Source organism: Diadema antillarum, unplaced genomic scaffold (assembly GCF_040938485.1).
Source record: "Diadema antillarum isolate AM-2024a unplaced genomic scaffold, OU_Dant_1.0 scf00000033, whole genome shotgun sequence".
Lineage (NCBI taxonomy): Eukaryota > Metazoa > Echinodermata > Echinoidea > Diadematoida > Diadematidae > Diadema > Diadema antillarum.
Genome location: NW_027270922.1, coordinates 2310114 through 2422567, shown reverse-complemented (window position 1 = coordinate 2422567; position 112454 = coordinate 2310114). Strand labels below are relative to the sequence as shown.

At 38.7% G+C, this 112454-nt stretch overlaps 2 protein-coding genes across 2 annotated transcripts; both read right to left on the bottom strand.

The window, feature by feature from the left end:
- Nucleotides 1–6026: 6026 nt before the first annotated feature.
- Nucleotides 6027–7834, bottom strand: LOC139743211 (uncharacterized). Its single transcript, XM_071653711.1, has 2 exons — nt 7542–7834; nt 6027–6717 (listed from the first exon to the last, which is right to left on the bottom strand). The coding sequence occupies exons 1-2, from the start codon at nt 7832–7834 to the stop codon at nt 6027–6029; spliced, it is 984 nt and encodes a 327-aa protein (XP_071509812.1).
- A 16687-nt stretch (nt 7835–24521) lies between these two features.
- Nucleotides 24522–103047, bottom strand: LOC139743200 (serine/threonine-protein kinase ATR-like). Its single transcript, XM_071653702.1, has 62 exons — nt 102916–103047; nt 101436–101527; nt 100206–100406; nt 99146–99316; nt 96799–96911; nt 95461–95552; nt 94434–94548; nt 90915–91051; nt 89426–89589; nt 88424–88575; nt 71988–72235; nt 70317–70428; nt 68832–69219; nt 68169–68236; nt 67744–67834; nt 67110–67204; nt 66228–66331; nt 65656–65754; nt 64679–64848; nt 63990–64122; nt 62900–63058; nt 62341–62437; nt 60041–60289; nt 59602–59694; nt 59073–59174; nt 58547–58642; nt 57198–57371; nt 56135–56292; nt 55395–55514; nt 54162–54381; nt 51891–51959; nt 50966–51103; nt 50499–50653; nt 49497–49689; nt 48473–48610; nt 47706–47889; nt 46317–46498; nt 45552–45657; nt 45028–45178; nt 44332–44488; nt 43376–43491; nt 42303–42494; nt 41639–41644; nt 41330–41398; nt 40273–40372; nt 39581–39703; nt 38826–39004; nt 37945–38125; nt 37090–37200; nt 36507–36575; nt 35849–35935; nt 35217–35335; nt 32843–32972; nt 32091–32180; nt 31227–31334; nt 30314–30402; nt 29466–29534; nt 28097–28192; nt 27361–27514; nt 26479–26630; nt 25935–26037; nt 24522–24936 (listed from the first exon to the last, which is right to left on the bottom strand). Exons 1-62 carry the CDS (start codon nt 103020–103022, stop codon nt 24763–24765), a joined length of 8310 nt encoding a protein of 2769 aa, XP_071509803.1. The 5' UTR covers nt 103023–103047; the 3' UTR covers nt 24522–24762.
- Between the last annotated feature and the right edge of the window lie 9407 nt (nt 103048–112454).

The following is a 112454-nucleotide window of genomic DNA, read 5'->3' as shown; positions in this document are numbered from 1 at the left end:
TAGGTTGATATATTTGGTAAAGTAGTCTTCGACTACAAGTATATGTTTTGTATTTGTATTGATTTATTTACCACTTGTGGGATGGATAGCCTTTTCAGCAAATTGCTGTTTTTCGAAGGGGTCCAACCAAAGTAAAAGCAACATAACAATACACAAAACATTCAATAGGGAGAGTAGTAAAAAACAACAACAACAAATGAAAAAAATGACTGTACAAGAAATACACAAATTTAGCTGAAACAGTAAACAAATATAAGTATACGCGAGGTACATATAAGGAAAAAAAGAACTCAAACAATAAGGAGCAAAAAAAATCAGAGGTAGGGAGAAAAAAAAAAGAAGAGAGAGAGAAAAAAAAGAGCTAAACAAAAACAATATCTCGTACATTGTACCAAATCAAAATGCCATAAACTCAATAATATAAAGCATTCAATGCAATTGGAATGGTCTTCAAATAACGTTTAAAACTCTCAACTGAAACAAATTTACCATCATATCTAGGTCATTCCATAATTTTGCGCCACGATAGATCAAAGATCGTATACCATAATTAGTTTTGGGTTGGGGGAGTTTGAGTTTATGTTTGCCAGATCTCGTTACATATGGGGTTTCACGCACATGAAACATACTGCTTAAATATGATGGGTTATTTGGTACATAACGCATGCTGAGTGTTTTCTCCAACGCACACTAAGTCTTTCTAGTGTAAGTACATCATACAAATTTTGCGAAGGAAATAGATAATCTACATTCAGTACAATCCGAAGTGCCCGATTTTGTAATAGTTGTAATTCATTAAGATAGGACTTGTATGTGTTTGCCCAAACTACATCGCAGTAGTCAAAATTAGGCTAAATAATTGATTTGTAAAACAATAATGCCGTGCGTCTATCAATATACAATCTTATTCTACGAAATAGATATAACAACTTTTTTCTTCACATAATCAGCATGTTGTTTCCAACACAAATTCTGATCAATAATAACACCTAAGTATTTACAACATTCATTTCTCTTTATTTCATTATCATCTATATAAATATGACAACTGTTAAGTACTGTTTGGTACTCTTTCAATCGCTGATGTGTACCGAGAAACATTACTTCACATTTCTTTGCATTCACGGTGAGTTTATTTTGTTTAGACCAGCTGGATAACCTAAGCAAATCAACATTCAATTTCCTGGTAATATCAGTTGGCTCTTTCGATGCAGTAAACAAACAGGTATCGTCTGCGTACAAAGATAGCTCGCAATGATTTACATTGTATGGCATATCATTAACAAAAATAGAAAATAATAAAGGGCCTAGAAGTGAGCCCTGGGGTACACCACATTTCAAATCAGATTCAGTAGATATATAACCATTCACAGACTTATATTGTTTTCTATCTTCAAGATAATTTCTGAACCACCTCAGTGCATGTTGACCAAATCCATACATTTCTAACTTCTGCAATAATATACAATGGTCGACAGTATCGAACGCTTTCTTGAGGTCGATTGTCACAAGATCAACAATATTACCTTTATCAATCGCATCCAACCATTTTTCTGTTACGTTTAATAATGCAGTTTGCGTTGAGTGCATTGGTCTAAAACCTGATTGACATTCTGTTAATATCTTATTTTCATTCAAAAAATTATTAACTTGATTACATACAACTTTTTCCATTACTTTGCCCAAAATCGAAATAACAGATATAGGGCGATAATTTTCAATGTCTGATTTGTTGCCGCCTTTGTGAATTGGAGTGATGCGTGCGCACTTCCACTGACTAGGTATAATACCTAGTTGCAGTGACTGGTTAAGAATGTGTGTCAGTGGGGGTGCAATAATGGAGGCTATTGGTTTCAGGAGCTTTGCGGGGAAATTGTCTGGTCCAGTAGATTTATTATAAATGGGAGGTTCCGTAGTATTTCCTCAGTGTCTTTGGGCATTACCTTGTCAAAAAAGGAACGTATTGGTAAACAGTTGGGGTGTTTGGGGATACCTTATTTTCTTCTCCGCAGAGTCAGATGCACTGTTTCCTCGAGGCGAGAGGGGCATTTCGGTAATATCTACACCAATTCGTTGAAAAGGTCGCGAGGAGGTGATCGGTTGCAGGGGAGCGCGAAACGCTGGGACAGGGGCACGACGCGTTTGGCATGGGAGGCAGGGTTTGCAAAAATCTGTAAGATGTACTGAGAAGTTCCATGACATTGCTAATGAAAGGATACAGGAACTTTGCAACTGTGGGAATTGTAAACAGGATTTGGAATGGACTGGATTTCTAAATGAACCAATGTTTAGGGTACCATCTTTCCGTCTTACATTATGTTAGACGTAAATTTATTGCTAATAGAGTCACCGGGACTTTTGGTATGAGTGTAGAATAATCATTTATGAATCAGAATATTTAGGGCACAAGGTACGATTTTCTTTAGTTCCCTTTAAAGATGTAAGAACTTTGATGTGCAATGTTGTACATTGAAAAGAGATCCAGACATATTGCCCATGATGCTTTAATGATTTGGGGGTTGTGGCGATTCTGGGGTTTTCAGGATAGTCATCTGACGACTACTGTACTGTACAGTGTTGGGTGTGAATGAACTGCGGGGTTTAAAGTGAAGTAAAAAACATCATAAATTGTTGCAAGACAATTAAATGTGTATCTATGCTTAAAAACAATCTGAAAGTATGAATAATTATATGTCTTAAAAGTGTCAGTGACACAAGGATTCGCGAGATCTTATAAGTCCAGGATTTATTCAACTGAACCATCGTACCGACATACGGCAGAGTCTCGATCTCTGGGGTTCATTTCATTTCATTTATTTGTTTCCATATTCAAATAATACAAAATAACTGCAAAGTAGCATAATCGATTCCTTCAAACAGGTGAAAAAGTGAAATGTCTTGAAACACTGATACAAAATAATGCAAACAATAATGTTACAAAAGTATAGTACATGTACAGCTGCTCCTACAAACATATATAAAGATACATGTGATTTACATGATATGTTGGCCATCATGAAGTCACTATGAATTGAATACTCTCTGAAACTGGTCTGTAGCCTTGAGCTTGTTGCCTTGCTAAAGGGTTACTGGCTGTCGAGCGAGAGTACATGCAGGGCGCATGCTTGACTTGTACTTCAGCGATGCCGGGGTATTGACACTGATCGGCTCAGTGGATACTATAGGTTTCACAGCTACAGGCTTCCAAAATCATTTTACCAAACCATTCTTCCCGGGCTATCTAAAAATATCATGGATATATGTGAAGCTAGGTCACATTTTTCAACTCTACATACCACAGCAATGTATTATATGGGTACTTTCTCTCATTCTTAAGGATTTTAGCTCGCCGTGTCTGCTTGGAAGGATCAAGACTTCAAGAATATTCCTTGTTTGTATCAAGTGAGGTATCACTAGAATGATTTTGTTTTGCTCTATGATGATGGACTTACTTGCAAGATGTGTATGTTTGTTAGTTTATTCAAATGTGACTAATTTGTCTACCAGTGACATTCTGTCCTGACAACTTCAAAGCCGTACCGTTTACGCTCTGATACGCGAGAAATGGACAATGTAGTGATAAAGAAATACATACTCTGTACAAATGAGGTAAATCATGAGAACCGTCGTGACAGCATTCCAAATGCCATACTCACTGACATTGCGTATTCTGCTCCTGCGAATCCGTATGAATGCCTAAGACACTATAAGACTTGTCACACGATGCCATATTTCTCGAAACAAATAAAGATATAGTTTGTTTACGTGCATGGACGTAAAATTTTCTCCTTTTTGCGTTGTGAAGGAGAGCACAGGTTAAGAGATGATTGCAAATGATTACAATCGACCAGCATATGACATATAAGTAAATCAACAACAACAAACAAAAGATGTCAATAAAAACCATCCGCGCAACCTTTCCAACATAGTGTACTGACTTCTTTTGTACATATTTGAATATTTTGAGAGTGAAGGAGCGATTAGATTGGGAATGATCTTTGCTATTCGATGCATGAAGTGTACACATTGCACCCTGCTACCGATGATACAGCGCAAACTGTGAAATGTATATGTTTGCTGTAATTTGTATCGATCATCTCTTATATCAGGCATCTGTGCACACACCTTTGCTCACTGCTTAAGTTGACGCAAGGTGCAAATGCATTATTTTTCTCTCTCTCTCACTCACCCCCCTCTCTCCATTTACATATATGAATATATGAACAAATATGAACAAATATGAACAAATATGTCAGTGAAATCAATTCACACATTTGCTCCAATAGATTGCGGTATGCTATATCATAGATTATTCAAGGGTGAGCGGGCGCTCACTGCAAAACTAAACCTTTATTACCCCCAAATGTAATAAAAACGCTAATTGTAATACATTCAACTCTAAATGTATGTATATAAACCAGAGACAGTCATGAATGTAACACACCTTAACCAGGAGGATGAAAACCCAAACACATATATGGATTGAGTGACTGCAGCAATATCAGTAGAAAGCATCAATGAAAGTTTGAGGAAAATCAGGCAATCCGTTCAAAAGTTATGTCTTTTTGAAGTTTTGGTGCTGCCAACGTTGGGTGAGAAAACTGCTACAGATCATGACGTCACAAATGGAAACAATCCTATAAAGAAAACATACAGAAAATTCGACGTATCATACACCTTCACTTTTCTAACATCATGAAGTATAGCAGTAGACATCTCTTTCAGAAAGCAAGGGGAATGATATCAAAAGTCAAGGGAATGTGTACTTTTTACTATAAAATGATATTTTGTGGAGTTTTCTTTACATATCCTCTATCTTTTCTGTATATTATTCCCCTAATTTTAGCTCATGTATAAGATGGGACCCATCCTAGTCAAGTTCTACTTATGATGGCGGTCTCATGCAGTGTTTTTCTCCAGTGATTACGGGATGGTTATAGTATGCAAAGTCATTATTTTCTTAAGTGTTGTTACGGAATTGACAACTCATCTGTTTGTATCATTTATTTTGTGTTCTTGCATACTTTGTTTTCATTTTTATGCAGGAATAAAACAAAGCCAAATCAAATCAATTTTTTTTTCTAACTTTTAAAGAATGTTACTGTGGCAAGCCGCCGTTAACTTCACCTTGATATGGTGAAGAGCATAGTATGCCATAATTCTATACCATTATCATGTCATGTCCAATATTGATGAAGAGTGATTTTCTTCTGTTTGCTTGGTTGACATCGGAAGGCAACGAGGAAAACGGAATAGAAAAAGCGTCATTACAAGAGCTTCCATCTATATGGATTTGCCATGATATCATTGTGTAAGGTTTAGGGGTTGTTCTATAAATTATTTTCATCGATAAGTCTGAACTCATCATAATTATGCCTTCTAATGGCTACATGTGATATTGATGGCTCGTCTGCCTGAGGGATGTGACGTTCGGTTACTAATTCAAACAGTTAAATAATGCAAAGTTTGTATGCTCTTGGATCACATTGGCCACAACATAAGGAACTATATTGCAATTGTATTTCAGTATGATCCTCTGTGTGACATACCACAAGACAATCTTTATTCCCATCAAGGTTAAATAGTTCGTAATTGACAAGTGTACCCGTTAGCATATCTTGCATATCTGACTCATGAAACATGATTCATTTCAAAGATAAAGAGCAGGCTAAGTCTATTCAAGCAAAGGTTACAACAGCAACATCTCTCTGGTACACAACCAGTTGAGTGATATGACGTACACTAATACTGTGATCATAGATTTGAAAATGAAATTTCAAGTCAGAAAGCATTTTAGTCATGGTCACATGCACTGAAACGTGTCCGAAACTTACGTCCAGCAAACAACGGATAAGGTTGCCGCTATTCCATTCCAGTAAATCACATTTTAAACTCAGATTAATCGGCATTTCACGTAAATGTGTCGCAAATGAGTGAACTTGCAAAAACAAGGAATACCTTATTTTCTATGCAAACCCAAGTCGATTAGTTGGTTCTCTAGCTCAGGTATGACGATTGTCCCGAATTTACGAAGGGGTTATTCTAAACTTGTACATTTCCTCGTAGTAGGGCATTTCCTTCTCGGCAACCTCCTTGATATCCTTTGTCGCCCCGTCAAGAGAAGCGGAAGTGGAGGAAGGTTTGAAACAAGTACTCTTAAAAGCGCTGGCAAACCACATGGCATAGCGCGGAGCTTCAAGCACGTTCGAACAGACACTTCGCCACTTACGGACCACATCCGATGAGGCGTCCCAAGTTACGTAATCCTCGGAGTACGGGATGCCCAGTGCTCGGAAGAGCAGTGGAAGTAAGGTTGCCGGATACTCCATGAGTTCATCGATGTCGACAATGACCGGGTTGTTATCAACATTTTCTCGAAGGTGGCACCATAATTCGTGCATTCCCTTGAAAAAGAAGAGGGTTCCCTCCTCCGGTGGCGGTGCATAATCCATAACATTGAAGGTTTCTGGGTCCGCTTTCGGGAAACCCCATGGTAGGTCCTCGGGATCCAATCCTTCTACAGCGTTCAGCACTGTCTTCCGGAAGGATTTGTACGTCTTCACAGGATGTCGTATGAGGAAGCAATGCCGAAAACCACTGGATGGATCAGGCAGGTACTGGTATCGGCTTGGTGGCATACCAAAGGCCATGTCTTTGATGAAGACAAATTTCTTGGTGGGATGAATTGAGTCGAATTTTTGCTTCAGTTTAACAGGTCTGTGGATAGGGACAGAAATACATTAATTAAGTAAACTTGTATTTATATCTTCTCTTCTAAACCTATAGATCCAAAAGTAATATTCTTTAGATTTGGTCAGTGAAATGTTGACAAAACTTGAAAAATTAATAAACTCTTAACTCACCGACTCTAAAATAATCTAACAAAAAAGTACTACATGTATGCATGTATGCTCGTGTAAAACCATAAGCATTTACTTACAAGATAATTGTAAGTTAGACAAAGAGCTCACAGTCACTTGGCATACCCCTTTAAGTTTGGCAGGAGTTTGCCTTCTGATTCAGTCTTGGAGGAACTTCAAGGGATCGATAGTATAGTATTGGTTGAGACTAAGATTCAGCTTTTAACTTCTTGCACAATACTTAGAAAACATATCATGATATGTTTTATGGCATGCAATTCTAAGAGGAATTCAAAGTATATTTGATGAAAATGGGTTTTGAAATGACTGAGATATCCATGGATAAAGTAAAATTAAAGTACAAATGATCATGATAAAACGCAGTTCCGACTATTCATTCGGATTGCTTTGTTTTGGATATCTCAAATTTTAGCAAATAAACGTTGAATCTCTCTTAGAATTACATGCTCTTTCATAGTTCATATGAGGTTTCTCATTATCTCGGAAAAATATTTGAGAAACCTGAAGCCCCATCTAAACTAAAACTATACCATTGATTTAATGTTTGTCTACTAGGAAGTATTTTAATCTCGTATATCAAAATTCCAATCTAAACTTAATGACATATTGACACAAACATTATCACACACTTAATACACATTTGAAGAGCACAACACTTACGACAACAGATCGAGTTTGAAGTTCTTTATGTCACTGCCCAAATTCAAATCTTTAACTGTCTCCAGGTAAATCTCCTCGTTACCGTCAATATCAGTGGGAAGTGGGTCGGAGTCGGGATGATATATTTTATGAACGTCTTTTGCGATCTTAGAAATGACGTACGGCTCGAGCCAGATTTCGGCCTCGTCAACGAAGCTCATGCATTTTGTCATCGCTGTCGACACCGACCGAGGAGAGCACCACATGATGACTCGTGCTGGTTTCTCGCCTGTAGTTTTTGCGTCGGTGGCCATTTTATTCCTCCTACAAAAGGTTGTAAGAAGGTTACAAAAAAATGAACATCAAATCTCATCAGTCATATTGCTATGAGTAATAGTTTTTTTAATCGATAATTTATTGACAACAGCTGATCTTTCTTGACGGTTGTAACTCTAGAAATAGATCTTTTTTCCTCATTACTCGACGACGGACAGTACTGTGTGATCGATCACTTTTCGTAATTTGTTCTTTTTGATGACTTAACCAACTGAATCTGGTGAAGAAATATATACATTTCTTATACAAAAGAGCAATATCTCATTTATGGATACCAAAGAGTAGCCTTTGCCATTCGCCTGATCTTATACATAAAAAAAAAACCTTACCTATATAACACGTCGTGTGCTGTTAAAGACTTTGCCTCTTTCCCTTTGAGATGCTTTCGCGTATACCTTCCGACGAATGGTTCGATACTATTATTGTGTTTAACGTTTTGAGCGCAAGTGTCCGAGATCTTGTAGTGTCTTTTTTTTAAAACAATTGACCCCTGCTGACCTCTTTCTTATTGACACAAAATGATGATCTTATAAACTTTGTGAAGTGGTTCAGTCTCACGTGGCGTGATGTATAGATAAGTCAACACGATTGGTTGATTGAGAAAGCTATAACGATACAGTTAAAATTCTGTAACTGACCTTTGTCCGAAATTATGATTTGCATTCATAAGCTTGAAGTTTTTGCCAATATTGATCTCTACAGAATGTGTCAGTCGTCTTCGCAGTCGTTTCGGCAATGTCGGAGTATGAATATTTTATTAAGATCCGTTTATTTGATATTGCCCAAACAGATTATTTGAACAGAAATAAAATATTCATCAGATTTTCTTAGTGAAACTTATGTTGTGTTCAGAATATGCATGTACCGATCCTTTGCAATTTATCATAAAGCACAAAAATATGCGTTTAAAGGGAATGTATAGTTTTTGGTTGAGACTGAACCACAAGTTCCTAACATTTTGGGGTGAGATAACGAGAAACCTTTTAAGATATATGAAAGAACATAATTCCATGAGGAATTCAACGTTTGCTTGACGAAAATTGGTTATGAAATGGATGAGATACCAAAAAATGAGCAATCCTAATAAAAGGTGACACGCTCCTTTTATTACGATCGCTTTGTTTTACTTTGCCTTTGGATGTCTCAGCCATTTTAAAACCGATCTTTATCAAAAAAAAACCACAAACTTGAATTCTTCGTAGAATGGTAAGCTCTGTACTATTTTGCAAGTGGTTTCTTGATATCTCGCAAAAAAAGTTAGGATGTGCCAGCGCTTCGTGAGGGTATGGTTGGGCTACACGAATCGTTTACTGTACCCACTGACAATCAGTCAGTCAGTCTGTGTTTTCCTACGCTCTACAGAACCTTTACCCCTTCTCTAGTAGAGTACCCATTACCTGGACATGCTGGAGTAATAGGCCTATTATTTATTGCTCTTAATCATAATTTAATACCATCTTCCGGTTCCAGCTCCAAGGCAAGTGTATCCCTAATCAAGTACCATAATAAACAGTAAAATTGATACAGGTAAAATAGTAACACTTACTTTTTAGATATATTGCATGTGTGTGCATGGGTGCACTGTTTCTAAGTGGAATATCTGAAATCACTATATACTAATACTATATACAAACTGCCTGAATAATGTAGGTGATGACAACGCTAATGTCAACGATGATTTCTTGCAGGCTACGGCTGCAAGAAATGCAATTTGGAGAAAAGCAACAAAATATTTTCTGAATTTGGAAAAACAAAGGATAGTACAACAAACATTTGTGAAATTAATCAATGATAATGATACAGTGTTGCAGAATCAAGAAGACACTATGAAAGAAATTGTTTCATATTATGAACATTTATATAGATTTCATGCAAACTGTGATGCAGAAGAACTTTTTACTGATGTAAGAGAACATCATTTTCATTATCTCACAGATGAAGAGCTTGAGTCATTAGAGGGAGACATTTCTTATAGTGAAATTGAGCATGCATTAAAGAATATGAAAAATAATAAAGCTCCAGGGTAAGATGGATTTGCAGTAGAATTTTTAAAATTATTTTTGAAGAGTTAGGAATATATGATATGGTTCGTAGTATGAACTTTGCTAACACTTTAGGAAATTTGTTTCTTTCGCAAAAGACTGGCTTGATTAACACTACTTCCTAAGGGTGATAAAGTGAGACATTTATCAAAAACTGGAGATCAATTTCGTTGTTAAATGTTGTTTACAAGATACTCTCAAGTTGTATTGCTAGTAGACTAAAAACTGTATTAAATTGCATTATTCATGTTAACCAAACAGTTTTTTTGAAGGGACGATTTATTGGTGAAAACATTAGAATTTTACATGATGTAGCTGCCCATACTGAAAGGGACAAAGTCCCCGAGATGATTTTATTAATTGGTTTCGAAAAGGCATTTGACAGTGTTTCTCATCACTTTCTGTTTAAAACCCTCTCTTTCTTTAAGTTTGGTAATTCTTTCATTCGGTCGATAAATTTACTGTACAATGACGTCTATTCTAGTGTTCTTGTCAATAGACATGTAACACGCAGATTTCGCATAGAAAGGGGATGTAGGCAAGGAGATCCACATTATCCCCCTATTGTTTTTGTTATGCGTAGAAATTATTGGGATGTTATTTCGGAATTCGAAAGGAATCTTTGTCGGCGCGAAAGAATGTAAGATCCTTCAGTATGCGATAACACAGCACTATTTCTAGATGGTACAAATGTTAGTTTCCGCAGTGCTCTACGTATTTTGGATTTATTTGGAAAATGTAGTGGGCTGAAGATCAATATGCAAAAAACAAAGGCAGTTTGGATTGGTGCAGCAAAAGGTACTGATGACTTAGAAACTGAAAGACAAGTGCATTTTGTACGGGATGATTTTTTTTCGTTATCTTGGTACAGATTTTAATCTTGTAATTGATAAAATACCGGATTATGATTATGATAGGATTTCGATAGGGTGAAACGTCAGATGATTTCTTGGATTAAAAGAAATTTTACGGTTTTGGGAAGAGTAACCGTAGTTAAATCATTACTGTTGCCACAGTTCAATCATCTTTTCGTATCAATACCAGCTCCCTCAGCTAAGTTAATGAAAATCATAAAAACTAAGTTTTTTTCAGTTTATATGGGAGAATAAGCCAGACAGAATTAGTAGAAAACAAGTGGTTGGTACATATGAAGAGGGGGGGGGGGGGGTCTTAGAATGCCAGATGTTGAGTATTTCGGTATGTCATTAAAACTGACGTGGATTCGAAGAATGGTTTTAGGAACATGTAATGCTGTCAGTCATTTAATACAGTCATTTATAACAAAGCCACTTCAAGTAGGGTTTGGCGATGAATATTTTTTAACTTTATCCCACGAAGTTGCAAATACATTTTTGGAAAGATGTACTTTATGCCATGTCCCTATTATGTCGTTCAGAGGGATCTGATTTTTTAACATATCCATTGTGGAGAAATAGTTCTATTCAAATCGGGCATTAAACTGTATTTTTCAAATCTTGGTACGAAAAAGGTGTCAGGTATATCAATGATTTGGTTGATAACAAGGGAAATTTGTTGACCCGTGAAGGTTGTGAACGAAAATTTTGTTTGAAACTTAATTACCTGTCCTATTATTCGGTAAGTCAAGAAATTAAGTGTCGGTTTGGTGGTTATATTCAAAGATGTGAACAAAATATTGTAGGTCCATAATTGCCATCACATATTACAATACTACTGCAAGAACTAAAAGGATGTAGGTGTATTTATAAAGCTCTTCTTGGAAAAACAAAATGTTTGCCTTTGATATGTTCTAAATGGGAACGACATTTGGATTGTCCCCCTGAAACTGTCAAAATGGAAAAGTATCACATTATGATATTTCGTTTTACTGTGGTCATTGGGTTGAGATATTTTCAGTATGAAATAGTAAATAGAATTTTGTTTTTAAATAAGCAACTGTATAAGATGAAAAAAAAAAGTTAGTAGTGACAAATGTTCGTTTTCTTAAGAAGAGTTGGAAGATATTGTACATTTCTTTTATGAATGTGAAACTAGTGAGTCAATCTGGAATGAAACTGAAAAGTGGATAATGAAGGTTCGAGAGCACAGATGAAATTTAGCCTGGAAAACATGCTCTAAATTGTGTTGTGATTTTGATTAAGCACAAATTGTTCGTACAAAAGTTAAAAAACAAAGTCTCTAGGTTTAACGCTATAAAGAAAAAAAATATTGACTATTATGCAGATGAAAGATATATCTATTCTGTATCGGGTACTCTCAACAAGTTCAGTTTAAAGTGGCAGTCACTCCAAAATTTGTTTGTGTAAACGTTTATGAGAGAAATGTAAAGGAAAAAAAAGAGAGACTGTGGTTGAATGCTTTGAGTTTTGTATTATGTTGAGATGGAGATAATAAAATAGTCCATGGAGGGCTAAAACGTTTTGAAAAAAAAAATATGATGATGATGATGATATAATACAACCTATTCAGAAACAACCAGTGAGACCTGTATATAGGTATACGTAATGAGGTGTGCACTGAATGGTATGAGGTGTAATATTGGCTATTTACATCTCTGATTATGCTTGTTTGTTGGCTTTTAATTTTCAAATGTGACCGTTTGTGGACGAGTAACATTCAGTTCCGTCAACTGCAATATTTATACATAAAGAATTCTAAAGTACACGAAAGTGAACAAGATGTTATAGGTTGTACAAAAATACATGCTCTGTAAAAACGAGGGCAAGGTGCACTTTGCACCTTTCAACGTGCGACACAGTTTGTAGCACCTTGGCGGGTGCAATTTTGCACCTTTTAGACCTGAAAGGCGCAAAGTTGCACCTCAAAGATGCTCACTGTTCTGAAAGGTACAAAGTTGCTCCCGTAAAGGTGCTGCAACTGTGTCACACGTAAAGGTGCAAAGTTGAACCTATTTTTCATAGAGCGCACTGAAACGACTGTGACAACAATCTTAATGACATTCTAATTGATATCGGATCTTGAATTCTTGCTCATACCTATGAATACCTAAATAACTGTAGGTCCTATATGACTTATCAAACTTTGTAACACTTCTTGAAAAGAATAAAATACAACTTGCTTGTGTGCATGCACTTCCATAATTGTTCCCCTCTGAGTTGTGACGGAGAGGAGAGAAACAAAGAGCAGCATTATCTAAATCGAAAGGTTTATACACTCTAAAAAAATCCGGGTCAGAACTGACCCGGAACCGGGTCCGTTGGAGTCACACCCCGTTTCGGGTCAAAATGACTTGGATTTGGTCATGAAGACCCGGAATGGGTCACCCTGACCCAATTCATGACTCTGAATGGGGTCATATCTGACCCCATTTCTTGTCATTTCTGACCCGGAACGGGATGTGACCCCAACGGACCCTTTCCGGGTCAGTTCTGACTCGGATGTTTTAAGAGTGTAAGATGAAAGGCAACAAGCGTTTCATTAAAAGCCCCCCACCACCCCCCCCCCCCCCCGCAACATGTTGTATTGATGTCTTTTTTACACTTTTGAGCATTCCAAGGGCGAAAGAACCATTGAATTATATGCCATCGGAGAAAGCTGTTGAATGTTTTCATTTCATGCGCTGTAAACGTGTAATGGCGGTTTTCCAATTCAATTGCTCTTTCCGACCCGCTCTTGAAAATGTGTACAAAAGAAATCAATATCTCATGTTGGCAAGGGTGCGGGCATGATTTCTAGTGAAAAATTATTTCGTGTTAACAAGGGGCTCCATGCACATTGCACGTAAAAATTCTATATAAGTTTGAATCCCGAAGCTTGTTAGCTGCAACAAAAACACTCAAAAATCTCTAACGCCTGCCCACTTACCAAGGGTACAACAGCATGGACAGGTCGTGAAATAATCACCACTTTTGTTTTGTTTTGGGTTTTTTTAACCATTACTAACTGAAAGCAACTTGCGAGGTGGAAATTTATTTCATCGAGATCCCCTAACAATACACAATGATGAGTCGTTATTGTAAGCTCATTTTGTACAAAATATTTCAGTCTGCATATGAGGTAACTAGCTCACTTACTGATCTACACAATGACGCCACATCAAAATTGTGTCTCGTCATCAGTTATAGACTTTTTTTGAGAGAAAAATGCATGGTGGGCAGTAGGTCCAATCGGCAAATATGTCGATGACCAACGTTCAAGACTTATGTCATTATTAATGATTGTCAGTTACTTTTTTTCGTGTAAAGTCTTTGTGGGCGATATTCAAAATGCGGCTGGTCAACATGTTGATGGTGCCTTCAAATTGACGTTTATACCAGCTATATACGACGATAATTACGAATATACGATGCCAAATATCTTTAATCACCGCTCAGATGATCCAAGACGCACACCCATGGCATGCACATGCAAATTGAAATATTCCTAATTGATTTTTTTAAAGAAGCAACGGCCTATTGATATTACCTGTCCATATTTGGACTAAATTCCAATTCAGTTCGAGTTTGAATCATCACGTGTTATCACAGTTTGCTTATGTTGTTGTCAGACAGACGGTAGGGGGATAAAATCTACAACGCGAGTAGCATATTCAAATATTTTCCGAAGCGTCGGCAATCGTTGTTATTTGCAGTTTCAAAGGTGACTTTACAAATCGGACGCTATTGGAGTAGAGGGTTTTACATGACTACTAGTATTCGAGAAAACGAAAAAGAGGAAAATTAGTCTCGATCTGTTCGGGTTACAATCACTGAGTCATAATATCAATGGAGAAGAAGCGCACTATAATGTAAGAATTTATTATGTATCAAAATAGATAGAGGAGAGAGATGAATAAGAGCTAACAAATAAAAGCTAACCTAAAAGGGCCGTTGGTATAAGTACTTGTAGTAGGAACAACACTGGATCACTTGTACCTTAAACTGAAGAAGTTACAAAATCCAGATTTTGCCTTATATCTCTTTTCTGTGATGTTACCTGAATCTCATCGGGATTATCTTTCCCAATGTTTTTTTGTCTTTTAGACACTTGACATGGGTTGCATGGATGTGTGTTTCTGTCTGTGTGGGTGTGCGTGTGTCTGCGTGTGAGTGGATGTGTAGGTGTGTGTGTGTTTGTGTGTGTGTGGGGGGGGGGGGTTAGGGGATGAGTGTTTGTACCGTCATTTCCACGCCCACAATTTCTTTCAACTAATGTGTTTGACCTACATAATTTCATTGAAATTCTTATTACCCAGCTGTGTGTTTTCAGTGCAGTAATAATTGCACACCTTAATTTGGATTCACACAACTTTTTCACCGCCGTTGTCGCAGACCCCACATCAGGAGTGTCGAAGGATAGCCGTACTTTCTCCTATAAAGGAAAATATGATACGTTTTCCCTCAAAATGGATCCTAAGTGCAATGTTTTCTGTGCTTCTCTTAGCTGTTATCCTGATTTCATCAAGCTGGGGTACGTGTTCTCTCTAAAGTCTTTTTGCTGACCTTAATGGTATTCGTCTGTATTGCTGAACTGTCGTAAGGAGAGTGTTAAGGAAATGTATCACTGTATATAAGCTTTCTCGCAATTTCATTAAAGAAAAGGGTGGAAAACATACCATGTGCTCTGTTGTCGGAATATCACAACTTAAAACGAAGTGGTACTGAAGTTACCTATTATTTGATAGTCTTTGTTATGTCATTTCAAAGTGATTCCATGCTTCTCCGACTCCCTCTCTATTTTTCAGTTTACATGTACTAGCAAATTGTCAAAAAGATCAATACTTCTGCATCACTTCATAAACATCACAGAAATAAACGCATTTTATCTAGGAGAATAGTATTTAACATAAATAGTTGGCAGCTATCTTTTAAAATATCAATTGATTTCAAAATTAGTCCCAGATAAGATGTGATTGAGTAACATTATGTTTTTCCTTCTTCAATTGCGGTAATGAATGAGAGTAGAATATCGATGACTATGATAAATGCCGAAACAGAATGAGTAATACTTCTGATGAATACAGAAGAAAAGAAAAAAAACAACGAAAGCACCTGCCATGAATGGTGAATCTTGAATCTGTGCAGATTCCTGGTACAAACAAGAATACTGGATGAGGGGCCTTGCGAGTGAGCAGAAATCCAGTCGACCGACGAGTAGTATCCAAAAATCGGAACCACTTGAGGTATACGACGTCGCTTATCAGCCCAATATACAGTCATACCTTTCATAGTTCAGTTCTATTGTGTTAAAGTAAGTTAAGTCCATGTTAAATTTCACCTAAATAAATAGAATGTGGCAAAATAGAAAAAAAAAAACCAGTTACACAAAAACCAGGAAATCATAGATTTGAATATTCGTGAAATATTTCGCGAAATATGATGTCTATCTGGCAATTGCATTTTATCAAAATCTAAACATGTTTCCATACATACAGAAAACCAATATCACACTATCGGGAAATATGTGAATCTTGATATCTACACAAATTTTGATTTTTCATGTTGGTGATTTTGATGCAACCTCTACCATACCTTTTTTTCTTATTTGACTTTGTCTGTTCAGTTCAATTTCAGTTTTGATTCATTTCTCCAGTTGTACAAAGTAAATCAGTATGACAAAATCAACAATTTTCACATCAGAATATAAACAAGAGTAGTGAAACTAATACTAGGTGTTTCAAAAAACATTTCCCACTTTTGATTCTTAATAATTCAAAAACTATATATGAAATAACACTGTCATTGATATGAGTGATAGCTGAATAGTGTACAATTTGGTTGAAGTTAGTTTAAATATGAAATCATTTGTATGTTTCATGAAATCTATGATTAATTTCACAGTTAGGTTCCAGACTTTGCTCTATTTTCAACCCTCTGTACAAAATTTCACTTTGCACAGGGGTCAATGGGTGTGTATGGGAGTGTGTGGTTAACACCCTGACAATGGTCCTGAACAATGGCCAGGGTTTGACTGCTTCATTATTTATTCATGAGAAATTCCACTATCACAACTAGTCTTTATTCAGCCTCTGGCGGTATCTGTGTAAAGTCAAACGGCTGTCGATACTGTCGTTGAGTCGCGACAGTGCTCTCCCTACTTCTGAAAAAACAAAATTACAATGAATACATTCTGTTCTATGGTAAACGTGGTGACAAGAAGTAAAGAAAATCAATTAGAGTATATACACTTGTGTATATGGAGCCTTAAACTGTGAAACAAATCGCCCCAATGACAAATGCTGCTGAACTCTTTACCAAAAATGATCTCTTTTTATAGAAAAAGCGACAAATTTGTCAGACTATTTAATTAGTAGACAGTTGTATTAAAATGAGGAACTTTAGATCATTCATGCTTATTTATATCCCAAATTTAATGATATGTGAGGCAAAATTTGAAAATGATTGCCAGCTGGAATGAAATGTGGTGTTTGCAAGCACTTTACCGTGAATGAATTCAGGCTAGCAGTGCCCAGGGCAATCCACATGAATTATTGATTAAGCATTCATGTGCCAGGGACATGGCGCCCAGTCAACAGGTGCATGTCCAACAGGTGCATGTCCATTGTTCAGGGCCATTGTCAGCACACACTCACATACACATCATTGGTTCCTGTGCGAAGTTCAATTTTTGTACAGAGGGTTAAAATTTGATCAAAATCTGAAACCTTACTTCAAAATCAATCTTAGATTTAGTGAAACTGATTTATGCTTACACGTGCAAATTACCTTCAACCAAATTGTACACTATCCAGCTATTACTCATATCAATGACAGTTTTATCGAATGAATAGTTTTTGAACTATTACTGATCAAAAGTGGGAAATGTTTTTTGAAACACCTAGTAGATGATTACTTGTATAGTGTACGAACATACGATTATTTCATCGTATTTTAAGCTGTATTGCATATGTAATGTAGAGGAGATCATTATCGATAAGCAATTTGCTTGACTTGAAAAACGGTCATTGTGCATTTTGATATGTTACAGCTAGTTCTTCCTTATTCACGTAGTACTGTTAAGTTCAACGTGGTTCTCTCTCCCTCTCTCCCTCCCCCCCCCCCTCTCTCTCTCTCTCTAGTCTATGCCAGAGATGACAGAGAGAACCGTTATAAAATCGACTGAGCTTCAGACGAAGAGACTAGATAATTTGAAGAAGGCCTGTTCTCGTCTTAAGTTGAATCGTCCAGAGAACGACACGACACTGACAATCGGCAACACACTACATCACCCCGGTCAGATATTAGTATTTCCTAAGTACAAGTTAATGTACTGTGTTGTTCCAAAGGTAAGCTGCACAAGCTGGAAGCGACTCTTTGCTGTTCTCCATGGGTTAGTTGATGACGTCGACGAACTCAAGCATCCACACGTTTTTACTCGCAAATATTTCACATGGATGAGTCAGTTGCCACTTGCAAAGAGGGAAGAGGTGTTAAGGACGTACACGAAGTTTCTTTTCGTTCGGAATCCCTACGCCAGGATTCTTTCCGCTTACAGGGACAAATTCAGAAATCAAGGATCCCCCTGGTCTTTGTCTGTTAAGCAGTGGCTTAAAAAGCACACCTCAGATCCCCCGATTGGTGGAGTCACTTTCTCTCGGTTCGTTACATACTATCTGCAGGCTTCGCAAAAGAACATGCACTGGGAGGATATGAACAAGATATGTGATCCATGCACTATAGACTACGATTTTATCGGTTACTACGAAACCCTTAAACCTGATTCAGATTACATATTAAATTTGGTAAGAGCACCGAACAGCACTCGGTTTCCGGATCCTCAAAAAATCCCAACGCACAGTTCCAGTGACGACATTCTCAGGAGTTACTACTCGCAGCTTTCTGATGAACAGCTCAAGCTGTTATCAGAGAGCGAAGGATTGGCAAAAGACCTAGAACTCTTCAATTATTCGATTCCGGAAGCCATCAAGAGGGACAATATAGTCTAAAGCATTATATTAATCAGTAATCAATAACATGTAGGATCTTAGTGTGGAACCAGGAAAGCAAAGGCATCCGGACAGCGTTATATACGCCATCACCGCGTCACACTGATTTCCTTCTCTTTTTTTTTTGGGGGGGGGGGTATAAATTATCATATGAGTTTGTGTGTGTCTGTGTGTCTGTATGCATGTGTGTGTATTTGTGTGCTTTTAAGAGAAAATAGACCAAAAATTGATAGCTTGGTTGTAAAGTTTAGTAGTCTGTCTGTTCACATTCTTTACGCATATTGCTACCTGCCCAACCTCTTTCCTATCTTCCACTTTTCCCCTTTATGAATTATATCGTGTATGTTTTGTTTTTATCTAAACTGTTACAAGCTTTGTATATTTTGAAGTGGGTTCTTTATTCTTTTTTCAAGCATGACAATTGTTCTTATCGTACCAAATATTGCACAAAATTCACTATCAAAGTCACAATATTTGTTCTGTTATTTCATGTTAAAGGTAAAGGCCATGCTAGATTTCCATTTGCATCTTTGATTGTGCATTTTATTTGGCAAAGAATGAACAAGGTGGAAATAAATCCACTGACCTCATCTTTTGCTCAGCCTAACTCAACTTTACCATATTGCATTTGACTTTCTTATTATGTGAAAAAAAAAGATATGGTGGAAATAAATATGTTGGAAATAACAGTGTCATGGGAATCTCATCACTGTATTACCTTAGAAGCATTGTACTTGCATCAACTTCTTATACATATACTGCAGTTAGTCAAGATAAATAAGTGAAGTTAAATGACTTTTCCTTAAAATCCATACATACGCAATCACATTTACACACAATATGCTAATATTAATCATTCATAATGTAAAACAGTGCTCTCGCGACCAGGGTTGCAAGATTGAAGTTATAATTTTCAGGGCCGATCGTATTTTTTTTTTCTCTCTCAAATCTTACTAGCAAATTTTACGTATTCAATCATGTACGTAAATTCACCCCTATGTCTATTACAGTCGATTTTTAATGAATGTGTAGTGTCGTAGAAATCATGTTTTAGCCTCAATTCCATGTTATATTGTGAGATCTTGTAAACTTAGTTACACGACGTAGCATCTGAAGCCCTTTTATCATACTTGCTAATTTTACATGATTATTATCAGGGTTTGTAATCATTTTGATTTTGATCAGATTATGTCATTCTTAATTGTATATAGATTTTTTTTTTACTTCTTAGCCACAGGAATACGTTTTATTTGAAACACATTTGTATACGAGAGAGAGACAGAGGAAAAAGAGAGGGAGAGAGAGAGAGAGAGAGAGAGAGAGAAAGAGAAAACGCCTTTACGCAAACACTATAGACAACCCTACGTGTCTTTGTGCCAAGTTACCAGTGGAAAATTAATTTTGAATACAACGCAAAGGTGAGTGTATGCTTGCTGAGAAAGATGATAAAATTTAAATTAAAGCAAACATAATCTTATGGGCCCCAACTTTACAATTTGTTTTGTATCATCGGTAGCAGGTGCAATGTGTACTTTTTCATGACCGAATAGCAGTAGTGGTGATTACCAATCTAATCGCTCTTTCGCTCTTGAAATCATCAAATGTGTACAAAAGAAATCAATACCTCATGTTAGCAAGGGTGCGGGGATGATTTCTAATGAGGATTCTTGTGAGCGTTTGTCTCTCAAGTTTCTATTCTACAACTCACTCTCTGCCATTCGATCTGGTTGTGCTTTGTACGAACATCTGTCCGTAAAGACGCAGGTTTCTTCACGAAAAAATGGAAAAAAAATGATGTTGTCAATAATCTTCAATCTGATTATTTCTATGGTTCGCATTGTTGTTAAGTCAGCAGACGACCCTGATGCACCTACGTAACTGATATGTGATACAGAATTAAGTAGAATCCATGGCGTATACGATCCGATTCTACAGCGAAGATGGATGTTGTCGTGCGACCACGTGTTGCATGGTCCATGTTCACTCCGTGCAGCAAGGCAGGAATGCGAAAAAGTTCATAATAATATGATAGCAACTCCTGCTGGAATGGCAATTGTCATGGTAACGACAAGAATCCAGCCTCCTGATTGGTTGTTGCTTTTGGAAGTTGTCATTCCAGCAAGAGTTGCTATCCTAACATCTTATATGAAATGGGGCCCTGGTCTCCTGTTCATAAAGAACTTTACCATGCAGTGTATAAAATACACTAGACTGCTGTACCACACAAAGACTGAGTATATTAGTAGAACTAACACAACTGATTAACGCAGTCTTTATAATGTGGTCAAGATTATATGTCTTGTCCTTCCTCCTCGATGGCGCCCTTTGCTGCCGCATCACCACTCATCAGAGCAATCAGCTAATGACTTTGTTGAGTTCTTTGATCAGAAGATAGAACATTAACGTGATAGCGGTAGTGGGTAAGCTTACAGTTTGTATTATATAGGAAGACCTTTCAGTCCAGTTTCAAAAGCAAGTTTGCATTGAAATGTTCGAGTTCTACTACGTTTCAGAGGATGTTGTATCCAGCATCCACCTACTTTTCAGCACTTGGTCCTTTAATGATTAATCTGATGGAAGTCTCAAACTCTTTGCGCCACCAACGTCCCAAATACTCAAATTTACACCCTCACACTTAACTACCCCCACATTACGTTTGCAAACCTTCACACTCATCCCACTGACACCACACACAGCAGGCATACCCCAAGCGCCTTACAAGGTAACCAGTGTGTCTTATTTTGATTTATTTCATACGGTTCCACCTATTTTGTTGGCTTATGTATTTTGAATGATTTCATTGCAGTCATTACCGCTGTTACGCTGTATTGCTTATTTATACTAAACTGCTATTTTTCACTGAGAGTGTATGTCAAAATATTCCCGCTCCATTGCAGTGAATGTCATGTTGCTGTCTATATTCCTTTTGATTTTCTTTTATTTTGTCTTGTTTTTGCCTTATTCTGTTCAAATGCATGCAAATTGGTTGCTTTTTCGCTTTTTTTTAAAAGTCCCAAGCCCTTGAAAAAAACCAGTAACTCGGTCACAAGCTCTGGAGAATTAAAGCCTAACGGTGAACAAACTGCAACGTCTGCGAGCAGTCATACCTCCGTCACACCTAGACATACGATAATGCAGCAGCATCCACAACATACAAAGCCGAGCCCACACCTTATATATATATATATATATATATATATATATGTGTGTGTGTGTGTGTGTGTATATATGTATATATATATATATATATATATATATATATATATATATATATATATATATATATATATATTGAGAATTCACGTATTGGCTCCACGAAGAAATGAAGAAATAAACTGGTAATGCATTTTTGTCCAATAAAGAATGAGTTTATTAGAGTCGAATAAACTCATACCATTCTTTATTGGCCAAAAAATGCATTACCAGTTTATTTCTTCATTATATATACAGTATGCACACACTTAGATATATACACTGCATCTTCAGTGGTATGATGCTGCTATGTTTACCAAATGTGTTTGTCATCTTAGGAAGGCTTATTATTGCGACAATGAAGACAATAGATGTCACACACTGCCACCTGGGTAGTAGGAGCTTCCGACCTTGGGTCTTCCTCAACTTTATTGTCTGTTCATACAAACATGGAATAAAGTCTTCAGCAGAACAAACCATAAGGAGAAATGAACTTAATGAATTGAGCGTGATTTCAGCATGAGCTAATGACTTCATTACATATTTGGCAACATACAATGTATTTAGCAATTTAAGACATAACACAATAAAGGATACAGTATACAGTTACTATAAATAAACATAAAATTTAATACATTGTATTGGTGGGCGTATATCACATACAGACATATCATATAACAGAAAATGACAAACAGTAATACAATATACAAACATAAACTCTACTTTACTGCGTAGTTACCTGCTAGGCAGACGTGTGTGTTGTTTGGGTTGTGTTTTGGCTGTCTGTAGCAGGATGAGGAGGGATCATGTGATATTCTGGGAAGGATGGTGTTTGTTGTGTGCAGTGGTGCGTGTTTGGCAGGGTTTGGGTCTAATGGTGGCTTAAAGGACAAGTTCACCTCCACAATATACACGCGAATTGAGAAAATTAGAAAATAAATACAAGACATCGATGAATGTTTGAGGAAAATTGGACCATCGCTGGATGAAAAGACTACTACTGTTTCTGATGTCATATGTGTATTAAAATCAATATAAAGAAAATGAAGAAAATTCAACATATTTTCACTTTTCTGGCATAATAAAGGAGCATTCGACTTGCCTCTTTCAGAAGGCAGGGAGAAATAATATTACCCCACCATACGTCAGTGACAATTTAATAAGGGAATGTGTACTTTTGTCAAAAAAGAATGACATTTTATGACATTCTGTTTACATTTTGCTCGTATCATTCTATGCATGTGACATCACAAGCTGTAGTATAATGACTATTTTAAGATAAGCAGGTATAAATAACTGCTTCAAATATCATATATTACTGTAACTAAGAAGTAAAGAATTATAAATAAAACATGAAAATGATCATAAAACCTGATAATTATCTGAACATCGGCTGGTATGATAAAGGGTTTCATATGCCATGTACTGTAACTAAGTTTACAAAGTGTAACAGGTTCAATACTGAATTGAGGCGTAAACACAATTTTTGTGACACTACATATTCATGAAATGATTATATTTAACATACAATGTATGGTAAACCTACTTGTATAATGAATAAATAAAATTTGGATGTGAAATTAGGCCGAGAAAAATATACACACTGGCCGAATTTTGCTGTAAAATAGATTGAATTTGGCCGTGAAGACTAAATCTGTAGTTTCAATCTTGCAACCCTGGTCGTGGCAGCTATACTGAAATGCTGCACTTCTCATACACAGAGCCATGAGCTCTTCTCCTTTTTCATGTGAGAAAATCACATTAAAAACTATGCGCACACTCACAAATTTTTGGTGGTCCTACATTGGGCCACAAAATTGACATTTCTCAAAAGTGGTGGCCTGGTGGTGTGTTGGTGGCCTATTTCTGGTGGCTCCGGGCCACTGCTGATGTTGAGTCTTGTATGTAAGGGATCTCTTTTTCTATCAAGATAATGCCCTCCAAATATGGATCTGTCCACAAAATTATGGGAGATGTTGTTGCCCTATATATTAGATCCTGGCAATAACTATCTGCATACAGAATCTGGCATTGAACCGAAAATGTAGTGATTGCAATGGTGGCATTCCCCAGTGTGCACATAGAGATGAGTGTCATGCATTAAAGTCAAGCTGAGGTAGGTAGGGAGAACGGAAATGATTCTCGGAAGGAATATCTCCAAAACAAATCATGGAGGAAGTTAAATTCATCATTCATGAGGCAGGGCAGCAAACTCCCAGAACTGGGCATTGTATTCACATCATACTTTTGGCAAAGTTGCTGCTTGGCCTTCCCTACCCTCTGCCCCTCCCACCCACTCCTACCCCCTGACTCCAAAAACAAACAAACAAACAAACAAACAAACAAACAAACAAACAAACAAATAAACAAACAAATAAACATAGTCCTCATGTCCTGGTGGTACAGTATGACTAATGAATTTGACTTGGGCAACACAGTGCATTGTACACATTGCCAACATAGTTACACTTGCATGGGTTCATGTTGCACACACTACGGACACCTGCCCACTCAGAGGCTTATGTTACATTCAAGTCCAGCTCTTGCTCCTTTTGAACAGGTGATAAATAAACCTGACTTATTCTGCCTCAAGACACGATAGGCAAAAATCAAGGTACTTTTAACACTGCCAGTCAGAACCGACTGTGTAAGGTTTAGCAGGGACGAATTTCACCCACACAGCATATTCAACTGTTCATCACAAAAGAAATCCGCATTGCCAAAGGTTTCCCTCCATCCATATGGTCTGGGCATCAGTAGCCGCTGTTGGTATGACGACAGGAAGATGGCTGCAAACAGGATCACCTCTTCACATGTATGCAGCCCAGCCGATGTACATCTGGCACAGGTTGTGCTTGTCAGTTGCTTCCCTGATCAAATGATCCACATGACCCTCGATGGACAGGGGCAATCCTCGGGTCTTGTTCTTATTCTTCAGGACGCCCTGGAGTCTCTGTTCAATATCTCTCACATGAACCAAGGCCTGTGGGAAAATATGGGGCAACATTTTGATTTTCTTAGTAGACAAACAAACAAACAAACAAACAGGAATTCACAATGGTGGTTACAAGACAGTATATGGCTTATTCAAATTTTGATCGCACAAATGCTTGTAACATATAGCACACCATGCTAATGGACGTCCAAAACTGAACACGTGGCGACACTGGCTGAGCGAGGCATGACTATTTCAAACTTGTTGTAGTCCATACACTGAATTCAAACCATAGCTTCAAGCTGCACTTGTGAATTCTGAGCAACATGATTAGCTACATGTGGGTCTATCACGCAAAGCACCCACAGACCTAATTCTTTTGTGGTCATTCAAGAAAGCTCAAAATCAGTAGTGCAACTCTGCACCCTGTTCAAGTTGGCTTGCTGATAGAGTAAGAATAAATGAGCAAAATGATGGACATTTCATTAAAATCAGACAAGAAACACAATGTAAGAAACTTACAGAATTTTAATGTTTCACAGGCTTTCACCAATGACTAGACGCAAATGAGCTGGAGTGACATAATCAACTCATGATCCCTACCACTCTGTCTGATTTTGCTGTAGCTGGTAATGTTTATGACCAACATAGTGTGGAATTGCATCTTTAACTGCATAGATGTCATAATGAATTGGCTCTTATCTACTTTTCTGCTGTCAGTATGACCATCATAGCTCTATGAAAAGGAAATATTTTCTACTCAGTGACATGTATTTTGACCATTTTTTTTTTGCAGTGTAGTCACGGAATCAATTTTACCATTTTTCATCTCTACATACAAAACAAAGTTCATGCATCTAGTTATTGCCAAAATCTTAACAGTCTACAGTCTCTACCTTTAAAAAGAGAAGAAGAAAAAAAAAAAGAATGACTTCATCTATTTTATCTTTACATAAATCATTTCGCTTAAAATTTTTGCAATTTTATGACTTTTATCATTAATTAACAGACAGACAGACAAACAATTGACAAAGTCATTCCCATACCTTTTCATTGTTGATTTCCCCAGATTCACTGAGGGCATTGCTTCTTCCCCTTGATGGTTTGCTCCATTCAACCAGGGGGTCATAGATGAACGTCTTCAGGACACTGTAGGCAAAATATCATTACATACAAAGACATATTCTTGTAATAGCCGTTCTTCAGACAGTGTAATGTTTCAGTTCTATGTTTGGTTTAAAGGACACCATGACATCTCATGACATTGTTTCAGAATTGTAGTAAGCCACAACCAATGTTTTACAGTCCCTTTAAAGGTCCAATAGTATCTACACACTAACAGTGTATGGACAATAGAAATCCCCAAGGTAGACCATATTTTTTACTTGACATCACCAAAAATCATGCAGCATCAAACATACTACTGTATTGCTAGACAGACTAATTTCAAGAACAGAATACAAGCCATTGAAGATCTTTTAGGGCACTGAGTTTCCACTACGCTGGATTTCATGGCACTTTGCTGTAATATACCAGGATCATGACACAAATATCGCTATAGCTCTTTAAAGAAGAGGGGCAAGTGCCTACCTCATGAGTGGGTCCCGCTGGTCACGCATGACCTTCATGGTGACCTCACAGGCCCGTCGGAAGACTCCCTCATATCCCATGGGGCCCATGGCAGACACCATGTTGTGGGTCAGTCGGAATGGCACCCTCTCTGGCCAATCAAATGTCTCTCCCTGGAACGAAATGAGTAATAATCAGATGTATGATGAGCATCGGCCTCCTCCTTCAGAACTGCACACCTCATGCTCAATATTGCCTGAAGTAAAGCCTTGGGGTGAAATCCCTCACTTGTAAAAGATAATGAGGGACTACCTTAGAAATGAGCACACAGCTAAAGAATAAAACATGTAAGGTGGTATATACATGCTACATACTAATGGAAATCTACAAAGTTACTTAAACTTGCACTTCCTAAATTCTTGGTATTTTCTTTGTATTTGTACTTCCATTTTTGTTTCTATTAAAAGCAGTTCCTACAGTGCTCAGATCACTCGAGTGGCTACACTGTATAAATAAGACTAACTAATAGTTCTAATCATCGAAACAAAGTTGGTACAAAGGGGAATGGGTAGAGAAACCCGGCATCCATCTTTGAGTTGCAACCGATACAAATCTATATGAAGTTTGAAGACTGCTCTGTGATAGTTTAATGCCATGGGCAATCTGCCATATAGAAAATATGCCATAGAGAATATTGTGTTATGATTGCATGGTTATTCAGCAACAAATTTCATATTTGTTATCAATATGCTCTTTATGTTTTTGCGACAAGTAACATGAAACTTTTAAGTATATGAATTTTAAAATGTCAATAGCATTTTATCAAATTATAAAGCATCCTGAGCTAAGATTCGTGCAAATAAAATGTTGTAAAATAATTGGTGTATACAGTAACTTTCATACTTTATTAAAGAGACAGTTGAAGTCGACATGCACACAATCCCCATTGGTAGAGTCAAAGAGGATGTTCTCTCCATGGCGATCACCCAGTCCCAAGATGTAGCCAACCATGCACATGACAGCTGAAGTCCGGGCATATGCCAGGCGGCTCAGGTACCTGAAGTATTGGGATGTGACATCAAAACAGCCTCTTGTCAGGAGTGTGGAGCTTGTTGTTTGTCATAAAAACTTTTGAAAATTATTTTGACAGAAGTATGAACATGGAATAGGTGAACTGGTAGACGCTAATGGGCCACGTGAGGTTACGTATGGTACATTGCTATGATCTTTCCTCAGATGCTTGTAAACACTGACACAAAATGGGCCAGCATTATGCACTCTCTTCAAATATGTTGCTATTATAGACATAATCAAACTATAAAGCATTAGTCATTGTGTTCTCTTAAGCTAGTATATGCTATTCTCATAAGCACACTTGTATTACATCTTCATTTTTTATCTTTTATTTGATTGATTGATTGATTGATTGATTAATTGATTGATTGATTGGTTGGTTGGTTGATTGATTCATTGATTCATTCATTCATTTATTCATTCATTTATTTCTTCATTTATTTATTCTTAGACAAGTTAGTGCCATGAAACTGACTCTCAAAATGAATATCCATTTCTGGCAACAACAACATGAAAAAAATAAAGATCAGTTGGTTGTAGTCATAGTGACAAAGAGGACACTCACCAGGATGTTGGGTCGGTGAAGGTCTTCTGGAACCATTCTCCGAACACTGGAGGATATCGAGGAAGCAGCCTGTCCTCAAATATTTTCAGCTTTTGGCTGCATGAAACAAGGTTAGAAAACAGTTTGAGAATGAGTGTCACTCTGAAAATGTGTGCATACCTTGTAGGAGTCACAGATATTTTGAATTAATTTTTGTGCCACATTGTCATAGAGGAGACATAAAACAAAAGATACGTGAAAGCACCTTTCCGTGCCAAAATTTAGAGAACGAGCACACAGTCAAGTTTAATCATAATGAAAAACCAAATACAGGAAAGATTAAAAGAATACAAGAAAAAATATCTGTAACAATGATGACTGCTGGAGAATGCTTAGTTCTACACGATTGCAGATTGAAAACAACATTAAACTAGAAATGTCGCTACAGCGACTGGTTATACCCCCGCCAAAAAACATTTCATAAGCTTTGGTCAAAAAACTGAGGAAATAGTTAAATCCGCAAGATCTTTCCTTGATCTTCTGCCATTAATATGCCGTTACCATGGCAACTTACTTTCGGGTACTGTCGAAAAATGCGTCTTGCACATCTACAACCAAAGGCACACATCTGTACCAAGTTTCATGGAAATTGGGCAAAAACTGAGGAAGTAGTTTGCAACACAAAATTTTCCATCATTTTGGCTCATAATATGTGAGCTGTTACCATGGCAACATACTTTTTGTCACTGTCAAGAAATGTGTCATGCTGACCTATATCCTAAGACAAACATTCAATATGAATTCCATGAGAATTGGAAGAACACTGATGAAGCAGTTTTGCCATGAAGCATTTTGCCCTATATTTTACCAATAACATGCCGTTACCATGGCAACGCACTTTTTGCCACTGCGGAAATATGTGTCTTGCACATTAACATATTCAGATGAACATCTGTACCTAATTTCATAAAAATTGATCAAAAACTGTGGGAGGAGTTCGCGACGCAAGATTTGTACCCATTTTTGCCCATAATATGCCGTTACCATGGCAACGTACTTTTGGGTACTGTCAAAAAATACGTCTTGCACATCTACAACCCAAGGCACACATCTGTGCCAAGTTTTATGGGAATCGGTTGAAAACTGAGGAAGTAGTTCGCGACGCAAGATTTGCAACGGACCGACCGCCCTACCGACCGCCCGACCGACCACCCGACCGACCGCCTGACCGACCACCCGACCGACCGTCCGCTGATTCCTATATACCCCCTTCAAACTTCGTTTGGCGGGGGTATAAAAAGAAAAAAAGATTGTGAGCCAGTCTATCAATATTGGTTTCAACTCAGGCAGCATGTTGCTTGAAAGTTATTTACCACAAGGGAACACTCACTCCAGAGTTGCAGATAGACTTGGAATCATGGCTTTCAGCTCGACACCAGAAGTGTACAGGCCCTTCTCCCTGTAATCCAATATACAGTGAAGTCAACAATTGATGTGTGTTGGTCGTGTTCGACTGTGCCTTCACATGTGTCACATGGGTAAAATGCTTCAAATACACTCAAAATGTAAATAATGGTCTGATTCTCTAAAGATGTTTATTTATAGATCATCATCACTCATAACTGAACATGTCCTAATGAATTTAGTCACATACTTGAACAGTCTGAATTCACAACGGATATAGATAGGTTTCCTTTGTCTAACATCCTGCAATTACACTATGGTCACTGCTACAATTGTACCTAGGTTTATTGTGTACTGATCCTCGGCATCCGAACTTTAAGACTGCACACACAAAATTCAGTTTTACGTTTGACAGCTTTTGCTAGCATCATCTCTTACAAGGTGTACATGTAGCATTAAATTATGCATCTCAGACTCAAAGAATTTGTCAGAACATCAAATCTAATTGAATTCTGCAAATTCTGCATATTTTGCGACATCAAAGGACCACTTTAATGAGATATAAGTGCATGCAGAGTGAGATACTATTCCTAAATGACATTACCATAGCCTAAAACAACTGATAAATGAAAAATAATTCAATGACTTGCAGCTGTTGGAGCACGGCACATTGTAGCATCGACATCAAAGTTTAATTTGTGGACAAAAAAGAACAGAATATCACACATACTACTACATGAAGAACATTACAGTATTTGATAAATTACTGTCATCAAGAAATGATGTCCAAAGTGGTTTTTTGTTGTTGTGATTTCTACAGTGTGAAATACATACTTGTATATCTTGTGTAGGATTGGCCTCAGTCCTGATGTGTTGTTAACCCACTGGATCAGACCACACTCTTCGTTAAGTGGAATGACAGCCTGTCCCACACACAATGAATAAAAACACCATAAATCTTTATGGTAGCATGAACCACACATTATCTAAAAGACTGACACAGTCACTCATGTAAGTAACAAAGATTCTCTTATTCTTATAGCAGCAAGGCTGAACATCCCGATAGATTAGCATGAACATGAAAGCCACTGCTGTAAAAGTGGAAATTTTCGCAGTGTTGAAATTTTTGCGCATTTCGCGCAACCAGAAACTAGCGCGAAAATAAAAGCATGTGAATAATTTTGCTTGCCGTATGTTCCAGTACTCGATATCTTGATTCCGCGGAATCAAAAAAACATATAACTCTTCTTACCCGGCCTAGCATAAAAAAAAATTAGCCGCGCAAATATCTACTTTTACAGTAGTCCTTTACTGTAAAACTAATGATTGAAACATAGGCTTGGTTTAATATATAACTCACTTAACTACCAATAGCATGCACAAACACAGAAACACACACACACACACACACAAACACATAATTATGCATATTTTCATAACTTTAATGGGTACAGGCCACCACATTTCTGCTTGCATTTACTCATACATCATACGCTGGCTGGTGCCCTCTTATCATAATTATCTTATTTCATGTCCAATGTCTATGAAACTTCTTTCATACAGTTTGATTGCACTCTTTCTGCTATGCCAACATGATCATTTAGTGGTCTCTGAACAGTGAATACAGAGAAAGTAACATAACTACAATATTGTACCCCCTCTCAAACACCCAAACACACACACATACACACACACACACACACACACACACATTAAAGTGGAAATGGCAGAAGTGTCAGAGGCTTACGTATGTTCTGATGTGAAGTTCTCTCCTCCTGGACTCTACGTCCTTCCTGAGACACTTGTTGATGATACCGTTGAACTCCATCAAACGATTGTCCTTCCTCAGGTCATCCTAACCAAGGGAAACCAGAGAGGTTCTGGTCATTTAAAGCTGACTGACATTCAACTATTAATGATAAATTACAATGCATCTATAAGGGTGCACACAGCCGCCCAGGAAAATATGAAGGTGGAGAAGGGCTTTGAAAGCCAAGATGACACACTGACGAGTTCACTGGTGGCCAAACTGTCATACATACACAATGTTTGTGCATAAAGAAATACAGTTCAAAGCTAACAACCTGCTCAGACCAATGTTACTGCAGCTCTGGTCAACTTTTTCTCATCCATTTTTTGTCTTCCATTTCTAGTTTGGGCACCTCTTTTAGCTTAAATTCTCAAAACAAGTATTAAAATACCTGGTAAATGGCCATACCTCTAAGCAAACAGCTTTACTAGGTGTTTTGCTGACATAAAATACCATGGTACTCTGTGTGTGGTGCATCCGATACTGGATGAACAGCTGGCCTCTGCGGATTTTTCCTAAAACAAATAGCCTTGGTTGTCCCAAAGCCAGTCTCCAAGGGTGAATAAAATTGTTTCTAGCTCATCCCAGCATATCACTTTTCTCTTGAAGGCGCAGACTAACCCAACATCATTATGTACAAAAGTCACAATATAAAACACAAATTATACAGCAAATACAGGTTGATATTTCATATAGATTGCAAAATGTGTGTTGCACTGAAAGACGTATTTTGCAACGTTAATCTTTGAATTCTCACTGTAACCAGACACGCATAAGCCATAGAAATGAAGCTGTACCTACCTTGGGTTTACACATCATAACATACAGCCGGCCATCACTGCCCTGTATTCCTATCTTCTTTGGTCTTTGGAGGGACGGTAGAACTTCCACCTGAGTGCACAGTGATAAAATCAGACTTATTTGTTCATTGCTTGAAACCTCTTATGCCTGCCCACACTGACGTTCTCATACTACGGAGGAAAGAGGACACTTCAGCTTAGTTGTATAAGGATAGGATTGGAGTCATGAGAGCAACTCTTGAAAAACTCTTGCAGCCCAATAATATTTTAGCATCATGGAGGAGATGGCATGCTTCAACTATATTGCACAATGATAGGACCAGGGTTTACATGGCACCACTTGAAAGAGTCTCATGATAGGACCAGGGTTTACATGGTACCACTTGAAAGAGTCTCATGATAGGACCAGGGTTTACATGGCACCACTTGAAAGAGTCTCATACCCCCATCATAATCCAGCACCATGAAGGAAAAGGGGCACTTTTAACTCTATGACTGAATCAGAGTCATAAGGGCACCACTTGTGAAACTCTCACACCCACAGTCACTTTGGAGCATCATGGAGGGAAGGAGTCGTTTCAACTCCAATGAACAATGATAAAGAGTCATCTTGGCATTGCTTGGAACCATCAAATCTGGGTTGTTGATGTCACTTTGTTGTTTTTTTTTTGTTTTCGTTTTGCTTTTTTTAGTGGGGGGGGGGGGTGGAACATGTAGAATTTCGGGGGTCACAAGGGCAACAACTTTTCTTACCATGTCGTCAAAGCCCTCAATGTAGACCTCAGTGAGAGGGAACGGGTTGTGGTCCCTGTGGGCACCCTGAGTGCTGGGAAGGGTCACCGTCATGGCCGACTGGAGGGGAACGATGATCCGGTGGAAGTTGCTGCGATAACAAAAATGAGACAACGAAATGCAATGGCACAAAATAATCGTAACTTGCTGACAGACGGCAAACATATGAAGCTATTGGAAAGGTGGACATCACATGCATTCCACTGTTCCCATTCATGCATGTCTTTTCATAGTCTGCCTATGCACCACAGGCATGAACACGTCAAAGAAAGTCTGCTGATATACTGTAAAATGAGGAATGTTTGTGTGCATTTGAATTTTGTGAGAGCCATGATTTGCAAAATTAAATGCACATAAGAGTTCTTGCCTACTCTATATGTGACCCGATACAACAAAAGGATCCTAAAGTCGCTGACGGCTGAGCCGAGAAAATCGAGTTTGAAGTCATATCATCAAAGTCGGGCAAAACAATTGGATTTCTGTTTTTGCCATAATTTTGTAAACTACTGTTCTGTCTATCATCTGCCGAAATTTCGAAGCTAAATGATCAAAGGAAAGGCAAGAAATTAGCGTTTTTCTTGGCGTGATTTTCCAACTTTCAACGTAACAGAAACGTGTCCGAAGATTTGGATTTAGCGCCGCAGCTGGACTCCGTCCCTAGCAACGAGGGAGTGATATTATTGGTCAGTGCATGGCATCCTGATTACTGATTGGTCATGCATAGACCACTGGCGCTAAGCTTGAATGAACATTGCGGAGGCCACTAGGAGCATGCCTTCTATTGTCAAGCGATGAAAACTGTCTCGCCTACCCTTGATCATGATAGTCGGAAGGAAAACTTTGAAGGCGTTTTTCTCCAAACTCTGATTTCCTCAACCACTTGGCGTGTGCTTACAAAATTATCGATATCTCCGCAACCGAGTACTTTTATGAATCGTGCTATATATGAAATTAAAGAAGAAGAGTAAGGGAATAATGGCGTGCCATTTTCAGAAAATCAACTTCCCCCGACTTTCGGATCCTTTTGTTGTACTGGGTCACATATGTGTTGAATGCCAGCAACAATTTGTGTAGATGAAATTAGCATGTGCTCAGACAATAAGGGATAAAAACAAGGGATGATCAGGACAGTGAGTAGCCAAAGTGAAAAGACAGCATCGGGGCTATCAACATTAGCTCATCACAATTGCCCCTCTGCATATACTACATTGTAGTAGGCCCTACGCAGCCTGCACAAAAATGTCCACTTGGTAACATCATCCCAATCTATGTGAGAGAGGTATGGGCATCATCACACAAATGTGACCGTGCACCTCAAAACGAACATAAAGTCGCACACACTGATTTTGCGTGAGGACTGAAAATAAGTGAAATGGGTCAACCTAGCCGAACTTGACTTTTTCATATTTTCTGAAAGAGTGGGTCTTCTTTTACAATATGCTAAAATTTGGTATCATAAAATGGGCAGGAAAGTGTGTTTTTTTAGCAGTTTCTCTCGAACATTTTTGGTAGAATAGTGTGTAGGTGTGTCTTTAGAATCCCTTTTTCATTTCTGAAAAACCTTGTCCACACTCTTCACTTTCAACTCTAATAACTTTTGAAAGGATAGTGCTACTGCTTTGAAAGTTGGCATTGATTATGGACTGAATGTGTTAATGAGGCATGCTTAATTTCAGTTCAATTTGATAATCCCTTCATTGTTGTTACTCTGGTGGTTTACTTCCTGTTTTTTGTCGCATTCATCGCACAGCCAGCACGGTTTGGTAAAGATTAAGCGCTTGAATAGACACTGTACTTCAGAGCCTCTTTTCTCGGTTCACACTTTTCCTGAGTTTGTGCTTTCTTTCCGATATTTAGATCGGTTAGGAGAGTCCATTTGATTTGAGTTATACATCATTTTAAAGCTTAAAGTCTGCTCTTTCAGAATATGGTCTTAACTAAAAATTCATGTCTGGCGACTCTTTGTTTGTTTTGAGGTGCAGGGTCACAAATAGCCTTTAAACGTATCTGTCACAGAATGTTAGCTCCAACCATCATACAATGATTCCTGAATGAGAGAGAAGGCTTGAACCAAGTAGAGGAGAACTTTGAGCGAGGACAGGGGTATGTCTAGAACCTGTATCTGGGCAATTACCCCCAGAAGACAACTACATACCCCCCGGCTAAGTATTGGTTAGTGATAAGGTGAGAGTAAAGATTAGGTTTAGAGGTAGGGTTTGGGATAGGGTTTGGGTTAGAGTTAGGATTAGGTTCAGGATTAGGATTAGGGTTAGGGTCAGGGAAAGGTTCTGGGGTAATTGTCCAGGGGGTAATTGCCCTAGACCCTATGACCCACCTGTCTGAGACGAGCCTCTTGAGTGACCTGAAGTCATTGTTGATGCTCAACCTCTGACAGTTGCTCTCCACCTGTCTGTTGCACAGGTCGAGAAGTCTGTCCGTCAGCTTGGTCGCATTCTGGGAAAAAAAAAGAACAAAAACATAATGTGAGTCAAACAAAAGAACCCTATGGTAAGGCAATCTCAAACATCTTTTCATTCATTTGAATGCTCAAGCAACATAGAAATGAAATAGGAATTAAACATTTTGAATAATTGTCTTTCAAGTAGGATTATACCCTCTGGCAATATGTATCATGTTCTATCAACAGCACTTGCATTATACACAGTCTGACTTTCATTTCTTCACTCTTCATGCCCTAAATCCTGTGACTAGAGCTTTGTAGAAGGTTAAAAAAAAAAAAAAAAAAAAAACAACTCATGCAAATTTCACAGTAATTGTGGAGATTTAACAATGCATCTAAACATCACCATTGCCTTGCAAGTTGTACATCTCAGTTGAGTCTTAACAGATTAAGATCATGTGTCTTTTTACCTGTGTGACTTATTAGTTGGAAATAATGGGTAAACTAATCTCAAACAAAACATGACAACACCATGAATATAATGCCATTCATATAGCAATGCTTACATTGATGAACTTTGCTAGACTCTTATCCAGCTGTTTGGCACGGCTGAAGATCTCCAGGCACCGCCGCTGCCTCATCTGGTACGTGGACTGCATGCAATATCAAACAATGCAAAAGAAGAGATCATTAGTGAGTCTAATTTTTTGTGAATCAGGACTTCCCGACAATTTCATGTGTTTAAATTTGCAACCATGGAGTACAGTGATGACCACAGAAATGTAAGCATGACAATTGGGATTCTCAGTAATGGACCAAAATATGTCATCTGGGTTGACAGGCTCAAAATGTCTAAGTGTCTTTACTTGGGAGAGTAATCTCTTCTCTTCTTACTGTCAAAGTTTGGTGGCTTAAAACAAACTGAAATCAAGATATGGGCAGTTTTTATGAATCACATTTTTGGGAACAGGTGCTGCGTCACTGGAAAATTGCTCTCGAGTGACCCTAACCTTTAAACCCTCGTTTCTCCCTTTTCTATGAAACTGCATCTCCCACCTCTCTCATTTCAATCACTTTGTAAATGGGTTAGGATAGTCCAAACTTAGTAAGTTATACATCATTTTAAAGCTCAGAGCTTACTCTTTTAAACTATGTGGAAAATTCAAAATTCATTTAGGCTTACTTGATGTGGGGTTTGAGCTAGGCGGTCACATATGCACTTACCTTTGATACGGCCATAGACATCCAGACTGCTTGCTGAGGGAAGGCGACGACCACCTTTGCTATGATCTCCTGCAAAGTGGAGTGAGGACAAGGGGCATTGCATGGTTTGCAGGTTAACACTTTCCTTGACTATGAAAACAGGAAAAAAAATGTTTGTTTATAAATCATATCCTTCCTCTCCTCTGACAAACGTTTTGCTAAGAGTAAGTTAGAATTTCAGCTATTCGGATTTACAATGTATTTCAGATCCAAAGTCGGTCAGTCGAGCGACCGAAAGTCGTATAGTGTGCGGTGGCCTTAGAGGCCACCACAACTACATGTATATGAGTTTCGTCCGGCTGGCTAGAATCTCAAGGAAAGCTAACCGCGAGGGATAAGTTCTATGGGGCGCCAAGTGTTGCACAGTCAATTTCAAAACGAAATCAGTCATTTGTCCACAAAACAGTCATTTCTGACTGAAATCAGTCATTTTGTCAACAAAATGACTGATTTCATAACAAAATTGACTGTGCAATACTTGGCGGCCTGTAGAAATTATTCTCAAGATTAAGAATCATCATCTGAGAGTAACTATTGTCAATACCTGCAGCTGTAGGAACACCTCCTTGTGTGAGTGACAGATCCTGGAGATGAGCTGGGAGAAAGCTGTCAGGAACTGGTAGGGTGCCAGCTTCTCTGTGAACTCTGCTATAATCTGAAAAAGACAAAGCAATTTTGCCAGGAGGTATACACATTTTACAGTCATTGTCATTAAACATGTGCAGCTCAATAACTGTCATGACATTGTAAGATTGTAAATGTCAAAGCTCTTTGTTTTTAGTCTATTTCAATGCAACATAATACTACTACTGCAGTAGATGTCTACCATACAGGGTACAAAAATTTATCCATATACAATTGCATTTAAAGTCCATCAGAATTTGATATGATTTTTGTTTACTTTTTTTTTTACAAGTAACATTTAGGGTACTTAGCCGAAAGGCAAATAGACAGCACAGTTCAAGTTTCAGATCAAGCACAGTTTTGCTCTGACAAAATCAAATCCTCTGCTCATATCTCTTTTTCTATTCTTTCTTTTTACTATTTCATGTATATGCCTTTTTCTGGTTATCCTGGTATTCATCCCTCTCAAACACATTGTTCTTTGCCTGCAATGGTACAGTGTAATGCATTCCTAAGCAAGCCACCATTTAGGTTGTCATGAAGTCTCGTACGTTACAGACATATGGCCAGGACGAGTAAAAGCACTCCTCAACAAACGGTTACATTATTGCACTTTAATTAACTCTGGATGACAAACATAATCAAATGATGAGCAGAGCTTTGGTTTCACTTTGAAGTCAATTATTCAAAAGCTGATTCTGAAAGAAAATATCTCTGATGACGGTTTCTCACACTAAATTCTCCACCCAAATAAATAGACGAAAATGACACAAACCTTGTGCAGCATGCTCATGACATTGGCCGCCTTCCCAACCTTATTGTTCTTCTCCAGGTCAGAGACATGGGCACCGTAGTCCAGCCAGAGGGAGAGGAGGCGTGGCATGGACTGGTAGATGTACTGGTTGCCGTACAGCAGCGACTGACCAAAGTTCTTGACCACATGGACAACAAACTCTCTACAAAAGAGCAAATGAATCATATTAACTTTTCATTACTAGAAACCCGTTGAGGACGAGTCCTGAGTATACTCAGGCAAGGATCTATGGGAAATGCGTGTTGTAGCAAAATTAGCCCGTCTTCAACATGTTGAATTTCAAATTAAAATAGTCTCACATTATGTGGAAAAAGGTGAAAATACCTTTGGTACAAGCCGTGTATGTACTCTCTATCCATACCATATCCTAAATGTCATCAATGATATGATATTGTGTACACATAATTTGCTACAATAGTGATCATTCTCAGTTTGTGCTAGGAAACCCCATTGGTTGGACAATGCCCTGGATGACTGCAAGATTATGCCTAGTTTCTTTGGGTCAGCTTCAGAATTTGAACGAGGGTCTCACCTGGACCCCATTTCATAAAACTTGTTAACAATAACAAGTTACGATAGTTGCTATAAGCTACTGAAATCATTGGATCTGATTGGCTGATAGCAAATTTGTCACAGAAATGTGGCAGTTGTCGTTGATCACGAGTTTTGTGAAATGGAACCCTGGTGAACCATGAGGATGCCCACTGCTCCATACTATGCCTTGCTACAAATATCATCTACTATTGTATGATACAATGCAATAAGGATCTCAAGTCCTGCTAACAGTGGCAACACAATTACGCACATGGCAGAAGTTGCTCTTTCATGGCAAGATGACCTACCCTGCCTTCTCGGGCCTGTCTGTGAAGTTGAGCATGAGTCTGTCATAGTACTTGGCCATGTAGAAGTGTCCGTCCTCCCACTCCGGGTTGACCTCCGTCACTGCCTTGTACTGCCTCATCACCGAGTTGCTCTCAAACTTTGCCGTATCCTCCATGAATCTACCCACCAGCAATAAGGCCTGTGGGAAAAGTAAGGGGGGATAATTTCAACAATCAAAGTGATCACAAAGATAAGGGGATAAAAGGACGGAATGATCTTCCACTTCTCTTGGTGACTGTATCATGGGGAAATAATCTACTCACTAATCTTCATCTTGAAGAAACAATAATGGACAATGCAGTGTTGAGGTTTATTAGTGCTTTAGTTTAAAACATGAACTCCTTATTAAAAAGATATTCACACGCATCCATGACCAATGAACTAGTGCAGAAAATAACAGCTTACGTCATCCATCATACATAAATCACAATTCTCTATGGGGAAAATAGCAAAAACATGTATAATTTGTATTGCCTTCTTTGAGCTCTATTTTTTTTTAAAGTTTTTTAACAGAAAAAGTGTTTTTCAATGGATGATATTGCCATACCTTTTGACAGCTCACATCAAGAAATCATTCTCACGGTTATTTATATGAATATCTCTTACAAACAGGAACTTCACATGAGAACAGATACAAGACCTCTCAAAACAAGCAGCTCAAAATAAGTGCTTGATTAAAGCTTTAGATACATGTAACACTGGTTTGAAGTGGAACCTTAGCATGGGCCAATCTCTCCGCTCTAGCTTCAGTTGAGTTGTCACACTGGAGACGGTTGCCATGGGAGAAGTGTTTGGCCACACCCTTCTGCAAATCAATCAGTGCTTGATGGCAATCACCCTGGAAACCAAGAAACACAAACATTCAAAAGTGTACCATTTGAATAAGTGCACACTACTTCACACTAAATTGTTCTAAAGCTAGCCTCCTCTCCCACATAAATCAGTAATGCTTTGAGCAATACAGAAGTGAAGTTGATAGTATCACAGTGAGATGTACAAATTGTATGATGATATGGTAATACTCTGTAAGTAGATCGCTGTATATTCTATTCAACGAAGTGTCAAACAACAAACATGTTTCAAATATATACATGTATGTATGTAATTTGCTTTATACAGGTTAATATGCTAATGAAGCAGCCTTGTACACAGCCTATCAAATCAATCTCTCAATTGTCTATCGAGGCCATGCAATCTCTTTTTTTTTTCATAATTGAATTGTAAGTATGATTTATGTCACATAAAAACTTTAAGATTGAGAGAATTGTCAAGGATGTAATATTACCCACATATTACATGCTTTCCTCAGACATTCACATTGAAAAGTCAGAGTCACATTGGTGAAGTGAAAAAAAAAAGTAATCAAGAGCCTTCCTCAAAGACTAGCACTGCTAGAGCCATCCTCACCTTGCCCCATAGCCACTTAGCCTTCTCTATACAGAGGTCTGGTAGGGAGTATAGACTAGCGTTCAGCAGGGAGCTGTATGCTGCCTGGAGATGACCTGCCCTGCAGGCACAGAGAATTGTCAAACAGACTGGCGTCACACACATGCACACAGGATTAGAGACATTACTGCTGTGAAATCAGACATTTTTATGCAAGTAATTTTCATGCCCGCTCTGCCCTGTGAGATGAATTTCTCAGACAATCATGACAATTTAGCAACCACTTTAAACAGTTCACCTCTGCAATGGCAGTTTTGGTTTTGGGAGCACATAATACCGCAAAAAGTGTGAACTGGTCCGGATTACAACAGCAATTTCACTCATGCTACAGAATGAACAAACTTAAAGAAATTACAAATTACATGACATTTATACCCCTACAACAGACCTACTTCGAGATCAAAAGATAGAAAATAATATCAAGCAAAAAATCATGTTTTTATTTATGTTCTAATTTCATGTTACATAAAATCCACGAAATTTTCCACACCATGACTATTTCCACATTTATACCATTAGTTTATGGTAATTCCCATAACCTATCAAAGAATATGTCTGTCAAAAACATTTGTCATTATGAACACATTTCTCCATGTCACTCATATACATTTTAATAACATTTTTCCTAGTCAGTGTATATCCATGACACATCACCATAGTACAATAACCTCTAATTGTACATGGGCTCACTCAAGTTTGATATTTGTTTTTACTGAAAGCATCTACACACACAAACATGTTCTTCATAGATTATTGACATTCAAACTTTTGATATCTAATAATAATAATAATTAGACAAATTTGTATAGCGCAGCTACTATGTTGAATACTCTACTTACATAAGAATGAACATGCATAGGAATGTCACATCTACATGGCTATATACTGAATTAATTGAACACATGTCCACACTCTTGCCACATTTAGACAAAAGCTAAACAAACATGAACCTAAAAATACTCTGGGGGAGCTGTATGGAACACTGGTTGTTAAATAAGAACTAGAGCATAGGGCTTACTTTCTTGCAACCTTTGCACTCTTCAGCCAGCAGTGGCCTATGTCCTTGTTGAGACTGGCATTTTCAGAGCTAGGAAGAACAGCGTTGAGACAGGGAAAGAAGATATAAAGAAAATATAAAGAGGATTCAACAAATTTCCACTTTCTAGCATACTGACCTCTTTCAGAAGGTAGGAGAAAACTGCTGCTATTGACATATGACAGTGACGAGTTCAAGGAATGTGTATTCTTTATATTTTTTTTTTACCCATTGAGGACAGACTGATTTTGCTACAACATCCATTTTCCATAGACACCTGCCCGAGTATACTCGGGACTCATCCTCAACGGATTAAAATGAAATTTTGTGGAATTTGTTGTAGCTTCCCCTTTAACCAACAAGACTTTCTGTCAACACAAGTGTAGAGCATTGATGTTCTTACCTTTAAAGAGAAGCATCAAATATTGAACAGCAGCATTACAGTAAATGCTGTGGATAATGAAAATCTAGTTTGCTCCTATGGAAATTTTAGTTGGTATCATATTCTTAAGTTGCACTAAAAAACATAGAATTGCCAAATTTTCCAATGTAATGACATGCTCTTCAGAAGATCAATATGAGCAAAATTCTTCTAGTACTAACAACTCATTTAAAGGTGCTGCCATGTCATAACATTATGATAATGTTGTATTTCACCAGCACAAATTTTGAGGAACTACAAGACTTTGCAAATAAATACAAAGCTAAAGTTATCACAGAAATTAATGGTATTAAGTAAGTGTTCATTTTGATGCTTTACTGAGTGCCAAACTGTTCACAGGTTTAGTTCATATTTGTCTTGCTTCTTGTGTGAGGATTTTTTTTCTTTTTTTTTTCCATTGATTGCAGTAATGCAAAACTTTACATTGTAAATATCTTGCCTTTTTAATACTCCAATGTACCTTACATGGAACTTCTAGTTTATTTTTGCTTCTTGCCTTCTGATGATACCTACCTTTGGTTAAAGCCCAGCATGACCCTCCGGAGACACAGCATGGGTTCCTGAGTCCTGAAGGAGGACTGGGCCATGGCTTGCCTGGCATCCCAACTGGCCATCAACTGGGCCTGTGGCTGGCTCCCCCGGCCACCGGCCGAGATGCCCAGAAGACCACTAACCCCTTGCTCCAGGTCGCACAGCATGTGGAGTCTAGGGACATCACAAACAATACAATGCTTGGAATTGAAAATTGACAGCAAACTACAAGAAGTTGAAAATGAATGATTAAGTCCTGTGAAGCTAATACATTCTTCCAATGGTGTGTGCAAATGCTATTTCTAATGTCAACAACCTGTAATGAGAGTAATCATATCCAAGATTACAGGCATAACTTACTTAAAATACAGGCTTTCAAAACCAACATCGTAACATTTCTGTAACATGAAGCATTATCCATAAAAGCAAGGAAAATGAAATGATCTCCTTCTTTCTGGAATTCACTCCTGTGCACAAAACAGCACACTCCCATCACAAGCACAGGTATAACTAAATTTTGCCACATGAAGTAAAAATTCAGGTCCTAAAATTACAATTGTGAAAGTCCATGGTGCCATTCATTTCAGTTATAACAAAATTTCAATGTAACGAAAGAGAACTTCCAGTCACCAGGACTTTGTTATAACTGGAGTTGCCTGCCCTAGCTGATTAGTGAAAGAATAGTTCAATGGTGATAGTTAATATGGTTGATAGGGGGTTAATTTCTTATGCATACCCCATTTTCAGACACAAACACACACACACACAAACAAACAAAAACACTGGCGGTACTGTGCAATTTTGAAATAAATCCTGTCTGGGTACTGTATAAAGCATTATTTTCGTGAGGGTTTAATTTTCACGAATTTCAAGAATTTAACAACACGCGAAAATGTCACGATGGGCTAGGGTTACAATTTACATTTGAAATAGCCTCCATGCCACTTTGTGAAAACAACATCTCACAAAAATGTCTGTCACCTCCTCATTAACAAAAAATATCTGTACGCAAAAATAAGAGCTTATACAATATCTGAGCATGAAACGTCGCATACCTGGCAATATAGTCATAGGCCCTTTGATATGAGCCTTTCTCCATACTGGCAGCAGACAGAGGGCCCATCTGGGCACTTCGGGCTAGTCGCAGATGGGACAGAAAATCCTCTTGGCTCTGATATGGAGATAGGGGGAAACAGAAAATGAAACATTCCTGTATTTTCCCAATTTGAACACCACAAAAGAGAGCCTCATCACATTCAACTCTTTTAAGATTTTCAATATTCTTCATCTCTCCTACAAAGGAAACAAATATAGGTAGAAATGCAAATAACAATGCAATGAATAGACACATAAATAAATAAATGAATACTTGAGTTCATTGTAATCAATAAATACATAAATATACAGATGAATGAATCACAGAAGAAATGAATAATTGAATAGATGACTAAAAATAAACCAGTGATATACTCAAGTCCACTGTTCAGCACTGCCAGTGGGGTAACAAGAAGACACGTAATTACAGCGGATGCATTTCAACTCCTGCACAGCAAGGTTGGCAGGCCTAGTTCATCATGTACGAAAGTGCTGACACCATGTGATAAAGATACCCAAACACAAATATGTACACACACACACATGGATCTGTCCATGCCATCTCAAGGCAAAGCTACAATACAACAAAGCATTACTGTACAAGATGTCACTTTCATGAGGGTTTAATTTTTGCAATTTACTGTTGGGCCACAAATTTAACAACACGCAAAAATATATCCATGTACGATATACATACTGTAAAGTGGAAGAGTGAACGATAGCATCAGTCTCAAATCACAAAAACAACATCTAGCGAAAAATGTCTGTGACCTCATCATTCGCGTAAACATCTACATGTGAAAATAACAGCTTTTACAGTATTTGAGAATTGTTACATAATAATCTATCATCAGTACCATCATGATTGCAGACCTCTTCCTGAATTTGATCATTTGGTCCATGGACCGGTTCTTACCCCATCTCTAGCAGCAAGCAGAGTCTTCCCCAGCAGGACATTCCAGTCATTGGTGTTGGACCCCTCTGGCTTCAGGTTGGCCTCTAGGTCATCCCACTTGGCAAGCTTCCAGCTGGCCTCAACTCTGTAGGAGTTCAGCTGACTCGTCCAGTCTGGTCTGGAATAGGGGAGCATACACCGCAATGAACAGATAATCAGGCAGGGACCATCACTTGCTGGTTTGCACACACAATGCTTGGCAACACAGCGACATGCTAATCAATATTGCTAATATAACATATTTTACGTTTTCATAGTATGCTTATGACCGCAAATTCACCTCCATAAATAGCAATAGAGAAAAAGACTAGTAGATGGATTTTTCCTTGTAATGGTGTATGAACAATCAAAGAACTTGCAAATGCCTAAAGAATTCAATCTTCAGAAATGTCTGAATCATGACTACTATATGCTCTCATATGTTCTCTTCACAAGTCTTTTCATGTTTGAATTATTTTTGAATGATGTCTTGTACCTATAAGTCTACACAAAGAAAATACTAACAGAGAGTAGGTTGGGAATGTAGTTCAAGTTCATCATTTTGATGTCACATGATCCAATATTCAAAACTTTGAGCAAATTGAAAAAGGCTTTAAACAAGGGGGAGGGGAAGGAGTGGGGCTCTGACTAAACAGAGTGGAGATGGGATATATTTACCTTTGAGATAGCACCCCATTGACATGGACAGAGGCCGTGTTGAGCTGGCCCAAGTCCAGCAAGCAGCGGACCAGTCCTTTGTGATGCCCCAGCTCTCCTGTTTCCAGCTGGGTCGCTCGTTCGTAGCAGGCAACCGCATCTTGGAGGTTTCCTGGAGGGCCAGGCATACCAATTCATGCATGTATTTCACAACACTGATAGACGTACAACTATCTTGTACAAATGTTCCATACTAACAAGAGTTGTTTCAACATCTGTCCATCCGTCCATCCATCTATGTTAATTATAAATGCACATGTGTATACATAATCTTTAAGTTATATACCAATATACAATGTATATATCCATCCATCCATCTATTCATATAGATTATATCTATATTTCTATGTATCCCTCTTTGTATCTACAAGCTATCTATGTATCTATGTAGCCATCTATCTATCTATCTATCCACTTACAAATTGTATCCACCTTTGTCTATAAACCATAAAATATGTTTGTATATCTGCTTTATTGTATGTTACCAGTGCTCTCATGGTCGTGAATCTGCTCCCGTAGGCTTGGTTCCTGGAGGCGGATGGCAGAGACTCCCAAGACTCCATCAGGTTCATCCATGGCAATGTACAGCTTCTGCAGGACATCAAATCATGATTGGAAGCAGACATGTGACAGCCGAGATGTATGACCAGAAGAGTGGTATTAAACTGATCTGCAGATATTGCGCTGTCTCATGGAATAAGGGTTTTGCAACTGACTAAAAAGCATGGTCTCTTGCACCAATATAAACTAAACTTAAGCAACTACAAAAGTTTTCATAGATTACACGGGTGTATGAGAACCAAGGCTTATGTGTGATAAGATAGAAGAAAAAAAGAAAGAAAGAAAGAAGAAAGAAAGAATTACTTTAAAGAAAGAAGTATTACTTCATACAGTTGGATATCTTAAAAAGAGCAAGTGTCATATTCATTACTGATACTCCTCCCCCCCCCCCAAAAAAAAAAAAATTAATAACTTTTTCTCTGCCACATTCGATCTCTTTGTCTTGATGGGGTGGGATCTCTTCACAACAAAACCACGTATCAAAGCAATTAGTCCCCGAGGGCAATCATCTCCCGGGCTAATTACTGGTTAGTGATACAGTTAGAGTAAAGATTATGGTTACAGTTTGGGTTAGAGTTAGGATTAAGTTCAGGATTAGGGTTAGGGTCTCAGGAAGGGTCTGGGGTAATTGCCCCTACGCAATTACCCTACACCAGAAAAATCAACAGACAGCAGACTAGACAACTGACCTGCAGGAAGCCCAGGTGCTGCTGAACATCCTGCCTGTTGGCCGAGATGTACGACTCAAAGTGCATGAGTGCCCGGGCATGGGCCCGGCAGTTAAAGGACGCTCTCGCTAGGATGTCCTGTGGGATCTCTTGCAGGAACTCCTTCACACACTTCAGGTGGCTCTCAACAGCTGCAATCTCAGCTGGAGAAAATATGGTTGTGGGCAAAACCAGACAAGGATTAGGATGTACTCATACTTTACTGACTCTTGAAGCTGTAAATACTTTGCTTTGTGACCGTGAGGGTTATGTACAGCAAAATGAAGTTTTGGAAGGGAAGATATTCAACTTATACATACAATTAATGAAAGAAAAAGGAAGTGTCACACGTGTTCTGAGCCTGGAAAAGTAGCAAATGTATACAATGAGAATGGATAAATGCATATGAAACTTCACCATGCATTTTAACCCGTTGAGGATGGACTGATTTTGCTTCAACACGCATTTCCCATAGATACCGGCGCGAGTATACTCAGGACTCGTCCTCAACAGGTTAAAGGTGAAAAAAGTCATGATGTAACCAAGAGTATCAGCTGGCTGCTCGTACTCTACACAAATGCTTTCCTCACTTCCCTTCCATCTCATTTCACAGGTCCTTGCAACTGAAGCTTGTGAACGAATCACGGTAGCTCTGAACACTTTCTATCAAACAAAATTCATGTTGTCATATTATGCACATGTACAGTAATTAAATTAGCAGTTCTGCTGGTTTCATTCAAACCATCTAGCACCAATCTCTGACACATTTATGCTAATGGTCTGACTATGAGCTTTTGCTGGTTAACCCGTTGAGGACAAGTATACTTCGGCAGATGACAATGGGAAATGCATGTTATAGCAAAATCAGCCCGTCCCCAAAAGGTTGATAAATCATTAGTAAGGTTCCCATAATTTGCTATATCTAAGAGGAAGGGCACTTGACTATGTTTACAATGTTTGTCATATGTACCACTAGTCAATATGAATGAAGAAATATTCAAAATTAATTAGCAATACATGCCTGCTGTTCTGAAAGTCCTGGGTTCCCAGCATTTCAAGAAAACAAAATTCCCTGATTTTTCCCAGATTTTTCCCTGACAAAGTTTCAAAATTCCATGATGATTATTTCAACTAATTTCCAGTTTCACATGTTTTCTATGTTGTTGCAGTGGACTTTTTGCAGTATAAATCACTTTTGATCTTTTGGCCAATCATAATTCCCTGACTTTTCCCTGATTTTAGGCATTTTCATCAATTCCCTGACTTTTCCCTGACTGGAAAAAGTGAAATAATTTTCTCTGATTTCCCTGATGGGCTGGGAAGCCTGAAGTCAGAGGACCAACAAGCTTTGCAGCTGATTTCACTATTCACCTGAATTGCCGGCACCCCGCCTACTCTTGGAGGCCTGTAGAATCTGTGCACGTTGTCTCTTCCAGTTGGTCATGTGATCGAGGACCGAGAACACTGTCTGAGCGCTCATGTGTCTCTCCTGACTAGACCTCTGATCTTCAACCTTCTCCGCATGTGTCAGCACCGCCAAAATCTCGTTCTGAATCTGCATAATGTCATCGGGTCATGTGACAGAGGCAGGAATTTACTTGCAGTCTGACTTCAGCTGGCATGTAAACTAACAATGATTTACTACAGATATAGAGCTACTGCAATAACCATACATGGCCTGGCTTTGATACCAAGACAATTCTCAAGACCACATAAAATCAAGAGATATTTTTTCAGTTGTTTTAGACATGTATCAAGGATAATCAAAATTTACTTACTTTCATAATGCTACTTTTTTTCCAAAGACAACAACAACAAAATCATCCAGTGCAAAAGAAGCAACGACAAAAGACAGATGATTTTGATGCCATGAAATCATGAAAGTGATGACATGTTTCATAGTGCAGTGCACTCAGGTTGTAACCAACAAAATTATAACAAAATTCTTGTTAAAACAAAGCAAAAATTCAGCTTCAAAATTGATCAACTTCCAGTATACATATTCATACACTTACCTATTTGGCTATAACAAAATTTTTAATTTACGTTGCAACAAACGAAACAGTCACTCCCAAGGATTTTGTTATAAGTCGCTGCACAATGAGTATCATGGTGCACCATTTTTGTATGATAATTACCTCCTGTTTGTCATCTTCATTAGCATCCAGGAGAGCGTAGAGAAGAGTGTATGGGAGGAGAAGCATGGCCGTGTGGATATCATGCTTGATAATCATGCTGCAGGCACGGAAGATCTTTCCAGGTTTGTCTGCCTTCACCTGTGAGGCGTAAATTCAGAGGTTTCTCTTTTAACACACAGCAATAATGTTCATTGTATGTAGCCTACATCCTGTGTGATCCTTTCACCTCAAGTAATTATCAAAAAATTGCCATCAGGAAGACTGCATGCTTTTTCTCTTGTCAGGATAACTGTAATTGTTGCAGCACTGTATCACAAGACAGACATACATATGATGACTTCATATTCCTCACTTTGATGAATCTTAAATTATGAGTGGTTAAATCAGAGGGCATAATTTCAACAATTTCCTTTAGTCCCATAATACTCAACCACCCTCTTCAGGTATGTACACGGTACATACATTATGCTTTACGTTTATAAATGTACTGTAGATGCTTGGCTTCCATAGCTTGACAGGTTACCCATGTCCAATGCAATCACCATGAAAATGTCTATGGCAGCTCATGATGTGTGAACTGGCGGATGAGATCGCGATCAAACATAAAATTTCTTTCAATTTTACTTGCTGGATATTATTGTTGCTTGGGATTTCAACTGTTTAATGACCCTGGGAGCTAGCTCCTTGGGTCACAGCATGCAATTGAGATCCCTTGAGGCAATGATATTAACAATTCAACAACAACAACAACAACAAAAACAACAAAAATAAAATGGTCCACATCTGTATGATATTGCTTTGTATGTAACATTGATTTCATATTTCCTGCTAATTTGTATTTCATGTTTTTCCACAGTAAGGTGTAACATAAGCACACACACAACAAACCATCAACTCTCATCAGTTCTCACATTAGAAACTACCAGAGCAAGACCAAAAAGGGGGGGGGGGGGGGGAGAACATGTCTCAGAAACAAACAGAGTACAAGGCTCAATTCTGGAAGATCAAACAGCCTTCAGCTTGCCTTAGTCACTAGATAGCTGGTCCAGGTGCAGACCCATTCTTTGTAGGTCTTGGCCTTCTTGCTGCGGTAGATGGGATGAGTGGTCACCTTGACGATGGATGATGCTGTGGAGGGGATGTATTTAGTGTGCTGGTGGGGAAGGAGGATCTCTTGGATGTGCTCTGGGAAGCGCTGCCACAGCTGCTGACCAGGTCTGTGACCAAGGTGACAGACCACATGGTGTAAGGCATCATCACTAATCAGCAATTGCACTTTACAATGTTTTCTTGAATTCATACTGAATCTGAATGCTGTCATATCAGCAGCTCTTCGGCATTTCAAAGTTAACACCTAACTTCTTGGAATATTTTAACCCACTCTATTGCTCCTATGTTGAAAAGGCATATTCTACCCATGTTGGTTTGAACTTTATCCCTTTGTTGTACTTGCTCTGATATCTTCTGATAGCTTCATGCACAAGGATATCAAAATGCTGGTTAAATTTATTAGCATGCATTAGAAGACAAGCGGGTTACATCACCAGTCGAGAATCAGAAAATCTTTGTCAGGGGATTTATAACCATCTCGAAGAAGCATTTCAAACAATGAGGTTCATACATTTTGTAAATAGTGCTAACACTGAAGAGGCTACCCTCGATATCAAAATACAACCAAATTGAACAGAACATGAGGGAAAGATTTTAACCACTGCAAGATTTTTTTTTTCTCAACCTCTATGACTCCTTGATGGTATGCCAGATTACTAAGTGTATGCCAACTGCCAACATGATCGACACTACCCAGAAGGCCTAGAATTCCCACCTGATGAATACTAGCAGGTGTGTAAACATCGCCATTCTTTAATGCTGAAAACGAAACCCTCTTCCCAAACATAATTCTGCTTTCTACGTTCAATAGAAAGATTGGCCAGTACTCCAAGACCAAGCTTCACGCCCCCTGCATCCACAAAAACCTTTCTTACCTGTGTGTTTCACTATAATTATTACTATCAGTCTAACTCACCCTACTTTGCTGACATCACGACACTGGAAAATTTGCAGCATCTCCTGGATGGCATAAGCTGAACAGTCTTGAGACCTTGGGTCAGCTGCTGCCAGAAATGCCCTCACCAAGTCGTTGATCAGGTCGAATGCAAAGTTAGAGTCCTCTACACTTGCCTGCATAGAGAGAACCCATTTTCACACACACTTGAATTGCTTCATAAATTTTGTCGTACATCAGTAAAGCGTCATTTCCACATATATTCATCCCAAATGGATATCTAATCAGAGCATTGAAGCGACAGAACATTTCGAGACCTTACAAAATATCTCAATAATTCAGTGGATCGCAGCATGATACACAAAGTTTACTAGTAAATGCTGGACATGTCATAACCATGTATATTTATTTGCACCAGACTTAACTACATGTACATACATGTACACACATGAAAATGATGGAAATTAAGAACTGGCACGGACACTTACGTGGAAGCGAGACATGTCCTTCTTCATAGACGAAGTGCTGAGGTCCAGTCTCCCGGGGTCTATGGCACCAAGGACTCCCAGGCACTCTCCAAACAGGTTCTGGGCTTTGTGGTCAGAGTCATGGCAACCAGATAGCAGCTGGACATGGAAGAGTCAGACAGAATACAAACTCATCCCATTCACACTGATGACATAAAGACTGTCAGAGGAGTCTAAACCTTTAAAGCAGGAGTGGTCAGACATGAGTGCACGGATACACACATACAGTATGGTTTAAGAAAGGCACTCAGAAAAGGGTGCAACACTGGAATTTCAGAAAACACTATCCTAAGAGGCAGCCTTCCAGCAAGGTAGTTTTGCATAAAACACCTTGCTTTCAGTGCTTGCATTTATCATTCAAAATGAATTAACATGAAAGTGCCATTTCTAGAGTGTAAAGATAAACAAAACATTGCAGAATGCTGGGGTTGACTTTTGGACGAGTTGTATCACCAGTGCTCTTATCTCTCACTCTTAAGTCCGCACACTACACAAGAATAAGTAAACAACATCAAAGAATACTTTTTCACACTGTACTCCCACAAGCGTTATTCATTTGTATCATGTCATAAGGTTTATAACCCAATAGCTAAGTTCACTTTCACTGACAAAATTCTCTCTGTGTTTTATCCAATTTCCTATCTGAATAAAATTCTATTCAAGAAGAAAAAAAAAAACACTGAGGCACACATAAATTATAAGCATGGCTCATGCTAATAACTACAAAAGTGCTATGAAGCTCCATCAAACAGGAGGAATATCATACAGAAATAATGCCTCTGGCTCCAATTGTGGAGGCATGGAGACATGATATAAATGAACTCAAAAAGTCGTCATTTGAGTATAAACCATAGCTGTAACGGATCTTGCACAAAGTTATCCTCACCACAGAAACAAGTTCACTGATGATTGGTGCCACTGTCTCATTCCCCATAACATACTCATGAAGGCTTGCCTGAAAAGTCACAAAGACAAAAAAAAAGTCATCAAGCAAACATGCTGCAGAGAATATACAAACATCTATGCCCAGCAATAAGATTCTCAAGAGGATGACATATTTGGAAAATGCACTGAATGCCAATGGCAATTTGTGAAAGGTTCATGCTGCAAAAAAAAAAAAAAAAGGCTGTCTGTTCCAATTAGCGAAAGTTTCATGCTGCAAACGTTTCTGGTTTTTCAGTACTTGCATAACTACAAATAATAACAAATAGTTAAAGTATGGACATTAGAAAAGAGTATTACTGGATTGTAAGCTACCTGAATGAATATGCAACTGTGAATATGCAACTGTTAATATTTCATTCTTAGATGAATAAGCAGTGAAATGTAATCAATATGACAATGAAACTTCCAAATTTCCCTGTTTTTTTTTTTTACATACAGTGCCAACAACCACAAATGATACATATATAGACTGTAAAACAACATATTGACTATAGTTTACTGAAAAACAAGTGATTAATACAAAGAATCAAATAACTGACCAGCTAGAATTAAATACTCATCCTACAAGTGTATATGTATGTAACACATCACTAGTACATAGGTCACCTGCCACACTTGTTAATGAGTATAAATTACAACTGAACAAGAAAACATTGAAAATACGATTCTCCACTCATCCAGTGCTTTGTATCTTCAGGCTGTGGTTTAAAGGCATGATTTACCATTTGCAGATGAAACAAAAACCCAGTATTAGTGCTTTAAAATAGTTCTACAATGTGAGTCAGGGATAGAAACAATCACTGCGAAAAATTGAATCAGTAACATCAATGTTTAGTATTGTTAATATACTAAATGTGAACAATATTTATATTAAAAACTTTTCCAGACTAAACCGTCTACAGTTACGGTTTATTGAGAAAAATACTGACGTCTCCTTATATTTTAGGCTTTATTGAAAAAACTAGACATATCGCTACGGCTACTGATATGCCTCCGCCATAATGCATGGTTCTCCTAATAGGTCTATAGTACAATGTCTTGACAATGTGTGATGACAGTTTCACACAATTGGCAAAATATTAAAAGGACAGGTTTGACACAAATGTGCTGAATGTTCACTTTCCTAGAACTAGGTTCAATTGGATGAATGATTAAAATGTCAGAGTGCAGGTATTTGGGGAACTGATGATTTTTACTTGACTTTTGACCCTTTTATAAGTTTATGCATTGAGTAATTTTCAAGGTATTGAGGAAAAGTATAATTTCAGTATCAAATGGGAAAATAGCATTATCTAAACCTGGCCTTTGACCTTTGACCTCACAGTTCCAAAGAGAATCACTGTTAGGTTGAACATGCATAAATATGTACGTTTCATGATGATACCTGGAGTTACTTTCGACATATGGAGGAAAAAGTGCAATTTAGCACTTTCACTTGACCTTTGACCTTTTGACCTTTGACCTTTTGGCAAGAAACTTCCCCAAAAATATATATTGGGTAATACATGCCATACATCAAGTTAAAAAAAAAAAAACCTTCAGGCATATTGCATTCTAAGGAAAGTAGTGATATTTTGAGGAGTTGACCTTGACCTTTGACCCCCTGACCTTTGACCCATGACCCCAACTTCCCTAGATAATCACTGCCCATCAGTACAAGCATATATACTAAGTTCCATGAAGATACCTTAAACCATTTGCGAGATATGGAGAAAAACATGAAATTTCAATTTTTTTTTTCACAAAATAACCTGTGACCTTTGACCTTTGACCCTGTGACCCTAAAATCCACACAAAGTATTATCCCCCAAGGATATACCCTCATACCAAGTTTGATGTAAAACCACCACACGGTTCTTGAGATATCGACAAAAACAAAACGGGACGTACGGACGGACGGACGTACGGACGGACGGACGGACGGACGACCCGAAAACATAATGCCTCCGGCCACTTCGTTGCGGAGGCATAAAAAATATATGGGAGGGTGTTTTGTGGTAAAACAGACCTACACATATGCATGAAAGGCGATATCTTGAACATTTTTCAAATCACTGCTCCCAAAGGTAAACTGGACCTTTAAGGAAAACATGTTTTATCGTATTGAGTTAATGTATTCATGTTAACATTTGATCAATTTGTCTTCAATGCACATGAATCTTTCTACATTATATATGCTGTCACTGAACATGTGATCAAGAGAATAGGTCACCTGATTTGCTCGGAGCAAATCTCTCAGGTTGGAGAGAGCATGAAGCCTGACGTCCACACTCTCATGAGTGATCCCCTTCAGTGACCTTCGTAACAGGGTTCGAAGGTCAGGCTGGCTGGAAGGGTCTTCTCTGTGCTCCTTCAGGACAGAATTGACCTCACGCAGCTCAGGAATGTCTGGCAGGAAGTAGATCTCATTGAAGCGGTCACTCAGGGCATCTCTATGGGGAAAATTGGGGGAAAACTGTGTCAATATAAAACTACCAGTATGTAGAAATATCAACCACTACATTCTTGGACTAATACAAATTGAACTTCGAAAATGTGTAATGTTCTGTCATTGATAATTTTGTGTGTGTGTGTGTGGGTGTGTGTATCACCACAGGGAGCATAAAAAAAACTTCATTCTGAACAAGTTGTCTGATGGCTTAATATACCTCGTATCTCTCTGTACAAATTTAGATTTGAAATGTTTCCTGGAATTCAAACAAAATTTGCACACTTAAATTACAATACAGATTGAGTTTTGTAATATTTCCAGGTATTGGATAAAATTTTCGATGCAGTTTTGCCATTTGCATGACTATGAAATTATCCTTCTTGCTCTGGTATGGGCGAATGCTCCCTATTCTGGTGCAGACTCCACAGAAATATTGAACTGCAGCTAAAAAAAAAAGAAAAGAAATGTAAACATTGAATATTTTATATACTGAACATTTTTACAAAGTTTGTGATTTGCTAAAACAGCATGGAAATTAAAACACACAAATGATTCTTGGAAAATTCTGAAATATGTACTAAAAAGAAATTTTTCAGTAGCAATTCTATATTAAGCAAATATCCCTGAACTGGTCAGTGTCAAAATAAAATGCACAGTTTCCACTTTTAACCAAAGCACATTTGTGCACAACGAAGCAGTGATGCTAATAAGCAGGGCCCGACACTACCTTCTTTCTCTGGGGGCCTGTTCAGGCCACTCAAAATCTATAAATTTGACAATTTGGTGGCCTAAAAAAAATGTAGTGGTCTGAAATAAAAGGATAATATTATATAAACATTAATTTTGAATTCTAGCTGCCCAATCAGGCCACCAAACGGTAGCCTTTCTTTGGAAATTTTGTGGCCCATCATTAATTTCTAGCAGATCCAGGCCACAGGGTCATCACTGATGTTGAGCCCTTTAATAAGTAGGCATATCATGATAGTAGGAAATACTCAAATGATGTATTCTGACTTGTTTTCAATGATGAGGAACTGTATGATGGCACTGGTCTGTTGAGGAAGCTGGTTGAGGAGAGGTAGGAGGGTGACGATCACCTGACTCAGCATGGGACCCAGTGAAGGAACTTCCACACTATCAGCCAATCATGTAAGGTATCAAAGACAAATATGTCATTCACCACTTGATCACTTTTTACGAATGAAGGCATAATTCTTTGTACCCTTGAACATTTTTAGTGTTTTTTTCCTGATTAGTGGATGACGGAATGATTGCACTTGTACTTGTCGAACTAAAATACAGGTAAATCAAGTAAATAAGCTGTTAGCAAGATACAAAGAAAGAGAGAGGAAGTAAGAGAGAAAGAAAAAACAAATAAAAAGGAACAGAGGCAAACAGAGACAGACAAACATTCATGGATGAATAGATAGATAGATAGATAAATAGCTAGATGACAAGACACATAGACAAGCAGATAAAAAGATAGTAGATACATGCAGATAGATAGATAGATAGATAGAAAGAAAGAGAGATAGATAAATAGATAGATAGATCGACAGATAGATAGATAACAAGATAGAATATGGGTAGGTAACAAACGTATGGATAGACAAACATATAGATTGACACATAGGCATATAAAAAGATGAGTCAATCAATCGTACACGTATATACATGAATCAGAAAATAAATGACAAATTCAGTGCTTGATCGAAAAGAAAAGGATCTACCTGTATTTGTCAGATTTCACCCACCTGTGCACAAAGCAGTCCCAGGCCTTACAGGAGAGGGCAGGGAAGCCGTGCTCCTTGTACCTCAGCCCAATCTTGAGGGTGGTCATCACCTTGACCCTTAGTCCGGTGATGTGACGTGCTCCCATCAGTCTCATGATGCACACCAGACTCTCCATGGCCTGACATTAATTAACAAGGTCCAGATAAGAGTCTGAGTCTGGGTGAGTTTGAGCGCTCTAAAGTGAACTGAGCTGCCCCAGATTTGGAGCCTTCTAGTGCTCCGTTGAAAAAGCGTACAATTTGTACCTCAAGAGTTTCTTTTAGAGGAGGTCACACATTTCGTAGCAAAAGGGTCATTCACCTGTCGCGCTTAAACCACTTACAGATGTCCTGAACAAAGAAAATGAACTCTTTGCAGTATTACGTATGTGCATGTTACGCGCATTCTTCACATACAAACTTTTGGTATGCTTTTGGAGCACATCCGGAAGTGGTCCACTTTTGGCTCGGTACAGTACGGTACGAAACACTTTCGGTTCGAGCACTCCTCTGGCGCAGAATTTGGTAAAGTACAGTTCGCTTTAGGAGAGTGCTCGAACGCACCCTATATTGGGTCAAAATGGACACATATAAATTCACAGCTTTAATACAGGAAGAGAGATATAGATGCAGTTACATCAAAGAATATAAGATGTGCAGAAGACAGAGAGCAAGTATATATATTAGATAGGAATAGATATATACAGAGAAACTGTACCTTCTAAAAAAAACTGTACCTTCTATAAGCATGGATAGAGAGAAAGAAATAGACAGAGAAAGAAATATATAGATTCCACAATAAATGCATTCTGGCATAAAAGATGTGTAGATAAACAGATGGATAAGCATGAACAAACAACATGGAATATATCAGAGCTGTTAGCGGAAGTGAATATACAAAACATGACTATGAAGTTGTGACAATAAAAATGTATTCATACTGCAACTAACATTGTGCATTTTTCACAGGAAATAACTTTATATCTCTTCAAGTTGAACAAAAAATCCACTGCTACTTGACAAAAATTGAAGAACATTGTCTTACCAGTTTCTTATCTTGAATGGGTATTCTGCTGTTGAGCAGCTGTGAGTCAAAGAAAGCTAGAATCCCCAGTAGTCTTGGCTGCAGGAAATCCGCCATGTCATCGGGCTTTGTGATGGGCCTGGGCCCCTTATATGTATCGTCGCGGGAAGCCAACATGGCCAGTCCGCTAAACACCTGGAGGAATTAAACATATCTCACATCACACACACACCCTCTAAAATTGGTGCAGATGTAGTGGCTTGGATATCAAATGCTCTTACTTCTTTAAACAGATAGTGAGGTCTTATTCATGATTTGAAAATGGTTGACTCCCAATTTTGCCCTAATGGCTTTGTTGACCAGCCTAGCAAAGTACTGTAAAACATGATAAATTCGCGGCACGAAATTTTTGCGAATTGGAGCCGACAGCCTTTTTCGTGGCATGACATTTTCGAAAATTGCCACTGGCGTTCAATGCACGTAATGCAATGTTTCAGCGCTTAGAAACATTGTAATATTAAAGCGCTTTATAAATGATATTTATTATTATTATTATTATTATGTAGTGTAGACAAAAACTTTCGCGTGCATTTTAATTTCGCGAATTTTGGCGCTCGCGAAATTTGCGAAATTAAAATGCACGCGAAAATTCCTCGTTTTACAGTATTTCCAGCTGGTAGAAAAACAAAAACAAACAAACAATGTGCATATGAGATATCAAAGTAATCTACACATAGCTTGATGACCTAATGATATACATTTGAATTCACATACACATGAGGCTAAACATGTGAAAGCGTTTAGGATGTTGTCTTAGTTTCATTCAATGTAATCAAATCAGAATTTGTGAAAAAAGGGTTAGAAGGCAATAACACTCTCACAGCCCTGCCCTCTCATCTCAGTACTACAGGTCTATATACTGTAACCTGTACCAAGGCAGAAATACATTGTAAGGCAATGAAAAGCTCCATGCTGTACCATTGCTAAAGCTAATATCTGCTATTCTTCAAAACAAAATGAACACAAACTGAGACAGACAGCGACAAACCTGGTCTTGTATTCTACAAATTTCAGTCCATTACAATTTTACTCTACATAGTTTGAGCAGTGTCTGGATGAAAGTCCACTGGTAGCCATACTCTACATATACACTGTACCACTTTATTTCACTCCTTGTACACGAGAGCAAAATATGAAGAACAATAAAGACCAAGATATAACCAGAATCATATGATAACATGTGTACATGCCAAAAACATGCAAACTCACAACTTAGATTTTAAGTGTGAATGGGTCATAATTGTACAATTTGTGAGCACTTGAAAGAAGTAAGGAGTGTGAGCGTGAGGTTCAGATGCCAGCATTCCTACCTGGGAGAAGTTGTGGCTGAGATGGAGCAGAAGTTCATTGTGAAGGCTCTGGTAGTCCATCCTCAGAAGACTGCCGAGCTCAATCTCCGTCTCACTCTGGACAGGGGCAGTCAACAGTATGAAGATTTTTTTAAGAGAACACTTTGAGACAGTACCACAGTAAAATTTGCTCCTGCCCCCTTAAAAAAAAGAAAAAGAAAAGAAAATTGCAATTCCCATGAATCTTTGGACTTTACTAAATCCATAGCAAAGACAATACGAGACAAAAGTAACTAATTAGTGAATTCGTAACTATAACAAACGTAGGGATAAACCCTAAATGTAAAAGAACTATTCAACTTTCTTAGATATATCACATTTTTAATTCAAATAGTGTTCAGAAAAATACAAATATCTTTGTGATTCATGATTATTGCTTGCACCGATACCACTTTCTGTCGACTACTCCTACAGCACAAAGTCGGGGTGGGGGGGGGGGGGGTCGGTCTAGCAGAGAGGATTCCTTCTAGATCTAGGCATTCCTTACCTGGATGTAGTGAAGAGCTTTCTCCAGCTCCGTCTTGCCCTGGGTTCTCACCAGATATGAGAAGATGAACTTGAAGTTTTCCACAAGCATCTCACGATGGCTCTGAACAACAGATCGTTGCATTTTGAAAATTTTCAATTTGTGGTATGACACATCAATGAAAAATGAGTACTAGTACACTGCCAAGTCTCAGCCAGGAGAAAAGTAATTGAACTCCAGTGACCTGCTAACTTTTCCACATCCTGTCTGGTCCCACATATCCATATCTGTGTTGCCTCTCAGTGTTCACATTAAACATGGTCTCCCACAAGATTTTGTCATTTTACATGATATGATCACAAATGTCATAATTGATGTGGTGGAAAAGGCAGAACAATATCAAGGGAATTTCTTACAAAATAACATTTGTTACCATGCACTATAGTCCTGACTAACAAGAGAGAATATACTGTTGCACAGCAAATAGCATCACACAGAAACCATGCAATAGATGAAAATCAGCATTTAGATGAAATATGTAGGGACTCACCATTTTCAGTGTCTTTGCCATAGCTTTGAGTAGAATGCTTGCTTCTGGACTTGCCTTGCTCACAATATGGGGAAGAAGAAATTCTAGAGTGCGCTGTGGTGATGCAAACAAACAGAGAAAAAAAAAGGGTGAAATAATACTTCCATAATTGAAAGTTCTAACACTGCCATTTGGGACAATGTACACTTTGTACGCTGTAAACGATTTTAGCCTCAAAATTGTGAAAGCAAGAAGGGCATAGCTGCTGTACAATGCCTTTCTGGTTCTAAAGTGAGGAAGGATTTTGTCTGAAAGAACAGACTTACAAGGTGAAATGCCTTCCCGTTCTAAGGAAACATAATGTAAGAAAGAACAAAACAATGGCACTTCAATGCACATGGCCCCCTACATGAAATTCTTGGGAACAGTAATGCAACACCACATGGGAGAGCATACTTACAGTGTAGAAAGCCTCCAGGTTCTTGAACTTGAATGCGTGGGCCACCTTAGTGATAGTCTCTAGGCACGGGTCCCGGTCCTGGTCCTGGTCCTGGGTACTCTGGGTCTCTACCTGGCTCTGGGTCTGGCTCTGGCAGGAGGACCGCACTGCCTCGTGCATGGCCTCCACCAGGAACTTGCACACCGGCTGCTTGAACTGGGACAAGATGGATCCCATGTTTTGACCTTTGGCCTCTGCTATTGCATGGAGCTAGAAGTCAGAAAGAGACACCTTTGCATCAACATGTGGACAGCAAATAATTACTTATTTTTTTTCTAGTTGGCATCAATACATAGCACTCATTTAACACTGCACATAATGAAAATACAAATATTTTGCGACTCAACATCAGGTGGAAGTGCATTTGACGTTGTCTGTCGTGTCTGTGAAATCAACTCATCTGCTTCCAAAGCTGATGTTATTATTTCCTCAAATTCTGTGCTGTCAAGCCAGTCACTGCATGACTTTTTCTGGGCATTCAATGGTAAGGATGTCCTTTGCATCCAGACAAATTAAAAATTAAAAGCTATTGGTACATGTAAGACACGAATGAAGTCATAATGTGTAATATAATTCAATACACAGTCATTAAATGACTAAAGGCACATTAAAGGCATAATCTACCATTTGCAGATGAAACAGAAACCCAGCATTAGTGCTTTTAGATAGTTCCAAAATTTGAGTTTAGGGTAGAAACAAGCACTGTAAAAATTTGAATCCATATAATCAATGTTAAGTATTGTTAAATGTACAAAATGTGAACAATAATTATAATAAAAATGTTGCCAGACTAAACCGTCTACAGCTTTGGTTAAATGAGAAAAATACTGATATCTCCTTAGATTTTAGGCTTTATCGCAAAAATTTTATATAGTAGGATGTTTTGTGATACAACAGACCAACACATTGTATGCATCAAATGTGATATCTTAAACTTTTTTAAAATCACTGTTCCCAAAAGTAAACAGAACCTTTAAACTCCTTTACAAAAGACAACAAATACTGCACATTTTGAGACTGGGCAGTTCTACGATTCTTCCACCAATAGCATATTAAGAACAGTCTGTGATATGCTGAATTTTACCCAATGGTTTTTGACTATGCTAAGTTCACCTCAAGGAGATTGTTCTACTCAATAACATTTAAAAAATACATATCCATAGACATCCTCAGTTCACAAGGTAATGTCTGAAAAAAGGAAGAAGAAGTAGAAGAAAACTAGATATATCGCTACGGCTACTGACATGCCTCCGCCATAATGCATGGTTCTCCTAATAAGTCTATAGTACAATGTCTTGACAATGTGTGATGACAGTTTCACACAATTGGCAAAATATTAAAATGACAGGTTTGACACAAATGTGCTGAATGTTCACTTTCCTAGAACTAGGTTCAATTGGATGAATGATTAAAATGTCAGAGTGCAGGTATTTGGGGAACTGATGATTTTTACTTGACTTTTGACCCTTTTATAAGTTTATGCATTGAGTAATTTTCAAGGTATTGAGAAAAAGTATAATTTCAGTATCAAATGGGAAAATAGCGTTATCTAAACCTGGCCTTTGACCTTTGACCTCACAGTTCCAAAGAGAATCACTGTTAGGTTGAACATGCATAAATATGTAAGTTTCGTGATGATACCTTGAGTTACTTTCTAGATATGGAGGGAAAAGTGCAATTTAGCACTTTCACTTGACCTTTTACCTTTTGACCTTTGACCTTTCGGCAAGAAACTTCCCCAAAAATATATATTGGGTAATACATGCCATACATCAAGTTAAAAAAAAAAAAACCTTCAGGCATATTGCATTTTAAGGAAAGTAGTGATATTTTGAGGAGTTGACCTTGACCTTTGACCCCCCTGACCTTTGACCCATGACCCCCAACTTCCCTAGATAATCACTGCCCATCGGTACAAGCATATACTAAGTTCCATGAAGATACCTTGAACCATTTGCGAGATATGGAGAAAAACATGAAATTTCAATTTTTTTTTTTCACAAAATAACCTGTGACCTTTGACCTTTGACCCTAAAATCCACACAAAGTATTATCCCCCAAGGATATACCCTCATACCAAGTTTGATGTAAAACCACCACACGGTTCTTGAGATATCGACAAAAACAAAACGGGACGGACGGACGGACGGACGGACGGACGACCCGAAAACATAATGCCTCCGGCCACTTCGTTGCGGAGGCATAAAAAAAAGATATAAATGGGGAGATGCAACACAAGCAATAAGTATAAGACGGCTTACCTGAATGTAGGCAATGGAGGTTACCATGGTAATGGGAGACAGGAGGCTCTCAAGCAGACTAATAATAACCACCATCAACAGCTCTCCCTCTGCAACTCTGGACCAATCAAATAAAAGTTGGTACTTGTCATCACAACATGATAACAGTGGTAGTTAACAGAACAACAGCCAAGCATTACTCTTGCATACAAGTCTGGAAACAGTTACAACTCTTTGTAACATTTTTAAATGTTCACATACAAAGCCAATAAAGCAGTGATTTCTTCTTGTCAGTAATCTATGTGAACAAAGTGATATCTGTCTTGTATTCTGGATTTTTCACACAGAAATGGAAAGGAAAAATCTGAAACCATTGTTTCTGGATGACTTAAAAACACCCTGACTACCACATCACTTCTGTTTTTAAGCTAAAACTGGCTCTTTTTTAAAAATAAAATGGCTTGCCAACTATGAAACATTAAGGACACAAGCATGTCACATTGCAAGATAAGTTTAATCATGTCACTGCAAACCAAATGTTTTTCCTTTACGAGAGAAGGGTTTGATACATCAAACTTACTTTCCGAGTTCTCCCATAGTGCTGACGACGGTTTCCTGCAGCCGTCCGTTGCCCGATGACTTGCCTGTCAGAAAGGCTGACTTTAGCTGAGTGACCACTGCCTGGACATTCAAATCACTACACTGGTCACCATTTCCAACCAGGTGCTTGATGTTACGACTGCAATAGAATATAGAATACAGATTGACATCATCAATATGAATAGATGTGCTTCATTAGGTAACATGATGTCCATCTGTTTCCCTACATAGAGCAGTCTCTCCAGATATTCACTTTGAGTGTTCCTGAATTTCTTTAAATATCTTAATAATAGTAAAATATAAATAATAAATATCTTAAGTAACAATAATTTCTTGAATACCTATAATACCTTGTCAAACTTTTTTTATCAGCATCTTTTTGGTAATCCAGGCTAGACTTATAAATGCAGTTGTAAAATTAGCAAGCCTACTCAATGTGCCTCAGTCCAACAAGAAGGCCATCATCATGGTAGCACAAGAGGGATCAAAAGGATTAGTTAATCTCTATTCATTGACATTTCCAGACATCTAGTCATTGTGTCGATGAGCAAAGAAAGTAATCCAGTGTGCATGCCAATCAGTGACCAAGGCACATCACTAGTCAAGCCTATTCTCGGTGCACGCAACAGTCACTGAAAGATTGGGTGAGCCTCTCACTAAGCCAACAGACCTTTTTAACCTACAGAGTTACAGGTTTCTAGATAAATGCATTTATTTTTGTGCATATGCTACATAAATGTATAGAACTGTGCAGATCACAGGCACAATTGGCACAAACAGTCACACACTGAATGAGGTGCACATGGTTCTACAGAAAGGGTGTTGCAGAAATAATTCTACGTAGGTCGGGGATACATGTACATACCATTCACACATTAAAATCAGGAAAATTTCACAGAGCAATCAGGAAGATACTTGAATGTAACATGCATATCAATATGCCAAAATAATACCAAATCGGGGGAGACTGCTATAATCTTTCGTAAGGACATGGACATATGTTCAACCTTCGAGAAGCCTCCTGCAAACATGGCAAGACCAGTCAGCTCTGTGTTTATAGGTGCTCCTACCTGAAGACTTGTCGGACAAGAGGATTGTCGTCGACGACCAGGGTCAAGTAAGCATTCAAGATGCTTGTCACGGCTGAGTTTGTGTGCTTCAGGTCCAGATGACTCAACACCTGCCTCAAGCTGTGTAGCATCCCTTTCATTAGCGGCAGAGAACAGAAAAGTAGATCATCATTCGTATGTTCACATACATGTATACATAATGTAAACTATTTGAGGGATCTAAACAGTAAAACAAAAATCACAGCTTTGCTTGCTTTAGTTTTTAGAAAAGTATGATTGAGACAAATTTGTGCAGATATGCATGCAAGAAAGATCACTTTCAAGCAAATTTCCAAGCTATTGTTCATCATAACAAGCACTTAGAAGAAAAAAAAATGAAACCATTTAAGTAGAAGACAGTGTGTCTAAATTCTAGAATTAATAATTTTAAATTTGGATGATTAGTCATTTGCTTCCTTTTGCTAAATGTAGGGCAGAGCTGCTACTATCACTGCACCTGCTATTTCCATCACACCTACCATCCTAATAAAAATCATCATCATCATCATCATCATCATCATCATCATCATCATCATCATCGTCTTCATCATCATCATCATCACCACCATCATCATCGCCATCATCATCATCATCGCCATCATCATCATCATCATTATCATCAATGTCAGCCTTGTGACATACACATGTACCTAGTCTTGTCTGGACATCTTTCTGCAGCAGGATCATGAAAGGCGAGACCACAGATGGATCCACGATGCCCTGCTGCGTAGGGTGGTAGACCCCATCAGAAGGAGGACCCGATTGCTTCCAGTCCAGCCTGACTGCCGTATGCAAGGGTTTGTTTCCCTCATCCAAATCTCTGCACATTGTACAACACATTATGCCATTAGCCTAGCTTTGACTCCAGCGACTTCACAGTGTACTGTATGTAACATGCATTCACCATGATTTTAGATGTTATAGGTAAAACTTAGTCTCAACACGCCTGCAGAGATTGGCAATATTTGCTCTATATTGGACACATATACATAAGAAACCTGTGAAATAATGCTGTGATAAAAGGATTTTAGTTGCGGGTAATGATAAAAATGCAAAATATCTGCCAAGAAGATACACAAAAAGTATTGCAATCTCAGAACATATCCATTCGTGGTCACTACATAATGTTTTATAATTGATTATCAATAATCGACAAATCGGGCCATAACAGTATCTATCAATCTTCTCCACATGAGTGAATCTTGTGGGGAAATGTGATTGTCAGGGCATATAAAGCAATCATCAAATACTGTTCTATTAGTCATTGACTGTGTAAGGGCGCTATATAAATGATCTGTTTGTTGTTGCTGTTGTTGTTGTTATTATCTACTTATTACTGAAGAGGGAGGGCTCTGCAAAAATTAAAGTCTAGTATGCCATTTTTAATACTTTACCCTTTGATCTCAATATACTTAAAAAACAACTCATTATCCCAGCAAATTACTAACAGTCTGGTAGGTTTCTATATAAACTCATAATATATCACAAGCAAATTCCAAATGGTGGCAGATGAATTTTGAGTCGTTCTGAAAACAATGCTTTAGCTTTAAGATATACAAGAGATTACCCCCCCCCCCAAAAAAAAAAAAAAAAAAAAAAAAAAATTACACCTTTGAGTGGATATTACCTCCTAAGGCCACACGCTCCTGCCATAACACAGCAGAGCTCCCCCAGCACTTCGGCCAGACAGCAACAGACTTCATCCGAATCCGATCTACAGAGGGGGCTATGAAATAGGATGGTACACAGTGCTTTACAAGCATACGTCCACTCACATTGAAATGATTCTGAACTACATCGAAATCAATTCTTGAGAAGTAAATTTTTTTATGCGATTAACGTTCCTCCATTCTCTTTTTTTTTTAATAGTCACGATATGGAGTGTTCTGAGAAAGCCCTGGAAGAACCTAAGAGACATTTTTCATGACATCCTGGGCACCATTTCATGAAAGTTGTCAGCCCTGACAAGTCGTCAGTTTCTGACAATCAGCATTGTAACAGTCAGTGACCAGACCTTCTCAGCCAATCAACACCAAAGATTTTATTGTAAATTGTAAAAGACTGACTGACGACTACCAACAGGGCTAGCCCAACAGGGTCACCAACTTTCAAAAACAGTGCCCTGGATTTGATAGATGGTAATGTACGTAGCACCTACATGTTATCGTAGGAATACAGTGAATACAAGTGAATGCTTACTGGAGATATTCCTGTGCGAAGGAGAAGTAGTTTGGTCCCAAGTTGAGGAGTAACAGGGGGAGAGCCTTAATGGCAGATGTCTGGATGTTTGCTTTGCTGCTGGTCTGTCCAGGGTCAAGTGGAAGAAATATAATATAACCAAAAAAAAAAATAAATAAACAAATCCCATCTACATTCAAGTTGGCTCTCATCAATGCAGCAAAATAAGAGCATAATGCTTTATATAGGGTTCCTCTAAATGATGCCATACCTTAAATGAAAAAGAAGTAGAGATATAAAGTTTTACATTTTCACACAGCTATGACTTACATCGAAACCATGTGTAAAATTGGTTGCACGAGGTGATGTTAAATCTCCAACTGACCTGTACGTACATAAATCTTTACTAACTTTTTTCTTTCTTTCACATCAAATCAATGAGAATAAATTTTGTCTTTTAGAGATCATGAATTCTGTTAGTGATCATGATTTCTGTAATCTCATTGATCTATCGTGTATTCTAAATTACCAGTGTACTCGGTTACAAAATACAGGCCATCCACTTAATATTTCCCATATTTAGTGATGTCATTGCCCCATTGTACTTCATGTTTACATTGTTGCTGATATTAGTGCACAAGTGCTAAAAAGACAACATTGCTACCCCCTCCTTGTTCTAATGAAATGTAGGGAATACCAAAGATCTGGAGCCATATTCCATTCAGCCTCCGGCCTCAAGGAATATTTTATCAGACTGTAGATGTTTGCCTGTATTTTATGTACAAGTAGGGGGTAGCTAATAGTATCAACCTATTGTAGTCTTCTGACGACCTAGCAGTGATAACTTAAATATGAAAATAGGGGTCCAAATTTCTGTTTCCTCTGTTGATAAAATGATCTTACCAGAGCATCTTTGAAGATGTGCAGTCTCCACTTTGGAGCTACATCCTTGGTCAACAGAGGCAGGATTTGTAGGCAAAGCTGCTTGGAAGAGTCCTCTGTATCAAACAGAAAAACATTTACTCTGAATGTGACTAAGATTAAGACGAGGCTTATAAGTGGCCAGTACAGGCAGCTCCTTACAGGAGGAGTAGGCTAGCCTATTGTTTGCAAGACATGCAGTTGAGACATACATCCATTTCAAACTGTATTCTTGAAGTTTATTCCACTGCTGCTGCTGCATCTACAAATGAACAGTCACCAGAACTAATAAACTTGCCATTACTCGCAACATCTCTGTGGGAGAGTGGTTACAAAGAGGATGACTAACCTATACAAGCTGTCTTTAACATTAGCAACAATTCATCTCTAAATGCAGTTGGTTTTTAGCATATAAATTTCTCAATACTGAAAGATATGTACCAGCCACAAAAGTTGTTCCTCTGAAACTATACTTCCATCATTGACTTAACTTCCAACATTGATATATTGAAATAAATGGTCATACAATTGCATCTATCACCTGCTATACATCACTGCCGGAACTGTACAAAATTTGATTGCAGTGAGAATAGTGAAAATAGAAATAATATCTCACCCAGCTTTTCAGCCAGTTTATTGCTGAGAGTTGCCGCCTGCTTGGCAGTCAGATTCCCGAATGACTTTAAGTCAATCCAGTTAGAATCCATCTGGAATAATAGAGCATGAAGACAATCAGCTAACTGGATGAATGGGTGGACTCCTGAACATAATTGTCACTGGCATTATTTCATGTAACAATGATCAATCACTGTAAAATCAAGTTTAGAAATTAAAATTGAAACTGAATATGCGTGCTTTGCAGTTCAAGGGTGTACTCCTATGGCAAGAGTTTCAATTCTGAAATTGATATGACCACATATACATACATGATCAGCAAAACGTAGAGAGCACACTGGTCTAGCAAAGATGTCCCTCCGGAGTGCACTGCAAACTGAGAGTTTTAAGCCCGACAAGATTGAAAGTATCTTATGCTTGACTTACTGGCAGCCATGGAATGCACAATATCCACGTGGTAGCATGCAAGAACTGGACTGGAAGCTTCACTATGTCTATAAAAACAAAAACAAACACAACCATGTCAGAGATATGTTAATTGCCATTCAGGGTGCATCAACGCTGCACATAGCTTGTCTTGATGACATGAGAATATTTTTGAGTCCGCAGAAAATAATTACCATAATGCTTTATTCTGTTTTGGCATTCAAACAAGAGAAGTGAATGTACACAATTTTCCAGTTATAACATATGACATTACTATTGTGGACACTGACATCACAGCACAGTGAGGGTATAACATAAGTTGTGTTTGTACATGTGAGCAATCAGTAATGATCTTGACTACTACACTGAGACATGAACTGTTCACCTGCAGTTTTTCAACCAAAATGTGCCATCAAGACAGCACATCTCCTATGCTCATATACATTCATTTGCAACCTCAAATTATAAAGTTCCTAGGAATGATCTATTCAGTGACTTGTAAATGATATTAGAGACCCAATGATACACATTTAACCCGCTGAGGACAAGACCCAAGTATACTCGGGTAGGTGTCTTCTGGAAATGCATGTTATAGCGAAATCAGCCCGTCCTCAACAGGTTAATAAATTAATTTGTGAGAACGGCAAGACAGAAAGATAATACCTGCAACTGACAGAACAGCGCCAATGCAGCGACAGATACACTCAAAGCAAGACTGGATGAGGCCCTCGCTCTCCCTCTTGTGGCCCCCCTCCTCTCCACTCCTTCTGGTTGCCATGGCGACCCCTCCTCCTATCTCTGCCAAATGCTGCAAGGTCCTCTGCCACAGCCCACTGAGCCTCTCCAGATCCTCCATGTTCATCCACATGGACAGCTCTGCCTTTGCCTCGGCATCCCCCTCTCTCCCTCCTCCAGCCCTCTTCTTCCTGGATGCGGTCCTTGGCGCGGCCGCCTGCCCGTCTCTGGGGTTGCCACGCCGATGATGTCGACTGCAGCACCTGCTGATGATCTCCGTGAGGCATCGGGTGGCCTCCACAACATGGTACAGACTCTACACGGGAAATGCATCATGAGATAATGACAACAACGCTGATGACCGACTGGCCAAGGGTGATACCAGAGTGCCATTACTGAAAGGTTTGAAATGCATTGTGGAAATTCTCACTTTCGAAGGACACTTCAAACTATCAAAGAAAGATATTCCTTGCAAAAAGTCAATTAAAAAGGGAATTTACACATAACGTATATGTGGATTCAGTGAATGCATTATTAGCAGAAGAATCTAAAGGAAAATCTGATGATCTTTTGGATAGATCAATCCAATTGCATCTACTCAATTCAACTCAAAATGCATAGCATCTGGGTCCATGACTTGGTAGATTAGCACTAGTGTCTCCAAGTTGGAGACCAGTGCCATTAAGAGAGAATGAAGTACATGATCAACATTATGATTTGTTTACACAAGTAGTTTCTGTACTCTGCTGTATGTTTGTACAAATAGAAGCTGGGAATATTTTGGTATGTGCAAGCACATCTTCCATTTAGCCCATTTTTATGCAACATCAGGGAATGAGTACAAGTTCTGTGACAATGCAAAACAGCTTGAAACAATGTATTCAACTAGCAAATTTACTACAAGCATGCTTTCCATTTTGTTTTGCTTCATCAACGCAACTCACATACTTAATGGTGGATGTGTATCTCTTTGTTCTTCCTTTACCTTTAAAGTAGGTTCCAAGAATATATACACAATACATGTATATACATACAAAGTACAATTTTATGTACATCTTGGTTGATCACTGCTCTAGGGATTAGCTCTTCCACAACACCATTAAATGGAAGATTCAACATCACAGTCAGGGTTCAACAATAACTTTTTCTTTTCTCTGGCGGTCTGTCTAACAAACTAAAATCTTTGAATTTGAAATTTTGGTGGCTCAAAACAATAGGATAGTACTAAAATTCTGTCTGGATTTTAGCTGATCCATCGAGACACCAAAAGAAAATTTTTTTGCAGTTCCAGGCCCTGGGCCTGGGCCAACAGGCCATAGTATACATGTATGTCGAGCCCTGTCATAGTCCCTATGTCTATGCATTACTGACATTGCATGCAGTGGTTTATGAATTTTACCAGGGATTTCATACCTTGTTATCAGAGGTGTTAATGCCGCACAGCGAATCCCGCTTATAAATGATTTCCTGTAAGGTCGGGGACTTTTTCGACATCGGCTCACAATCCCCTCCTGCATGAGTCCGTCTGTTGGATTAAATACAAGCATTGAAAGGACTAGGAAGTACCTGCACATCACACACATTTAAAAAATTCAATTCTTTCCTCCCTCTCTAAAATGCTGCCACCTCCGTTATCCATATTCACCAATGTCCTTCGAAATGGCAACATACATCTAAGTGTCATGTTGACTCAATAAATTTGTGAACATACATTTTGTGAACTCATAAATCCTTACAAAATAGATGAAAACATATGAAGCAGAGGGCAAATTATGAACAGTATTAAACATACAGGGGCACTACTGGTAAATGAAATTGTGACAAGGGAATAGGATAGGTTTTTCGAATGCAGCTCACTTCTCTGGTCCCCCAGGCCCCCCCCCCCCCCCAGATCTCGGCCATCGAAAGCGCTATCGCGACGAAAATTGGCACACACACTGCCTTTGATGTAATCTAAAATACTAAAGATGATTATTCAAAAAATTATCATTTATACTAAATTATGCTAATTTATGCATGATTATGCATGAAGTTAGATTATTTGGTATAAATCACTAAAATAAAGCTAGTGTAAACAAGTCATTCTTTTAAGTGTCCTTAGCAAATATAAGAGAAAAATGCGCCATCAAAAAAAATTTTATTTTAATATATTTTATTGTTTTTTTAATTTCTTATGTGTTTCGTTGTTTTTTCGACTTTGTTTTCTATTGTGTTTACGACGAAATTTGGTTGCGACATTGTTCCAAACATGAAAATATGTTATTAATTGATTTGAATAAATAAAACCCCCAAATAAAATCATGCTTTAATGGAATTTGACTGTATGCACAGTTTGCATTGAAATTGTACATGAATTCACGTTTTTGAGCAACTTTTGGTTTGACATGCATGTACATATTTATGAGTAACATCGAAACTGCGCACCCAGGCGTCACAAATTTGGTGTCAAAAGATGCGGGAGACTCGAAAGAAAAAAGAAATGAAACATCGGGGCGATAGCTTTTTGCGATGGCGATACATCGCATGGAATGTCGAGGGGGACCTCAGAGGCCCCCCGGCCTCTGAAGGGTTAAGTTCAAAACATTCCTGCAAGTTGGCCACAAGAGCAAGACTGGGGATGTGATGATTAATAATTAGTTCAAAATAAAGGTTACATTAACAAATTTGAGAGCATTGTTTCCATCACATAGAGGAGTTGTCTTCCCTTTCCCTCACAACTTAAAACTTCTCACAAACATTTGGAAATGGTGTCGCTTTAAAGGTACTCTTTACCAGTGGGAGCAGTGATCTAAAAAAAAAAAATGTTGAAGTTATCACATTTGATGCATACGTTGTATGTGTACATGTAGGTCAGTTGTATTGAAAAACATCCTACCATAAAACATAACTGTAGACGGTTTAGTCTAGAAACATTTTTATTCTATTGTTTATATCTTGTATGTTCAACAATAAGTAACAATGATTATACTGATTTACATTGGTTGTTTCTATCACTAACTCACATTTTAGATCTATTTTGAAGCACCAAAGCTGGGATTTTGTTTCATCTGCAAATGGTAGATAATGCCTTTAGAAGAAGCTAACCTTGAGGAGGCTGACTTCCCATCTGATAACCTCTTCCTGGACAGCTTGGTCCCTGTCACCTCCGGTGCCTCGTCTCCACTACTGGTGTCAGTCAGGTCGATCACACAGCTGCTGCCGGCAGTGACCACTTCACTCGAGGTACCAGAGGACTTCCGGTCTCCAGGCCCAGCAGGCTGTTCTTTTTCCAGAGCAGCAGTAACTGGTTGGAGCTCACGCTCGATAGCAAGCTCCAGTGGAAGAACTACACACTGGTTTTGGGTGTTTTTTTTTTTTTAAGTGACAGGTATTAGTAATGAAAGCAAACTTTACACAAGACAATATCGTCGGCTGAGAATGATCGGGTGTTATGTCATTTCTGGCTCTTCTGAGATAATTGTGTTTAAAGGACAAGTTCGCCTTCATAAACATAAGGATTGAGAGAATGTAGCAATATTAGTAGAACACATCATTGAAAGTTTGAGGAAAATCGGACAATCCGTTCAAAAGTTATGAATTTTTGAAGTTTTCGTGCAGTAACCGCTGGATGAGAAGACTACTGCAGCGTGTGAAAAACTTAGATGTCACATGCGTACAACAATATAAGGAAAATATAAAGAGAATTTCACAAAATTTCATCTTATGAAAAAAGTACACATTCCCCCGACTCGTTACCGACAAATGTTATGGGTAATATTATTCCCCCTGCCTTTAGAAAGAGGCAAGTCAAGTGCTCTTTTATTATGCGAAAAAAGTGAAAATATGTTGAATTTTCTTTATATTTTCTTTATACTGTTGTACGCATATGACTCACAAGCTGTAGTAGTCTCCTCAGCCAGCGGTTCCAACACAAAAATTTTAAAAATTCATAACTTTTGCATCGATTGTCCAATTTTCCTCAAACTTTCACTGATGTGTTCTATTAATTTTGTTGCATTCTCTCAATCCTTATGTTTATGAAGGTGAACTTGTCCTTTAAAGATTTGGAGCCCTATCCAAAATTTTAAAAAAAAATGAAAAAACCAACCTTTACTGGAAGCACTGTACATCTGCGATTCTTCTCTTTATAGGCGTGTCTAAATTACCATGATAGTCTGTGTGAACACAGTTGAATTTGAAACAAGATACACATATTGCAAATACAAGTATTTCAAAAATGTGACAAACAATACTGTTTAGAATGGTTAACTAGCATAACCTTCTACTATCAGATGTTGTACCAATATATGTTAGGTATATTTGTATAGTCGGAAAAGTATATACCAGTCTTTTATGGCAGATTTATTTTGTACAGTTTAGAAAGATTTTTTTGTCTAAAGTGTGATATAATTGTTGGTATTAATTATTAAAGTATGAAAATGCTCTTAGAAATCATAGATTAGATTATTACATATTAGGTTAAAAAAATATGCATTATGTAATGACTCTGCAAATTCTTTATCAAATCAATAAAAATGCAAGGACTACTTACAAAAAAAAGTTTCCAATTCTTTAAGGCATGAAATAATATTTTATTTAACACAAAATGTAAAAAATGTTTCATAGATGTACTTTATGATTTCTTTTATTTTATTTTTTGTAATATGCAAAAATTGTATTTTTTTCATCATAGAGAAATGTATTGTTATTGTTTTTATTTCATATTTTCATTTCATACTAAATTTTAATGGTCAGCAGAATTTTGATATTTTCAGTTGTTATTATAGTATTCATAGTGTCATTATTTTTATTCTCCCTCTAATTTCATATGTCATATTTCATTCAATGATGAATCTCAATGTGGAAAAGAACACTGATCAGATCTCAAAGATCACTATGGCGCAAATGCCATTTAACCAGAGTCGGTTTAATGGATCTGGCTGACAGTTTGACCACAGTCCTTGAGTATTCATTCAACCCAGAGAAAACTATGCTTGTAAGTCCCTTTCAGCAGATTGTCTGTACATTGAACTACTACTCTCCTGGTGCTGTGCTGGACACCAGCAGCACAGTCACTGGCACTGAAGATAAAGTAGTGATCAAAAGTCGCAGGATGAAGAGTAAGTTTTGACAGATCACAACGATTACAGTGCACACAAGTTACTGTAAGAACGTGAACGGGGAGGTACAAGTCCTGGGGCCTGTTTCACTAAGCTCAGGGATCAATCCTAAGTTCAATTCAATTGATCTCAGGGGCAGTTGTGGGATCAATCACTCTCAAAAAGTTAGGAACTGTTTCACTAAGCCATATGGGAAGGATACAGAGCCAGGCACTGAACACAAAGTTGGGATTGATTCAGATCAGACCTAAGTTGGGAAAGATTCAACGTGGCTACCATCTTATTAGTACAAGTGGAGAGAGCTCGTAGACGAGAGCGGGTTTTCCGAAACAGAACAAAGTCGCCCCACCTCTACAATGATGCTGAAATGCTCAAAAGGTACAGGTTCTCAAGAACAGGGGTACTTCATATCCTTGATATGTTGGAAAATAAAGTGAAACCCCGGACATCCAAAAGTCAAGCTCTCACACCCCAGCAAATGATATTTGCGACCCTTGGGTTTTATGCGACGGGGAGTCTGCTCGAACAGATCTCAACAATTCATGGTTGCAGCATCCCGTCAATTTCTAGGGCTGTCAAAGAAGTAACGATGGCATTGGCCTGAAAGAAAAGCCAGGTAAATATCCTTTCAATTCCACCTACCATTGTAAAGTAAGCCAATATGATGGCTTTAGATTGCTCTACGCTTCTATACTAGCGTACTATCTATGCTTTAGGTATGACCACGAAAGAGCAATTTCAAAGTTTCAAATCATACCTTCTGCTTAGTTGGAGTTGCCATTTTTCTGCTACAATATCGGTCACTGTCGATCATATCCCCGTTCACTAATAGTAAAATGGTCGAACTCAATTAAATATCGTTCACAAGCAAAGATCGATTTAGTGAAACAGGTCACAAGAGTCGTTCCCAGGATGGTATCAATCCCAGAGTTGGGATCGGTCTTGGGTTGGATCGATTTCCCATGTTTGTGAAACAGGCCCCTGTACATGTAGAACTCATCACACAGACTGTAGAAACAAGTAGACCAGAGATGCCTGCCTTGGAAAATGAGGACTAGCTCTATTAATGACACGTATGAGTTCTATGTAAATAAGTTGCTCTCATAACTATTGATAATTGTTCATTATAATTTGAGTGAGTAATTTTGTTAATTGGAGTTACCGGACAATTATAATTATTGTAATATTGAACATACTTTCAAATCCTCAGTGCATGCTAGAGTGTACATGTATGTACATCTTAAGTCTAGTTATATTGTATGTACATATTTGTGTCATACAGTTGTTCTATGACAGCTTACTTTCAGTATATTGTCATTTGAGATTATGCAATGAATATAAAGAAAATAGATAGATATGCTACATCCTGAAGAGTTCTTGTCTTTTCATTTTGTTTTCTATATTTTAGTGTTATGCTCTATCCATGTTCTTTACCTTCATCTTTACACTCGGTTCATTACTGGGACCTATGCGTAACAAGCTTGCTTTTAATTAGGGTCCATCATATTTCTTTGGCATTTATAATTAGATTGAAACTTTTAGAGTTTGACCACCCTCTCCAATTTGTTATCAATAATTAATTGTGCATCCTGGCTGCATATTTTGCATTATTTTACTTTGTTATATTTGATGCATTTTTTAAATTGAGAAATAGAAAATAAATCAAAATAGAAAAAAAAAAGATTCTGCCCCAGAAAATGACTTCTGGATTTCAGTATCAGGCACACAAAAACTTATTGAAATTTTATTTAGCTCCTAACTTCAAGAGCATCTACAGTGATTGTAACAATCAATCACAAAGTTGTTTATGATATGCACATATGCGGTTGATCACAAGTTGCAATCAATCGCAAATGAATTAGCATATCTAGGGCCCAGGATACATTTGCACCGCATGGTATGCACTTGCATAGCGCTCTCAGTGTGATTTGAATAACATTGTTTTTAAAAAGGCGAAGTATAGGGCAAGTGCAAGTTTAAGTGAAATATATCCAGAAGGTAACGTTTATATTCTTTGTTTTGGTTTGCCTTGTTGTTGTTGTTTTCGATCACGCATATTTTTTAAAAAGGCGTGAGCTTGAAAGACATCTTGACATTATGTTAAACATTGGAGAATGCGAATTCCTCTCAAGTTCAATGTCTATAAATAGTGGAAACAGTGCACGTAATATGAGAGTTTCACAATGGCCAGTCCCAAAAAAAGTGTTTATCGTCGAGAAATTTGAGGAGAGAACGAGGAGAGGACAGGGGATCAAATTTCTTGTAGGAACACTGTACATAGTTGGGGGGGATTGCAAGGGAAGAATTGTACCTTGCTATGCGAACAACTACTCATCACATCAGGCGAAGAGTCTCCTGGACACACAATACGGACAGAGACTGATCCTTACTGATGTCCAGGAGAGTCCCGAAACTCTAAGAGTGACAGGGAAAAGAAAGGTAAGTTAGTAATTAATGTTTCATGTCAGGATATGCCTACTACAGTAGTAAGTATAGACTGTGCAAGATGCATGATTTAAAGGCATAACATTCAAATGGAGCAATGATTGCAAAAAAAAAGTTCCAATTACTGTATTACATGTGATGCATATATGTGTGGGTCAGTTGCATTACCAAACACTGATTTTTACTTCATTTTGTAGATCTTCGCCAAAGTGAGCAATTTTGCGGTAGATACATGTACGAAGGTGATAGACGACTTCGTCAACCCACAGGTCGTTTCTGTTGCAGAGGCAAGAGGAGCTCCCCTCAAGAGACGCTTAAGCATTAAGCGTCTGTGGGGACATCACGGAAGTGAGTACAGTTTTTTCAATACACTATCAAACCATTATTTTGTGCAGTCTTCTACCGGCAAAATATCGTTAAAAATGTAAGCCAGTATGATGGCTTTAGATTGCTCTACGCTTCTATATACTAGCGTACTATCTATGCTTTAGGTATGACCACGAAAGAGCGATTTCAAAGTTTCAAATCATACCTTCTGCTTAGTTGGAGTTGCCATTTTTCTGCTACAATATCGGTCACTGTCGATCATATCCCCGTTCACTATTAGTAAAATGGTCGAACTCAATTACATATCGTTCACAAGCAACGATCGATTTAGTGAAACAGGTCACAAGAGTCGTTCCCAGGATGGTATCAATCCCAGAGTTGGGATCGGTCTTGGGTTGGATCGATTTCCCATGTTTGTGAAACAGGCCCCTGTACATGTAGAACTCATCACACAGACTGTAGAAACAAGTAGACCAGAGATGCCTGCCTTGGAAAATGAGGACTAGCTCTATTAATGACACGTATGAGTTCTATGTAAATAAGTTGCTCTCATAACTATTGATAATTGTTCAATATAATCTGAGTGAGTAATTTTGTCAATTGGAGTTACCGGACAATTATAATTATTGTAATATTGAACATACTTTCAAATCCTCAGTGCATGCTAGAGTGTACATCTTAGGTCTAGTTATATTGTATGTACATATTTGTGTCATACAGTTGTTCTATGACAGCTTACTTTCAGTATATTGTCATTTGAGATTATGCAATGAATATAAAGAAAATAGATAGATATGCTACATCCTGAAGAGTTCTTGTCTTTTCATTTTGTTTTCTATATTTTAGTGTTTTCCTCTATCCATGTTCTTTACCTTCATCTTTACACTCGGTTCATTACTGGGACCTATGCGTAACAAGCTTGCTTTTAATGAGGGTCCATCCTATTTCTTTGGCATTTATAATTAGATTGAAACTTTTAGAGTTTGACCACCCTCTCCTATTTGTTTACAATAATTTATTGTGCATCCTGGCTGCATATTTTGCATTATTTTACTTTGTTATATTTGATGCATTTTTAAATTGAGAAATAGAAAATAACAAAATCAAAATAGAAAAAAAAAAGATTCTGCTCCAGACAATGACTTCTGGATATCAGTATTAGGCACACAAAAACTTACTGAAATTTTATTTAGCTCCTAACTTCAAGTGCATCTACAGCGATTGTAACAATCAATCACAAAGTTGTTTATGATATGCACATATGTGGTTGATCACAAGTTGCAATCAATCGCAAATGAATTAGCATATCTAGGGCCCAGGATACATTTGCACCGCATGGTATGCACTTGCATCTCTCAGTGTGATTTGAATAACATTGTTTTTAAAAAGGCAGTGTATAGGGCAAGTGCAAGTTTAAGTGAAATATATCCAGAAGGTAACGTTTATATTCTTTGTTTTTGGTTTGCCTTGTTGTTGTTGTTTTCGATCACGCATATTTTTGAAAAAGGTGTGAGCGTGAAAGACATCTTGACATTATGTTAATCATTGGAGAATGCGAATTCCTCTCAAGTTCAATGTCTATAAATAGTGGAAACAGTGCATGTAATATGAGAGTTTCACAATGGCCAGTCCCAAAAAAGTGTTTATCGTCGAGAAATTTGAGGAGAGAACGAGGAGAGGACAGGGGAGCAAATTTCTTGTAGGAACACTGTACGTAGTTGGGGGGGATTGCAAGGGAAGAATTGTACCTTGCTATGCGAACAACTACTCATCACATCAGGCGAAGAGTCTCCTGGACACACAATACGGACAGAGACTGATTCTTACTGATGTCTAGGAGAGTCCCAAAACTCTAAGAGTGACAGGGAAAAGTAAGGTAAGTTAGTAATTAATGTTTCATGTCAGGATATGCCTACTAGCAAGTATAGACTGTGCAAGATGCATGATTTAAAGGCATAACATTCAAATGGAGCAATGATTGAAAAAAAAAGTTCCAATTACTGTATTACATGTGATGCATATATGTGTGGGTCAGTTGCATTACCAAACACTGATTTTTACTTCATTTTGTAGATCTTCACCAAAGTGAGCAATTTTGCGGTAGATACGAAGGTGATAGACGACTTCGTCAACCCACAGGTCGTTTCTGTGGCAGAGGCGAGAGGAGCTCCCCTCAAGAGAGGCTTAAGCGTCTGTGGGGACATCACGGAAGTGAGTACAGTTTTTTCAATACACTATCAAACCATTATTTTGTGCAGTCTTCTACCGGCAAAATATCGTTAAAAATGGCGCATTTTTTTGCTCTTTCATATTTCATACGAGGTTTCTATCTATCTGAGCAACAAAAATGTTAGAAACCTGAAATTAAGTGTCAGCCAAAACTATACGATTCCTTTAATATGGGTACAACATGACTGTGTCGGGGGAAAAAAAAGCGGACACAAACACGCACAGTTGTAATCATAACTCCAATTTACAGCGCCAAAGGGCTATGTGCTCACGTCACTTTGGACAAGTTACTTGTGCGGTATTTACATGTAACAATCATGAAAACTCGTCGAGGTAAACTTTTACATTTCATGCGAGTTCGTAAAAAGCATATCTAAATATTCAATTGTCGTTGAATCTGTACCGTTTAGATCAGTCATGCATTACAGTAACGCATATGTCAGGTGCGCAGACCTGATGTGGGAAACTAATGCACAATGTATCTTGTTCGGTGAACGGGAGTTCACTTCCAATTAACAGATTGCAGTAAACAATTGTGTTACATAAAACGACCCATGATAGTAATTAGAAAAATATAACAGTTCACAGATAAATTTCTATCTAATTTTTTGTAGTAACAGTTTTGCTGAGTTTGAAACAACGGTGTCTAGTTTCGAAATCGTAAACATGTGGGTTGACCATGTATGAATGACGTAGTTGCCACCGTTTAGCTATATACATGTAACTACATGTGTATTTTTCTTTTATGTTTCTTGCTTGGGACATTTGCTTCATTTTTACATCTGCCAATGAATGAGGTGATAATGGTTTACATGCAAATAGCATTAATTTGGTTTTTTGTTTTGTATTTTTGTGTGAAAAGAACACACAAAAAGTTGTCAAGTTATTCAAATAGAACTTTTGAACTGAGAGTACAGGTACTTATCGTTTTGTTAGAGTAATGATGTAATAATTGGTTTTGACATTTCATTTGCTTTCTTTATACATTGTAGGCGGGAGAATTCGTAGAGACCGCAGGGTACAAAAGAAAATTGATGAAAATAGAAGATGATGGTGCCAAATTGGACGTCGTACTCTGGGGGGAAGCCGCTGTTGCAGGGAAGGACCTCACGTGCGGAAGAAAGGTGACAATAACTGCTGTGATTAAGAGGAAGGACAAGTTTCAAGTACGCGTTCTAGCAAGATCGAGGTAAATGTTCATTTTACAAAAATTGCAATGTTACTTTCTATTAGCAGGCATGTCATGGTCACGATTCAAACACACACTAATATTTCTGGTGTCACTTTAGGGTTACATTTTCATTTTTTCATGTTTTTATTTCTTTTGTTTTTAACGAAAATAAAGGGGGCGTGAGGCGGTTGCGCCCCCTCTGGATCCGACACTGGTCGTGTCACTACGGTAACGGGATGACATTTCCAAACACTTGTTTCAATCGCTTATTCATAGTGGTTCATTGATTACCATGTATCGAATACATCTATATGTATCATATTAATGAATTTCTTCTCTCGTCTTAAATCTTGTTTTCTCATTTCGGATTTTTTTTTTTTTTTTTTTTTTTTTTTTTTTTTTTTTTTTTTTTTTTAGGTTTCCTGTCAATATCATACTGGAATCCGGGGATTGCGTCCAGTTACCGGAAGAAGTGGCAGCAGGACTAGAGTTAGAGTTGGGAACATGTGATATTCCGATTAACATAGTATACACTAGTGTGAGTGACAACGACATAGTGTACAGCATGAAAATTGTGCCTTAAAGATACTAGCAGGAATACAAAAGGGATGGCCCATGTTTAAAACTGCTGGACTTTCTTTATTACTCTGTTGTTTTTGTTAATCTTCTTTTTCCATTTTCTATTGAATGTGTTATTAAAAACCAAATATTCAACTCTGCCTGGATGGTAAAACTTCTCACCACTAAGTTGATTAGAAAGAAGAAAATGCCGGAAAACTTGTATTGGGTAAAGGGTAACATCGGTAGATCCAACAAAAAGACATCCTCAATTTGAAGGATTTGGAGGATCATTTGTTCACAAACACCAAGAAGAATACATAGGGTGAAGTAGTGCACTTGATGAAGATGAAGATAATTTATAGGTATGAGAAGGAAGATCCAAGTACCACCCTATTCAAGTACAAATACAATTTCTCTTCATGTGAAGTCAAGAAGGCAGGGCAAGGAAATCACCTGAAACACAAGTAAAAACTCACACCCTGCAGGGCTATGCCAAGAAGCCCGACATGGTTTCCCTGTGTCAGGCTGGAGTAATCCCAAGAGAGAACCAAAGCTTCTACCACAATCTGAAGGCAGGGGACGAAAAGGATGAGCTGTGTCATCCCGACTGCCTTGCAGTCGAAGAGTAGATTTGTGAAACTGTCTGAAAGTTTAGCAGGGTAGATGCTAGATACTCTGTCCCAAAGTGCTTACACGTAAACACCCCTATACTCAAGCATGTATAAAGAGCATCACCGAGACCTTCTTGTAAAGTAATTATGATCCTCCAAACAGTTCAGTCACTTCGGGAAAAAAAATGATTTTGTTGAGAAGTCGGAATCAAAGATTACTTCTTTCTAGTCCTCAGGGCCCTGAATCATAATACTTGTCATCATTATCAAAATAACAAAGTGCATTAACACATCCCTTTCAGGGCAGTCACATCCAAGGATTTCACTTGTAAAATGTGAAAGACCTATTAAACACTTGTTTGATTTAGGACTATCTTTTCTTGTTGAAGCTTGTTATTCATTATCAAAAGCCATTTTTGACAAAGAGTCCTGAGCTTCACTTACTTTTTGTTTGTTTGTTTCATATATCAAATCACATTCTGGAATTATATCTTGGTTTAGGTTCTATTTTGAAACCCTCTTTAACACTTTCTTGCTATCTTCCAATATTACACCTATCGAACAATTACCAAACCATCCTTCTGTCATTCCTATAACAATGAATTGTGAGTTCATCCCATTAATAATCAGAATCTTATTGATATTTGTATTATCTTTTAAGAAACATCAGAATTCTGGTGATATCACTATTAATTGACACAAAAAGGGTCAGATACTATTCAAGATATGGAGCTGCATTTCAAGTGAATCGCTAGAAAATTGAGTTTACATGAATACATTATGGTATGATTTACATAAAGTTTACTGTCAGGAAGTTAATACATTACTACACAGAGATGAAAAAATTATATTACAAATCAACATATGATAGTGATTATACCCACCAAATCTTAGGTCAATTGCTCCAAAAAAAAAGAGGAAGAAGTTTGATCTACTAGATTCTTCGACAAAATGATTGAATGATCAACCTCTGAATGATTTCTTGATATTTTGCTATATATCCCATGATTTGATTTATTTTTTTTATTAATTTGATATATTTCCCCTGCCGAGCTAAATCGTTGCAGATCGTCCGTCGCGACAATCAATCAAAAAGGGAAGTACACTGCAAGAAGCTAATGGCCAACCACGAGACCTTTGATGATGTGATTTTTACCGACAAGTGTAGCTTACAGCTCCACCCAAATTCACAGTTGTGCTTCCGAAAGAAGGGGCAGGAGAGGAAACTGATGGGAAGGCCAAAACATCCATGAAAATTACATGTTTGGGCCAGAATTTCGCGGAGGGGAGCAACGCATAGCCTCATAATCTCAGGCATAATGGACTCAAATTTCTACTGCGAGGAAATTCTTCGCAAGACCCTGATCCCCTTCATAGGGGCGACGTATCCTGATCATCATCGGTTTCAACAGGACAATGATCCTAAACATCGCTTGAAGTTTACGAAGGCGTTCATGAAGGCGAACGGGATAAACTGGTGGGTCGCCCCTTCGGAGAGTCCCGACCTCAACCCCATTGAACTCGTGTGGCACCAGCTCAAGTTATGGCTTCAACAAACGGCCAAGCTGCAGACTCTGCCAGAACTCAAGGAAGCAATATACGAGTTTTGGAGAACGAAGATGATTCCAGATCTATGTGGCAGATACATCAACCAGTTACATGGTATTTAAAGGCTGATGAACAATTTAATAATGTACTGTATGTAATGAACACTATCATTGAAGGTTCACGACCACAAGACAAAGGCAACTTACGGAGCAGCTGACGTATTCTTTTTCAAAAGAGGAGAGAGGCTGCTGAATGAGTACATAGGCAAACTGAGGGCCCACACACCTGGATACCTCCCGACGTCAGTCACGGAGGAACCTCTCTTCCTCAGTGAGGGGGGTGTTCCCGTGACTGACTTCTGGACCCTGATGGACAGACGATGGGTTACCAAGGGAGGTTCCTTCCACAGTTTGTTAGGCAGACTGTGGCATTTGCTGTTACTATCCGCAATCAAAAGCTATGTTTAATATTATTATTGTTGTTGTTTTGGTTTTATTATTACTATTATTATCATTATTATTATCATTATCATTATCATTATTATTATTATTATCATTATTCTCTCTCGAGATGATCACGTTGGTGTAACTTCTATACAAGTTAAACTAGCGGAGCAAGGCATCACAGGATTGCAGAAGCAAAATCCCCGCCGTTCGAAGCTAGAAGATTTCCGTGTTATTATCGACAACCTTGACAAGGAAAACGACAAGCTAAGCAGCAGGGACAATCAGCATATACTTTCCAGAGACTACCATCTAGACGTGTCTTCATCGACCATCAGGCAGTGCAGGCAAAGCCTTGGCTGGGATCCCTGCCGAGCTAAATCATCCCAGATCGTCCGTCGCGACAATCAATCAAAAAGGGAAGCGCACTGCAAGAAGCTAATGGCCGACCACAAGACCTTTGATGATGTGATTTTTACCGACGAGTGTAGCATACAGCTCCACCCAAATTCACAGTTGTGCTTCCGAAAGAGGGGGCAGGAGAGGAAACTGGAGGGAAAGCCAAAACATCCAGGCAAATTACATGTTCGGGTCAGAATTACGCAAAGGGGAGCAACCCATATCCTCGTAATCTCAGGCATAATGGACTCCAATTTCTACTGTGAGGAAATTCTTCGCAAGACCCTGATGCCCTTTATAGAGGCAACGTATCCCGGCCATCATAGGTTTCAACAGGACAATGATCCTAAACATCGCTCAAAGTTTACGAAGGCGTTCATGAAGGCGAACGGGATCAACTGGTGGGTCACCCCTTTGGAGAGTCCTGACCTCAACCCTATTGAACTTATGTTGCACCAGCTCAAGTTATGGCTTCAACGAACCGCCAAGCCAGAAACTCTGCCAGAACTCAAGGAAGCAATATACGAGTTTTGGAGAACGAAGATGACTCCAGATCTATGTGGCAGATACATCAACCAGTTACATGGTATTTAAAGGCTGATGAACAATTTAATAATGTGCTGTATGTAATGAACACTATCATTGAAGGTTCACGACCACAAGACAAAGGCAACTTACGGAGCAGCTGACGTATTCCTTTTCAAAAGAGGAGAGAGGCTGCTGAATGAGTACATAGGCAAACTGAGGGCCCACACACCTGGATACCTCCCGACGTCAGTCACGGAGGAACCTCTCTTCCTCAGTGAGGGGGGTGTTCCCGTGACTGACTTCTGGACCCTGATGGACAGACGATGGGTTACCAAGGGAGGTTCCTTCCACAGTTTGTTAGGCAGACTGTGGCATTTGCTGTTACTATCCGCAATCAAAAGCTATGTTTAATATTATTATTGTTGTTGTTTTGGTTTTATTATTACTATTATTATCATTATTATTATCATTATCATTATTATTATTATTATTATTATCATTATTCTCTCTCGAGATGATCACGTTGGTGTAACTTCTATACAAGTTAAACTAGCGGAGCAAGGCATCACAGGATTGCAGAAGCAAAATCCCCGCCGTTCAAAGCTAGAAGATTTCCGTGTTATTATCGACAACCTTTACAAGGAAAACGACGAGCTCAGCAGCAGGGACAATCAGCATATACTTTCCAGAGACTACCATCTAGACGTGTCGTCATCGACCATCAGGCGGTGCAGGCAAAGCCTTGGCTGGGTCCCCTGCCGAGCTAAATTGTCGCAGATCGTCCGTCGCGACAATCAATCAAAAAGGGAAGCACACTGCAAGAAGCTAATGGCCGACCACGAGACCTTTGATGATGTGATTTTTACCGACAAGTGTAGCGTACAGCTCCACCCAAACGCACAGTTGTGCTTCCGAAAGAGGGGGCAGGAGAGGAAACTGAAGGGAAAGCCAAAACATCCAGGCAAATTACATGTTTGGGCAAGAAGTTTGCGGAGGGGAGCAACGGATATCCTCATAATCTCAGGCATAATGGACTCCAATTTCTACTGTGAGGAAATTCTTCGCAAGACCCTGATCCCCTTTATAGAGGCGACATATCCTGATCATCATCGCTTTCAACAGGACAATGATCCTAAACATTGCTCGAAGTTTACGAAGGCGTTCATGAAGGCGAATGGGATGAACTGGTGGGTCACCCTTCCGGAGAATCCCGACCTCAACCCTATTGAACTCGTGTGGCACCAGCTCAAGTTATGGCTTCAACAAACGGCCAAGCTGCAGACTCTGCCAGAACTCAAGGAAGCAACATACGAGTTTTGGAGAACGAAGATGATTCCAGATCTATGTGGCAGATACATCAACCACCTGCGCAGAGTCATACCTGTAGTGCTTGAAAAACATGATATCACCATTGCCAAGCACCTTGGAAGCTTTCTACACTACATTTAGGGCCACAAAAATATAATTGTTGGGCCATCTAAATGATATTTGATGAATTTTGATGGCCCTAATTGGTCATAAATGAAAAAAAAATTGCATCAAGCCTTGGATATTGAAAGCTTTCCCACTGTAGAATCCCACTACTGCCGGAAATCTGCCAGTCGAGAATCCCTGGCATCAACTTAAACATAACAACGATGTACAGATTGTACTGTGACAACTGGCAAGAAGAGAAGTGGGAGCCATACTTCATCATCTATGTATCAATAGGAATTTCGTTAGTCACACAACCTCCACTTCCATCAACCAAAGAAAGACCTGTGCAAGGAGTGTGCTGCATTTGATAATCTCAGCAGTGAAGAAAAGTCGGAGCACACTGAGGAGCAGCATGAACACCTCGAGACGGAAGAGAGAGCTAGACAGGAGGAGAGAAAGGACAGAGGGGAGAAGCTGAAAAGATCCTGCTTTCAGGTCATTTACATTTGACCTACAGCAAACCCTATCCTGCTGTCATGGCACCCACCATCTAGAACACCCTACCCATCTTTGTCCATACTGCACCAACTCAATAGACATTCAAGACAAGACTCAAAATGTATCTACTTAATCATTACTTTTGCCATTCAGCACAATATTTTTATATTATTTGTATTGTATTACATATGTATTTTGCATCTGTTCTGTAATCATTTGAATAATTATTGTAGGGCGCATACAGGCTTGACTGCATTATGCAATATTTAAGCTGAACATATTGTGTGTGTTTTTTTTCATCTTTTTAACATCATCATCATTACAACTATTGTTATTATCATATCATTATTATTCATTGCAAGACAAAGCTATCACATCACAATGTCATCACATTTAAGCAAAGCACTTAGGATGCCACATCCATTCTTTGGTACAAAAATGAGGGGGAATGATGACGCGTCATCAGAGAGCGAAGTAGTGCACTGGATGAAGATGAACTTAAGGTAACTGGGAATTGGCTTGAGTCATTCAGTGACTCAAGCATTAGATCAATATTGATTGTAAATCTGTTCCATAAAGATACCTTATTATGCCTAAAATCAGGCCTAAGATCAAGCATAATTTTTTTGAATTGAGCATAACTTTGTGCCTCTTTGAATTCAAGCATAAGGTATCTGAAGCCCTTTATAATTCCTGCATATTTTCACATTCTCATCATGGTTTTATAATCATTATAATGATTTATTAATTCATTTTATTATTTAATGGTTTTTTTCTACTTCTTAGTCATAGTAAAATGGGAAAATGTCCAGAGAGTGAGGGATGCGGAGGTCCTGGACATCATTCTCAGCAATGCCCACCGAACCGGCGTTGCCAAGAAAATGACCCTTGCAGAATTCGCCGCCCACAAGCACGTCAATGGCAAGTGCCTTATCAAGGTATAATTACAGTTCTCTTCACAATTACAGTTTCAAAATAAAAGAGAGTGGTAGAAATTAGCCATCTCCAAGAGAAGAGCTGCCTCCAGGTGCGATATCCCAGCCACGACTTTGCGGGATCAGGTCAATAGATGGACAAAATCAAGCATGATTATCGGGAGGGGAAAAGTGTTGACTCAAACAGGATGGAAGGGCCTTGGTTGAGCGTATCGAGAAGCCTGCATTTTATGGTTACGGACTGACCATACCTCATGTGAAATTTGTTTGCTTTTACCTTACTGTGGTATTGGAAGTTTTACTTGTGAATTTTATTAGTCAAAAACGTTTAAATTATAAACAATGTCAGAGTATAAACTGTATTCATGGAAAGCTTATTATGTACTTTTTAATATTTTCTTTTCACCTAAGCAGATACTTCACCTGGCCACAGACATGGCAGATGAGCTTGGCAGACAGCCAACAAAGCTCAAAGGACCACTGTTCATGAAAACATGGTTCAGGCTATTCACCAGAAGATGGCCAAACATCAAATATCACATACACACACACACACACAAAATAATGCCTCTGGCAGGCACCCTTCAGGCGGAGGCATAAAAAGGATGAAAATAATCTAGCCTAGCATTGCATCTTTCATCCTATCTCAAGTGAAGTTGCAACATCGCCTAGCAATTATGTATGAGAAGGGCTTTATGTCGATTGCACAGCACAGTGGGATGCATCCCTTCTCATTCTACATTGGGGGACTTGATGCCTTTCTGACTCACAATTAAAGTATGTAAAATAGTTATTGCCTCTTTTATCATTCATTAATAACTCATTAATTAACATAAATTAGAATAGATAACATGTATGAAGTGGCTTTATGTCCAGGAGGCAACAAGAAGCATGACATGTGTAACTCAGCTCTGGCCAAAATTAACTTAACACCCTCATCTTTCTCAAGCGACGATATGCCTACATTGCTGTTGTCACAAAAGTAAGTTTGCTTGTACAAGACAGACAGAGAAATTCTTAGGTTGCAAAGCTTGATGTCTTCAGAAAAATCAGAGGTATGTTCAGTGTTTAAACAGGTGAAGTAAACATATTAAGTTTCTTTTTGTGTTTCTTTAATATACTGTGAATAGACATCAATATGTCTCTCCATGTAACTTTATCATTTCTTTAGAGAGAAAATCAGACATCAGAAAAGTAACAGATCAAACTATTTTCAGTAAGTTTATTTGTTCAATATCTTTTCTTAAAGAAAAACAATAGCAAATACACATTTGTGTTTGTAACCCACCGGTGACATTGAGCTCACTTACCTGAGCATTTTGAAGCATGTGAAGTTGTTGAACAAGGGCATGGTTGATGGTCTTCATTCTTGACCGACGTATTTCCTCCATGGCTTCAAAGCCAGGTGGGACGTGGCGATGAATGTACACTATCAGGTGGCATAATGCCTGTCTTAGACGCTCTGCAAATTCGTGAAGAACAGAAGGCATGCTGAGCAAAGATAGAAACTTGCTTTCACACACAAATGTTGACTGATATCAACTTTACATAAATGTGGAATGATTAAAGAAAAAAAAAAGAAACAGATAAGTAAACCACCAGTTGCATTGGTGACTTATCATTTAGTTACTGCTTTTGTCAAGAAAGCTTGAAAATGAATCAATCATCATCAAACCGAATGTCCTCTTTTACAGCTTACATCAAATTCTGAACACCCTGAAACATTGAGTTCCCATGTAACTCATTAAGCTTACATACAGACACAGCACAGAACTACACACTGATTTGAATACATTTCATTTGAACAATTCATGTATGTCCTGTTTGAAAGGGAGAGGGTAGATATTTAGATATTTCCTCGTACTTTCAGAGCAACATGCATGAGCAGTCCTAAAAAAAACACACAAAAAAACCAAAACAAACAAAGACTGTTGGTGTATTTTCTTGGATAAGTCATAAAACAAAAGAGAAAAATGATTTGAACACAACTGAGCAAATGTCCTGGCTACTCAACACCTCACATTACTTGACTGTCTTTCACTGAGAGCAAAGTGTGGATGGGGATGGGTGGGGGACTACATCAAATAGTGAACAGCAAACAATCTACCAACTACTAGTATCCTGTGTGTAGCACCTTGTAATGCTCTCGTTGCCATTACAATAACTGCTAGGATCAAACCTAGCATCTTGCTAGGATCAAACCAATGCAAGCTGGAACAAATCTAAATCTAAATCCAACTCTTTGCAGTCATCATCACAAATCTAACTTTTCAAGTCATCATCACCAATCAAACTCTTAAAGCCATCTTCACCTGTCCTGAGGGTGCAGAGACCGTACTTCAGCAAATTCTCCGCCAGCTTCTCCATTACCATCTCAATGATTGATGCAGGCAGGAGGTGGGCGGGGCCACCATTATGCTCCTCAAACAGTGTGAGGAAGCAGTCTGCAAGACTTTCCTCCAGTCCGGTGCGATCTCTGTACAGTTTGTGAAAAAAATGGTAAAATGTTACAGTTGAACCTCTCTAATCCGCCCTCCCTTTATCCGGATCTCTCTATTATACGGACGCAATCTCGCCGTGATTTTTTTCTTTTAATAATTACGGGAGGAAAGGGGGATTCCCAACTCCTTGAGAACTCCTACACAAACACACATGAATTACACATTACTTCCAACATGATTAACGTACATTACATCAAATTTTCTTCCAAATTGCTACCTTCAGACATTTTAACATCCCCAAATATCCCCAAATCATCGCAAGAACATGGACAGATTATGTGCTCGAGTCCTCTCATATCGCATTGCCACATATAGGTCCATACACAGCCGTCGATATGACTAGATAGACACGCATTGTTTCGAGTCATTGGCTGAGCAATGAATGATATTGAACACTCAAAAATTGTTCACACACAGTACACACACAAAGAGAGAGGGAGACCATCTAACAATGGCGACCTACAGTCGACTTTGCCGAGCCGTGATGATCGAATTTTGAAGCGTAGTTTCGTCGACTCGTACTGTTTATTTTCAAGATCTACTTGATACATTTCTTAATAATTATTTAGGTAAATCATCCCAAGAATTAAAAAAAATAATAATTTCATTCTTGCAAACACGAACCTCTATTTTGGGGTCTGTTACTGAGTGTAACAATGAAAAGGTTGCAGTATACACATTACTACATGTGGTACTACAATGGGCTACATCAGTACATGTGTATGTATATGTACATGTATAAAGCATTGAGTCTCCCGTATCTGGCCAAATCCCTTATCCGGATGAGCCCCGGTCCCGACTTGTCCGGATACGAGAGGTTCAACTGTAATTCCAGACAACTACTTAGTCCAATTGTCCTTGCCAGATGCTAACTTCTCTTTCTCTCTATCAATTTTTCTCTTATCTTCAAGCATGCCCTAAAAAAGAAATTGATGTTCGTATTGCTTTATTAGGTAAAACAACTTCAGCAACAGAGCAAATACTCAACACAGACAACCACTTTTGAAATAATATTTCAATATATATCAACAGCAACTTCATTAACCACTGCTCATCTGGATATATGTCATTCCTTTTCATCTGCTACAAAGGGCAACTTTATCACTTTCAAATTATTGGTTCTACAATTACATCAATAGAACTAATGTAGACGCGTATGCTACTAGATTTTAAGCCACACTATCATAAAGACTGACAGACCTAATATCTGGGACATACTCTTTTGTTGCCAAATATCTCTCTCTTAAATTCAAGCTTACGCAAGAGGGCAGGGCCATTCTTGAATTCAACATCCTCCTACCTGAACTCCCTGAAGATGTCATGCTCTGACTGGAGGCAAGTAAGCATGCTGAACATCAGATCAACAATGTGATTGATGGACTGCAGAGGGGGTGTACCCACATAATGGATCAGCCTAGCCAAAGTCTTCAGTGATGCCTGTTAACAAAGAAAAAGACAATCAAGACTTCAAAATAGACCTGAGTCATATGTTCATCTATCAATGCATTTATTTGATCACAGATTGTGTACAGTAGGCAACCTCTGCATCAGAGCAGATTAACATTACAATTATCGTTACATTTATTTAGTGTTATGTTATGTACAGAAAAAGGAATGAAAAATAAATGAATTGAAATGAATTGAATGGTATGGAATGGCACTGGCGTAGCCAGGGGGGGGGCGATGGGGGCGGTCGCCCCCCCTAAGATTTGGACCGGGGATTTGGGAGGCGGAAAAAAAAATGCGTGTATACTGTATGCATGCACATGAAACGGGTCTCCTTTGCAACCTTTCATCAAATAAGATATTTTTTTTAAATATTTCACTCAAAGTGTGCACCAGATCGTTGAATTTCAATTCAAAATATGCAAAATCTCTCGTGCTTGGGAGGGGGTATCCCCCTCCCAAACCCTCCCCCTCTGTGCCTCTTTCCCTAGCCAAGTACACTTTTTAGATTTTTTAAAAATTCTGAATAATTCTGAGTGCACAAGACTTATCACTTATATTCCGAAAACTGAAGGTTCCCTCATGTATCTTAAGGGGAATTTCCCCTTTTAATCGACCCTTTCCTCCCTCAGCCCCCCCCCCCCCCAAAAAAAAAAATCAGGTTTTTTTTTTTTTTTTTGGTGATTTATCAAATGTTGATTCCATCAAATATGCGTATACAAGATATCTCAATTTCAACCTTAAAAAGATAAAAGCTCCATCGGAAGGGAAGGGTGGAGATAACACTCGCCCACGCCTTCTCCCTGCTCGCCCCCCCCCCCCCCCCCCCCCCCCCCGCCATGCAAAGAAGTAGACTGTGGCTATACCCAGATCGCTTTATTTCAATTCTAAAAACGCAAAAGCTCCGCGAGCGGGAAGGGGAATCCCCCTTCCCCTAAGCTCTATACCTCACTAGACTTTATACATACGCACAGATGGTGCACATTCGGAATAAGAGCTAAATTCCGTGATTTTAACACTTCGATGAAAAAGTATTGCACCAAAAATTTGCACCAGATCGCTGAATTTCAGGTCTGAAAACGCAAAATCACCTTTGTGTGGGAGGGGATATGCCCCTATATCTACACCCTCGTGTGCATGCTTTTTCTGTTTGATTGCTGAACAGACAGCGTTCATGATATTCAGTGTAAGAATTAATACAAGAAGACTAGTGTATTTAAATTATACCATTTTATAGGCAAATTGTTCAATAATAATCTACACTAAAATATACTGCTACCTGAAACAAGTGGGACTGTTTCACGTCGATGAAACACGCAAAAACATGCATCAAATTGCACCATTTGCAACATCAAAATGCAAAAAGTTCTCGCCGTGGGAGGGTGGACACCCCCCTCGCTCGCTCCGCTCGCTCGGGTTCAGTCGCATTCATAATATTCAGTGAAAAGAATTAATACAAGAAGTGTATTTGAATTATACCATTTTATAGGCAAATTGTGCAATGATAATCTACACTAAAATATACTGCTACCTTAAACAAGTGGGACTGTTTCACGTCGATAAAACGCGCAAAAACATGCATCAAATTGCACCATTTGCAACATCAAAATGCAAAAAGTTCTAACTGTGGGAGGGGGGACACCCCCCTCCCACACCCTCCCCTCCCCCCTCGCTCGCTCCGCTCGCTCGGGTTCAGTCGCGTTCATGATATTCAGTGAAAAGAATTAATACAACAGTGTATCTAAATTATACCATTTTATAGGCAAATTGTTCAATAATAATCTACACTGAAATATACTGCTACCTTAAACAAGTGGGACTGTTTCACGTCGATAAAACGCGCAAAAACATGCATCAAATTGCACCATTTGCAACATCAAAATGCAAAAAGTTCTTACTGTGGGAGGGGGGACACCCCCCTCCCACACCCTCCCCTCCCCCCTCGCTCGCTCCGCTCGCTCGGGTTCAGTCGCGTTCATGATATTCAGTGAAAAGAATTAATACAACAAGTGTATCTAAATTATACCATTTTATAGGCAAATTGTTCAATAATAATCTACACTAAAATATACTGCTACCTTAAACAAGTGGGAATATTTCACGTCGATAAAACGCGCCAAAAACATGCATCAAATTGCACCATTTGCAACATCAAATGCAAAAAGTTCTTACCGTGGGAGAGGGGACACCCCCCTCCCACACCCTCCCCTCCCCCCTCGCTCGCTCCGCTCGCTCGGGTTCAGTCGCGTTCATGATTATCAGTGAAGAGAATTAATACAACAAGTGTATCTAAATTATACCATTTTATAGGCAAATTGTTCAATAATAATCTACACTGAAATATACTGCTACCTTAAACAAGTGGGACTGTTTCACGCCGATAAAACACGCAAAAACATGCATCAAATTGCACCATTTACAACATCAAAATGCAAAAAGTTCTTACTGTGGGAGGGGGGACACCCCCCTCCCACACCCTCCCCTACCCCCTCGCTCGCTCCGCTCGCTCGGGTTCAGTCGCGTTCATGATATTCAGTGAAAAGAATCAATACAAGAAGTGTATCTAAATTATACCATTTTATAGGCAAATTGTTCAATAATAATCTACATCAAAATAAACAGCTACCATAAACAAGTGGGACTGTTTCACGTCGATAAAACGCGCAAAAACATGCATCAAATTGCACCATTTACAACATCAAAATGCAAAAAGTTCTTACTGTGGGAGGGGGGACACCCCCCTCCCACACCCTCTCCTACCCTCTCGCTCGCTCCGCTCGCTCGGGTTCAGTCACGTTCATGATATTCAGTGAAAAGAATCAATACAAGAAGTGTATCTAAATTATACCATTTTATAGGCAAATTGTTCAATAATAATCTACATCAAAATAAACTGCTACCATAAACAAGTGGGACTGTTTCACGTCGATAAAACGCGCAAAAACATGCATCAAATTGCACCATTTACAACATCAAAATGCAAAAAGTTCTTACCGTGGGAGGGGGGACATCCCCCTCCCACACCCTCCCCCCCTCGCTCGCTCCGCTCGCTCGGGCTCGGTCGCTTCGCTCCCTCGCAGACTAACCGCCCCCCCTAAGATGAAATCCTGGCTACGCCGTTGTGGAATGGCATGGAATTGAATTGAATTCCTGCTGTTATAATTATCATCACTGTAATCATCCTCATCATTCAACATCAATACATATCACCATCAGCTTTATCAGTTTCCAGTATGCTGATACGATACAAAGCATAACAAAGAAGAATTGGGCAGCAAATATTGTCTTTAAGCATAAAGCTGGAACAAACTATAAGCCCTGGAGGCATTGTGTATTAAAGTAATTCCACACAGCAAATATAGAAACACCTGACCTGTTTGATCTCCAGCTGACCGTCCTCCAGTTGCCATGCCAACGTGGTCCACAGGAGCAGCATGTTGTGTGACAAAAATGACTGGGCATCCACTGCCATTTCACTCAAAACATCACTGGAAGACAACATGAGCAAAAAGTTTTCATTACATCAGGGTATGACTCGGTGCATTGCATTCCTTTCATGTTTGTTTGTTTGTTTGTTTGTCTAATATTTAAATGCGGTAACCACTATGTAAAATGGGTGCAAAACCAAATATGAAAATCATTAGAAAGTTTGGTGGGGTCTGCGAGAAGCATTAAGAGATCCACTAGGCAAGATTCGAAATCAATCTGTTCCTTTGACACAAAGATGTAGGGAAAATGGGACTATGCCCCCATCCATAATTCAGAAACTACAGACTAACCCCAACTTGAGCCCATTGTGCTGTGATTGACAATCCATGCCCTGACATATTAGATCATTTACATTCCTCCTGAAAAAAAAAAAAACTAAAACAAGAACAAAAACAAAACAAAAACAACAAATCCCAAAATGTATATTCAAACTGTCAGGTATTGCTGGCAAGATAAGTTCAATATTTTAGTGTCATCAAACACAAGGGAAGGGGATTACGTAAACCTGCATAGAAGCATTAGTGTTTATCAAACAATTACTTGTATATGCCACGTATTTAACGAGTCTAAATTTTCTTGAATCGGGACTTTCAGACAATTTCAAGAGTGGTAACTTTCGTGATTGTGGAGTACAGTACTGAACGAAGAAATGTATGCATGCACGTCGCTTTCAGGTCAGAATCAGAGTTAATATTTTGCTTGTTTTTAAACTTGCTAATAGCATCCGATTTGCCAAATTTGCAAACATAAAAACCTCGCGAAATAGTTTGGCGTATACAGTGCCACAGTAGAGATGACTACTCTTAGGCTTATAGAGTTAGATTAACATAGAAGGGCATTGCAAGTTCTTCTTCCAGGCTAATCTGAACACATGAAACACATTCCCGTATGTACCAGGAGCACTGTCTTACCAGATAGCAACTTGAAGGAGAAAGCAATTACTGACGTGGCAGACTTCTATGCACTTTGGATGAGAGCTGATGATTTTGAATTCTTGATGTTCCTGCAAATTTCAAGCAATAAAAGCAAAGTGTATTGAACGCAGACAAAACTATTGAAAATTTGAACAAAATCAGAAAACATGTCAGAATGCTGTAGTGTCTGGCACTGTTGAAAGTAAGCAATTGCAATATCAGAAGTTATGTCACCTGGGCCCTGTTTCATAAAGCTGTTCGTAAAGTTATGAACAACTTACGAGCAACTGGTGATCAGTTCTGATGTGCTACACTTATCAGAATTTCCATAATTCAGCACAAGATCTGATCACCAGTTGCTCGTAAGTCGTTCGTAACTTTACGAACAGCTTTATGAAACACCCCCAGTATGTACATATTAAGCATTGCCCTTTAAAATCCACTAAAGGTTTGTCAAGTTGCAAGTATAGAAATAATAATAATAATAATAATAAGTATTTGTTATCGTTAGCATGGAATGGTGCAAAAGCAAATGTTAAGTTGCACCCTCCCCCAAAGAAAAACAATATAGGGGAAAACGAAAGTTTTAAAAAATCATGATTTTCCCCTCATAGGAGATAATACAGTATGGTGTCCTTTAAATTGCTCATTCTACTACACAGAATAATGATAACATCGGCTGCACTGCAAGAAAATGCATCATGTAGGTTCTTAACCCGGTGAGGAAGGTTTGATTTTGCTACGACACGCATATTCCATAGACCCTTGCCCAAGTATCCTAGGGATTAGTCTTCAACGGGTTAACACTTCACTTCAACTACCATTTGAAAGAAGAGTTAAACTTACTAAAAGGCAAACAAAATACCACTCATCAGAAGATATTTCTTTACTCTCTCTGTAGACTTCATCCCTTTATTTCTTTTTTCCCTGGCTGTCTAAGAATGAGAATGGTAACTAACGAAACAACTATAATAGATGTTGCTTGACTTTCAGCCTAGGGTGACTCCTGGGATAGTTCTAAGCCTAGTTCCTTCCTTCTAACTTGGTGCTCACAATGTCACAGAACAAGTGTGCAATCTTGCTTATCAAGAGTAAAGTTAACAAACAGAGGACATCTATATTAAACTCTCTTCATTCATGAAGAAACTCATCATCTCATAGATGTGTATTGCATGAAACATAATACAGTCACAGGCATTAGGTATATCATAATAGAGAGTACTTTGTCACGGAGATTTCAAATAAACTATGAAATCATTTCTTAGCACAACAATTGACAGGTACATGTATATTAAGTTATTCATTCATGCAAAACTTCCGACAAAGAAATCATACCTCCTCATTAGCTATCCGGCCGACATTGATCGCAAAATGCTTCACTTGTATCTCTGGTTCCTTGACTTCATCATCATCATCGGTGAAGCTCCCATGGTTTATCTGCATCAGTTCTGATTGAAATATTCACATATTCAAAAATAACAGTCACAATATGTTAGGAATTCGACGAAAACACCATTCATAGGCTCATCTGGTCTTGCATGGTTTGGATTCAGATGATTCAAATCTGATTTTACTCCTACCACAAATAAAACATCTTGAATTCTTATTTCTGTTCCGACTTTTTTTTTCCAGGAATCTAAAACATCTGCAAAGATTTTTAACTAAATATCAAAATCATGTATTCTATGATGAGCTTCATTACTTACAACAGATTTACAGTGCTTTCTCATTCCCAACTTTCCAAGCCCACTACTGAATCATGGGTAACTTTGGAACACAAAGATCTACCAATTTCACTCTCATGAATTATTACTTGATCTGTTTAATGACACTTCACCTAAAGTCAGGTACACTGTAGAGTATACATCACAAAAGCATGTACATTTGATAACTCTGAGTAGAAGCAGGTCACAATATATACAGATTAGAAATGTCGCTACATGGCGACTGATGCCTCCGCCATAATGCATGATTCTCCCAATAGGTGTATAGCACAATGTCTTCACAATGTGTGATGACAGTTTCACATAACTGGCAAAATATTGAAATGACAGGTTTGTCAGAAATATCTTGAAAGTTCACTTTCCTTGAACTAGGTTTGCTATAATTATCTAAGAAAGAGTTCAGGTACATGTATTTGGGGAATTGAAGATTTTTACTTAACTTCTGACTGACCCTTTTTCAAGTTTATGTATTGAGTAATTTTAAAGGTATGAAGAAAGAGTGTAATAACAGTGTATTTTTTTTGTATTTAAACCTTGCCTTGACCCTTAACCTTTGACCTTTGACCTTCTGGCTGGAAATTTCCAAGAGAATCTCCATTAGGTAATACATGTACATATTGTATATTGAATTTTAGAAATAATAATGCAAGCATTGCATATATATACTAGTATATGAGGGAAATAGTAAAATATCAGGAGTTGACCTTGACCTTTGACCCCGACTATTGACCCACAACCCCTAAATTCCCTAGATAATCCCTGCCAGTCAGTACATGCGTATGTACCAAGTTCCATGAAGATACATTGAACCATTTGCGAGAAAAGTGAAATTGTAACATTTTCACCTAACCTTGACCTTTTGACCTTTGAAATTATGACATGAAACTCTCTCGGGAGAATCTTTATGCAGTAGTACATGTCTACACTAAGTTTCAAGAAAATACCTTTGGGCATGGCATGGATATGGGGGAAATAACAACATTTTTAGCATTTGACCTTGACCTTTTGACCTTTGACCTCTTGCCAATGTCACTAAAATCTACTCAACTAATTGCCCCATCATACATCATCCTTGGACCAAGTTTGAGGAAAGCTGCTCCATCCAGTTTTGAGTTAGCACATAAACAGATAAATTTTAGGATTTGACCTTGATCTTTGACCTTTGACCTCTGTCCGATTTCACTTAAAAATCAATCAAATAATTGTCCCACCATACACTATCCTCAGACAAAGTTTGGTGAAATTTGCTTGATCCAGTCTTGAGTTATCGCGTAAAAATATACAATTTCATGATTTGACCTTCACCTTTGACCTTTGACCTTCGGCCGATTTCACCCAAAATATCATTAAGTAATTGCCCCATCATACTTTATACTTGGACAAAGTTTGGTAAAATTCCAGTCAATATTACTCAAGTTATCGCGTAAACGAATGCGGACGGACGTACGTACGGACGTATGGATGCTATGTACAGACGTACGGACGGACGGACAACCCAAAAACATAATGCCTCCGGCACCACTTCGTGGCGGAGGCATAAAAATAGAGATTGTTAATGAATGAGTGTTCCTACCACAATAAAAAACCTTGAAAAATGTTAGTTTTACATTAATGACCTCTTGAACATTTTACAGAGGGTTTCTAACTTCAAATGTATTCTAACTTCAAAAGTTAAAATACCCAAAACAGAAAAATTTGTAGGCCACAATTGATAGGATAAAGACGTGCAATCTCAGAATGACAAAATACTTCTTTTAAGATGATTTGTACAACATCTACAAGATGGCAGATTTCAAATCCACCCCTTTTGCATTTCAACCAATCTAAGACCAATCCCATAAATACCTGACTATTGTCTATGAAGAAAAAAATGCAATAACAATATCAAACTCTTCTGCAGCACATCAAGGTTTTTTTTTCTTAAAATGCATTATTAAATCTATCCAGCCTAGGCTTACCAGCCAGAAGACGAACAAGCTCATTGATGATGCGATGGAAGCTGTTGGCCTCCTTGAACTTGATGAGTTGGAGCAGAGAGAGGACAATTTTGGAGGCTTGTTCATGGATAAGTCGACAGCCATGTTCAGCCAGCAGCTGAAAAAGGTGACTCAGAAGCCATTTATTCAAGGCTGAAAAAAAACAAACAAACAACATAAAACTTAGATAGTGATATGTTACCATTTGAGAACAGTTTCCCATTTACACAGTGATATAATTTCTATTGATTTCTATCAACATACTTTGATGGATTTGCAATTGATCATATTTAGAAGCCCTCCTGGCAGTGAGGAGCTATGCTTTTATGCATCCCTTGTTTTGATGTCTTCCAGAATATGGAAAATTTGAATCCCCTTCTGACTTAGATTGCTTGGGCCACTGGTCTTGAAGTTCAAAATGAGCATTGTAATAGCACATTTCAATACTTACTTGTAGTGTAAAAGTCCAATACACAACATCTGAGACACTTAATGCATATAGGATAATTGACTGACCATTAAAAAGTTGTCATATGTCTCTATATATTTGTCTGAATTGGATCAGAATTTTCTATTACATGCAATGCTGCATTACTACCAAAGTTTATACTTAAATCTTTTCTGCTCTCACACAAAATGGATGTGTGGTATCTCATGAGGAACAAACATGCTTTTACAGACTGTAGGGTCTTATGAGACCAGGATGGCTTACATGCATCATATTTCCCTCATTGATTTAAACAAAACACACTGTAATTTCCTGATATAATTTCCAATCAGAAACTGCACAGTGATCAAGAATGAACTATGAACAAAGTCCAGGGCAGACACGACCTGCCGAAGTTTGTATTTCATAACCTTTACAAGGTGAATTATGTCAACAGCACTCTGCAATTTATTTGCTTACACATACAATAACAAACAGGACATATTCACACTTAATTTTTTTTTTCCATTCTCTACCAACATCTGAAAGGGAGCAGTTCTTTGTTGAATGACATCTAAAGGAAGTTGTACACACAGCTATCAGTTTATGACTCACTTTCCGTGACAAAGAAGTCAGAATGGGGTCCTCTGTCCGAATCCCTGCTGCCAGAGCTCTGGGCGCCCTGTGAGTCATGAGGTGGGTCGGAACCGACAAAGATCTCCGGCTTTCCATTGACATAGTACTGGATGAAGTTGAGCGCTGCAACACACTGCTGACTCCCAGAACTGACAGACTCACCGGACAATTCATTGCAGACTAAATATAGCAAGAGGAAACAAAATGCAGTCACTGTGTCACATTACGATAAATGCAGCAATTCCTTTGCCCAACCCTGATGATCTAAAAGTCTGGTAGCAACAGGCAACAAGCATAATATGATCAACAGAGTACTACAGCTTACAAGTAAATATATCCAAAGAGATCAATCTTGACCTACCCTTTCCATTTTTCTTTCTTTCTTTTTTTTTTTGGGGGGGGGGGGGGTGAGGGACCAATCTGATATCACCTGAACAATATCTTATCCCACCTAATTCAAACTGCTCGAACATAAGCTTCATTTAATCTTCAAGACTTGTTGCCCAGATTTTTTTTAAAAATGCATTTCTGGAACATGAAATTATTAATAACAAAGAATTGCATATGTGAAATTAAGAACAATGCATGGTTTTTGTAAAAGAAAGAAAAGAGAATAAATCACAGAAAACTTAATTTTGAATCAACAGTAGCTGATTTTCCAATTTGATTTGTTGACACTGTTTGCAAAAACATCCCACACAATATTGGGCTTCAGTCACAGTGGACAGGGAATATTGACAAACAGGGATAATTTGTATAATTGCAGAATACATGATACTTTGAAATTTGTGATTTTCATTTTTTTATTTTATTTCATGCACATCAAATTCATCTTGAAGTACTTACAGATTTTCTCTCTTACATATTTAGAAGTACTAACATAAAATATGCATTTGAAACAGGGACTAATCTCATATCTAAAAAAAAAAAATTCTACAATCCTTCTCACAGAAGGTAAAGATGACTTTATCATTTGCCCAATGCAATCTAATCATTAAAAACTGTGTCCTTTAATAGCATGGATTTCAATTTGCAGTTTAACAATCTTGCAGTGATAATTTCTCATGACCAATGAAATTGTCAATGGTGGTGTGCTTTATAAAATGATTTATTCATATTGGTTCCAGCAGACATTCAGAATTTAAAAGTGCCCTTTTAGGAATGTTTATCATGAAGTGGAAGAGTGGTGCAAGACGACAGAAAGCTCACCATCATCAATGTTTGACAAAAAGTCTGCGGTCAGCCGGCATATTGTTTTCCTGTAAATCTTGACCAACAAGTACTCTTGCTGGGAAGATGATCTGAATAAGGCAACAACAACAACAAAAAGAGAGAAACAATTTGTAAAAGAAACATTAGGGACACATGTCATAATTTCAAACTGGAGACTCTAGTTACGAGAACTGCTGAGTTTCTGTACCAGTATGCATATGTATACGGATGTGTGACCCCACTAAACCACATTTGCTGGCCCAATGATAAATACAATCACAACAGACCAACACATAAAGCACACAAATGTTTGTGGAGAAACTGTATTCCATGAATCAAATTTTGGTGAAATCATTCTAAATTCTTTATTCTTCACACAAACTATCAGAAATGTATCAGTCTTGTCGGTGCTAGTCTCAGTATCATAAATGAGTGAGGTTCATTGTCATTCATACCTGTAATACCATTATGGAGGTCACAAGAGAGTACACATTCAAATACTGTGCTTTGTTCACAAATTGGGACAGATGCTGAAGGGCTTTTTTCTCTGGCCTGTACATGTATACATGTCTGGAAAGTACATGTCAAAGAATAGAGATTAAATAGCTAGCCCCCTAATCCCTATTGTGTCACCACAATCTCTCTCTTGGATGGTGGCACACTGCTACACCTACATAGGCTTGCTTATTCTATGACTAGGTCAAGTCTGGATGGATTCCAAAATAGTTTAAGGGCTGCATACTTCCCCCCCCCCCCCATTTTTTTGACTGGTCTGTTCCTGAAAAAAAAAAAAAAGTTACTGGTCCAACAGTGATTTTTACTTGTCTCGACCGTCTGACCAGTGCCAGCCTGCAGCGCTGGATTACAGAATGCTGATGAAAAAAGTTTGGTAAATTAAGCGCAGCACCTAGGCACATTAAGAGTTTAACAAACAGGCACTGTATCATTCATTCAATGTGTAACCAAAACATCAACTGTGCAACCTAAGTACTGGTATACAGTGTGTCCCAAAAACAAATAATAATTTGATTTTTGCATTGGTAACTTCCATTATGATCAAACTGTCTGAATGCTATTTCAGAGTCTAAAAATATAACATCTTAGCCATATTTTGCAGAAAACCCCATTCAATTTGGTAAAGTGGTCACAGAGAAATATTGTTTCATGTAAATCGAGTCATGGGTCTGATACTTCGAAGTTTAGTGCCTGGATGCAGTTGGAACTGCAGATTAATTTGTAAACACATTGGACAGTATTTGGAGGGAGGGATTCCTGACATGCTTAACAAAAATCCTCATTTCTCTTTGACCACTGAAGCAAATAAGATGGGGTTTTCTGAAAAATGTGGGTAATAAGTTATAGTTTCTTATCCTGAAATTGTATCTGGACTGATTCACTATTTTTTAAGTTATTATTGTAGAGGGTCCCGTTGTAATTTTTTTTTTTTTTTTGACATGCGGTACAGCAAAATCCTCACATCTGCATGCTGCTTAGCTGCTCGTTGGCTTCCTTCAGGTCTCTCATCAACACATGATGAGCAGCGCCCTCATGCTGCAATGAATCAGCAGCCATGTTTGATGTCATCAATGCCTCCTCCGAGTCCAAGAACCTATCTGATGAAAACCATGATCAAGAGGTACTTTGCTGAATCAGGCATAAGATATCTTTTATCCAACTGGCACATGAATGTGGAGACTGACAGTGTGTACACACTGCATGATAGTGATTACTGACTATAGCATATCTACATGAATAGAACCATTCCCATGTCTCACAGCAGAACATTCAATGGAGTGGCAAATTAGTGATTTAACACACAAGCATAAGATAACTAACTGGCAACTGTCACTGAGCTGAGTAATAGACACCAGAAATTGTGTATTTTGTGGGATACACAAAGTTTGCCATGGACATCGTCTAAGTCATCATACCAGTCAAAGTGGCAATCCCACTTTATAAAGTTTTATTTATGACTGATCATGCTGATCAAATAGATACTATATAGTGTAGGTCTAGTACCAGGTATTTCAAAACTACTTGTTCTCACATGTAGCTCACTCCACACTTGAAAACAAGCTATTCCCAATTCTTGTTCAGTCATATCACGTTCAACTTCATGCTTAGCCCGACCAGACGCTGTTACTACAAACATACGTATCTACGTACAGCGACTGGGCTGTGTATAGTTACTTCATGCTATGTGCCTTGTAATTGGGCTTGGAAAACCATTTGCTCATCGGCGAGGACTGTGCCCCACACTACAGACTACATGTCAGACTGTGCTGTGTGGACTGTGGTTACATACACCTACAAGGAATACATCTCTCTGAAGAGTACAACTGTGCAAAAAAAGCGCCCTGGGGTTACCCCTGGCTCTACTCTGAAGACCAGAGAAGACTGAAGTTGGTTGGCAACTGTCCACATTATGACACACTTCCAGGTCCAGTATCAGAATAACCCCTGGACGCTCCTTGTACACAGTTATACCGAGGGAGCGCCCAGAGTTGAAAGAGTGCTGTCACTGAACGTTGAAGACAAACCCAAATTTTAGCGGCTCTAGAAATAAGTAATGTATTTCACCAGCAAAAGGCTTACTTTTATACTCTACATTACAGTCACTTATCTAATTCATACTTGCCATTCACTTGCACACTTTGAAACTGATCTTACGGTCTTGAAAAGACGTTTTTCTACGACTAGTACGAGTCCATCTCCATTCTCCCCTTTTCCTCCCTTTTTTTTTTTTGAAACAACCTTTGCGAAGGCACATAGCACATTGGCGATATGATTATGAATAGACTCTATGCATGTAAGGCGCAATGTTTTTCGCCTTTGGACAAGGTCCTTTCCTTCGCTCTCACGCCGAGTGCGACAGCACGCCACAGCGCGCTGTGGCGCTCGGCTGGGAGTACCGGAGTATCGCTTCTTCATTCACCAAGAAAGCAACGCAATACAGTGAGAAGGCCTTGTGAAAAGGCTACATTGCACTCTGGTTAGCGCATGCGCACAGGTTTCAAATCCATTGAATGGAGCAGTTTTCATTCTCACAGATTCCTCTTGACCGGTAGTCTCCAATATTTTCCCTGAAAGAAACTAAAACTACCGCCGCGCCGTACCGGTACTGGAGCGCGGAGGAGCAAGACGTTCCACGGCGAGCGAGTGTCATGGTTATGGTGGATGTTATCAACAATTGGACCACAAATATGTAAGTGTTCAAATTGAAGAAATTTTGAGTAATTAAGTTGGAATTCAACCGCAATACTTCCCTATACTGTGACTCACATCCTTCCCTACAGGCTACACACATGAGTGACACACCAAGGACACAGGCCAAACGCTTTTCGTTCGGCATTCGGGCTGTGTTTTACAGGAGGAAGGACCGAATGGCTAAAAATGTTATCATGGTAATTGATGCTATGTTTAAAATATTGTAATACACTAGTCACTGGTAATTTAAAAGGAAACATTACCATCCGTATTAACCCCTGGGCGCTCCGTAACACTAACAGTTAGGCAAAAAAAAAAAAAAAAAATGGTTTGTTTGCCCTACGCGACTGACAGAAAATCACGGAAATTTCGGGTTGTGGTTTGTTTTTTTTGGCTCTTTCAAGTTTATTTTTTCCACAAATTTCATATTCTGCAAATTTGTGAACGGTTTTAAACCCAAAATCATCAATTTTAAGCTAAAGAATATGTTTGTTTTTTCTTTTCATCTCATCGACACGTCGTAATTGTGTTCGGACAGCGCGGGGCCACAGCGCAGGCTACGTTTTAATGCATTGCATGCTAGCTACCTTTTTGGCTCAAGTGCGTGCATGCACGCGCACGAAATCCAATCAATGCATGCATATGCGCATAGGTAGTGGGCGCTAGCTAGCTAGCTACCGCTACCGTAACGGCCGCGGTGCAACGCAGCGCGGCTGCCAAGATGGTAACTGCGACCAGCAGCCCCATATGCCTATGCGTATGGGGCTGGTCGCAGTAACCAAGATGGCTACTTTTGCAGCAACCGTTAGTTGGCGTTACCAGCCGTCATGGCACCAAAACAGTTCAGTGTTTGGGGGTTTGGAATTCAATTGCCAGCATCTCACTGGAAGGTACTTTTTTTGAGCCGTTTGCAAAATTTAACAAAGATGAACGTGTCGTTATGAGTGTTGTTTCTGCCTCGCGTACCGGGCCCTGGCAAGACGTAAATTTTAATGAATCCCTTGGACTTTTTGGAGTTTTGAGTGCATTGACATGGACAAAAGGGGCAAAACAAAACAAAACAAAAACGACCTACCGACCTCTTTTGGGTTTTGACAATTAAGAGCAAACACACAATTTTTTTTTTTTTTTTTTTTGCCTTATACTGTGAGTGTGGCTGCAGCCCCAACACGCTTCGCGTGCGCGTTGGGGCTGGTCGCAGTACGTCCGTAGACTATGTAAATTTATGTCAGTGTATTAACACGTGCAACATAAACAATCAACATGTGATAATTGCCGACAGAGATTCTTACGTGTGGGACGCGCATACAAATTACTAAACCCTCGGCTCTAGCTCATCCACTGACACCACCTAGCACCATAATGCGGATCACGTCAAAAGAAGGAGGGTATAGAAAACGAGTTCACATTCTCTAAAATGCACCAAAAAGCAGTTGTCAACGTTCATGAAGGTATATTTGTCCCCTGTCAAACAAACCTCAGCTCAGGCAGCTTGCAGTGATGGATGGAACGCAAAAATCCCGCGGCATGCATGCTTGTACGAATTGTCTTCATCTTCACGACGCCCTCTGTAGTCGAAAGTCACTGCTGGCCTACATGATGCACGACCGACATACTGTAAAAATATATTTAAAAAAGATTATCCAAAAGTTGGAAATTTAGGTTTCATGTGTATCCGTTATTCATCCTCCTCGCTCGTTTTCAGCTCGAATATAATTTTCTTCTTCATGTCACTTTGCATTAACTCAATGCATTGTCTGAATTAGTAAGATTAGTTGTTGCCATGGGCGTAAATCCCGGGGGGGATGGGGGGGATATATCCCCCCCACTTTTGAAGGAGGGGGGGATGGCCTGTACAAATATCCCCCCCCCCCTGAAATTCTCCCAAGAAGAAGACGTAGGAACAAAAAACAAACAAAAAGGGATGTGGTGATATTGATTTCAGCATGATGGATTATTGCATAGCCTATAATCTAGGCGGAGAATGCAGTTATTGTCTTTGTAATTTGCTGTTAAGCTAAACGTATGATGCAGCGAGATGATTGTCTTTGCCAAGCGATACATCTGATGCGGCGAGACTACGAACAGTGGACGCATCTACCGCGTCCGCTAGGCGCCACGATCGGTGGCAGTTTTTTTTTTTTCCGAGAAGACTGCCACCGATTAAAAAAACAACAACGACAAACAACTGGATCATAGGCACTGTATTCGCGCGCATCCACTGTTCGTAGTCTCGTCGCATCAGACCAGCTGCATCCCCGCCTAGGTTATAGGCTACAAACTGTAATGCATGAGCCATGACGTTCGCACGCCCGCCTCGTGACGAGAGCATACTGCTGTGCTAGCAGCGCTCGCGTACTTCTCTCGCACGCCAATGCATGTAGAGCAATATCGACCGTAATGCATGCTTCGGATGTTGAACTACTATTGTAGCCACACAACCAGATGGCAACCAGCTGCATGCAACCAGGGAGGTGCTCTTCCCACCTCCTTGATGCAACACTGTCTGTAGGGCCATGGACGTAGGCAGGGGCGGATCTAGCTTTTTATAAAGGGGGGGGGGGGTTGGGCAGTATGGGAGGGAGCGTAGCGAGCGAGGGGGGGGGAGAATTTTTGAAAATCTGTGTGTGAAAATGGCATTTTCTTGCTAAAACACCACTAATAATAATAATAATAATAAATAAAATAAATACATAAATAGAAAAAAATAAAATTACAAGTTTAAAAAAAAGATAAGATTTTTAAAAAATGGTCCCCGGATTTTTTTTTTTTTTTTTTTTTTTTTTTTTTGGGGGGGGGGGGTTGCAACCCCCCCTCTAGATCCGCTTCTGGTAGGCGTGAACGAGTGCACCATGCCGAGCGCGATACGACTCACGTCGAGCTCCGCATGAGTTATCCAAAGATCTAGATAACAAACGAGTTCGTTAACAGCCTTGTACGAGTTTCAGTCGTAGGAATTGCAACACATTTACCCTCTCCATATTGGCAGTGATTTTGCTCAGTTAGTATAATTCGTTTGCCTCCAGAAAAAACAAAAGGAACGGGTGTCGATTACCATATTTTGCCATATGCAAGTACCTCCTTTAATCTAATGAACATTGCTTTAGATTAATGGTTCAGACCTATTAACCAGATTTCTTTTTTGTTTTCATGGGAGATGTGCAAAAAACACAAGAAAGTTCACCTGTTAACAAACATACATCAATAGATTAATAAGACAAGTTTATTCGCAGCCAATCTTATTGATATGCAACATTCATCTCACGAACAGAAAAATGGATTCTTTAATCCCTAATTAAACAATCCCACAGAAAAGGCAAGACATTCTAACAATTTGCCAGAATAGTACGAAAAGATTTTCACTTTTTTTTCCAGTGAATAGGACCTACTTGGAATTGAGTACTGAAGCGGATATTGTACCTTACCAAATCATTTTCACACGTTGGTAAGAATGTATAAAACCTGAAGTGCCGTGATCCTTAATGAATTTTACAACTGTATTTATGAGCCTGTAATGTTGTTCAAAAATAACGTTGCTTATCATGTCATTGTGCTTAGTAGGGGCCAGATATGAAGCCATTAACTTGACAAAGATGGAAAAAAGGTAAGCAAAATAAATAGAATTATCTCTACGAAAAGGAAGGGCAGAACTCATTTTGATTTCTGTAAATATGAATGGTGTTTAAATGGTAATAAAATATACAAAAGAATCTTTAAGAAAAGATCTCAGGAAATTATTCAAATTGTCGGCATCATATGCTCAATTATGTTTGAACTTTCAAAGGCTACAGTATGTAAACATCTGATAGACCTGGGCTTCAGAAGTGCTCTGATATGTAGGCCTATGTTGCGAGATTTATAGTTAGTAAACGTTAGGTTGTCTTCAATTAAAGTACGGTTTGCTTAATCTATTCCTGTGAGGTAACTGAAGTTAAAAGGTAAAATTTCCTTCAATACGAGATGAACATTCAAGTTTTCAATCTCCGCCTATACGGTCCTTATCAATAACCTTGCGTTTCTGAGAATGTTTATTGTTTTGTCATTTTGTCCCCCAAGCAATTCCCGAGATGAGGACAAATCTCGAACTTTCTTTATGGAAAGTTGGACAACTACCGCCAGAATTATGCACCGGATCGCTGAATTGCAATCATAAATATGCAAAAGCTACTGGGTCCCTTTAATAGTGTAGCCCGTCTATATGTCAAAAATTCGACCTTGATTTTTCCGAGAAAATGGGAAAAAATGAGAGTAATAAATATAAAAATAGTATCGCTATGTATTTTGTTAAAAATCAGGTCACGTACTTTGGAGAGGTCAGAGAGCTTATAGTAATAATGTAGCCTTGAAAATAGGGAGGAGCGGGCAAATCAGACAGTGAGAAAAAGAAAATTATGAATGTATCGATAAATCTATAGTATTGATGCTGAGTTGATAAAAATTTGTTTTGACGGGATAAAGCCCGTAGAGCTGCTGGAGGAACGAGAGCAATGTGAGGAAGAAATGTGCGGGTACGAAGTGTACACTGATGAGCGCCGGACATATCAGACAGTGACCGACGGTCAGAGCAGACAGCCAGTGAAACAGTATATCATGAATGGACGAAGTCTAAGCGAGTGAAACAGTATCGTCTGCTGGAGGAACGAGAGCAATGTGATGAAGAAATGTGCGGGTACGAAGTGTGCACTGATGAGCGCCGGACATATCAGACAGTGACCGACGGTCATAGCAGACAGCCAGTGAAACAGTATATCATATGACTGGACGAAGTCTAAGCGAGTGAAACAGTATCGTCTACTGTAAAATGTGAGGGTAAGAGGTGTACTCTGATGACCGACGGGCATATGAGACAGTGACTGAATATAGAATATGACTGTCACGATAAATACGTAGTATTGAGACAGAGTTGATAAACATTTGTTTTTGTGGGAGTATATAGGTATTGTGGACGTGCTCGCACTGACACGTTAAGAGTGACACGAGAGAACATGAATCGATATCTGAATGACATTTATTTCAATCCAGAACACGAAGCCAGTTTTGGCGGGGTAGAAAAATTGTACAAGTTCGTGCGAGAAGATAGTCGATATCGCTTAAGTAGGAAACAAATACGAGAATGGTTAGAGGGTATTGACACCTACACGTTGCACAAACCGGCCAGACGTCGGTTTAGTAGAAGCAGAATCATTGTTGGTGGTATGGATGATCAGTGGCAAATGGATTTGGTAGATATGTCTGCGCTCTCCCGTTACAATTCGGGGTATAGGTATCTCCTTACATGTATAGACATTTTGTCTAAATTTGCCTGGGTAGTGCCCATCAAAGACAAACGTGGCAAAAGCTTGGTCAGTGCTCTGAAAATTATCTTCAAAACGCAGAGGTCTCCGCTAAAGATTCAAACGGACAAAGGCACTGAATTTACCAACAGAATATTTCAAGCCTTCTTGAAAGAGAAAGACATTGAGTTTTTTACAACTGAAAACGAAACCAAGGCTAGTGTCGTCGAACGTTTTAACAGAACGTTGAAAGAAAAGATGTGGAAATATTTTACTCACTCCAACACGTTGAAGTATACCCGCATACTCCCGAAACTCCTCCGAGCCTACAATAATGCCCAGCACCGTTCGATCAAAACAAAACCCGTGCTCGTCACCAAGAAAAATGAAGGTATCATCTGGCAGCGATTGTATGGTGATCAATCATGGGCATTACGTAAACAAAACAGACCTCGCTACGAAAAAGGTGAAAGAGTACGCATCAGTAAGATGAAACGAACTTTTGAAAAGGGGTACCTCCCCAACTGGACAGAGGAAGTGTACACAGTGTCTGGTCGTAAACATCGTGATTTACCCGTCTATCATTTAACCGATGATAATAACGAACAATTGAAAGGTACATTTTACGAACCTGAATTGCAGAGGGTGCGTAAGGACAAGGCAGACATGTATAGGGTGGAAAAGATACTGAGACGGCGAAAGCGAGGGGGTAAAACCGAATATTTCGTGAAATTTCTAGGCTATCCAGACACGTTTAATGCTTGGGTAGATAACATCGATAAAACCTATCGCAATTGAGGGAGGGCATCATTTTGACGAAAGAATCAGTATGGAAGGCGAGGAACAATTTTACGTGACTCTACCCAGTAATAGTTCGTTCGATTATTTTCCGGATAATACAGTCACCAGTTTTAAGACTAAATTGGCCGCGCCGCTCATATTTCACGCGCAGTGGGAGGTGGCATTGGTGGAAATAATTTATCCCTATTCTTGGTATAACGTGAATATTACGAACAACACATTTCAATTTCTACTGTCCGAAGAGGTGGTCAGTCATTGCGTTATACCTGAAGGACATTACAAAGATATAGGTAGTATATGCGAGGCACTGACAGCTGCTCTACCTGAACGATTTCGTAACAACTTCACTGTACAACGCGATTCGAGCTCGGGCAAAGTTATTTTTGATTTCGATCAAGTCAGCGCCATACAGTTAAGCGAGGGATTAGGTTACCTGTTGGGATTTCCCCGTGGCATCATTCGCGGTCACGCACAGGCGCCTTTTTCTCCGAACGTGAATGGAGGGATCAATACACTTTATCTGTATACGGACGTGATTTGCAATCAGCCCGTGGGTGACATCAGTGCCCCTCTCCTGAGAATTGTTCCCGTTCCCCACAGAAGGGCCGGTGAGATCGTTACGTTTACTTATCAAACCCCTCACTATCTGCCCGTAAAATCAAAATACATAGACACTATACAAGTTGATATAAGAAGTGACTTTGGGGAAAAAGTGCCATTTCAGTCCGGAAAGTTGGTAATTAAACTCCATTTTAGAGCTTGTCGTTATCTACATTAACGGTGTAATGCCGCGCCATCGAGAACAAGTGTGGTCTCATCCCCAGTATGGGAGTGGATCTCTGCCCTATTTTCGAGGGGCGAGAGTGCAACGGGGATATGGGCTGGGAAGTATGCTTAAAGGTATCTGGAAATCGGCCGTACCACTCCTGAAAGCTGGTACAAAGTACTTGGGGAAAAGAGCGTTGCAAACAGGTGTTAATGTAGCTCAAGATGTCATGGCGGGAAAAAGTTTGAAAACTGCTTCGGCCGCACAAGCGAAAAAAATTAAACGTCGATTGGTCGAGAGTATGGACGCACCTCCTGTGAAAAGAAAGACGAAGAAGAAGAATGACAAGAAAGTGAATAAAAAGACCAGACGTAAGAAGAAGGCATTCATTTACACTGGCTCTCGACCGGTGAAAAGAAGCAACGATATTTTTGATCGGTCCTGATCACTCTATTACTATTTTTAACCGAAGACAGAGAGTGAAAGCTAAAGTTGAGGGCATAATGGAAAAGCTACACAAGTTATCGTGCGACTGTTCTAAATCGGAAATTGACCTGTTCAGCATCCCCCCGACTCAGACGACCATAGAGCAAGGAAAATGGGTCGAGTTCTTCCCCGTGACGAGCATAGCCGATGCCACGCCCATACAATTTCATCTGCAAAGTTCGCCGGAAGAGTATACCGATCTTTCTCAAACGCTGCTACATCTCAAGGCGAAAGTTGTTAATGCGGATGGTACCGCCCTCACCGATGAATCTTCTGTAGCACCAGTCAATCTTTTTCTACATTCGCTCTTCAGCGAGGTAGATGTGATGTTCAACGATACACTCATCACCCCTTCCACGAACACCTATCCTTATAGAGCTATGTTCGAAAATCTTCTCACCTACGGTCGTGATGCAAAATTGTCGCAGCTAACTTCGTCCTTGTTTTACAAAGACACGGCGGGATATATGGAAATCAATGACC

What these genes read in the sequence shown, in the direction of transcription:
- LOC139743200 (XM_071653702.1), bottom strand. Translation starts at nt 103,022, where the DNA reads ATGACATCAAACATGGCTGCTGATTCATTGCAGCATGAGGGCGCTGCT. An exon ending in GCTTGTTCGTCTTCTGGCTG is followed by an intron (nt 96,912 to 99,145) that starts GTAAGCCTAGGC and finishes TATTTCAATCAG; the next exon opens with AACTGATGCAGATAAACCAT. An exon ending in TTCCTCATCATTGAAAACAA is followed by an intron (nt 54,382 to 55,394) that starts GTCAGAATACAT and finishes TTTTCCCCATAG; the next exon opens with AGATGCCCTGAGTGACCGCT.
- LOC139743211 (XM_071653711.1), bottom strand. Translation starts at nt 7,834, where the DNA reads ATGGCCACCGACGCAAAAACTACAGGCGAGAAACCAGCACGAGTCATC. An exon ending in TTCAAACTCGATCTGTTGTC is followed by an intron (nt 6,718 to 7,541) that starts GTAAGTGTTGTG and finishes CCCTATCCACAG; the next exon opens with ACCTGTTAAACTGAAGCAAA.